At 39.7% G+C, this 144,179-nt stretch overlaps 2 long non-coding RNA genes across 2 annotated transcripts; one reads left to right on the forward strand and one right to left on the reverse strand.

Annotated features, from left to right (window-relative positions):
• Positions 1–454: 454 nt before the first annotated feature.
• LOC115336230 lies at positions 455–42,992 on the forward strand. Its single transcript, XR_003921667.2, has 4 exons — positions 455–584; positions 33,665–33,807; positions 39,771–40,053; positions 42,775–42,992. It is a non-coding gene; the product is annotated as an uncharacterized LOC115336230 (long non-coding RNA).
• On the reverse strand, positions 29,565–74,781 carry LOC115336228. Its single transcript, XR_003921664.1, has 6 exons — positions 74,571–74,781; positions 43,007–43,088; positions 39,747–39,795; positions 33,642–33,799; positions 31,069–31,117; positions 29,565–30,962 (listed from the first exon to the last, which is right to left on the reverse strand). It is a non-coding gene; the product is annotated as an uncharacterized LOC115336228 (long non-coding RNA).
• Positions 74,782–144,179: the final 69,398 nt, after the last annotated feature.

Consider the following 144,179-nt stretch of genomic DNA (forward strand, 5'->3'; position numbering starts at 1 on the left):
TAGGAATATTGGTTAGAAAGTAGAGCAGTATAATACACAAAGAGGCTGCAGAAGAAAACATGTATCTCACAAAAAAATCATTAAAAGCAAAAGCAATATATATTTAAATTGCAAGAAACTCTCCTCTAAGGGCCCTGGAAAGACAAATGCACAAATACTCTCAGATCAATATCAAGAAAAGAAAAAACCCAAGCAAATAACATAGCACATCTCTTGTGGAAGTAGGGAGGACACAGACCTAAGGTGCACAATGCAGCTGGGGTGGGGGATGAGGAGGGTTCTATTCAGCCCTCAGGTGCAAAGAATAGAGCCCCCTCTCCCAGCAGGTGACCAGCTAGCTATCCATAAACGAAGTGAAAATGAGAACCTCCCTTCTCTAGCCATGCCTGATAGCGATCTCACATTGTCTACACCTGCTTCTCATGCTTAGGTCATTTGCATTTCTCAGCCTCCTTCAGTTGGAGAGATGGATAAGTGTGAGCTCTGTTAGCACGCTGAACTTAAGGACCTGAAAGGACTGCTGATCTGTTTCAACTTGATCACGTAGCGGCTGTAACTTAGCAAAGTACTGGGCAGTATTTGAGGTATGGCGTTTCTTTACTATTTTTATGTTTTGCAGATAGCTACTGTGTGTGTCAGTGTATTCTTTTAATCAAAGTTCCCTTTCTCTTGATCCTGTGAGTGCCTTGAGGTGCTCTGTCTCCCGGGACAGGCAATCGTATGGTGATGTTACTGAAGTGGAAGGAGTGCTATCTCTGAATTCTTGTCTCTCTTTTAGATGCTAAGAATTTGCTAATGTGTTGTGGCTGTTTTGCACAGCTGCTGTGATGCATAAACCTGTTCTAAATGGCTATCTCGTGGCTGCTTTGCATTACACAAATGCACTTAACCATTGAATTTCTCCTCTGGAAGACCTGGTATGTCAGTCCTGGTGAACAGGCATTTCCTTTGTTATCTTGCATGGTTCTGACCTTGAATTTGTAGGCTTGTCTTCAAAGACAACTGTTTCCACCCTGGTCAAGGGGAAGTTTATATTTTGTATGAAAAAGCTGTATGTAAGAAATTGTGAAATAACCAGAAATCCTGGCTCTCTTTAGGCTCAGCTGAAAGTTTAATACTGCCTTCAGTGAGGCCTGAGAATGAACCTGAGACTTACTGCTTAATTAGCCTAAAAGGCAAAGCTTAGGTTTTCAAGTCTATTTTCTCCTTGCTGTCCTCCTTTATTCCTCCTCCCATCTCCTTTCTTCAATTTATTTCCTTAATATAGCAGCTCTGTCTGTATTTTTCGTCTGCTTATACCTAGTCCTAATTTTAGGCATAGGCAAAATGGAGGGTGGCTGCCTGCTATGCTTTATGCCAGCATCAGACCCAGTGAAAATGGCAGTGGCTGCTGCTGAGAGAGGCGTTAGGACACGTGGGTTGATAGCAATGGTTGGCTGAGAAAAACAAGGTAATGGAAAAGAAGTTGCTCCTCTCAAACGTCTGACTCTGCTCTTCATCCCGGTTTTGTCCTACCCGCTCTGGTAGCGAAAGTAACCTGACCCTATCTTCTTCTCCTCTAGTAGTACTTATGCGAAGAATACTCAAGGCAACTCTGCTTATAGGCTTTTCTCCAGTAACAGTCAAGGCTAGTTTTACTGGCATTAAAGAAAAGCCCTTGTTCTTCTGACTTAAAATGCCTGTTCGATCTGGGTTACAGCTTGTTAGAGACCTATGTCTTGATTTAGACTCCCATCAAATAAAATACTGCCAGTGGGAGTTCTCTCTGCAGGATTCTCCAGTGTCTGAAGACATTTTTGGCAATTTCATGGCCTAGTATCTTAATGCATCTGAATTGTTTTACTGTTTGGTTTTCTTTCTTAGCTTAATAGGGGCAAATGGGGAGAAACCTTTAAGTGGTCTTTGGAGCCTACTTTTTGTTTAGATATTTAAAAAGCTGAAATGTAAATAAAAATGCTGCTACTTGCCTTACTTTTATTAAATTCCAGGCTGTTCATATAAACCAAGATTGTTCATGCTGAACCTGTAGGCTGACTAATAGCTTCTGGGCCATGCTCTGGGCTTGTCTTATCTTCTGCACTATTATTCCTTTGGTCTTGTTGAACGCGTTTTGCCGTTGGTTATACTCGTTTTAGTTGGGGCAATAGTAAAAGGAATAAGTTTCTCTGCAGATGACTGGAAAAGGTTGCAAAGATGTTTGTTTAAAGATTTAGCAAGGGTCAATAGGAAGTGCATTTGTCTCCTGGTAAATTTATGATGAGGCCACAGCACAAATTAGTGGCATTATCGGAAGACCGTTGCTTGAACAGTCTGCTGTCTTATGGGTAGTTTTATAAGTGATTCTGTCTTGAAAGCTTCTGTGCGTTTGTGACCCGTAAAGCTCTGTAGCAATGTTTATGCAAGTTTATTTTTTCCTTACAGCAAATAAGTTTGAATCATCTACTGCTGCGCGCTTAACAGCGACACAACACTTTTCACTCTCCGAGTGATCACTGGGCAAAATTAGCCTCTAAAAGCAGTTGTGTTAGAAGTGGAAATATATTTTATCCAGAGGAACCTCAAATATAGAAAAAAAACCCAAATGACTCAAGGGTAGCATAACAAATCACTGGCATAACCAGGACTTTCATCTATTGACACCCTTTTTCAAAGTTATGAGGTATCTCTTGCCTGCTGGCAGCTTCCTCTAGTTGATGTGGTACTCTGAAAATCAGCCTAGGCTGCGGCTCTTAGCTTAAGAGTACATCTCAAACGCTCAGCTTATACAAATAAGTTTATGCTTCAGTCAAAGATAGTGTTAAATCAGCTGCAGCCACCCTAGGCCAGTTCCCGAAGGATTTATTCAGCTTCTTATGTTACTTTTGCAGTCCATGCTGTTATAACTGCATAGCTACCGCTGCCCAAATGAGCTAGTTTAAATCTGCATTGGGTTGCATTGTAGACAGCCTAAACCTCTCTCAGCAGAAGAATGCTTACTCGGTGTTTTAGAAACTTAGTTTACTGGAGTAGCAAGCTGCCTGTGGGATTAGGAGGCTGCCTGTCTCAGTGTTCCTGTTGTTGAGAGTGTTGGCCCCTGGGTTTATCAGTCCTTGTGATTTGTGTAGTTATAAAAAAACCTGCTTGCAAATGTTTGCATTAGAGAGATCCTCTTCATCTGTGTGTATAGATATGTTGCTGTTTTGATTATTTCCCCAAACTGTTGATTGTTCATCTGTCATTTTCAGTGATCACACCCACTGAACTCCAGTGTGCAATAAACTACCTTCTGATCAAAATGGGTTCATTTACCAAATGTTTCAGGGAAGCAGCCTGGCAGAAATTTATACTTAGCTGATAAGAAATGTCAGAGCTGAATATTTATGTGTTAATTGCTGTACCAACAATATGCTTACATCTGTAATCTTGCCTACAGGATCACCACAGAATTACCTCAATTAAAGAGAGAAAAGATTTGTGTAGACAGATCATGTCAATCCATTCCCTTGGTCCATTACAGGATTCCCCTGCCCTCCCCATAATGGCTTCTCAGGGCTTGTCCAACCTAATATTAAAGGAATCAAGAGATGGAAGATTTCATTATGTCCCTTGAGAGAGATTTCTACTCTTGCAATGGTTTGGTTTTTTTTTTTCTGATGTTCATATCACACTCTAGTTTCCTTAATTTCATTCTTATGAATATTCTTTTATTATAAATGATGGCACTCATTGATATAAAAAAAAAAAAAATCAGTGTAGAATCAGTGCCGTATTTAAATGCTACAGTAAAGTAAAACTTAACTGATACACACTGTATATTGTGATCCTTTTGGGTTTTTTTATAGCTGACATATGCTATCAAATATGAACTGCCACACTGGAACCTAATGTAAACCAGTGTTATCCCTAAAAGTGCCCAGAGATTAAAAGACACTGTCTTTTTTTTTTTTTTTTTTTTTTTTTTACTGGCAGCTGGATGCTTGAATATTTCAGAAAAAAAACAAAGGCAGTGTGACAAAGTGACTGTATTTCAGTATAACATTATGTATTGAAGAGCGGTGTGCCAAAAAGTAGTATGGTTATTATTGCTATTAATGTGGCCATTCAGCTATTTCTACCAAAGTGGAGAATAGTAAGTGCCGTATGGATAATCTAGCAATGCTCAAGAGCTCACATTGGCCCTTCACTACCTCCTCTGTGGCTAAACAGGGCCACATGATTTGCAAAATCAGCAGTTTCTTTACCACATCCAGCAATAATCATGCAGTCCAAATGGTTCTGTGTATTTGTCCAGTAAATAGAACAAAATTGCTACTTTACATTTGTATCACTACTTATTGAGTGTTGAACTGAAGGAACCTGTGTGTGTTTCTTCTGCATATGCTTTTCAAAGGTGTATGTGTTACACGTTGAAGTACAGCATTGTCAATTTGTGCAGTGGAATCGCTGTCAGTTCAAATCAGCTTTCCAAACAGTTCACTGGAAACTCAGTGGAACAAATGAGCGCATGCAGTCTGAGGAGGAGATGGGAATTATGTATCATTACAGCGATGCATGAACTGCTGTGATGTTATTAGATTTTTTTTTTTTTTAAAGGCATGAACAGAAGCTTTAGTTGTTGTATTACATCTTTTTGTAAGAGCTGGATGAAACCTGCAAGAAGTTCTATTTAATGCTATTAAAAACGTCGTTTAGGTGTCAAGAGTCTGGATACTCTTTTCTTTTACCTTTCCCTTTACTCAGACCTAATTGTCTTCTCAAATGCTCTTCCTTGTGGAGCTTTTGCCCTCTGCTGGAATATAGCAAATGCAAGCCTGTGTGTTGCCGCAGTAGGATTTGAAAAACGTGTGCTTGGTTTTGCTCTTCCTTAATGGGTGAAATCAGTTTCAATTAAAGTTTGTGCTCCTTTTGATCTAGAAAGCATAAAACATGCATGACTGCTGTCTGCTTGATTATTCTGCTCTCTCCTGGCCGGAGGTCTGTTGTTTGGTTATAACCTTAACACTAGTGCCACATGTTGGAAAACCTTCGGTCGCTCTGGTGGTTGGAGCCAGCAAAATACTTGGAACAAGAAGTCTTGTATGATCACCCTTAGGTGATGACAGTCATTCCTAAGCTCGGTAGTTTACAGTCATAGGTGCTTTTGAAACTGTGTAATGGCTCCCTAGCTGGCAGCATCTCCTCTCTGTTTTGTTATAACCAGAGGGAATCGCTGCCCTGTGTATGGTGACAGGGTCTGCATGCCACAAGTTGGGAGATGGGCACAGTGGCTGTTCCAGCCATTAGAAGCTACTGATTCTTGCTTTTAATGAATTGCAAATAACAACTCAAATACTTGATTAAAAAATTAAGGTGCTCCTGTCTGTTGTTATCGCCTGTAACCCCCACTTCCCACCAAATCCTACAGTGATGAGCACTTGCAGGTAAAGCTTGCTTTGTCCGGAGGGAGCAGTTCAATGGAGAATGTTTGCTGGGCTTTGCTAAAGTCCTCCATAAATGAATGCTGAGTTGGATCACTTCCTTATCAGAAAAATCTGTAGTCCCAGCTCCTCCTTTTTGCACGTCAGGGGTGTAAACATTGCTGTTTTCGTTTGCATCTGGTTTCGGAGGCAGATGTTTCATCTCGCTGTCTTAAGTAAACTGTGTTCACAAAAGTGGAGAAGCTTAGCCTTAGCCCTTTCAGAAATTGTCCTCTCAAATCCTTCTGTGGAGAAGGAGAGGGAGGAGAAATCAATAATTTATGGGGTAGGGGGAAGAAATCACTGTATATAATCTTGCAAAATCCTATAAACAACTGAGTGCTGCCAAGACAAGTCCCTGGGTATCATCTGTGCTCCTCAGTAAAGAACAGGCCACAAGAGAGGCCAGATTACCCTTCAGGCAAATAATCCTGGAGTCGGGAAGCAGATGAATTTCTCTCTCTTCCACCAGAATTAGAAATTTTCAAGTCAGTCAGAGAAGGGCAGGAACAGCAAACTGGCTGCATGGTAACCGTATCTCAAACGCGCAGCAACAGCCTGGTTAAATAACACTGTTACGGTTGCATGGCCAAACCTGTCACAAGTATTTCCAGAATGAAGCGTGGCTATGCAACCTTAATTCATCTCTAAGTGTGTATCCGTCACAACGGAATCCTTGATTGCATTTCTCATAACATTGTTCCCCTGTATGGTATTGCATCAGCCTATGCACAGCAGCTAATATGGGGATGAATTAGGGGGGTAGTGAAGGAGCATTGCTACAGCAGGCAAAAAAAGTGTATATATAGGGGTCCGTCTTGGGACCAGTACTGTTTAATATCTTCATCAGCAATGTAGATGGTGGGATCAAGTGCACCCTCAGCAAGTTTGCAGATGACACCAAGCTGAGTGATGAGGTTGACATGCCTGAGGGACAGGATGCCACCCAGAGGGACCTGGACAAGCTCGAGAAGTGGGCCCATGTGAGCCTTGTGAGGTTCAATGAGGCCAAGTGCAAGGTGCTGCACCTGGGTCAGGGCAACCCCCAGTATCAATACAGGCTGGGGGCTGAAGGGATTGAGAGCAGCCCTGTGGAGAAGGACTTGGGAGTACTGGTGGAAAAAAGCTGGACGTGAGCTGGCAACGTGCACTCGCAGACCATAAAGCTAACCGTATCCTGGGCTGGATCAAAAGCAGCGTGCCCAGCAGGTCGAGGGAGGGGATTCTGCCCCTCTACTCTGCTCTGGTGAGACCCCACCTGCAGTACTGCATCCTGCAGCTCTGGGGTCCTCAGCACGGGAAAGACATGGACCTGTTGGAGCGGGTCCAGGTGAGGGTCACAAAAGTGGTCAGAGGGATGGAACACCTCTCCTGTGAGGAAAGGCTGAGAGAGTTGGGGTTGTTCAGCCTGGAGAAGAGAAGGCTCCGGGGAGACCTTATAGCAGCCTTTTAGTACGTCAAGGGGGCTTGTAAGAAAGATGGGGACAGACTTTTTAGTAGGGCCTGTAGCGATAGGACAAGGGGTAACAGTTTTAAACTACAAGAGGGTAGATTCAGACTAGATAAAAGGAAGAAATTTTTTACGATGGGGGTGGTGAAACACTGGAACAGGTTGCCCAGGGAGGTGGTAGATGCCCCATCCCTGGAAACATTCAAGGTCAGGTCGGACGGGGCTCTGAGCAACCTGGTCTAGTTGAAGATGTCCCTGCTCATTGCAGGGGGGAGGTTGGACTAGATCACCCTTAAAGGTCCCTTCCAACCCAAATGCTTCTATGATTTAAAAACAGTCCTGGGCAACTACATTCAACTACTGTTTCTGTGTTATACAAACCCTTTCACTTAAATGATGCATCATCAAAGGCGATTACTAGTTTTGTGTGTTTGACACCTAGAAAATAACGAAGCCTGGGGTTTGACTGGCAGAAGCACTGACTATGTAGAGATGTAGTTGGAATCTAGATATATAGACCGATAAATAATCATAGAGTTGGAAGAAAACGAGACATATCTTGCATCATGTGATGGGATTGACTATACCTTTATCAGTCTTACAGATGTTTGTCTAACTTGTTCTTAAAATCCTCAGTGACAGATCCTCCATGCAGCCTAAGCATGCTATTGCAGTGTTTATCTATGTTTAAAGGAAAAAAAAAAAGCTTGCCAAGTGTTTTACCTTGATTATTCATCTTGCAATAATGAATAGGACACGAAAACCAGGCTTAAACCGACATTGGGAGCATGTTACTGTTTTGGGGCAGGGGGAGGGGAGGGTAACAGCCTTTTACATATTTGAAGACTTTTGGCTTCCCTCAGCCTTTTAAGGCTGTATGGTGCTTATCTGTCTAATCTGCTTTTTGTAGGTGGTGTATTTTACCTTTCTATCATTTTCATTTCTCTCACCTGGATGTTCCTTGACTAGATTTTATCACTCTTGAAGTGTCTTCCCCCAAATGGGTAGAAATATTCCTAATGAGGCTTTATCAGAGCTCAGTGCAATAGAAAGGTAACTTCATGTGTCTTGCAGGCTTTTTTCAGTGTGTTACAGGAAAGCAGGAATTTGCACTCCTATCTCATCTTGGATTTTAATAGGCACCAAACAGCTGTTCCACTGGTATTGTTTTCAGAAATGGGTGAAACAATGTGGCTGAAAATTTCCAAGATAATTCAGTTCAAGGTGTCATGGTTTAACCCCAGCCAGCAACCAAGCACCATGCAGCTGCTCACTCGCTTCCCCCCACCCCCTCACCACCCCCCTGCCGTGGGATGGGGGAGAAAATCGGGAAAAGAAGTAAAACTCATGGGTTGAGATAAGAACGGTTTAATAGAACAGAAAAGAAGAAACTAATAATGATAATAAAATGACAACAGTAATAGTAAAAGGATTGGAATATACAAATGATGCACAGTGCAATTGCTCACCACCCGCCGATCAATGCCCAGTTAGTCCCTGAGTGGCGATCCCCCCACCCCCACTCCCCCCAGTTTATATACTGGGCATGACATCACATGGTATGGAATACCCTTTGGCCGCTTTGGGTCAGCTGCCCTGGCTGTGTCCCCTCCCAGCTTCTTGCTGGCTGGGCATCAGAAGCTGAAAAATCCTTGACTTTAGACTAAACATTACTTAGCAACAACTGAAAAAAAACAGTGTTATCAACATTCTTCTTGTACCCAACTCAAAAACATAGCACTGTACCAGCTACTAGGAAGACAATTAACTCTATCCCAGCTGAAACCAGGACACAAGGGGGGAGGAAGAAGGAAAAAAAAAAAAAAAAAAAAAAAAAAATGCTTCCAGCCAAGTAGTTGGAGTCTGGTGGTTATAGGCAACAGGAAGGCTCAGGTAGTCTTGAAATCAGCTGGTCTCAACTCCACCTGTAATAAAGCTAAATGTAGCCCAAGTGTCTTTGCAGGCCTTCAGGCAGATTTTCCTTACCTTTCCCAGAGAAACCTTAAATATCTTTGTTGAATGAAGGTGGTCAGAAAGTGGGCACAACAGCATGAACTTTACCAGCCAGTTACTTCCATGGGAGACTGCTTTAGTGTTCGAAGAAAAATAGTTTGCCTGGTGAATTGCCATCCTCGTGTCTTGCACCATAGGGGTGTCTATGTGTTTTGGTTTTATTCTTTTGAGGTCTCCCATGTAAGCTGACTAAACCAAAACTCTCCTCACATTGGATTCAATGCTGATAAAGATGTAATCTATCATGTTACAGGCTGCTTTCAACATAGTGAAATAAAGATGTGTACCTCTTTCATATATGAGTAGAATTCTTTTACTAGAAAATAAATCTTCAGTACTGGTTGGTTGGTATAAACCCATCAAATATCATATCCAGTATCTGCTTCCTATATTCTGAAAAGCATTTGACTGTTAGAGAAGGCCAACCCTTGACTCAGAGGCTCACTAATTCTAATGAATATTTCAAATAAAAAGCAATGCCTACTGTCAGCTGTTTCCAACAGGTGTCGGGGTTTGTGTTGACAGGCTGTGCAGGGGGATGCACTGTGGTTCTCAACTCCTCATCAAGAATTTACGAGAATCCTTGTAATACTTGATTCTGTGGTTAAAACCTTCTGCTGTTTAATTCTTGGTGTCTGCTTCCAGGTGTTTGTTTACTCAAAGGTAGCATAAGAAATGGACTCCTGTAAAATGTTACCCACAAATTCTGGTGTCCAATTTGTATTAAAACCCATCAAGTGAAACAGTGTATTAGTTCAGGGTTCTGGATAGTTTGTGATGGTGGTCAGGCACTGTCGAACCTTGTCACTGTCAGACTCATTAACAGGATTGCTCTAAGCTGCTAGAGAAACTGTTGTGTTAATGTTATGTCATCATCAATGTCAAGAGGAATAAGATTTGAGCTTTGAAAACGGTGGCAGGGAAAAATGAAGGACATAGTCTTAAAGGTGTCTTACTGCCTCATTCAGAGCAGCAATTATCTTTCTCAGACCAGATACCAAGACTGACTGGATACAAATAATATAAAGATTAAACTTTTCTCTATTAAATATGTTAGACTTCTCGGTGATGCTTCTGACATCCAGAAACATGAATGTCATAGAATCAGGTGCAATTCAAGTGGAAGGCTGAAGAGATCCCCTACTTACACAGGCACTCCCAAGTGATTCTCCAGGAGATCAGATCTGTGTTCAATAGTACTGAATTTTGCAAACCTTTGGTAGAACACTTACAGAACATAGCTTGAGTCTTGCTAGGTAAATGGAACATTTTTCTTCTTCACTTAATTATCTGTCATCCACCTTTAGTTGCTGTCATTGGTGTGACTGAGCAGAAACCATTTATCATGGTTCCTAATGATCCTTTATTAACTAATTAAGTCAGTGAAGCTCTGAAATAGCTTCAAGATAGCCCCAATACTGAGGGAAGGCATGCTAAAGCTCTTACTTTTGCAAGTGAATTGCTGTTACCTATTCTTCTTTTGTATTCAGTCACATCCTTGGAGCAATGGGAGTCCCTCATGTTTTAAGGAGGCTGCAGGCATGCACTTTGTTAGACAAAGGATGATTTTACTTTGTGACAGACACTGGCATTTCTCTCTTACCTCTTTCTGGGAAACTGCTACCTCAGATCACACTTGGCTGCATACGTACCCTAGTCATGGTTCTGCCTGAAAACTCCTGAGGATAATTGCTTAGCTGCGGACCCCCTTGCAGTATTCACAGCCAGTCCAATTTGGAAACAGTGTGGTGAGGAGTGTCAGCATCTCTATGGTGTCTGGATTGATTTGACAAAAGCATGTAATGCTTTCACTTGATCTACTCTCTGAAAGCTGGAGTGAATTGCACTGTTCTGATATTCTTTTAGCCCATTCTGTTCATGATGGGAGAGATCTTGTGGAATAGGAAATCCTTCTTCAGTGGAGTTTCCCGTGAAAGATGGAGTTGAGTAGGGTTGTATGTTCCTATCTACTCAACCTCTCTTTTCAGTACTGTGGATCTTGACCTTAGCTTGTGACATACTGAGGGTAATTTGTTCAGTCCTGGCAAAGTTATTCAAATCTGAGTTTTGCAAAACGAGCTAGCAGCAAATCTAGAGGGTTTCACTGACTGCTTTATAACACCATCCAAACGCAACTGGTGTCCAAAAGGCGAGGCCATATTTCAGCTTGCCCTAAGCTAGCTCTGCAGCCCTCTCTTTGTTGTAGTTACAGACTCAAAGGTGCACTATTCTTGATGTTTTGTCTCTCCTAATTGATAATAAATACCTCTGCATTTCTGGAAAACAAGTGTATCTTGAAAGATATTTGCAAAATTTTCGTTTGCATGGAGGAGGAGGACAATGCTCAGTACTGATCACTGATTTAACTCTTTGGCTGTATTCGCTTGCCACAGGCTAGGGCCAGCATGAGGGTGCAAATTCCAGAATGCCCAAGCAGGTCTTCTAAGCTAGCTTGCTTGTGGTGACAGACCACCTGAGTGACAGTGCAAGGACAACCCGAAGTCCTCCCTTACAGCGTGCCAGGTCAATAATTGTGAGGGATAAGCTTTGAGACATCTGGAGACAAATCTTTCCTTGTGCTAGCATAGCTCTTGATGTGAAACATGCAGCTAAGCTGGAGGTCAAGGGAGAAAAGAAGTTCAGAGAGATGCTGTTGCCACATCCGAGTCATCTAAAAATCGCATGTTCAGCTTGTAACCATGTGTGTTATGTGCAGGATGATGAAACTAAATATGGCTATTTAGCACTGAAGAAATTGACATTTTTGATTAATAAAAAAAGAGAGAAGAGAACTAGAGGGAATTAACCATTTTTTTTGGGAAATGTTCTTTGATATTGCAGTATGACCAAAGTTGTGCTGCAGTCAGTGCCCTTCTGACTGAACTGAAATGAGCCGTTTCTGACAACATTTTAAAGCAATGAAGGTGCTCTATTTCTTAGCCTAATACATACCTGCACTCTGAAGCATAAACTATATTGCCTTGTGATGGCAGCTCAATGGTGTCTGTAAAATGACTGGATGACTCCAGCCTAGCTAAGACTGGACTGGAGCCTATGTTGCAAAAAAACCCTTGAAAACTAGAAATCTGAAGTCCAACACCCTGTGCTAAGGGACTGAACTGCCTGTAGAAACAACTTTTGCTCCCTTCTCTCCTTTTGCCCTCTACAACAGCAGTACCAATGCACATGTGAGAAACCCTGTGTGTGGGTGTTATATAGTTGTGGAGTTTGGACTCCAAACAGAGGAGTTGAGTCTCCAGCACCATTGATCTTTCCTTAGAGCTAAATTCAGGATATATTTTTACGTTTTGGAAATTGTAGTATAAACTAACAGGCTCGAGCAAAGCTGAAGGGAATAATATCAAGATAGAGAAGAGGCATTTGTAGAGCAAAGAATGAAAAACAGTCTAATCAGATTGAAAGAGACTTTGTACCCAGTGCTGCATACAGTTAATAAGATATAGTCATATGCCTTGCTGTATTGGGACTTCATTGTACTCTGTGTGGGTCGCTATTGTATTTAAAAAAAAAAAAAAAAAAAAAGGGAAGGGGGGGGGGGGGGGGGTGTGGAGAGGCAAAAAGACTCTAATCTTTGAGAATATGCGATAGAGGTCACCCCCAGGGAGGACAGCAGACCTGGCGTAACAGCTTCTCCACTGTTTCTCAACCTTGTAGATTAAAGTAGTTCTGTTGATGTGGTAAAGAAAAAAAAACCACACAACTTCCCTGTGCAGTGGTGCTTTCTGGTGCTGACACTGGCCATGAGGACCTTTATTCAGATTAAAGAATTATTGAGCAGTGCACAGTTCAGCTCAGGATCTTGAGAATGCAACATATCCTGCAGCTTTTCGAGTTGTGGACAAATGAATTTCTTCCTGTTATTGGTGGTGCTGTCTGATTTTTAATTCCAAAGGTTAATCAGTTGTAGATGTATGTAGCAACTGCATTTCAGTCAAGAAAGCAAACTTTAGAAGTTGAGAGGCTGTAATGTGTTAATGGTGTATGTGGCAGTATCGTGTTCTGGTGAGATCCTGTAGCTTCACCGTTATCATTAAATAGAACTATTTATAAATTGACTTGCTCTCCTGGGGAAAGACTAGTTTTGGGGTTTTATTTTTATTTTTTAACTCTTGGCCAAACTTGAAATGTAAATGTAAAATATCAAGGGTTTGGTATTCAGCTGATTGAGTGCTCTCAGCTCTAAAGGTTGGTCTCAGTAGTTAGACCTCAACTCCAAGGAGGTGCCCCATAGCTGCGGCATCTCCCTTTTACCTTGTACTTGCTCAGGAGGGAAGGGGAATAGGAGATGTTATGCAAGATGCCTGGGCAGCAGAGGAGAAACAGGACCCTAAGATGGCTAAGGTCATCTGTCACTGAGGCAGCACATTCAAACAAATGTAGATTAATGTTGAACTCCTCCAAAATTGAATAGGTGATTCTGCTTGAAAAAAAATCAAAGTGGTTTTGTTTTGCATCAGCTTGGCTCAGATTTTTTGTTTAGGCTTTACTCAAGGAAAGTTGTAGATCTGTGTACCTTTCAAAATGTTCCCCCAGAAAATTTCTCCGAAGAAACAGTTTTTCGTTTGTGTTTTTTGGGTTTTTTTTGTTTGTTTTGGTTTTTTTTTACTGAAATATTCTTCAGCCTGATCTGTCATTCAACTCTAAGCATCTCTCAGGGCCCTGTAAAAATGTTCAAATTGGTGCAAATCTGTGTCCTAAGATCTACAAATCTAAATACATAAATAGATAAGGGGTGGGGGGTAAAAGGAACCACTTGCAATGAAAATGAATCTGGTAGTTGTCTGTCACATCTATGTCAGATAAACAAATCACATTTATTTGAAGTTTCACATTGTTTTGACAAACTTCTACACTCGATGCCAAAGCTTTTGCACCTGAACCCAAACTCTCCAAAGCTTGCCTGCGAGTGGCAGAGATGGCAATACCAACGAAAAAGGCAGAGCAAGCCTGAGTGCCTCTGATAGGAGAGTCCAGGGTGACAAATATTTGAGAGGTCTGTGCCTAAAGGTGTAGGTCAGGGTGTCCCATACGGGGGCTAGTTCTTGGTGCCCCAAACAGCTGCGCTTTGCGATAGATTAGGCACGTTGTTCAGCTGAGAGAAGGCTGAAGGGCAGCATAGCGGAACAAGCTTCTTGTGCTGGGATGAACTGGCCTTACAGAGACCTATGAATTGTAATACTGCCTAGGAGGCTGAAACTGCAACTATTTTATTTTGATGTGACTGAGTAAAATAGATTGTGGAAGACATCTGCTTTGGAAATGTATTTGGTACAATAAATAACATTTACATGACGCTTCCAGGAAATATCGCTGTGACATTTACTGTTGGGTTTTGTTGTTTGGGGTTTTTTTTGTTTTTTTTTTTTTTAACCTGTATCCTTACCTAACCTTTTTTGAGACTGAGAGATCAGCTGCTTTAAAGACATAGCTCATACTTTACTTTCCTCCTCTGAGCAGTGGTTTTATTATTATCACAAGAGTGCTACAGAGACGTATGGCATTTCGCAGACACTTCCAGATCGTTACTCAAAGGGATTTATAATTTGGTCTCTGATCCTATATTGAGCTTTTCAAGAACCATCTGTTGGGTCTTACAGAGCCATGGCAAAGTGAGTGAAGTGCCCGAAGGTTTTAGGGTTTAAGTAAATGTAGTACAACAAGGGAGAACAAGAATAGCAAATAATGCCCACGCTTCAGCCCCCACCAAAGGACCTGAGCAGATAAGGAAAATGGTAGTGAGTGCGTATGAAATGCTTATTGTTACCTCTGTATCTTTTTACTCCTTCATTTAAATAGAACGCATATACAATGCTAATTATTCCACTGTTTGTAGATTTTAGCCTACAAATTAGTTAAAGAGCCATGTGAAGATGAATGGTAGAGAGCAAATTCCAAGAAGAAAATAGAAGAATAAGAATCCATAGTTTTGATTTTTGGATTGTATCTATGTATCATGAACAACAGAAAGTCACATAAATTTTAGTGTTGCATTTTTTGCAATATTTTGGCAATGATCTTGATGTTTTGGTTTGAGTCCCATAAATGTTTTATCTTGTATGCTTTTTTTTTAAATTTATATTAAACTTTTTGACATAACAGTTGACAATATGACCCCCTGAAGAAGTGAAACACAGGCTACAAATAAGAACCCTAAATTAGTATAAGTGATCATTTTGGGGAGTCTGGCTCATGATTTTTTTGCCATGTGGTTTGCGACATTGGGAAGTTAATTAAGAAAATAATTGCTGCATGTTGTAGTTGCAACATCCTTCTCCACTAAAGGACCTTGACATGAAATTAACCTACCAATATTAAATATATATAGGGAAAAGATCATTGCAATGGAAGAAACCAGTAAGAAAAAATGCTCGTAGATGTGTATATAAGTTTCCTGCCAGGTATGTGGGGGGGAAAAGCAGTCACCTACAGAATGCCTTTCCCTGCTTTCTTATCAGCTTTGAGTTATTGTTTTAGTCCTCCTTTCACATCTTCTGAGCTGCTCTTTTCCTCGCTCTTCTGTTCTGTGTTTGCTGGAGTGCACTCCCTTACCTGTCAGTGCCTTGTTGTTAAAGCTGTATCTCCCGTGAGGTTCTGGTGTCATTGCCGTTGAGAAAAATCTTCAACACGAGGAGAACCTGTCCTTTTCAGTGCACGTTTCCGAGAGTTACTGTTACAAACAACCTTCTGACATCCTTAAGGTTTCTTTGTTCATTATAGCCTTTCCGTCTTTACTGGTTTCATGGTTCCCATTAATATCAGCTATTTTGTGCCATTGCTAGACTATGTGTGACCTTCCTATGCTACCTTGATCTCCTCTGTGCAGAAATTCTCCTTCTGCAAAAGGCTGATATTCAAATAAACTCTAAGTGACGATGATGACCGCTTGCATGCGTACAGCAAAGTGAACCCTTCCATACGTCCTTGTAGGATGAGAGAGAGAGCTGACTTGAGCTGGCCAGAGGGATATTCCAGACCATACGACATTGTGCTTAGCAATAAAAGCTCGGAGACAGGGAGAGGAAGGGAGGAATATTTGGAGTTACATCTTCCCCCCCCCCCCCAAGTTGTTGTTACATGTGCTGGGGCCTTGCTTTCCAGGAAGGTGCCTAGATATCTGCCTGCCAATGGGAAATAGTAAATAAATTCCTTTTTTTTTTTTTTTTTTTTTTTTTTTTTCTTCCTTTGCTTGTGTGTGCATCTTTGCTTCACCTATTAAACTGTCTTTATCTCAGGCCATGAGTCTTCTCACTTTTGCCCTTCTGATTCTCTCCCCCATCCCTCTTGAGGGGAGTGAGTGAGTGGCTGTGTGGGGCTTAGCTGCCTACTGGGGTTAACCCACCACAATACCTTATGTCCAGATATAAGAATACAGATCAATTAAAGGGGTTGGGACACTATATAGGCATGTTAAAATGAAGAATAGGAAAGGGGATTACAAGGAGGAGTAAGGCTAAGGAGTCCTTTACACTATGTATGTCTCCAACCCCCAAGAGCTGGACATGTTATTGCTATCATGTGCTGTACGGACCAGGATGTTATCTTGAGTGTGGTTGCAGGACAGAAGGGTTTAATAGATTAGGTGACTCCAGGTCTAATTTCCTCCTTTGACTGATGAATTCTGGTACAAAAGCACGTCTGATGGTCTGATTCCTTCATATCGGTAAGATCTGGGCTAAGGCTCACAGTGAATGTACCCAGACCCTTTTGCCCTGTTCTTGTCAGCTTTCTGCCCTGATAGCACTCGAGCTGCTAGCCGTGCTGCAGGAGGAGACTGGTTAAACGTTGTTGGGCTTTCCTTCAATAAGAATGCTTGCTGTTGCCTGCTGAGAAGTAGGAAATTATATGTATTTCTTTTTGCTACAAGATATAGCTGTTGTGGGCAGATGTGTGGTATTGTTTTCCTTTTTTCGGTAATTACTTTTATTTGCACGCTCAGAATGGCAGAGCACGCTGACTTAACTCTCACCAATCCTCCTCCACCTTCCCCTCTGCCCATTTACCCAAACCTACTCCTGGCAAATAACTTTGTGGGGATTTTAAATGCTTCAGGATTTTCTCTGCTTGTCCCCACTACCCTTTCCCACTCCTTCCCACACCTTTTCTTTTATTATTGCGGTAAAGGAAAATATCATGTGGAGATATATTATATTGCTAGATCTCTTTTTGTTATTCTCCTTTGTCAGTGAAGAACCAAAGGCAGTAGAGGAGCATGGAGTGTTTGTGTTAGCACGGAATCATGCCAACAGAGTGTGTAGTCATATTTCTAAAACTTGTATTTTAAGATCTGATGTTTAGTAGCCCTTCTGTCATGTGGTGCATCTGAATCATTGAGGGAATTAGGGGGAAGATAGAGATATTCCTTCATTTGGAAGCTCTACTTCAAACCTACTCCAAGCCAGCAATGCAGAAAACCTGCCTGTATAGCTTTTAGGGCTTGTATAGGAAAGAACATGATACTCTGTTTTGTTCTTTCTGGACAGAAATGGCTAGGATTAAATTTGTCATGAGCGATATCACTGGGCTCGTTTTAAAAGTGAGGCTAAAGCTCAATGGACATGTGAAATGAACGGTGTCCTTTTTATCTTTGCATCTCTTTCTCTGCCTACAAGTTGCCCATATATTTTGCAAGTGTACCACAAATAACCACGTTGTATCTCTTGCCGTGGACAAGTAAAAGATGGCACGTCCTAGAAGTGCCCACCCAGATTTTTTGGCAGTATTAATTTGAGAGGAATGTTCAGACAGCAGGTTGTTTTGCGAACGGTTTAGTCTGTAATCTGGTCCCTACTTTTTTCAAGTTGCATCAGTCACAACACTGGACAAATGCAGAGAAAGGCTTTTCAGTTATCCTGCTCATTAGATTAGTTAGATATATCACACAGCTCCTGAGTCACAAGGGTAGTGGTTGCTGTGTTTGGAAAAAGCAGTGAGGGGAAGGCTGATGACGTGTGGGCAATAAAGCAGTATTTGCAGGAAAAGCAGTGGCAAGTGATCTCTTGGGTATCTCCCCTAAACATAAACAGAATTTTTAGACTGAGGATTGTTTGTGTTGTGATTAAAACTGGCTATTTCCCCTGTGTCCTCCCCCCCCGCAGTTTCCTTGGAAGAATACTCCATTTATCACAACTAGAAATTTCTGGGAATGTATCAATTCTGATCAAACTTACTGAGATCGTGTTTCAAAACCAGGGTGACTTGTAGGGAGGGTTTGAGAGAATTGACTACAATAATTGCTTGAGTTTTGCATGCTTGTTGCATATGACAAACTTAAATATGTGATGACTAGAGAGCTTCCCCCCTACATACACTTTTTTCTCCCTTTAAAAGTCTAGTATCATTCTAGTGCAGAATGGCAATACTTTAAAAATCTTGAAAAATGGTAGTGCAATACCAAGAACATTTCCCTCTCTGATCTGGTTGAGACTGGAAATCCCTAAAAAAGGTGATATAAGATGTAGACCACATAATGCTCTCATGGGATGGGATGTTTTCAGGCTGCCTGTGTTCTGTGTGCAGCTAATCCATTTCCATTGGCATCATGGCTGCAGATTAGGCAGGATGCATCTGCACACACACGTTACCTTTTATAGGGCAGAAATAGTCCTAAAACCTTGTTTGCTGTTCTGGCCCATACAAGTCTGAGTCACAATCCCATGTGGGTGGATGTTGGTCATTTGAAAGGCTTAGCTTTTACAGAAGTTAATGTAATTCTTAACTATATTTTAAAAAAAAAACCACACCATACTTTTTATTTCTTTTGTGCAGAAACATCCTATATTATTAGCTCTCAACCTGTATTAGTCCAATAAAGGCAATTAGTTTTCCCTGTGGAAGAAAACCTGCTCAGTATTTGGCAGCTGCCCTTGGAGCATATCCTTGGAGCAGATGGCTGCTTGCCTGCCAAATAAGATACAAATTAGATTTCCAGATGATTGAATGACGGTGGCAGGAAAGCAGCCATTCGTCTTGACTCCTCCTCTATTGCAAATCTGGTTAATCAGCGAGAACATAACCACTCGCCGTTAGTGCATGCACTCTGCCCAGCCAAGATATCCGCGGATGGGCCCCACTGGGAAAAGGTGGGATAAGTTAAAAGAAAAAATTTTGCTCTTTGTAAACATTTGGTTTATAATGAATACCAAATCTGTCTTCTACACGAGTGAATTGCCAAGCCTGATTTAGTCCATAAGAAAAGCAAGAAATTAGTATAATAGACCAGCAGCCCTGATACCCTGTCTCCATCAAAGTTCTGCACTGGCTCGTAACTAGGCTGAGCTCCCGTGCAGCAGGATGATAACTGTAGAGCTGTCATTTAATTGTGCAGCAGATTTATTTATGATCAGCTTTTAGGTTCAAGCACCAACTCCACATTAGCTGCATTTGTGTGATGGGATCAAAGTATATGGGACTGTACCCTGCTTGGCCCAGGAGGACAGGCAAGCAACCTAATAACTTGTGCTTCCCTTATGTATCATTTCTTTCTGGATTTTAAATAAGATACATCTGTATATTTGAACGTGGTTGTTTAAACATAGTCAAAGGTGAGCCGGTGATTGCTGACATGTAAATGTAAGAGCTGGACAAAGGGCTTCAGTTCTGTTCCGAAACCCTTGGAAAGGACCAAAGACTCACCGCGCGCTTGTGAAGTGGAGCCGTGTTCTAGCCAGATAACTGGGGGGAAAAAAGCAATGAAAACGAAATAGCTTTGAAAATGGAGTTGGGGGAAAAAATCGAAACATTTTTTCCCATGGTGGAAAAATAAATACAGTAGGACCACTAGTATGCTCAGTTGAACAAATGCGTTTCCAAGGAAGTTTACAGAGTTATACTGGTACAATTGCGAAGGGAATCTGGCTTAACACAGAAGTCAGGGACTAGATCTTCAGCTGATGCAAGCAGATATGGTTTCTACTGAAGTCCATGAGGTTATGCTAATCCACAAAAATGGAAAGAACTGGCCCCAGGACAACTACAGTTCCAGTTACAGTAGGGACTGCTTCTGCCCTTCCATATTCAAATTGCAGGTTTCTCTGTATCTTTATCTTCTCTTTCTTTCATATAAATAGTGGGGAGAGAAAGATTTGCAAATGTGCTCTACTTCAATGAATCTCATTTTTAATATTCTTTTCTTCCAGAGATGAATGCTTTCTACTTTTCTATTTAGCGTATCAATGCATATATAGCTGTAAAAGCAACTGTGTTAAAGTTACTGTGCAGCAAAAGAAAACCCAACCCTAAAAAGATAGAGAAAAATATTTGTTGCAGCTGTATCTAAAAATGGTTTGTCAATTTTCTACCCTTCATTAAAAATGCATTGCCTTCCGAAGCTGTTCTTCGACCTAAAGAGACTTAAAGCTAAAGAAATACGTATAGTTATTTAATTTTTAAAGAAGAAATGTAGAGAGGATGAGACCAGAGTCAGCACAAAGTTTTTCAGTAGGGTCAGCAACGCTCAGGTTTGCTGTCCCGAGGGTAGCTGGGGAGTGGGCTGCTGAGGCTGGGGGGGGGAGAGGCGGGTCAAGGGGGATGCAGGACCCGGGCAAGGACAGCGGGACAACCCCAGGAGCTCTATACAGGGGACAGGGCTAGGAGATGACAGCAGGATGTCAGGGATTAGCAAAGGTATTGATAAGCCGAAATGTTTAATAATAGGTAGTATGGAAGGTGCTGAGGAGGAGTCAGCAGGGTTTGGGGAAGGTACGTAGGGTGGGGGAGTTCTCCCTTCTTTTCTCTGCCTTTTTCTCCACGCTTTTTTCTCCCCTGCTATTTCCTTGCTCCTGTAAGGAGGGATTGCGTGATGAAGCGGCAGAGCCAAGGTGAAGTTCCACAGGAGGGTCCTGGAGAATTGGGCTTTCTTCTCCTGCTTGTGCTCAGGATGGGGCTGCCAATGAAGGTGGCAGCAGCTGTTGCTGTTGTGGGGCTGCCTTAAACATCCTTGAGCAAAAGCAGAACTGTGCCCCTGCGATGGTCACGGAAGGATCACACAGCAGCAAAGCAGGGTGGTTTGCCACCCCAGGCTGGAGCTGCGGCATATTTTTTTGTGTATAGGTTCTCTGGGCGAAACTTCAAAGTTTGGCTGTGCTCTGTAAAGAAACTAGAGGGGCTTTAAAGTTTCCATGCCTGTTATTTCTCAAAAAAATGTGCTCACTTTAGAAGTAAAAGAAGGTTCCTTATCCTGCTGTTTCTTTGAATGTTCAAGCTGAACTTTTTCTCTGGCTTTCACCTGTTACAAAGGCATACTGCCCTAGATTTCGGCCCTCTAAAGGTATATCTACATTTGTTGAACAGATATGGTTTTTTTTCCTAGTTCCACCTAACATTTGTTTACGTTAAAATCTTAAAGTAGATGAAGTGATTAGCAATTCGGGTGTATTGAGCTAGCTGAGAGAAATCCACAGGTTGTCCAGTGTTAAATTTCAGTAGTTGTTCTGTGTAAAATATATATTGCTATCAATGCACTAGAGATTTAGAAGGAACTAAATAAGACTTTTGAAAAGCCTCTTTTTTTCCTAGTGAAAGCAGTGGTACACCAGTGTCACTCCACTGCCTGAAAGCAAACAGCTACGTTGATCCAGGGTCAAAAAGAACTCACTTTAGTTTACTTCCCTTTGCTGTCTTGGCTCTGAATAGATGTCACAATAAAAAGCCAGCAGTAGCCTGAAATGAATAAGCCTAAAATGACTAAAATCACTGCACTAAAATCAATAAGCCTAACAGTCACTATATAAAGAAAATGCATGTGAAGCTAAGCCTGTGCCCTCATAGAATCTGATCACCTTAGCAAATAAATCCACTAATATTTCCATTTTGCAAGGTTGGTAAGAGGTTATTGGGTTTTGGGTTTAATTTCTTGATGGGGAAACTGAGGCATAAACAGTATGAGACACATCTGTTGTACTGCGTTGTCTGCGGCACAGGTAGTATTTGAACTGAAACTTCTGGAATTTCTACTTTTACCTTCCTATAGCATCTCTAGCATCTAAGGCCTGAAACAGGCACTGTCTTGGCATATGTTGCCGGTGTATACTCGGTACGCATGTGTCTCTACGCTACCAGTAAAATCTGTTTTGAGAGCAGCATATGGGCAATATGCAGACAGGGAAGAGAAATTTTTCAGCAAAGCTACTTTTCAGAAATCCTGTGGAACCTTTAACTTCCCATGAACCTTATTTATTCATTCGTTCACTATTTCATTTTAATCCTTCCTCCCTTTTGAGGCAGGAATCTTATCCAGCTAAATGACACATTTGGAAATCCTGACATGGATCACCAGGGTGAATTGGTGCTATGTACAAAACTGTATGAATATTCAGCGATGGTGGATGGTCAGTGTAACAGGACAGAGCCTGGCTGCCCAGTCTGTAGAGGAATCTATCACCTAAAATAACTGGGAGGCAGATGGCACATGTTTTATTAAATAATGTAGTCTTTCTCTTCTTTGTTATGAGTCAGGTGAGTGCCAGTTACTAAATGGTCCTAGGACATACTGCGCTTCCTTGGGACAGAGGACTTGATTATAGTTGGACTAGATGCTGGAGCTTATCCACAACTGCCTTCGTGCTCATATATCAGAGTTTCAGCGTACACCTAACCCTTCAGTTCCCTTCTCTCCCATAGCGGATTTTTTCATGTCAGTTTTGATCTTTCCTCCCAGGTTCCCTCTTTCCTCTCTCCCCTCATTTGTTTGCGCTTATTAGAATGAACCTGCCCTAATGGACCCCCTTCTGGCCAATGTATTCATGCTTGCTTCAAGCAGTCTCAGGTCTATTTTAATTACTCTCCTTTTGGTAATTACTGTCTCTGTCTTCACGCTCTTTTATTCTTCTTTCCCCACTTTTGCTGATTTAATCCTTTGAAAAGAGGTTTTGCAATTTCACACCATCACATAGAAGTCTGTTGATCAACTAATATTGCTTCAACTCCTTGGCGAATTGCGGCTTCTCTCTTTAAGCTAGCAAGGAAAGCAACAAAACTTCATATTTTGTATTACAGCAAAATTGCCCAACGGTTCACAGGAAGGAGTATCCATCACTTCTACCTATTTATAAAAGTTAGGCTTCTGTCATTTTGATAGGGAACCATAAGAAAGGACAGATAACAAGGATGTCTCAGTAGAAGTTTAATCTCAAAATTAAAGTCTAAATGATATGGAAGCATTTCTCTTACATTTTCACAGCCACTTTTAATCCTAAAAAAAACCCCAAACCCCCAAACAAACAAACCCTGAACACTGCTCCACCGCTGCCCCCCCCCCCCCCTTAAGATAGCTTTACCACATATGCATGAAAAAATTAGAAAATTTTAAGTTTCATTTAAGGCTGTCATTATCTGTTCAGGTAAAATCTAAAAATAGTCTTACAAAAGGTGGATGTTTGGTGTTTAGATCTAATTTCAGTGAAAACTGAATCAAGCAAGACTTAATAGATTATTGGGCAGACTGTCAGACCGGCAAATGATGGAGTAGATTCCATAAATAACTTTAACTGATCTGCTGCTGCTTATCTTTGGGTGGTGTGAATTGTATATAAATATTCTATTATAATGTGCATGTAAGAGTTAATGATGTAGCCAGAATGATGTCTACGCTATGGTGGTACTTTGGGTATTTTTATCGTTAAGAAGAGAGAAACTATGGCTTTTTGTATGTAGACTGGGGTTTAAATGGCTAAATCTTTGCAGGTATGGCCTTTATGTGATTCATGTGGAAGATGCTGATGACATTTTCAATTTCTTGCAGAACTGGAGCTTAGACAACTGTAATAATAGATGTGCTATAAATCATTTTCTTTAGAGCTTTGTGTTTGCTTGATGATACTCTGATCTGTAACCTACTATTAGTATTTCTTATAGGAGCCTAAATTAAAAATATCAGTTCAGGGAAAAAAAAAACCCTGTATAGCCTATTGAGCTGGGCATTTTATTGCAGTATCCATAATGTGTTGTAACTAAAAAGAAAAGATTGTATTTCAGAGAAAAGTAGAGGGAAGGCAGAAGGCCGTGATTCATACTTGGGTTTCCGCTGCTCTCATTGCTAATCGTCAACCAGTGAGACCCTGTAGCCGGTAGCTAGTCTAAACCTGTTCTTAAATATTGGGGAGTAGGCTGGCACTTGCATCAGGGACAGATAATCTTGTATCTGGTTACTAAGTTGTTTTGTGGGGGGGGGGGTTTGGGTTTTTGTTTTTGGGGTTTTTTTTTGTTTTTTTTTTTTATCTTCCTTCTTAAGCGTTTGGTGTTGCTGTCTGTCAGCTATAGAATACTGAGCTAGATAAACCAAAAGCTTGAATCAGGTACAACAAATAATAGCTAATTGATAACATGTTTTTGCTTGATCAGCACTGGTCCCTGCTTGATATTACTCTCTGTATAATAGCATCCCTTTCATGTTCTTTTGGAGCCTCTAAACAGAGGGGGGAGTTCCTCTTATTCTTAATGGTTTGCTTTGTTTTTTCCTATTTAATTCAACCATAAGTTTCTGATTAAATGTTTATCCTAAATGGTACTGCTACAAGGTCTTTTCCCAGTTTGCACAGATTTTCACTCTGATTAATAATTTTAATTCTGTATCTAGTGTGATGTAGATAGTAGATGCTAGCAGCCACTTCAATTGCACTATTCCGCTCCCTTCTATGAAGTGTCCTGTTTAAAGACTGGGTTATACCAATTCAGATTTTAGTACTGAAGTATTTGTGCTGTTCCTTGATTTCTTCAAAAGCCTTTTTGTAGTCTTGCTTCCTCCTGCTGTAATGCTATAATTTGCCAGTTGTCTCAAAAGCTAATTTTTTTCACCAAGGAATGCAAAATTTGCACAGGTTATTTGCTCTTTCTTTGAATCTTGAATACTGTATCTGTTTACAGATGCAGTATCTACAGAGGGCTGACAGCAGACCATGACTTGCTAATGGAGTAACGGTGACTTTGGTTTTGCCCATATAACTTGCAGGTTTTCTGATGTCAGCAAATACCACAATGAATGGTATTTTCTCTGGTATTTATTTGTTTGGAAACTTTTCTAGATTTTGATATTTCTTTCCACGTTTTTTGTTGTGAATAACTTTTTTTTTTTCTTTTTCCCCTCCCCCTTGTGGTTCCTTCAGTAATGGATGTTTTCCTGCAATCACTCTGCTGCAAACAATCATTCAGGTACCTGATACAGTTTCTATTGAAACACCTCTGGAAGTCAGTATAATCCCAGTGGCATTCATAACAACTGATGTCTGCTAAATGGGATTGCAAAGAAGAGCCACTGTTCATAAAACTCTATGTGCCAAAATCCATTTAGTACTTCCTTTTAAGAGCCCCAACTGAGAAAATGCTGAGTTTTGTTAAGCTTGTCAGAGTAACATCTCGCTCCCCAACCGAATGCAACTAGGTGGATCTGTTTTAAGAACATTATTGGAAAGTGTATTTTGATATGCTTAACAGTTGCTAGTTTAAACACACATTTTCTTCAGAGTATGCAGAAACCTACACTCTGCCCTTCTGCCTGCAGGTTTTATATGTTACTGTCTGTACTTTTTGACCTCTACAGGAAAAGTAAGTTATATGCACTTACACAAACATGGTTCTTTGTATCTCGTTCCCTTTGGGTTATCTGCTTGCCTGACAGGAGTTAAGGTAGAAAATCACAAGGAAATGCATAGCAAGGCTCTAGAAAACAACAGGAGAAGTGTTGATAGGAACAGCCTTTCCTGACTCTGCATCGTTTCTATACCAAACCCCAGGTTGGAGGGATCCTAGTGAAAATGCTGACTGAAGCAAGAAGGTGAGCGAACAGGTTGTGAGCAAATTGAAGCTGAGAAAGAAATACAGGAACAGCAAGTGTCTGTCTGTCTGACTCAACCCAAAGATAGGAGTCAGCTGATCTTACCCAAATTATCATTAGAGACTGAGCTTTTGTAGGAAATTTTGTATAAAGGTCCTTTGTGTTAAGCTAGTATCCAGAATTTAAGGACCCTTTTGATCATTGAATAAACTCTGTCTTTGAATGAAAGCAGAATTTTTGCCTAGTTAACGTTATGGGTCCCCATAGAAAGAGGTCTAAAGAGTGGTGTATGTATTACCTTGCCGGCCAGGGCTTAACATGGTTGACAAATGCAGCAGGAGCATGTTTTTGTCAGGCAAGGGAGGTACAGAACCTGTGGCTGTTACCTAATGGGTGTGCTTGAGGCAGACTGAAAGGGTCCGAGGTGCAGTTAGACCTGTAACACCCTTCCTGTTTTATTTCTCTTCTGCTGCAGAACACGGTTGCTGTAGTGCTCACGTTTCTTCTACTTTCATCCACGTGATTTTTCCTCGCTTTTCTTTATGTAGAGCTCTCACTCATTGACCACAATGTTTTGGTCTGCTTACGTGCTTTTCATGATGTGCTAGATGTTATTCCCATGAACATGTATCAGTCTCCTTATGCTCCTTCTGTTCAGTTGGACGTGTTTGGTTTGGGTCTCTTTTAATGCAGAATGAGCTTCATAACATTTAGTGGGGGTAGGCCTAATCACAGATTTGTCACGTCCATGAATAGTTAGAAATGTACAAATTATGGGTTCCTGCCAGTATTCATAAAACTGTGATTGTACTTTATTTTTCCTGGCTCCTGATCCACTGAGACTAATTTAATCCTTTTTATTGTTTCCTTCATTTGGAATTGCAGTATTAATCAAATATTACAGTTGTCTCGTCTGCACCTGTTTGTTCTGCTACTTTCCCCCATTATGAACACTTGGATGCACAATGATCTTACTTTTAACCAGAGAACAAAATATTGTTGCTTCACATTGCTTTTTGTTTCCTGAGTTTGTTCATTCAATCTAGAAACAGAAGTCTTCTCTTGTATTACTCATGGAAAATTTTATTGCTACTGCACTGTAGTCATGATCAAGTCTGTTTTTCTATTGATTAAAATTTCAAGTTTTTCTGAAAAATATATACCACTCCCATCTGAGATTGGAGGACAGCCAATATTGCAGAACAAAACAACTTGATTCCCGGTAAGGCTAAGTGCCTGGGACAGACCTCAGCAGGCTTCCCACCTCTGCAGAATGCAGAGAGAATAAAGCATTTCCAGTGCTGCCACTCTGGACCCTAGAACAGCTTTTGTTGAATTAGAATTTAGAACCATATATGAGAATTCATTTACTCAGTAAATTAAATGCTTTTATGTCAGCCTGGGTATATTTAGAGCATGGTTAAGAGGCTCCCACAGCAGTTTGAGTACTTTTTTCCTCCCATCCTCTTCCTATTGTCACTAATATCTATAAATCTTAATTGAAATTACAGAGCTGACAAAGTGTGCCAGTCTGTAGTCAGCTGGGATGAGAAGTGACACTGGTGCTGGCCCAGCAAAGGAATCAACACTGTTTAACCATTTCTAATTGCACAGGATCAGCGCTTTAAGGTTTGAAACAAGATTGACACACCTCGAACTTAAAGTTAAATACAAATAAGGGAGGCTGGGGGTGGGGGGGCAGGTAAAGTCCACTGCTCAGGACTAGTGTATACTCCGTGTGTGATTCTGAATACTAACCCATTAACAGGCAAGGTGCTTTTTATTTAAATGCTTATTTCTTCTAACTGCCTATTACTTAAGAACTTATTTTCAGAGTTAACTCTTGGAGAAGGACCTATCTAAAATGAGGATCTATGTATTTGATCACAGGTTGAATGATTTTCAGGTAGATGCCAGGGAACTGCAGAAAATACTTGGTACCTAGTGAATCCCTGTAATCTTCTGGTATAGAATTGATGCTATGTTAAATTTTTTGTTGACAAGTTTGGTGGCTGAGGTGCCATGGCCGAGGTGAGCTGTAAAATGAAGGATTAGGACTCTGTGCGGGAATTAAGCTGTTTTATTCCAACACAGAAGGAAAAATTCTGAATGACCCACATTGGAATTCTGACCTATTTAATTGATGTAATTTCAGCTGTGCCTGTGTAGCGCTTTCTCTCATGCCTCCATGTTCACATTAGAATGAGTATATCCATCTGTCTGCAGCAGGAGGGAGTGTGAGATATGACCCCACTAATCTGGTTCTGAAACTCCCCTCTAATTTTTCATTGCATAATTTGGAGCTCTCTGCAGGTGTGCACGTGTGTGTGTGTGTGTGTCACGGCGGGGGCAGTCCTGTGAAGAATTATTCTGCCATGATTTTTTGTTTTTAGCTAACGTTTTGGGTCAAGAATGCCTTTTGGACTAATTCTCATCTATCCCCTAGAGCTCAGTTTAACTTTTACAGCAAATACCACCTCTGCTGTGCCTCCTGCTCTGAGGTGTTTGCAACTGTTAATATCTCCATAAGTCTCAGTGAAATGAGAAGGTTTCTTTCTCGTGTTACTCCCCTATTTCAACTCTTATTGGGACACTCTGAAGGCTCCGCTGACAGAAGGTGCCCTCCTGCTCCCCTGGCTTTATCATCCACCAGGTATATTTAATCTCCCCCTCCCTGATGTGGGCTGAGGGCTTTAGCAAGCTGTTGCCATTTTCCTGAGGAGAAAGGGCTCTAGGGAGAGACATGCTAGAATGATGGTGAGAGAGAGAGAGAGGAGGCTTTTAGATCCTCTGTCTGCTACCTGTCAGAGAAGAAAAACACCAAGAAGTTAGAATAAGCAGGATGAGTCTCCACAGACTTGACAGCTGAACTTCCGAGTGAGCTGTAAAGTGCTTTTTAGCTCTTCTGTGCATTGACGTTTCAGATGGCAACCGTTCTTGAAGATGAGCATTCTCTCTGCCTTCTGGTGACTTCTAGCGTTCACCTGGTATGCCATGGAAGGTATAAGGAAAATGCAGTTCTCGGGCTTTGCTTCAAGAAATTAGGGCACTTGGGCTTAATCAGCTCAGAGGCTGTACTTCAGAGGAGAGTGCTCTTTATAAGCAAATGTACAAAACCCTCTAAATCACTCTTCCATGAGGGATCATAGAGATTTGCAACAAATACCTGAATTTAAATCATCAGTCTCAAGGCTCTTTGGAAAAGTTGATGCATCTGGATTGTTCTGGTGGATGGTGAGGAGTCTATAAGTTTTGTGTGAAATGTTGCCTGGCGTTCCTCTGTGAGAACCTCAGCATGGGTACAGAGAGGAGCCAAGGCAAAAGGCAGTCTCAGTGGGGAGGTTATCAGAACATGGAAAAAAAGGGAAGATGCATACATGTCCTGCTTTTGGCTGGGGTAGAGTTAATTTTCTTTCTAGTAGCGGGTATAGCATTATGTTTTGGGTTCAGTATGTGAAGAACATTGATAACGCACTGACATTTTTGGTTGTTGCTAAGTAATGTTTAGTCGAAAGTCAAGGATTTTCCAGCTTCTCGTGCCCAGCCAGCAAGAAGGCTGGAGGGGCACAAGAAGTTGGGAGGGGACACAGCCAGGACAGCTGACCCCAACTGGCCAAAGGGGTATTCCATAGCATGTGATGTCATGCCCAGCATATAAACTGGGGGGAGTGGGGCTGGGGGGATCGCTGCTTGGGGACTAACTGGGTGTCGATCGGCAGGTGGTGAGCAATTGCATTGTGCATCACTTACGTATTCCAATCCTTTAATTATTACTATTGTCACTTTATTAGTGTTACCGTTATCATTATTAGTTTCTTCTTTTCTGTCCTGTTAAACCATTCTTATCTCAACCCACGAGTTTTACTTTTTTTCTTCTGATTCTCTCCCCCATCCCACTGGGTGGGGGGGAAGTGAGTGAGTAGCAGTGTGGTGCTTAGCTGCTGGCTGGGATTAAACCACAACAACACAGTACTCAACCAGTAAGGCAGTGACCTTATTCCAGTCCCCTTTAGTCACATAATACAACCATGAAGGCATATGCAGTGGTCACAATACAATATGGACAAATCTTGTTTGAGAGGTGTTGCTGTACATAGATGTATCTTCCTCAGGTATTTTTTTTTTTTAAAGTAAAACAAGCAGTGTGCTTTAAGTAAAATAAGTAATAATGACTAAATAATAATGCAAAATAATGACTAAATTTTAAGAGAGATTATTCTGTTCAGCATTAATTGAGGGTCTTAAGAAGGGTCACAAGTTCAAAGGAAAGATTTTTTTTCTTATGTATCACTGTATACATCCTAGTGTAAGATAGATACAGTTGTAAGAAAAAGGATAGATAGATCAGATAGATGAGTACAAATTAAGCATTCTGCTTATGCCTTGTATCATAACATGTGAAAGCATGCTAAAAGGGGAAAGGAAATAATGACCAACCCAAATACTTAATTTTTTTTTTCCTAAAAAAACCAAAAAAATTATGCCCAATTTACTTTTACTAATAATCACTTGGGATGGTAGGCTTATAAAGCCATAGGATTAATTCTTCACTATTTCTTCTTAGAGTACATGCTTAAATGCATTAGTGGAGAACTGTATGATAAATGTAGATTAAGAATAGTAGTGATATTCCTAAAGCTATACTTTATTAAGTCATGCTGCTTGAATTCTGATCTGGTATCAACTACAGATGTATAGAAAATGGACTTGACTGGTATAGTCAGACAACTGACTCTACTCTCCTCCCAGATTCTTATTTGCCTAAAACAGTTTTGCTTGGAGACAGCAAAACTGTCCAGTTGTGTTCCTCCTCCAAGTCTATGCTCTTATGGAGATGATTTCTCCTGTTCTCTGAGATTTTGGGGGCGGGGGGGGGAGTGTTGAGTGGTTGTTCTTTGTTTCCATGTTCAGGAATCTTAACTACTTATTCAAAGCAGCCATTACATTTCATGCTCGGTGTTTCCTAAAGACTTTTAGGTATCATTTTTTAACATTTTTTCCTCTGACTCTGCTTTCTGATACTTGACAAAAACCCAAGTTCCCAGCTGGATTGCAAATCTACTACTGCAACCACTCTGTGTGCTTTCTCTGTCACTTTAGTCAGGATCTTGCCTTAGTTGTTTGCCTTACTATACGCTCCATGCTTTATCTGGGCTTGATAAGCTTTCCTTTTTTACCTTTTTATTGGGAAACTGATTTGCACATAATCCAGACCTAGATTTTGCTGTGTTGTAGTTTTGTCTAATGCATTAAGGACGTGATCTTCCACACACCAATCCTGCAAAAGTGAGTACAGGTATTATAAAGATGCACAGATTATTCTGTTCAGCTACAATGGAAAGGAAGGATTTCTTTAACTGTAATCCTTTTTTTCCATGACTCACTTCTTTCTGACATTCAGGAAGAACTGCGGAGTTCTCTTTCAGTTAGGAGCTGTGTAATAATGGAAAGAACATAGTTCCTTATCTGATCCAGCAAGCACTTCCTTTCAGAAGTAATATGAATGCAAATTAAGACAATACACAGCATTATTAAGACCACCCTAATAGTGTGAGATTACTATTATTTTTAAGTCCTTTTTATTATTTAGAAGGCTTTTGGTCTCACTGCCTTGTTTACCACCACAGCAGTAATCTCTTTTGGTGTCACTTTACCTGCTTCCAAATAGAGCAAGACCAGTTCTTTGTTTTGAACACAGAGAGTGTTTTATATGGCACATTACTGAAATATTGGGATTTTGAATATGAAGTATGGTTAGAATTTCAGTAGGGTTCAATTTTCATTAAATCTGTCCTAGATGAAATCTAATGTGATGTATTCTTTCATGAACTCTAAATCAAGAGTTACTCATGCTGAAATCTGAAACTTTAAATGTTCTGTCAAATATAGATTTAGCCAGTAGTTTGGCAAATATTAGAAGCACTTCTAGAACGAGAACTTTGAGGCGGCGAGTGGCGGTTGAATTACCCAGATTCAGTGAAGTTAAGGAAGCTGAAGGAACTTTTTGACTCCTTTCTTGTGATTTTTTAGAGAGAACTTTTTCCCTCTGCTATTGCTATCCTTGATAGATCTGTTATAAAAGTTAAAACATTTATCAAAACTGCCACAGATCCTATGACCCGTAGAAGAAGGACTATCAGACCTTAATTGCAATAGCTGTGTAATTTCAGAACTTCCCTTCCCTTGTTCACCTAGTCTCTGACCTTTATGTCAGCTTCTAATTTCCTTCTGTAATTGACTCTTTCTAGTACAGGAAACTATGGCAGCAGATGCATCTTAATACAGTGGAAGATTCAAACAGTGCTGTCGAATGCCTAGCAAATTTACTTGTATCTATTTTACAGTCAAGTTTTTGGAAAAAAAAAGTAGTTTGAACAAGTTTCAGATGAAAAAGGAATGAGTTTTCCTAAACCTTAAGGTTGGGGGTGTTTTGTTTTTAATACATAAACCTCAGTAAGAACTTAAAACACTATCTTCAAATTTGTGCTGAAGACAGCTATTTGGTTCAAGACTTGCTCATTTCAGTGACACGTGCTAATGGAAACAAAACCTAAGTTTACTCTGCTTCAAGGGACAGCTAATTAATTGAGTCAGGACCTTAAGAGAGGAAATGGAATAGCCTCCGAGGGTACCGTGAGAATACTTGTGTATTCTCACCCAAAGTAAGGTTTCGATACCATGCATGTTTTCTTTTCTTTTCATATATCTTTTCTATATCGCAATACCTCTATATCTTTTTTCCTTGAAGAAACTTCTGTTTCAGCACTACCTTTCCCAGCTTTGCCTGCGTACCACTGTATTTATTGACTGATACAGGAGAGAGTGATTTGTGCATCTACTCATGAATGCCCTCACCTTACTGGATAATCAGCAACACTAACACTCAGTAACTGGCAACACAAAAAACTATGGACTTTAGTTCCTGGCTACTCCAGCTGGAAGTAATTTTTAAATAAAATATCAGTTAATAAGATAATGTTGTTGGCAATTAGAACAACTGGATTCCTAGAAATGACCTACTACTTTTACATACCTAGTTATCACAGAAATAGACAGTTCATTCTTGTCAAACTATAACTAAACAGACCCACCTACAGTTTTACAGGACAGAGAAGAAAGTATGCTAGCAAGAAAAGAATTGCAATTTTTCATGTCTGGCTTATGCCTGGGTTTAGGGAAACAAACCCTCATACACTATATTTGCTTTAGACATTGTCCTGTCTTGTAGTCCATAAACCTCTTCTGCTGGCCATGTCTTTTGTCACTTGTTATTAAAATGTTTAGGATGCTGGAGAGTCAAGGGCCAAGACTATATCTTTACTTGGGTGTTTGAATCACAAAATTCATATGTCTGTATAATCTATTCAGAATTCAAGAACAAAACTGATACTATAACTTCTGTTATTACATATAGCTATATTGGTAGTGACCGAGTAGTCTGCATGACAAAAATTAATAAACCCAACCAAACTCAAATCTTATACTTGAAACAACCTCCACCTTCCCCCAGTGAAAAGTTTTCTAGAACTCGCTCCTCCACAGCCAAAGAGAGCCCACGGTGCTATGAAGGCAAATGGCACAGAGAATGCATGTGTGTAGGGAAAAGCGCAAGCCTGTAAATACTATGTAGTAGTCCTATGGCATCCACTAAAGGCAGGACTCCTTACCTTGCCTTAATTTTCTGTCTTTTGTTTTAAAAAAATAGCCTTATGACAATGGAAGGGGCAGCCCTTTGCACTGAGGAAAGAACCAATTGTTTTTCAAAGTTTAGAAGGCAGATATATACTTCATATCTCTATCCCCCTCTTAAGTTTTACTAGTTTGGTTCTGTCTAGGGACTGCCAGAACAAGCATGGGCCTCCACTTTCTTGTCTCTAGTATCTTTTGTGTCTCATGCTATTTTAACCACTTTGGCCTGGGTGGGGATATGCATCCATCTAGGAAACAGTCTACTTACCTTACCCTGTCTGTCCTTTCAAGGGGTGATTGAAGGCGTCAGCTAGTACCATCCTTGTTGAAATCAACTGTGTCTTGAAGAACAGCTATCTCTGGACATCAAGTATTCAGCGTCAGTTTCATTCTCATCAACTAGATCTCTTCAAGATACTCCTTGAACTATTAAGGTAAGTGAAAAGTATGCATGTTTACAGATTTTTTTACATTTTAAAGTCAGTGAATGTTTCGCATTCTTCCATGCCTGGCAAGATAGTTACTGTCTCTGAGAGAGTACTTCAAGGAAGGACCATGTCCAAATAGGACTGAAGGAACAGAAATGCAATCCAGATGACATATCAATACAATAATCTGCAAAATGAAAACTTAGATGTTGCTATTATGCCTACCAAAGAGTACAGGAAGTTGTTATGCTTTAATAAGAAAAAAAGCTGTGGATAACTGCTGGGCTAAAGCTGTCATACATAAGAAACTGGCACGCACAATCTTCACTTTCTAACACTCCATAAACACTGCGTGCTAATCAGACTGTAGTAAAAGTTTGCTAGAAATCAATAACAATATCTACCTTTTCTTGGCTTTTTGTGGGGGGGGGTATATTTCTATATCTAAAAGTCTTCATCTTTGATACCAACTTAATACAGTGTCCTGGGTTCAGCGGGGATAGAGTTAATTGTCTTCCTAGTAGATGCTACTTAGCGTAAGTACAGAGTAGTCTGAGGCTGTACAGGATTAATTGATAACCTTCCCGAAACAAGTGTCTCGGGCCTGGAGGTATCTGCCTCTTCGTGAATTCAAGAGAGGCTACAAGACATAGCAGACCAGACATCTAGATTAAGAAGCTGAAGTTGTGCAAGGTGACTTTGTATGTAGGAGTCATAATTAAGGCTAGTTTTGTCCAAGATCAAGAAGTCTCCTGATGCATATGAGATCAAGTGTCATTGTTAAAGTAATTCATTTTTCAGTATCACAATCCATGAAGACTTCACAAAAAACCCCCAAAGATCTGTCTTTAAAATCATAAACAAGATATGGAAGATGTGGCTTAATACACTTCATGCTGTATCTTTGGTCCTTGCTTCCAACCCTTTGGAGTACCTAGGACAATTCAGAGATCTCTTACAGTTAAGTATTATAGTGCTGAACTTAGCGAAGCTCTTAATTCCTTAAAATGGCCAGAAGGTTTCTTCCATCTTTTGGAAGATGTCAGACTGGCTTTAGGAAAAGGAGGCTCACAGCCTGAAACTTTAATCATACACAGTCTCACTTCCTTTTAATTTTTCAGAAAGCATTGGATATGGAGGAGATATTGCAGTATGGGAGATCTGCTCCTTTTATTATACCTTATGGGTCTGCCTCCTGGTAGTAACTCAGAGTAGAATCTTTACAGGGCCAGTGGCTCTTTGACATCATAAAATTATTTTAATTCCAGTCTTTCCTTGATCCTCCTCATTGACTTTTCTTCCTACTACAGCTAAAACAGGATATTGAAGGTACTTCTGGAATTCAAAAGGAAAAGGATAATACCCATTCCTTTTCAATGGCAATGACAGAGCTTTTTATGCCTGTCTTTAATGTGAGTTATTTCAGATTTACCCACTCTGAATTCACAATGATGAATGGTGACCCAGGCCAAGTGCCAGAAGGATTCAAAGAGGTGTTCTCTCCTATCTATATATTTCACTCATAGAAAATAACTGCAGGTTTGTGTAGAAGCACTACACTAGATAGCTTGGGTGGTTCGAGAGCTCAAAACCCAGTAATCCTAGTCTTGCACTGTCTTCCACATCAGTTAGTTCTCAAACAAATATCTTTGAAAGAACAGGTATACTGTTTTGCAGAGATGAATAGGTTTAGCAACTAGAGTATAGCCAGAAAAAGAAATACTTTGCATTCTTCTTTAGATAGAGTTGGGGATCTACTCGGCATGTTTCCTGTTTTGTAAATGCTACTGTTTGTGCACATCTATACAGGCCACACTTAAATAGCATAATTGCAAGAGAAATGGATAAGATCAAGTTTTCGTGCCTACTGGTATCTAAACCAGTGATTGGGGGTGGGGCGGGGGAAGCAGAGAAGAGAAAGTAGCAAGAAAATAAAGAAACTTAAATAGTAAATGTATCCTACAAGTTGTAAGAAAGCACCAGGAAGCCACTTCGGTGAGCTGGAGACATGCATTCACATGCAAAGCTGTGAGTCAAGTGAGATACAGCCAAAGGAGCAGATTTGGTAAGAGCTCTGATGGAAGGAGAAGGGAAGAAGTAATACATGACCAACGCAGAAATAGGACGCATGCTTTGTCTGATATAATAGTGCCTTTTTGGACTGAATGAGAGGTAGAAATGGTAATTAGACATGGCTTGAGACATGCTGAGTAAGCTGAGCAATGGGAAGTAGCAGAAGAGATTAGTTTCTCCAAGGAACACACAATGTGCATCAGTCTAGCTAGACAGCTTTGCTTCTGTGCTGCCTTTGTTTGTAGTGCAGCTGCTCCCAGCTGTCAAAGAAAACTCTGCATGATAATCTCTAGGCATATCACTATTATTACTTTACATATATTGAGAAAAGTATGAACTGACAACCTACTCCCTGGTTAAGGTTTCTTAAGCAGACAAGAGAAAAGATTTCATATTCAGCCTAAAAAGTGTTTTTGTTAGTGCAACTAATGTCTAGTCCAGAATTAATAAGTAAGTTGATAGAGACTTTTAAATGGCATTTCCACTGCATATCAAGAAAGTACTTGTCCCGTCATATCATCTGAAGATAAGCAGTGATCCAAAAGTTGCAATAATGTTCACCCTTTTTGTAGTTTTATCCTGTAGCTTCATATAGGCTGAACAGTGAATCTATGCCTTTTGTAGGAATGAAAAGCCATTGATGTCTGAGGATGGAGAGCAAATTGATCCAATACCCATGGAAGCTACGGCGTTTTTAACTGTAGCATTGTGTGTATTACCATTTCATACCGTAGATAAAAAGGTTAAGGAAAAAAGACTAAAACTCTGGTTTTAGTTAGATGTGAGTTGTCGTTGTTTTAACTGAAGTATTTAATTCCCTCAGTCGGAGATCTTTTGTAAGGATTATTTTGCTGCTTAAATCACCAGTATAATTGACAGGGACTGACTGTTATGATGGCAGACTGTGATAATTAAATTCCCATGCTACACAATCTAGAGAGCCCCTGCAGGAAATGCAGAGATGCTTGGTAGATGAAACAGCAAAAGAGGTCCTTGGCCAAGGGAGAACAGGTAGAGAACTTCCACTTCCATGACTGTCACTTCTTTTCTTCTCCTGAGTGCTAAATTTCAGTAGAAGATTTTCTTAAACCCTCAACCTTTTGTTCTTCTCTTCATTATTTCCTTAAGAATTTTTAAGGAGAACTCCCTTGGGATTATAATGTCTGAACTCTTTGTTTAAACAAAAGCTCTTAATCTAAAACTTTCCCCTTTTCATTAAAATCACTTTGCTCTTGTTAATTAAAACCAACCTTTGGAGTATAATAGTGATTACAACCTGATCTCCTGCTCTGCATACTGAACTGGGACACCTGCTTTAGTTCAGAGTGCTGGAAAGAATGTTATACTTTAAAATCATGTTTAAACTGTAGTTAAGTCTCTTGAAATGGGGAGAACAAAACATGCTGATTTTTAAGCACAACTTGCTAAACATTTTGCAGTCATTTCCATGACATATCTGAGATATCATGCTCCAAAGAACTTGAATCAAATGTGAAACTGGTTGTAAAATCAGTGAGATGGCCCTGAAGGAGAATTTATTCTGTTAATAGATGCAATTGCCATACAAATACATTTCGTTTCCTCTGTCAAGAAATTAACTGTTTTCTAGCTAATATTGTTTCCATGCAAAACCAAGGTGCGTAATCCTTGTAAAATGAGTATACTTCTAGTCAGAAAACCCATGTTTTATGTAACACACAGCTCAATTAATTATCTAGCTGTCCTAGAAAGCCCTCTTTCTAAACATGAAAACAAGATGAATGTCTGAAATACTGTAACTCGTGCTTTAACACAAAACCTTGCTCCTGACTTGCATTAAGTGAGCGTGTGTTTGAGGCACGTGTGCCAGCAAGTCTTACAATGCATGGAGAAGGGGGAAACCCCACACACGCCAAAAAAACACCAGAAGAACTACTTATGCTCAAGCCCTTACTTATGCTGAACCAAATTACAAAATTGCCTTTTTTGTTTTAGCTTTATGTTCAGACTCACCCTGCATATAATCAGATTCATCCCTAGTTGAGCTCTAGGGATCCTAAGCAGCAGAAGAAAAATGTTCAAAGTGGAAGCTTTTTTCCATACACTTAATTTTGGAGCATGGAGAAAGACACTTATCCTGATGTCCTAGCCTTACCCCTAAGATATTTCTTATTAGGACAGTATACAAATAGTAGATATCATCAGCTGGTAGTGTAAGTCTAGTCAATGGAGCCACTGCCAATTTAGGTAAGTTAAGGGTCCTGCCTACAACTCTCTTTTTCTTTCCCACCTGCGCTTCTGGAGGGTCTGGAGCAATTGTCCTCTTTGGAAATTAGAAGAGTGAGGTGCAAGTCCTGTATCTCACCGACAAACTGAATAGCCTTGAGCAAATGGCCTGGGGAAGTCTCCAAAATGGGATCAGTACTGTGCTTGTCACTCTAATTAAATGCAAATGGTATAGACACAAAGCGCTAGGTTTCCAAGGTAGCAAAGCTAGGAATAACATGACAAAATGAGTTGGGCCATGGTCTACAAGTGTCACCTTTAAGCCATTGTATTCTAAGGTGAGGGAAAGACTTCTGTGTTCTACCCTATCCTTTGAAAGTTTTTTAAAGAAGAGATTAGCAGAAGGGAAAACAAGTCATGGACATAAAGGTCAGGAGGTAAAAGGAAAAGCAGTCTAGGGTGAAGTGGCTATTTCATTTCCCTCCAAGCTCTGTTTAAACAGTTAAGCAAGACCAAAAATCCCCAAAGAAACCAAAAACACCAAACCCCAGCCTAAAACCCAGCAAACAAGCAAATAATAATAATAATAATAATAATAATAATAATAATAATAATAATAATAAAACCACCAAAAAACCAAACAAAAAACTCCCCCCCACCCAAAATAGCACTCCCTGCCCCCACCCCCCAAAACCAAAACCCCACACCTTGCTACTTATCTACCATTTAGTGACTGGGGTGCTAGATGCTACTGTAATGGGGGTCAACCCTTGTGCTGTACTCACTTTTGCAGTAGACGCCAAATACTGCACAAGTATCAGAACTGGTTTTGTTCAGGAGGTTTCCAGCTGTCAAAGTTATTAAAGAGTAGAAAGCCTTATTGACTTACTCTACAGCAACTTCATGCAGAGTCAAGTAACTTCCCCTGCTATCCTCCCCCAGTTTATTAGAGTTGAATCGTACACCTTGAAACTAGTGACTGGTTTAAGAATCATGATTTCTGAATGATGGGAACTGACCCTGTTGCTTGCACCTCTTGCCCTGGGGTTGGAGAAAGCATCTTACTGGAATTCTTCTAACAAATACCTCTCAGGGCTAATACCACATGACCCATTTAAAATGCCTAAATAGTAATTTTCCGTTCAAATTTCTCTCTACCGCCTATTTTTTTATTAGCTGCATCTTCAAAGATAGCTTTGTGTGCAACTAAACAATTAATATTTTTTTAGTATAAGATAGAACTTTTAAAAATACAGATACTCACAACAGAAGTGGTAGTGTACTTTGCACCTAGAAACGCGTTTGTAAAACATTCAGATTCTTCACTGGGACTTATGAGAAAGTGCAGATATAGACTCATTTATCACAATCTTAAATTCTAGATGTTTCTTTAAATGCTGATTTTTTGCAAAGGCTTTAATTCCCCATATGGAAGCACTAAGCACCAGCCCATTTTGTTCCTGGCAAAACCGGAGGAAAGCTTATTTCAAATTTCTAATTAAAATTCTTTCTTGCTGTGTAAGGAGCCCTGATGGGATTCCTCAGGGTAGTTGGATGGGTTTCTGATTGAATTACAACTGGCCCGATTGTGTGAATATTTCATTTAAATGTTGTGAACTGAAAACAGCAATTAACGACAACCTGAATAATAAAAAGCACTACTTTACCTTCAATCCTCTCTTCTCCCACAGTTGATTCAAATTACATGCTTAGTCACTGGGAAAAAAAAAAAAAAAAGAACAGAACAAAACCAACAAACCAACCCAGAAACAGAGAGCCAAGCAGCAATCGCTATATGGGAAGAGGAGACGACTACAGTCATCACCCTTGAAGTCAGAAACGCTTTGCCTGGAGACGACGATTGTGTATGTGACACTGTTGCAGAACTGCCCTCACGAAGCATGACTGTGCTCCTGATCTGCCATTTATTCAATATCCTACACTAACTTTGGTTTCTGTCCAATCTCACCTAAGGTAATTTCAGTCTATCTTCTCGTCTGAGTCCCTGGCTGGATTATAGATGTCTCCTAAAGCATACAGTTGTATCAGCTGCTACTTGGGCTAAAACCACAAGGGTTTGGGAAGTCTTATAGCAAAACTATATGCTGGGAGTTGGATAAGGACATGCAGTTTCTACTGATTTGTTCTGGAAAGCCACTATTGACAGATTTCACAGGTTCTGTATGCAACCTGCCTTTAGAGATTCTGCTCTTCTTGTTTTTGTAACTTTGACGAAGTCTTAAAATTAAAAAGCTCATGAGAATTGGTCTAAGTCTGGCCCAAGTTCCACTGTTTCAAAAATATTCTTAGTAGTTGATGACTGATAGGACCTTAACAACTGGAAAAAAATGAGTTCACTAATGATAACCTTTACCATTAATTACTAGTGATCCACAGTGTTAATCACAAGTCTAAATTGTCAACTTGACTATCATAATTGTATTAAGCTAGCAGAGCTATACTGGAGGAAAAAAAAAAAAAAAAACCAACACCAAACCACAAAAACAGAGCCAGTGAAAATGACAGGAAATAAACCCACAGCTTAATTAGTCTTCTGCAGCAGCCATGGTGATTTCACGTGTAAAACGGAGTCACCACAAATCACTGCATGAGGATCAATGTTAAAAGCCTCAGATGCAAGGATATGGGCTTATTCTGGCAGCTGTGCAAACTGTTCTGGTGCTGTCTGTCCATTGTCAGCCACAGAAGAACATGCTTCACTTTGTCTGTCTTATTAGGGTGGTACCATCTAATGGGCTGATTCTTCCACAGAAAAATAAGACCCACTACTTAATTTCAGTATTCCTCAAACTGATTTTCAGTTGGCAATACACCAAAATCGCATTTAATTGTTTAATTATGCCATTCTAGATTTTGGGGCTTCCTTCTTAGTGGCAAAATTCTGTAGATTGTATCAATAATATAATTTAATATCTGTATTTATATAGATAAAATTATAATATAATTTATCAATTACAATTTGAGGCATATTCTGCATCTGACTTATTACATTTGCAGCTTATTGTTCTTTTTCTACACGATAAACTTCACACTTAAAGGGTGTTTATAAAGCATTTCCCCCTTTGTACAGTTTTTCCTTTGTTTTTGAGCCACTCCCCTCACACTAGGAGCAGTTTTCTCAAATGTATTCTGCCTGAATTTCTCATTCTAGTTTTGAAGCCAAATTTGAAAGCAAAACTCAGCTGAAAACAATATGGTTTGGATTTAAGAAAATGTCCTCACAACAAACCATAAGGTTTTATGATGGTTTTGGTGCAAGTCTGTGAGTTGACCTCAATACTGCTGGGAGAAAACCACAAATTTAGTCTTAGATGCTGGAAAAGCAATGAATTTATAAACTGGAAACTGTAGTTCAGACCAAAATCTCTCACAGGTTAGTTCTATGGGTCAATGGGCTAAACTACATTTTGAATCACCCTTCAGCTGTAACACTGATCTGAAACTTACACCAGTCTGAATGTATTTGGATTTTCTATACCTACAGATATCTTCATAACAACCTTTAGGAAATGTTTAGCCATATATCCATTTTTATTTCAGGCCCTTTGCATTTTAAAAATATATCTGAGAATCAGTTTGGTTCAAGCCAGACTTTGGCTTCTAGGGAAAAGAGGGGAAATACAGGTGGGCAGGCAGGAGCTCAAATTATAAGTTTAATTCTAGAGCCAAACATTGCAAATTGATTTTTATCTCTATTCAGAAATTTTAAAAAATAAGGAAAATACCTGGCTTTAAACATGTGCGGGCATAAATTTGATGTTAAACTTGGTATTTGAGCTGTCTGTGATAATTGGTGGCTCAGTTGAAGTGAAGATTTGGTGTCAGGTTATTGCCTCTGCATGCACAGATACCAGTCAAAGTCCCACTTTTACTGTGCATTCAGATTATGTGATTGTATGGTGGGTGGGGTGATATTCTTGGGGGGGGCTGTTTGTTTTAAACTTCTGAGAAGTATTGACTTTGTAAGAGATATTTTAATGGGACTAACAGAATCATTGCCTTAAGTCTGATTCTGTTTCAATATAATTGCCCTACACAAGGTAATAAATTCCTCTAATGAGAAAATTACCTCTTAAGGAGAGTTGTTGCTTTACTGACAAAGAATTTTATCTCCATGCCTGAGTGGAGATCACTGAGCTAACACTGGTCAGTCCTCCCGAATTGAATGATGGCATGCCTGTGGCAGACCTCATGGCTGCATTGGTGTGCTAAAGCAGCTGCACTGCGTTTGGGATCATAGCTGACTTTTCCGCACCGCACTCCTCAGAGCTGTGTACAAATGTTCCTGGGGCATGCCAAAGGATTTTTTCTTTGTGACAGTCAATTTTTCAGGGTAGCTGTATCCAGCATCCTTTGGCAGAAGTTCTCTATCCTCTGGTGGAAGCTACTCAGGGAGCCTCCTGAAAGAGAACTGCACTCCTTGGTTATAAAAGTTAGTTACGCTCGTTTCCCATCGGTCCTTCAGCCAAACCTCAGAGTAATCTGCACCTGCCAGCAGTCCAAGGAGGGAAGAAGAAACTGTATTTTTCATCAGCACAATGGGACAGATCTGTTGTTTAAGAGGAAGGGCATCTGCTGTAATTATATGACATTTATCAGAACCGTGTGGGCTTCTGTCATCGGCCCTTGCACAATGTAGCTTTAACCAGCCATTTATATTGTTATAATATTCAGGCCATGTCGAGGGAGGTGACCCTTTCTGCTCAGCACTAGTGAAGCCATAGCTAGAGTGCTGCCTCCAGGTCTACGTGCCCCAACACAAGACAGACATGGACTTACTAGAAAGAGCCTAGCAAGATGATAAAGGTCATGAGCATCTGTCATACAAGGAGAGGCTGAGCAAGCTGGGACTGGTTATCCTAGAGAAGAGAAGGCTCAGGGGCATCTCATTAATGTATATAAATACCTGATGGGAGGGTGTAAACATGGATGGAGCCAGACTCTACTCAGTGGTGCCCAGTGGGAGGATGAGGTGCAATGGGCATAATCTGAAAAACAGGAAAACACTTTTTTTTTACCACAAGGGTGGTCAAACACTGGAACAGTGTTTCTCAGTACAAGACAGACACGGACCTGTTGGAGCGGGTCCAGAGGAGGGCCACAAAAATGATCGGAGGGCTGGAACACACCTCTCCTATGAGGAAAGGCCGAGACAGTTGGGGTTGTTCAGCCTGGAGAAGAGAAGGCTCCAGGGACACCTTATAGCAGCCTTTTAGTACGTCAAGGGGGCTTGTAAGAAAGATGGGGACAGACTTTTTAGTAGGGCCTGTAGCGAATAGGACAAGGGGTAACAGTTTTAAACTACAAGAGGGTAGATTCAGACTAGATAAAAGGAAGAAATTTTTTACGATGGGGGTGGTGAAACACTGGAACAGGTTGCCCAGCGAGGTGGTAGATGCCCCATCCCTGGAAACATTCAAGGTCAGGCTGGAAGGGGCTCTGAGCAACCTCGTCTAGTTGAAGACGTCCGTGCTTATTGCGGGGCTACATGACCCTTTAAAGGTCCCTTCCACCCCAAACCATTCTATAATTCTATGATTTTATAACAGGTTGTCCAGAGAGATGGTGGAGTATGCATCCTCAGACATATTCAGAACCCACAGACATGGTCCTGGGAAACCTGCTCTAGCTGACCCTGCTTAAGCCAGGAGTGGTTGAACTAGGTGATCTCCAAAGGTGATCTTCCATCCTCAATGATTCCGTGATAGCTGTCAAGTGGAATGGATGGGATTATGCCAACAACTCACATCGTTATCACTGGGATGAAAGCCTACTACAAACTACCCCCTGCCAGTCAGTGAAGTTACATAGGTTACAAGGAAGGGAATAGGCAAGGTAGAGAGGGTAGAGAGATGCTTACCTCCCATTCCTGGAAATCACCCTGCCGTCACTAAACTGAATTTTGTTAGCCTGTAGCTGGGCTCATATGCAAAGAGGCAAAATTATTTTTTGTCTGGATGATGAAAAGCCTTGAAAATGCACTCTCACACATTAGGAAACACTCTTTAAAGTGCACCACACATTTTAGCTGTGCTGCAGAACTGTTTTACTGAGTCTGAATCCCCCACATCATTATGTTTTGTTCCCTGTGGTTTTAGATATGACCTTAAAAAACATGCTGAACAACAGTGTAAGACTAAAACTTTATTCCTAGAGAGAACTGGTTTAAAGATTTGCCAACTTTGTTTTTCATCTATAAAACATTTTCATCAATCTTTATATTTCCAAGTTTCATTTTGGAAACAGGAGAAACATTAAAAGCATCCTGTTTGACATTTTTGAGAATAGAGCATTTTGATTTTGGTCCAAAACAACATGTCTAAATTAAACTAACTTTAGAAGTTCCATAAAATTCAGAAGAGGTCAAATTAGGGTGGCATGTTTTGATTTTAATCAAACCCAAAAGAATTTAAGTCACCCAAGATGTAAGAGCTTTCCTACATGAATTTTATTTTACAGGGAAACTAAAACACCTTCTTTTTTTTGAGAATGTAAGAAAATACATTCTTTAGAAGTCATAAAACTTCCCACTAAACGGAAAGCCTGTAGTTCATTCCCATTTCTTTTACAACAAAAGCTGCCACATTTATGGCATTAGATTGCTGTTTCAAAAACCTACAATCACAAATATAAGTTAATAAAAATAATCATTTTAACAATTTACTCATCAGAAGTATCCTGCATATAAGTATGTACAGGTATATATTTTTTAAACCTGTACTTCTCACATCTTTCCACCTATAAAATATTCTAATTGTTTTCTAGTTGAATTAGGAATTCTCAGAATTGCAGAATATGCAGACCCAGGATTACTCTCCAATTTTACATGACTGCAGTAATTTATCTAGTCAGATTAACTCTGTTGCTGCCAGAAAGGAAAATTCGTTTGTCTGCATAGGCAGGCTGCAGGTTACAGGTACAGCTCCCTGTCTTACATGCAGCTCATTAGACTTCAGATTGTAGCATTTTTATTTGTAGAAATGAGTCACAGCCAGCTGGACAGCTGTATTTCCAGAGCCCAGCTGGAAATTCTAGTGCCAATGCTTAACCTGTCTTTTCTCTGTATAAATAGAAAACTAGGCAAACTGAATGTAAAAATCACATAAGGATTATCATAAATTATAAAAATAACTTACACTAAGCTTTTGTTCGCTTCTTATAAGGGGGTACAAGAGGAGTTAATTTGAGGAAAAAGAAAAAAAGGTTATTTACACATTCTTTATTTCTCTGCTTCCTTAATACATAAAACTAGTTCAGTTAGTTAGAAGGAAAAATTATATCAAATGCTGAGCTTGCAAGGCTGTTGTGTAAACATTTTCAAAGTTTCTAATGCACCATCAGCTAGGTTCACACAGGGACCCAACTATTTAAGTACCACTTTAAACACATAAACCCACCATTTAGATCCTCAACACCCCCGCTCAGCTGCCACTCCGGAGATAACTAAACTTGCGTAGCACTTTGTGTTTTCCGCTAGACAGGCACAACGCAGCACAGCCCGAGTCCTGGTGGTGATTAAACTGCTTGGTGTCTCATCCTCCACCCTAGGCATTGAAGAATGACCCAGTGAGACATTTGTGGTTCAACTACTCCAGCTGCCTTTCACTTCCCAGAAAATACGTGCTGCCTGGGATGTTCTCCTTTTCTTCAGTATCTCTACCGCTAAGGTACTCATCTGCACCATTCGGTCAACAGAACTGGTCACCCCTCTCTCAAGAGAAGGTGCTAATCATTAGTCTTCAGATTTTCTCCCACTGTGACCCAGAAGCTATGAAAGTCGGTGTGTTTCACCTTTGTCCCATGCTCAAGACAATTTCTATTCGTACGTTCTTCCTAACTAGCCCTCCTCAAGGCACACGGCCCTGTGCCAATGGGCAGGATCAGTCCTCGAGGAAACCTGGACAGCACCTAAACTGGGGTGTCAGGGAGGACTGGTTTGCAGCTGCGCCCTACATCTCCTCTTCTGTCCCATGGTCTTTGAACAGCACAGCTGGTTTACTTACTTACAGTACACACAGAACAGCTGGCCTGGTTCTGGCTGGGAGAGAGTTCATTTTCTCTCTAGTAGCTGGTATAGTGTTGTGTCTTAGATTCAGTATGAGAAAAATGTTGATAGCACACTGATGTTTTCAGTTGTTGCTGAGTAGTGTTTCGACTAAGTCAAGGATTTTCCAGCTTCTCATGCCCAGCCAGCAAGAAGGCTGGAGGGGCACAAGGAGTTGGGAGGGGACACAGCCAGGGCAGCTGACCCAAACTGGCCAACGGGGTATTCCAGACCATGTGACATCATGCCCAGTAAATAAACTTGGGGGAGTTAGCTGGGAAGGTGGATCGCTGCTCGGGAACTGACTGGGCATTGGTCAGCAAGCAGTGAGCAACTGCATTGTGCATCACTTGTATATTCCAATTCTATTATTATTGTTATTATTGTAATTTTATTATTATTGTTGTTATTATTATCATTATTATTTTCTTCCTTTCTGTCCTATTAAAGTGTTCTTATCTCAACCCATGAGTGTTACTTTTTTTTTCCCCTGATTCTCTGCCCCATCCCACTGGGTGGGGGGAAGTGAGTGAGCGGCTGCGTGGTGCTTAGTTGCTGGCTGGGGTTAAACCACGACAACAGCTTTTGACAGGATGGAGACACTGCATGGGAAAAGTTGAATCTCCTCCTCCTCAGTCACACGAAGACACTCAATCCATAAAATATCTACTTCAAATCCCACTAACTTCAATCTGCCAGCTGCAAAACAGCCTGACACTTTCTAGAATACTAAAAGCCACAAAAGAAAATTGTGTCACAACTTCCACCAGTTCCTAGCCACCTGCAGTAAGCAGTGAATCAAGTGACAATGCCCAGATAGCTCAAGGAAAATAGATCCAACCATTACCTGTTAGGATGCAAATCACTAAGCAAGCTTGGCAAAATTTCTGTTTGTCCATATTCTTATTAAATATGGACATCATTATATTATATTTAATGTGTCTCATCAGGCATACCGTAGCTGTAATGCATTTGACACAACTTATATAAATTCACATTTGGAATTTCCCCAGTTAGGGATTCTTTTTCCTCATGATTAGTGCAGGAATCATTTTTACAAGTTAAATTGTACTTATATGGATTTCATTGTTTAATAAAGGGAAGCCTTTCCATTTCAACCTCCATAACGGTACTTAATTTTATAGATTCTTGCTTAGAAGTATAAGAGCTGAAAAGAAGATAAAACACGTTTACATGCTAGAGTGCCTTCCCCAAAACTACAGATTTGATAATGTTTTTAGACAAGACTAGTGAAATCGTGTCCCGAGGGCATGCAAACTGTTTTTCGGTGTTTTCTTGACTTTCAAAAGAGGCAGAAAATAGCAGATCACAATGCACAGCACTTTCTGAATTATCTTACTCTTTAGGTTATATGGATTCTGTGTGAAAAGCTGCGATGTACCTTACATGTACCTTCAAATTGACTGCTGTGTGAACAGTGAGTATTTCAGATGAGATAGCTCACAACCTGGAGTCCATTAAAACCCCCAATCAACTCCCCTCCCACCCCAATCGTAATCAAAAAGACCCAAACCTACTGAAACCACACTGACAATCTGAAACAGAGTGAGTGACCTGCCCCTCTGACTTCAAATAAATTGCTTTCTTAGTATGCTGCTCTGCGGTTTTCACTTCAAAAAAAGATTGGAGTGTTCCCAAATAGCTTTTCAATTATAACAGAATTCTTAGTCTAGCAGCTTAGAGACTGTAGGTTAAGAAAATGCATTTATTACAGAAGACCTGAGAATGCAGTAATTAAGTGGCACAACTGAATCATAACTAGATGAAATCTCAAATCAGGTTGCATGCACACAACTGTATTCCTGCTCCCATACTCACAATACACACATCTGCCACAACTAAGCAAATTTGCTCCATGCCACAGCAGTGCTCAGCAAGAGTCCTTCCAGAGAAATTGTCTGGAAACCAATACACTGATCACGGATGCATTTGTTTTCCACTTAAAGATGCATACCTTGCTGAGTATGCCCACAAAGTCCATCACTCATGAAGCACCGATATGACTGGGAAAGGAGTATAAACTTCTGATTAGTACAGCAGTCTCAGGAGTCTGGACCTCTCCTGTTTGCTCTTTTTATTATCATTCATTTTATTTACTATAGTAGTTGTCTGAGCTGACCAGTAAGAGGGCACCCCTTTTTGCTGAGCACTTTAATACAGAATAACTGAGATAGATAGATAATTTCTGTATGGGGAAACTCAGGACAGAGCCAAGCTGAATTTCCAAAGCTTTGCATTTAGTACATACTGGATGCCACTATAGACAAACATTTAGAAATAAGCTTCTTTTCATTCAATTATCTCAGCCTAAGTGTAATATTGAAGTATTTGCCAGTATGTTACAGCCACAAAAAACTCAAATGAAAGTACAGCACAGATCATCAAGTTCCTTCCTAAACACAGCCTTTAATTATAGCATTGGGATTGTTATCACATTTCAAATGAAGTACAATAGGAACTCATGGTCGTCTTTTTTTTTTTTTTTTTTTTTTTTTTTTTTTTTTTCTCCAAATAAGAAGCAGAAGCATTAGAGTTTTGTTGCCAACACAGCTCACAGTTGCATACCACATTGCCAGTTTTCAACCAACAAAACACTGTGCTAGCAACAGTTTACGGTACAGACTGCATTTTGTCATTTAAAATTCAACCCAAACATCCCTTTTTGGATACACCTAGAAAAAGAAGAGAACAGAGGAAAGGCGCAAAAGGGCCATAGCTGCAAGCGGGGCAAGCTGTTATGTTAGGTGCCACTACAATTTTCTTTTTCACTGATCCTGTATGTCCCTATGTCCCCCATTTTCATTCTTTTTGCTAGTGGCCACAGAGCATGACACAAATTGAGAGCCTCTCGTCTTGCTGCTACAGTTCTGGCAGGAGTGCACGTTGTGTCATACTTCTCTGCAACATTTAGTGTTCTAGGAGCACATCTTCCTCTCACAGGCAGCATAGAAGATGAAGTGTCCCACCTCAAACTTAGTAATGAAATAGAGAGAACATTTTCCTTCTCCATATAGGAGACACAAGTTCAAACCTGCCCAATCCCAAGTAAAGATGTGAATCCAGTTGTTCTCCCAATGTACTCCAAATACTAAGTTTCAGGATATTCAGTGGAATCTCAACACCTCCTGTAGAAGTTCGTTCACTTGCCATAAAATATTGAAATGGGGACTGACAAACAATGGGGCCTTCCAACAGCCATACTAGAGAGTAATATTCTTAACTTGTTGCATCTTGTGAAATCAAACTAGAAAGGCAGAGACTTAGTCGGTGACTACAAGACATTTTGGGGCAGAATACTGTCTCCTGAGCAATACATCTATCTTTGTATGAACTTAAGCAGAGGGGGGAAAAAAAAAAAAAATTAATTTTGGTCTCTCACCAACCATACATATGTTTTAAGTATTAGCTGTTAGGTCTAAGTAAGTGAGGCACTGATGCCCATCTTTCTTTTTTTTTTTGATGAAACTAATTTTAGAAGAGAGCTCGGAGCTATGAAGTTGGATGGAATATTTCCCTGAACCCTGAGGTTAGATGCCTGGGTCTGGAAAGAACAGTTCAAGAAGACATGCTTAGAAAGGTTCCTAGTGAATTTTCTGGTTTGTGTGAATCCCCATCAGTACACTGCCTTCCTATACAGTACCCTGAAAAGTTACCTCGAGCTCTTAACAGGCTTGCATTAAAAAAATGAAGCTCCCACAGTCACTGTAAAATGACGTACAGGTTACTAAGTATTATTATTCTAATGATAAAGCTGTGCAAACCAAGTGTTTCCCACCATTTGCACTTAGCTATGGAAACTGTAGGTAAATAAAGAAAGAAAACAATCAAAATCCTGATTTTGTTTTTCCACAATGCAGAGCATAAGCTTGATTCATAGCTATTTCATTTGGTTCAAGTTTGGTTGCTTTTGTTATTCAAAGGTGCTGGGCAAGCTCAGCGGCAAAAGAATATGGGAAGAAGTTAGTTTTGTAGTACTGATTTGACCTGAAGAAGAACTGAGCCTGACATCTGATAGAGAATATTTGTTTTAAAGAAAGTTTTTTTTAAAGCGCGAAATCCTCAGTAAGTGTAAGGCAGCATAGCCCCTCTGCAGTGAACGCTCATTTGTGCCACCCGAGACTACGAACTTTTGTACTTTTCTCTGGGCTTGACTGTTACTCACATTGTACCTCCCCACCCTCTGTCACGAAGGCTGCATTGCTACAAGTGTCAGTTACGACCCCATGAGATATTGGATGTCTCAGTACATTTAAAATCCTGTTTAATCTTAGAATGTAGACGAAGGATAAAGCCAAAGCTTTGTTTGCTTCTTTTAAATTCACTAGGGACTGCATAATTCCACCAACATTTGAACAATGCCAATCCATAGAAAGGACAGGGGGGGAAAAAAAAAAACCACCCAACACACCAAACCAACAACTTTTTGCTTTAATTCTACTTCTGAGCACTGTGTTGTGAAAAGGCTTAAAGTGAGAAACACACATCCAGATTTATTTACGTTTAAACTGCACTGTGTCTTTCCCATCTCAAATCTGACAAAGCTGAGGGCATACGAGGAACAATGTTTCACACCCAAACTGTTTCATACAAAATATTCATAGCTTCCCAAATTTACAAACAACCCAGAGGAATTCTAAATGGCTAGATCTTGTTTAGCCCATAGAGAAAAACTCAGCAATTCTCCTCTCATATATGGTACACATTTTTCCTCAGCCTCCACAAACACACCTACTTTAATCAGATCTTTTCTCCCCTCTCAAACAGAACATTTTTGTTACCTCTTGGATATGTAGCTAATAGACACTCTGTGTCCCCCTCCCCACTTAAAAGCAATATTAGTTCTTTGTCTCAAGGAAACAATTAAATCAAACTGTCTATCCTAACAAGCAAATAGAATAGCAGAAGCTCTTTGCTTTCAAACTAATTTGCGCTAGCAAAGCCAACCATTCCTTTCTCTGGTGTCTTAATTAAAAGTCTCAATCCCTCTGATTTCACACTAGGAAAATGAGGAATGTGGCAGTGGGACATGAGCACATTTATTTTATATAGGCACACATGATTTAGAAAGTCTATTTTACACACAGTATCAGCGTTAGTGGCATATGTTCTTGCTAATAGTAATTCCAGCCTCTTGCTGGAATACTCAACCATACTCAACCACAGTTTTAGAAAGAGGATCCAAAATCCCCTGCCCAAACACATTGGTTTGGGCTATGATCTGGATCTGTAGTCCAATTTTGTAGCTACAACCAGACTGTTGATACCTTAACCACTTTAACAAATCCATACATGACAGTAGTGAGCTGCCCATATCGTCTGCCACTGGTAGGCTCCATAATCATCTCACTTAAAGAGAAGACTTCTCAAAATGAATCAGAAGAGAAGTTTTGTAAGATGCTTACTACCTTTCTACAGAGAGTAATGCTGCTTATCTGCATTACACTGTTCATTATAACGTGATTAAAGTTATTTTATATCCAGTGTCTGAACATAAATTGTTTCCTGTTACAAGGTTTTCTGAATGGTTTTCATCTCATTACTAAATATTTCAACCCCAGCTAGAAAGATATTTATATAATGGCCCCGAGTGAAAAGTCTTTCTATTCTTTTGCAGGATTACATCTATTAGACTCTGTTAGTCTAAACCTGAACCTGTAATTACAGTTCTGTGGAGCAGGGAGCAGATGATTCTGCTCCAGCAAAATCTTGCTCAACCTTTAGAACATGCTAATGCACACCAATTTATAGACAGATCAAAATGTGTTATGTGGGATCACCAGACAATTAGCTCACAGCATGAAATGAACGTAACAGAGTTAAAAAGGTGTTTGAAAGTGTTTTTTGCCTATAAGCAAAGTACATAAATCAGTCATCTCAAATGAGGGGGGAGAGGGAATCTAGAAATTTAAGAATATCTATAAAACCCTGAACATTACAAGAACTAGAGCACCTATCATAAAACCCACTTCAATTATAACGTTTTCCTGATTTACTCCAGTCACTACAATTACCAGGGAGAAAACCGTGCTTAAGGTATACTTCTGCTGGAGGACACAAAACACCCTCCTGTAGGCATTTTTTGGATTATGAGATAAGGCACGCAGCAGCAGCACCACTTCCAACAGCTTTCGGCAAGTTTAACATATTCCCTTCTACAAGACGTGCTGGTGACCACTCTGCCTACTTTTAGGTGGAAGCTAGTCCTAGGACCAGGGAGGCCTCTTTTATCACTTTGCTAAGGGTAGTCAGTATTTACCAGGCATAAATCCATTTCCAGAATTTGCTCATTAAGGCCACTTCATGCCTGAATTCAAAGACTAAAAACTACTCCAAACTTATTAGAACCTCTCCATAAACTGATACAACAATTGAACGCTACTCAAGGGCTTATATAGGTGTATACTATTAAAAAAATAAAGAACAGAGTTAAATGAAGAGTAGAAGAGATACGAATTCAATTCATTCAGCAATGAAGTGCTGAAAACGTACCTATTAAAGCAGCAAAGTAATGCAGGTGCCTAGAAGGTGTATTAGCAGACACCCCGATCATTGACTTTACTGTTACTGAAAGTTCACTATGTCAGAAGAATCATCTCTTCATTGAGTTCGAAGTTTCTGTGTAAAATGGCATCTAAACACTGCATAGGAAATGTCACTAATAACTTTTAAATATAGAATGCATCAGAAACATCCAAGTTGATTCTTAATGCTGAGAGGTGGGGAGAGAAAGAGACTGTGGTAGGAATCAAGAAGAGGTTTAAACAGCATTGTGTGTCTTCAATGGTTCCAGTTACACTTACTCTAAGAAAATTTAGAGCACTTGGAAGCCATTCCAGTATCCAATATCACTGTCAGAAATAATCTGAAGAAGATTTAATGATCCTGCTGTGGCAATCAAGGTCTACTGAAAGCAGTTCTTCCTGGTTGTCAAGACCAAGGAAAAAAATCCAGTTTAGGTCTATGTCCAAACTTTCATATGGTAAACAAACTTTACCAGTATTTCAAGACAGGAGGAGATGACTGCCACTAACTTCCACTTGTGTTTTTAGAACAATTAACCATAGACTCTGAACTGAGTGATTTTGGGGATATATATTTGTTTATAAATCTGAAACTTCACCTGTAACTCTGGCAAGAAGTTGGGAAATTTTGTCAAGCTCATGCTTTCTGATGGTATTTTGGATTTTCTGGTCCCACAAAGATTCAGGCTTGGCATTCTATAGGTGTAAGTGAAACCAAAGTAACAGTTGGTGGCAGAGAAGGCACAGGCATGGGACCACAAATCTCAAAAATAAATGTGTTCAGGATTTCTTCTGCAAATTTGAGCAAGAGGTCAAACTCTTTACCTGAACTGGTTACTGAGTTTCAACCACAGTTTTGCAAGATTCTGCCATAAAATTTTAATTTCCCCAGAAAAGCCTCTTTTCCTAACTGGTTCATGATTACCAAATGAAAAGGTGTATAAACCCACAAACAAACGTTCCTCAACCCCCTCAGCTTTTTGTTTGATATAGAAAAATAGAAGTGTGACTCAACAGTTATATCCTATGCAATCCATAGGAGGGTTTTATATAGATGCTTTTAAACTACCAAATCGAAGGAAGCAGTCAGCAAAATACAGCACTCAAAAAATGGAAGGGTTTTCTAATTTACCAATTAATAGGAAAACTGAATGGTGAGACCATTTTCAGCTTGTCTAGCAATATTTGCAACTATTTAAAGTAAAAAGGAAAGGCAGGTGAAGAGCCAGGTGAAATACGCATGGGGAAGAGAGGTTATAAAAATTACAGCTGTAAAGTCCTTCATCCAATTAAGCACATAAACTGGTGCTGCAGTTTTCATCTGCAAAAGTTAGTTTGTTTAATACCAAGAGATCAAAAGGAACGTTGTTATGAAACATTCCCCCCCCCCAGCCAAATCCATTAGGATCTCTCTGCAAAATTGAGCAGTCTCATCCAGATTTCTTAGCTGTCATTTCAGCTCAGAAGGAATGAGCTTGCTCCGTCCCCTCTGATGCTCTCCTAGTCTCAGCTATTCAGGCTTCTGAAAAGCAACCAGATTAAACAAACCCAGGCAGATACAAAGTGCAAACAAAATGCTGCACCCATTCGTTCTTAGTCCTGTAAAGATGTACATGCCAGGATCTACTACTATCCCAAACATCTGCCCTACATACTTTTTTCAGAAGACACTTAATACTTCCCATCATCCAAAACCACAGACAAATCCTTCAAAACCTTGTTCTGCTTGACCTCCTCGAATCAGCTCTTCTTGTATTACCTGCTGCCTCTTGCAAATTATCTGGCCTAAGCTCTTGCATTGGTCACTTAACATTTTCTCCTTATGGTATTTTTGATAAAGATTTCCTCTCTCAGTCTTAAAAATGAATTAATAAAGCTGTGACCAAATTCCATTCCTAATCTATTAAATCCTTCCTTCCTTCCTTCTAGGGGACTTGGATACAGGCAGAAACTGTAGTCTGTTCTGAGCTTAACACTTACACACACTCCCCAAGATAGATTCTTTTTTCCCTTCCAGTTATTCAAAGTTGTATTCAAATCTTGTGTTTCCAGCATCAGTTTTAATTCGGATTGACAATAACAATTTTTCCTGAGTTCTCTGACCTTTCCCTCCAGGAACTTATCCCAGTTATCCCCTAGGGAATACAAGGGACAGGCCATTACAGAGCTGGGACAAAGTGCTCTGTTAGAGTTCAATGCCTGAATCAGCAGTATGCCAGCTTAACGAGCTGACACAAATTATTGTGCCTTTCTGGAAACAAGAGGCCTTCTTGTCTCAGGAGACCAATGTGAAGTGACATATTGAGGCAGTACTGGCATTTCCATCATCACTGTTGCCAGGGCTTGAGCTTAAGGACAAGGGTACCGCTGATCTAAACAGCATGCGGCATCGGTACGTAAAGCCATGAGAAAATTGCCAAGTCATAGCAGTGAGACATCACTTTGACTCTCTGTAAGCCATGGGTTAAAATGATTGAAGGAAGCTTTAAAAAGAAATTGCGTTTGTTACATAAACCTTTATATGGGGCTCTGGCTTCTCCCTGCACAGGGCTGGCAGCAAGAATAAAGCCTGGGAAACAAACAAAGACCAGGAAACAAAAATGGAAACCCAGTCATTTCCCCAGTTTCACCCCTGCTCGCCTTCATCCCACCCCCTCCACCACCTCCTTCTGTACATATCTCAGTCAAAGTAGAGCTGTGGTAACAGAGAAAGAAACATTATGTATTTCTGGTTTAATAACCCTGTCCTACCAGAGTCAGGTCGTTTCAATCCAGTGTCAGTGTCCAATACTTACTAACCTACAAGATGCTGAGCGCCTGGTACAGCATCCTATGGGTATCCCACTGAGCACAAGCTGTTGTAGTATCAGGCCTAATACATAAAAGAAGTTCACTTCAGTATGAGAGCAATAGGAGATTATCAATGAGCTGCAGGTATTCAGGTTACCTTAAGGGCCATATGGGCAAGAGTCAGCCTCCCTGTGCCAAAATCTCCCTTTAAAGTAAAGAAGCTTTGCATACAAATAAGAAAACCTCAGTTTGATCCACTTTGGGTTTATGCCAGAGTGCCTCTACTAGTAGGACAGAACATGGGAGAAATGGAAGGAAGGAAGAGAAGGAAAATGTATCAAAGCATGACCTAATTTTTTTCACATCAACTCCCAAATGGTTTTAAGGTTATTCCTTTTTCTCTACCCCCATTCTCCCACCTTACTTCACACGGAGAAACACACAATGCCAGAACACACAGGTTCTGCCAGACAGCTCTCTGTGCACAGCCAGAAGCTGTTTGGCATCACAGCATAACAACAAAACCCCACCCCAACAAAAAAAAAAAAAAAAAAAAACAAAACCCCAAAACCTACAGCCCAACAAACAGCAGTCAACTAAGGTGGCTGGAGTAGAGAAGCACTCTTGCTGCAACCACATAGACAGTAGTACTAGCTTTGAGTAATGTCTCTGTGACCTCCAAAAAGCATAGTCCCCACTGTGCAACACTTAGACCCCAGTAGTGTCTTCAGTCTTTTGCCTTCCTCATTTTTGGTCATTTGGCGAGATATGAGCAAGGAGACTGCTGATCCACTGAGCAATGGGACAACTGAACAATTTTTATTCATCAGCTCCCTCTTCAGCCGTTTCAGCTCTCAGTAGATGCTGCCAGCAGACAAGAAGGCAATTTAAAAAGTGAGCTGCAGCCTGTCTTGGGTAAATACCAGAAAATAATGCTACATTTTAGGAGTCCAGTCTGAATTCAACTCACAGCAAAAATGTATTTCACTGCAGTCTACTGCAGTTAATTCCGACACTGCAAACCCTACTGAAAATGGCCACTGTCTTCCTGGCGTACTCCAGTCCTCCAAGGACCCAGTGCTGATAGATACACCTGCATGGCTTCTGTTCTGTAGCAAAAGACTGATTTCCCACTACCTATTTGCTAAATAGCAAAATCATTCTGTGATATTCTGCTTAGTCCCTGCTGGCTCCTAGGTGGTGGTTCCCCAGCACTTCTCTCAAAGCATGAGACAGTAATTCTTCATTTAAAATTACGTTTATCTCAGTGTGTTAAGCGTGGTTATTACCGTACCGAGAGCACACACAATACTTTGCAGAACTGGGAAAAAGAATTGTCTGTTCTGTCTGGCATATATCAAGAAATTAAAAGTGTGCTAAATAGAATACCTGTTGAAACAAGGGAAGCCAGAGCTGTACTTGATTTCAGTTCAGATTTTCCTCATACCTGCGACCATACAAAGCTGCGATTCAGCTGTGTCCCACTGTACAAAGAAAGGAATTACTGACACAGAACAACTGAGTATTCAGTATCTGCACATCACCTGGTTTTAAATAACCCAGCTGGGGTATCAGAAGCAGCCTACCTCTGTTAGCGTGGCACTCCACGCAGAGCAGCGTGCTCTGCTCAGCAGGCAGAGCACAGCACAGGACTAGCACAGCTACGCTGCTGGTGCTGTAACTAGCACAGGTAGCTCTGCTCGGCCCCTCACTGTGCTGTATCAATGTACCCAACGTGCTTCAGCCACAGAATTTGATGCGGAATGGAATTAACCAGGCATAACTGAAGCAAAGATGGTTATACTGGTCCAGCACTAGCATCGCAGGAGAAAGTGAGGACAGCTGAGATTTGGTAACGCTGGTCAGAAAGCGTTTCCCTAAAATGCTTCATGGGTATCCACTGATTTGCAGAGGGGGTTTTTTTGGTGAAGGCGGCTGAGTTTCAGTGGTTTTTGAATTTGCATCTTGAAAGCATTTTGAAGTCATTTAAACACTTTGTTTTGACATTTTTTAAAAATGAAGAATTCTCTTTCTTTAGAGTGCTTTAAAATTGAAGCAGTTAAAGTTTAATAAAATATTTGGCTTCAGCTGATGCTTTGCTTTAGGTTTGGTTTTTTTTAATTCAAAAACTTCAAACAAGCTCAGTTTGATATAGGAATATCTGATACAGTAATATCTCAAATCTCTGGCTTTCTCATCCCATAATATCCAACCCAGTTCTGCTTGTCAGCAAAGAAATCAGATGCAGAAACTTTGCTGAATCACTGCGCTCTGCCGAAGGATCCATGCTCTCACACTCACACAGAAGGTAAACTGCGGCAAGCGTAAGAAAGGCTCCGAGACAATCATTGCCCTGGTTCAACAGAGACAACTTGAAACTTGAGCCTTAAAGCATCATAAGGATTGAAAAGTAGTGGTTAGGTGAAAAACTGCAAGGAATGAAAGGAGCGAACATATATTGGGGGAGCGTGTTGAAATCAGAGGGGAACACACGAAGGAAAGTTTAAGCTGAAGCTCAGTGTCATTGCCCAAGGTAAGAGCTGTTCCAGTCTGTGCACCGTTTAAGAAAGGAAGACCTTGCACCACAGGATCATGCTTGACATGCTGCAGGATTACAACATCTTCATTTAACTTATTTCCTACCTTGAATGATACTCAAAAGGAACACGTCTCACAAGAAAGAGTCCATAAATCCAAGTATTACGCTTAGCAATTTCCTTCAACCTTCAGTAAATTCAGCGCTGGGTAAAAAAGTTGCCAAATTGATAGCCCTGACAAAGGAAGCCCTTAATTTAACCCAGAGGAAGATATGCCAGAGATGGTGTAATTGCAGACTTCCTACATTGCTTTGGTGGTCCTGACGGAGGATATCTAGGGCCAAAGAAGGAACTCAAGACCAAGGTCTCTCTCTCTCTCTGCAGCATCTGTCAACAACTGTCTAGCGAGCCTGCTTTTTCTTCTTATGGAGATTCTTCTCCACTAGAAAGTGAACAGAATTATTTTAGCTAATCCCCCAAAGACCCATCAGACAGGAATGAGCTTAAGTAACTGCTATCCAATCCAGATGCAAACTGGCAAGGGAAGGCTCTCTACTACATCACTGGAGTTCACACTGTGGCATTCACAGAGCTGCACGGCGGGTAGTGGGGAATAGGTGGCCCTCCTCTGGCTCCTAACCAAGGAGTTGCTGCTGTCAATCTACCCATAGATTTTTAAGTCAAAGCGCAGAATCTGAGATGTGCTCCTGCAAAGCGCAGATCATCAGGCATGTTGCATTCAACAAATGCAACTCCTTCCTCTATCTCGCTCTGTTTTCTGAGCCCTCAGGGGAATTATTGGTGACACCCGTACTCCCCAGTATCGAAGAAATTATATTAGATATCTTTTTTATTTTGGGATGGAAACATCTGAGCATGATGTCAGATGTAGGAAGCAGCATATGCAATAAGATCAGCAAAGCTCTCACAAACCCTGTGACTAGCCAAGGGTCACTAATGGGCACAGACAGAACAGGTTTGTGCTTGTCCCCTCTGCTCTACACACACAGTGGTTTCTTGGATGAACAATTAACGCTACACTGGGTACTACTCACAACTGATAGTAGTCCTTTGGAGAGTTTTCTTGGTTTTCCCTCCTCGGTTTGAGCCAGTCTCTCTCAGATTGGGAGTGTTTTCATTGTGGAGCATTTACTCATTTAAAGTTCTTACTCATCCAGATGCACTTTCTCCTTCGTTTGCATTTATGCATACATACCTTCCAACTTGTTCACTTCCACATGCAACCCGACCAATCATACGTGGCAGAACTTGCAGAAGTGGGGGCCTGATTTTTACTGCACCTAATACAGATGTCTCTCTGCAACGCCTTCTAGATACTTCGTATTCTGAGAAGCCTACCCTGGAAACACATGCTAAAACCAGCCTCATTCTATCCAAAGAAATTCTGCATTAATCTTGCTGTGCCTTCATTCCCCAGATAAGCAGAGGAGCACTATCTCACTTTTACAGATAGGGTTTTATGGGAATAAATATCCCATTATTTAAAAACTATTTTGATTCTGTAGTGATCAGAGAATGCTAAATGTACAGAGCCTAAACCAAACCAATGCACACATACATTTAATTTCCTATCTATTTCTTCTTTACAAAACTTTATTCTGGATTTATGGTGGCGACATTGACATACAAATCCATCACAGCATGCTACTGGGGTCCAAGTACCTGTAAGAAGTAGGAGTCTGAGCAGTAAATACCTTGCCAATACAGCTTTTAGAAAAGCTCTGTTTCTCTCACCTACAAGCAGGTAGTGACAGGCACTGGCTGTGATGCAGACAGCAAACAAAATAATTTTTAGGCCCCAAATTCCTTCATCACTTGCACATTACTTATATTTTATGTTTTCTAGGAGTACCTTAAAAGAAAACAAGCAGCGGATGGAAATTAAGTTTGGAGTTACCCGAGATTTGTCTCCCAGAGCTCATCAATCAGCACAGCTCTATATGGGCAGAAAATCTGTGACTGGCCATCCTGAACTTGTAACAAGGTTTAATGAAAGCTGATGCCCTCCTCCCCTGAAAAGACTTTCAGATCCTGCTTTCAGATTGTAAATTTCATATGCAAGCTGTCAACGGACTAGAATTTCCCCCCCCTCATTGGTTCCCCTTGTAGGGCAAAAGAGGATCTTACAGCAGAACCACTAAGGTCACTCGGTGACCAAAGTTGTATGTTACACCATGTACTTCTCATCCCATCGTAAACCTTTTATGCCTATGTCCTACCTCAGCTTCAGATCACGCATTATGAAGTGGACTTTGTTCTTTGATCAGTTGCTGTATGTGGGAGGAATTTTCCCTTCTCAGCCCGATGCCACCACCAAGAAGGACTGAAATTTCATCTAGAGATCACACCACAATTCTGTGAGGCTTTTATCTTCTGTTTTTTTGCCACAATGAGCTTAATCCTCATGTTGGAGCACAGAAGCTGTCTTTTCTGATGGAGCAAAACAATGGAAAATTGTGAAACAATTCTGTCATTGACTGACTGCACATGCACGGGGGAATTACAAGCAATCATTAAGATGCCAAAACAGGAAAAAGGTATCATGAAGAATTCATACTAGTTTGTCTGGATTTTTTTAAGATAGGATTTGAAATAAATCTTATTGCTTATTCCCAGTTAAGAATACCACCATACTGCCAGAGAATACCTTCTTTTCCTACATGGACTTTCCACCGCTTCTGTGATTCTTTTAGATTTTTTCCTAAGCCATGTCAGCTAAGGTCAGCGCTTTGATAAGAGATCTTGGGTGGGGCGGGGGGTCAGGCAGGAGACAAACTAGGTACATAGGAATGACTGATCACTGCATGTTTTCTCTCTTCTTTTGTTCTAAAGCAACACCCAAGAGCATTATTCAAGTCTAACACTTTACTAAGGTCTTATGTTGTTAAAGACTCTACGACACACCTCAAGACCCCGAGCACTTGCAATTTTCCACCCCGAGCTGTCATAATCATCTGGCCTAACAATTCTGTGCAGCATCTTTGCAGGATGTTTTAATCCTAGTTTGTACCTAAAGTTGTGTAATGTTGCTATACACTATTATAAATTGGCTGTACTTTCTAACTGCTGTATTTCAGTGGCTACAGAAGCGATCTCTCTGGAGCTGTTGTAGAAGTACTGTATTTATCATATTTAGCTAACTCTGCCTCCCTTCCAAACCGTGATACCCAAATGCTTCACTACCTTTGGTGCATTTTTCCCTTCATATTACTACTTTGATTACGGAGTCGTTATTATGCAGACGTACAGATTGGAACCCGAGACACAGAAAATAACAAATTATCTGTAGCCACACAGATAGGGAGCTTGAATCGATATTTTTAGTTCCCAGCAAAGCACTTCAACAATTCTTCAATGAGTCAGTAACAGTCAACTAAGGATTTTATAACAATGTTGGCAGCTAGAGCACTCGCATTCTGTTTTCAACTGCAGGGAACCTGGAGATCTCTGCTGCATTTATTTCTCTGAAACAACCCAGCATGTCATGTGTTCTGAAGAATTGTTATTTCCTTCCAAAATCATTCAGGATGTCTAGTGTTTGCAAATGTGACTGCAATTAACTGGTTACTTTTGGAATTGGGCAGAAACAAGTAATAGTCTTGTAAGCTCACTTAGAGACACTCAGACTCAGAATGGACAGATAAATTTAGTATACTCTATTGCTTCCACTCGACTTGGTGTCCAAATTTCAGAGAACAAGAAGCAGCAGCAAACCTCCTACTAGAAGGCCCTAACTCAGGTCACTGATTATAAGAAGACAAGAGAGCCAGAGAGTAGGCAGTTGAATTCTTTCTACGGCCTCTGGATTTTAGATATCACTAAGGTGGGACTGAAGGAAAGAAAAGTTTGGCAGGGAAGTAATTTGCATTGGAAGTAACTGCATTTCAGTGTCGCAGTACAACTGGCTTTGAGCTGATAACCTTTGACAACTGCCTTGTGTGACTATACAATATGGTGGTCTGAATGCCAGATTTTTTTTTTGTTGGCGACACTCAGACTGTAGTCTGCACCCATTGCACACCCAGCCTATTTCTGCATCAGGTATCCAAGTCTCCGTACACGGATACTGTACCTAATGAGTACATTTAGGCTAAGCCACAGAGACCGAATATTTGAGCCTAAGGATGCTGTGACACACACTTTCCAGCAAGGCTGGGTAGCCGCAACTAGTCTCAGGACACAACTGAGCCCAAGCTGTGCAGTGGAACATAGCAGACTAGATTTCTTAGTCCAGGAGCATTGTACTGTCCCTTTGTCATGCTGCCTTTAAGTACCTTGTCTTGAACATGCCTCTGTCTCCATCGCAGTGGAAATGAAATTAATGCATTGATCCTAAACAGATTTACATAATTTGTTTTAGACATAGTATGTAATCTCCAGATGAAGCGAATAATGTAGAGAATACATCATCTGTTCTTCTTCCCCAGACAAAAGATAGAGCCAAACTAGAAAGATACAAAAGGAAGAGCAGACAGAGCAATGTGGAGCATACAAGCAAACCAGACTGTTATCTGACAGTCTCTTCATAATTCTGAAAGCAAGCATCTAGTGCAGGCTTTTGGCACAAGCTGGATACCTGCTAAGAGTGGGCATGTTGAATTATTCATGCTTTTGGTCATAAATAATGCACTGCCTGCATATATCTAATTTAAATAGACCCATAAAGCCCAGTGGATTAGTCACTGCATGCTGCCTAAAAGTAACAGATCATCTAGCCAAAGTCTCTTGGCTATTACCTGCCCTCAGCAAGGCTCTTCTAGAGGATAACATTTTAAAGAAATTTTCTCTGATGTTTTTGTTGATACAGTGATAATATTTTATATGTAAGAGCTTACGAGACTCAAATAGAAGTGCCGCACTGTACCAGGACACTGTCTGCTTGGAATTGTTCCTGCATAATTTTCCTGTATGATCATCCCGTAATGACAGTACTGTTCTCACTAACAAGGAGACTGCACATCCCACACTGCAGAGTAAGAGTTGGTAACTCTACAAAGGAAGGAAATTGTACCTCAGGACAGTTCTTAGGTATTATTGAAACAACAAAAATAAAGCATGTGCTCAAACCTTAAATACCATGCTTCAGTAAAAAACAGACTATATCCCTTGCTTCTCTGTACTTCACTTTTGTACATCAGTATCCACCACCTGAATCTTCGCTGTGACTGGCGGACGTAATGGGATAGTACTAGCCCAACAACCCTCCTGTCCTCAAGATAAGTCTCGATGTAGGCTAGAATCAAAGCAAGTTAGGGTGATTTTCATTTTGCAGTATCCCACAAGGAATCCAAGGAGGATTTGTACTTCTGAGATAACGAAGACTTTGTAGGCTGACTGCCAGTTTTACCAGCCTCGCTAGAAGGGGGTATTAAATTTTGACTCACAAAAAAAGTCCTGTCTTACGTGAGCTCCCTTTGCGAGATCCTGTCTATCTGAGGTTATAAAAGCTGAATACAAGCTCAGTTCTGGGATGGACAACAGCCATTTTCAGAACTGCACGTTGCCCCCTGCCCTCCCCTCAAATCCACTCCTCCAGTTCTAACATGACAATGCTCGACTACAACACATTTTCACAGAGCACCCAAAAAGCAGACCTGACTTTTAAAAGGATGCAACAAGTGCACATCTCCTCAGCTAGCGAACCATGTCTTGATAACCATAGGTCAGGCTCTTGGTTTCTAAATAATGAATGCTGAAGGTCTCACCTGGTGTTTTCCCTGTCAATCAGAAGAGGAATATTTGGATGAAATCAAAGTTCTGTTTTTACTGAAATCAAACAGGTTTAGACAAAAATCCCCAATATTTCCTCCTTCCCACAAGTGAATTTTTTCATTTCAGCTTAAAAAAAGGGGGGGGGGGGGGGGGGGCAGGCCAAGGGGGGAGAAGTGTCATTTTAGCTTATTTTGTCACTATTTTTCTTTTACCCAATGATTTCAGCACTGAATAGGACATAAAACATCACAGAAATCACGTCCTGTTAAGCATTACTGACGTGGTGATTACACAGCAGCTTAAATATTCTTCTCTTAATCCGTAAGGGTAAGTGCTATTTAGTGTTGAAAATCTTTTTATGTTTAACATTCAAGATTAGAAATTAGATTTGTTCAGCTGCCACAAAGAGAGGAAATAGTATCCTGGGCTGCATTAGGAAAATCATTGCCAGCAGGCTGAAGAAGGTGATCCTCTCTCTGCTCAGCACTGGTGAAGCCTCATCTGGAATGCTGTCTCTAGTTTTGGGTGCCCCAACACAAAACATGGACTTCCTGGGGCAAGTCCAGCAAAGGGCCACTAAGATGGTAAAGGGACTGGAGCACCTCATACAAGGAAAGGCTGAGAGAGCTGGGACTCTTCAGCCTGAAGAAGAGAAGGTTCAGGGCTGGGAATCTCATCGTGTATAAACGCTTGATGGGAGGGCTTAAAAAAAGACGGAGTCAGGCTTGCCTCGGTGCCACGTGAGAGGACAAGAGGCAACAGGCACAGGAAATTCCATGTGAATGCGGAAGAACAATTTTTTTTACTGCAAAGGCGGTCAAACGCTGAAACAGATTGCCCAGAGAGGTTGTGAAGTCTCCATCCTTGGAGATATTCATGATCTGGCTGCACGCTGTCCTGGACAACATGCTCCAGCTGACTGTGCTTGACTCGGGGAGGTTAGACTGGAACAAACCTCCTGAGACTGTCTAATCTCAACTATTCTCTGATTCTGTGAGAAGAGAGAATGGATAAAAAATACTCAAGGTGAGTAAAGACAGTCTTTGGCCATCAGAGATATGCCCATCTAACACTGAATTTGGGATTTAGAAGTTTAAAGGAAAACCTCAGCTTTCAATTTACAAAACAACACAACACCACCCCAACAATTCTTTGTAAAGCTAACCTATAAAATGAAAGCTAAGGAAAGCCAATAGCCAGGTTGTTTATCTCCTGTTCTCCACAGCATTGTAGTTAATACCTCTTGCAGGTTCCCAAAGCTCCTTCTGGGGACAGGCAGAAGCCTCTCTTGCCAGAAAGGCCCCAAACAGATTTGTGGCTAAAAGGACAGGACCAGCCAACAGTCCTCCTCCACCAGTATCAGCTGAATAGGATTCTTGCCTCTGCAGCTTGACTTTTAGCCATGATTTCAGCTATGTTACAGGCCACACAATCTACCTCAAGAGGCCTGGAGACCTCTTCCCAACAGAAAGTTCAGCATTAATCTTTGAAACAGCTTCTCCATTTGCCAAGAAGCAGCAATGCCCCTGCCTGCTCTTTGTAGCAAATTAGAGACATGGAACAGCCAATGTACGTACAACCACTGTGTTCATTAGCATTGAATACTATGCATTCACAGCAATCTGATACTTAAGGACATCATGGCATCAAGGACATCAGGGGTCAATTTCTCCCTGAAGAAAAAGGATGAGGTAAACCATATCAGCAGATAGTGGATTAATTTCTTATTGAACCACCATTAGCTATGTCTGCTCCTTTTGTCAGTCCTGAGAATTCTCAGCTGGCCTTTATCTGACTGGTCACACAGCACACCACGGGCCAGCATTTAGGAGATGGAGGGGAGAAAAATCTTGTTTTGCGGGCCTCCCCAAAGGCTAAGGTCAGCCTTAGAAGGCGACACTGGCTAGAAAGTGGAATTATGCTGCAGAATCCTACTAAAGACATTTCTGTCCTCAAAAAAACCCCCAAACACTATCCCCTAAAAGTAAAGCCATTTGCTTAAGGAAGGGTGGGAGGGTGGAAATCAGTGCAGGCTTTAGGAATGAAAATATCCTTCAATAAGTTCAGAGATAGTCCTCTCCAAACAGAAGAAACAAAGCCTCATAATGAGAAAAAAAAAAAAAGCCACCACAAAAAAAACAATATCAAAGGTGTGATGGTAGAAGGGAGTACTGAAAATCAGGGACGAATGGAATTTATATTGTCAAGTGAGCCCTTCCCACTCCAGCAATGTACATAAGTACATTTAAAGTTACACAACAGATTAGGCATTGTAGAACAGCACAATGTACCACAGCCAATGCACTAAAGGAAATTATTCAAATGGAAAACAATGTGGCAAAGGAATAATTAGACAGTACAGCCATACCTCTGTTGTGGTAAGGGTTTGAAAGGAGAAAATCATGCCAGTTATTGTCTGCTTCATAGTGCGACATTTGTTTGATATCCATTGCCTATAGACACAAGATGCTTCAAAACTGAACCAGTGAGAAACCAAAGAAAAGCTCTCATTATGACACGTAGTTGGTTATCTCACTTGTCACCTAATTTTTTTCTTGATAGCTTTTGGATATAGAGTTCTTCCCATCTTCCCCTTCCATGTTCTCACAGACAAAACCTAAACCACTCAGGATGCTAACAAAAGTTGCAGTTTGCTGCTTGTTGGTTCCCAGCAATCCCAACATACAGATTTCTGGCTTTGATTGACTACTAACCTTCATTTCATGTGTTTTCCAACTTCCATCTACTAATAGGAAAGTCAACATTTGCATGTGCCTGCTCAATCCACCTTATTTAAAATAAAAATTAATCACATAGAATTTAGAATTAAACACTGCAGTTGGTAGTTATGGATTCATTCCAGACACAATGATCAGTAAGATCTCCAAAGATTTATGCTGATTCTGAAAAACTTTGAGGTCTGTCTAGGATGGTGCATCTGCCTGAAGATGTGTGCTTTTTTGCAAGCAAACAGACACCACCACGTACCCCAACCCCGTGATTTCAGCGTGACATTTGTCTGGGAAAGAAACATAAGCACTGAATAAGGATATTAGAGTTTATCTGCATGTTAGACTGGAATACTAACCAGTTCGCTTGCTCTCATTCACATGTTCTAAACCACACCGTTTTCTCTTCTTGCTGAAGTCTTGCAGACTCTTACTCAACCTGGTCAAGAACCAGGAGGTGTCAGGAGGGAAAGCCATGCACAATTTGGAAGATATTTCCAGGAAGAGATGTACCACGTGTACTGCATATGTGCAACATCCAGTCTGCAGGAGAGCAGGTGGCACGTTGAGAAAAGAGCTGACAGTGAGTTTGAGCAGGAAGGAAAAGAAAAACTCGCCCGAGGCAAGATCATTATACCATCCTGCTGAAAACATTGTGTAGTCTCCAAAGCATCCCTCTCTGTATCCTAAGGGCAGCCAGTTCACAGATGACACCATTTGGGGAAATCTACTTTATACAAGATGAAAGTTTCCTCCCAGGGCAAGTATGTGGGGAACTTGGAAGAAAAGGGTCCCTGCTGGACTCCTTCCACAGCCCTCCTAGACTCCAGTATCTTTTATACATCACTATTTTGTTTTTCCTCTCACCACCATATTTATCAATAGTACATATGCCTGTAAAAGGTTTAGGCATAATGGACACATGGATTCCCAGATCAACAAGTTCCTCTGGATCCAATTTACATAGATTAATAATATTTCATCATCTCAACACCTTAAAGCTGGTTTTGTTTTAGCTTCTTTGCTCAACAACAACAAAAACACCCCAAACCCCCCAAAAACCCAACCCAGAGAATTTGAAAGCTTTCAGATTTCCTTAGTGGGAACCTAGCCTGTTAATCCCATCACTTGCTAGCATACACAATCTATCTTCTCGTTGCCCCAGAGGATTTCAGCACACTATGGTGAACTCAGCCAGTTCCAGGGTGTGAAATGTTCCTTTTACAAAATGCTCTTCTGTTACCTTCAGTTTTTCACAGATGTCCAAGTTCCTGCAAACCAGGGATTACCACCTTGATCAACAAGACACTGGTGGGTGACCATTAGATAGCAGAAGTCACTGCCTCCAGAAGCAGCAGCAGGTGTCCTAGCTACTTCTACTCACCATCAATACCACCTCCGTCCACCCGCAGCAAAAAACCTAACCCAACACAAACAAACAATCCCCCACCTCCAAAAGAAATCTTGCCAAAAGATGGTACCGATCTTTTCGTCCCTTTCCTTTTGCCTCAAATTTTCTCCCCTTAGTACAAATGGAGTTAGTTTACTCTAATCTTCACCCAGACTGCAAACATTAATAATACAGAATAAGAGTCTCAATTGCCTGAAGCAATTTTATTTTCCACTAGCTGCCCACTAAATGGCAGTTAGGAGCTATTCCAGCAAATGGAGTGCTCCATGGCCTAGGGGGACAACAGGCCACATTCTCCTTCACAGTCACTGCTTTAGTTCCCCTGCAGATTATCTAAATTATCCCTAATACAGCCTTCTTCATTATAGCTAAATGAACAGAGCAGGACTATATGAAATTTTAACATTTCGAAAATGCATCACTAACCCCATTATCAGCTCAATATATTCATTAATATTTGGAATATTCAGAAGGAGAAGCTGGATAAATTTGTTGATCCATTATAATCCTATTTTTGAGAAAAGAATTCCCATGTTTCCACAAACAAATCAACATAGAATTGAGGATGTTTTTGCTCTACGAGACCTCTTCAGCAAAACATTAAACACAGAACCCAATTTCAAATGTTTTCAACTGTGACAACTTGTCTCTTCCTAACATTAAAGCAGAAGTCAATCTTTTCTGATTAAATTGTGTCTTTTCCTAGGACATCTCTATTTGATACAGATGGAGTGTGAAGCCAGCACAAATTTATCTGAAGCACGAAACTCCAAAAGGCTGTTTTCTTCAACTTATAAAAATACCTATGTACAAATCTGGAAAAAGCCTGCACAAGAGGGATGGACTTCATCTGAACCGTAAGGGCTCCAAGCCTCTAGTACTTTAAACAGAGATTGTGAGTGAACTTTGAAACTCATGAGTCAGAAAAAGCCAAATGATTGCAGAACACACAGTTCAGAATAGTGTTTCTTAGTATTCAAATAGGAAAATTCTTTACCTCATGTAAATGATAGGTCAGAGGATGACAGTCAAATGAGAAAGCAATTTCCACTAGCTAGAATTAGTGAGCAACTACAGAAATACAACCTCCTTAGATCTGTGTATCAGAAACAGATACCAGCCCAAGCTCTGTAGAGGCAAGTCTTGCCTTTCAAATTATTTGAAGTATTTGAAGAAAACAGCAAGAACAGCCAAACAGTTCATATAATAAAATAAAATTAAAAAAAAAAATTAACTAACTTCCTCACCAAAGGCTTTTAAGAAAACCAAGCAGCAGTGGAGTAAGTGGGTCCAAGAATGAGTAAGCAATTGGCTAAAAGATGGAAGGTGGAGGAGGTGGGGTGTGGATAATTGGTCAGTACTTGCAGCAGAGGGAAGTAAGTAGTGGAACCTGTTGGGTTTGTGCTGTTCACTTTATTCATTCATAACCTTGAAAAAAGGGTGAGTGGTAAGGCAAGAAAGTGCGCCAGTGATACAAAGTACATTCAGAGGAGTAAGGATGAGATTGGACTGTGAAACCTGAAGGACCTTATAAAACTGTTCAATAAAACGGCAGGTGAAACCCAATAGAAATAAGCGCAGTGATGCACACAAGGAAAAAGAATCCTAGTTTTATACATGAAATGATGGCTCCAAGCTGGCCATTACCAGAGCAAGAATTGGAGGTCACAATATTTGGTACCAGAGTAACAAGCCAGTGCTCAATAGCAGTGAAAAAACTAAGGAAACATTTGGAATTAGGAAGAACACGAAGAACAGAATCAATAGTTCACCTTAGTGAACATATATATATAAGCAGTGTACGCATTGCTGAACCCCTTGGCTTGAAGATCATCCATTATTAGAATAACAAAAACATTCAGAAGAGGGCAACAGGGATAGTCAAAAGCATGGAGTGGCTTCCATACAAGGGACAACAGGTAGGCAAGATATTTTAGTCTGCGGCAGGGATTTAGGTGGGATATGACAGGTGTGCAAAATAACAAGTGACATGGAAAGGCTGGATAGGGATAGACGGTCTTTTCAAGGAAGTTCGGTAAATGAAACTAGAGGGAGCTGTGTTCAAAACACCCAGGAAGGCACAGGGTAGCATAACTCTGGAGTACCTTGCTGAAGGAAGTTGTGAATGCAAAAACATTTACATGGATTCAAGAAAAGATCCACTGGGCACTACCAAACCACAACAGAACTGGGAAATCCCCTGAACTGGAAAAAGCAGGAGGTTTGGAGAGCATGCACACATGCGTGTTAAGCCTTGTATGAGCTTGCCCCATTTTTACTCTTCCTTAGGTATTTGTATATGGGCACTGCTCATTTTTGGTGGTTTAGTGATCGACTATTTCACTTCAGAAAACAACTTTTAAACACCTGATCCCAACCTAAACCTGTCCTCTCCCTTTGCCTTGTACTACCTCTCCCAGGGGAAGTTATAGCCTAATTTCCTACCCCATGTGCTTCAATAATCTGTGCTTTCAATCTAGACTTCCACTGAAACCAAAAAAATAAGTTTCTGTACTTCCAGTATCATGTCCTTTAAAATGAACACCAGCCCTAATTTAAATGTATCTCCCCATCCCCAAGACAAAGCAACACTATTTTTGCAAGTATTTTTATCTTAATATTACAAATATGCATTCTCAATGGGGCCTTTCTTCTTCTCCCCTCCCCCTGAAAGTATCAGGAGTTCCGCTCTCTGACATTATAATTCCATCGAGGTGAGTAGTTAAACTGGTATAAAATAATGAAATGGAGAAGAGAGCTTAGCCCATACTATACATGAATTACTTCATCCACCACAGTGAATTTATAATGCAGCCCTGCAGTTTAATAGTGAAGAGGAGAACAACTACACAGTCTATAAAGAGGGAATTAGAGGAAGCAGAACAGTTGCCTAAGCTGAAATTTGGCTGTGAACACTATAAATAAAAAACCTTGCTCTTGGGAAAACAGCAATAATGTTCTTCTCCTGTTCAAGACACTGAGACTGCCAGGGTAGCTCAGTCAATTCTGTTGGATCACACTTTTTTTTTTATACACATAGAAAAAGAAAAAATTGTAAGTTTATATGAAAATATTTATATATGAGAATTTATATATAGAAATATAAATTTTTTTTTAAAGCTTTTCCTGTTACTTAAAAACTAATGATAAAAGTACAAGAGGAGGGGAGAAAAGTAAAAAGAAAGATTTCCAGGGACAAAAAGGATAATGTAACCTTTGAAAATTTGCTAAGGCTTAAGATTTGTCTACTCAGACACTGCTTTCTACCTCCATTTAATTAGATTTTAATTTTCTTTTTACATCCTTTTCCTCTACAGATTCTGAGAAGTCATTATTTCAATATCAATTGATTGGAGGGAACAGTCCCAAGTCAGAATTAAGCAGCTTATGGAAGTTTGTCTTGTTCCTGGTTAAACATTCCTGCTATGCAGCTGGGTAAGCTGCTTGCACTAATAAAATCCAGCTGAAATAATGGAATTGTGCTTGGGAGCCCAGGCTTGGCCTGGCTAAGGGGAACTTCTCAAATGGCTCTCAACAATGTCACAGATTTAGAGAAAGCCTTCCCAAATAATCAAGCAGAGGCAGAGAAACAAAGTAAAGGCTCAGTCTCTTCCCTCCAGTGTGCCTTTCATCAAAACAATATCAAATTTTTACATGTTTCATAAACAGCACATAACATGAACAGTTCATCTTCTGCTTATGTTGTAATAGGCAGTTAGGTTCACAAACAAATGTGGTTCCATAGACAAAATGCTAATCCTCTGTAAAGAGAGCTTCAAATACACAGTTTTTACTTTCAGGTAGAAGTTCAGAGAACTTGGCAGATCAGAGATAAATATACTTAAGATAATAATAATAAAAAACAATGCCAAACAGTGGACATTTTTGAGGAGTTTGTTGTACATTATTTGCAAGAGCCAGAGGAAGACATAGAATTCAGAAAATCCAGAAACTTAGCCTTATGCTTTGGCTTTTCATCTCTTTTACCTTTTTACTTACAGCTGACAAAGAATAGTAGGAAAAAAAGCATAAGTCTATAAATGTTAATAACATGAGTTATTAGATGAAGTGTAAGTAGGGGCTGGTCAATAACAACTGTAAAAAAACCCCCAAAAAACAACAAACTTGTGATCTCTTACATGCTCCTTTTGTGATTCCTGAGTCAGTTTGCACAAGAGCTGCAGCAGCAGGCTGCTATCAGTACCCCTTTTCTACAAAGTGGAAATGGCTGCTCAGATTAGAAAACACGCAGCATATCTCAGGGTCTGTAATCGTGGACTTCACAAGACATGTCTTATAATCCATTCCATTATATAGACATTAAATATGCTACAGAGAGCTACTTTTAAAGCACCTGCCTATTAGCAGAAATGCAAAAAACCACATTCTGTGCACCCACGCAGACAGAATATTTTCTTATTGAAGGGGGAACAAAAGTCTTTGCTCTATGGAGAGCAAAATTAGAAGACAGCATTGCACAAATGAAACTCAGAAACATTATTTCTACGGCCCTGGATGGCACCTTACAGAGATGCTTACCAGACTTCAGCAAGAATCTCCATTTTCTGCATATCTCATGCCCTTAAACTGTGAGGAATAACCAGATTCCAATGACATCTCACAAGCTCTGCACTTCTAATCATGCTTTTGGGGATTCAGATATTCTCACTTTTACTCTTTCCTGAAAACTAGGACTCAGCAGTATGACAGCCCATATCCACATAACAATGCTCTTCTTCGAGAGCCTTTTCAGGAACAAACACACAAAAGTCCCCCAAATTCTGGATTTTGGGGTTTAGCTTCACACCAATTAAAAATGATGCAACAGCTAAAGTGAGACTTGGAGAACATTCTCAACAGGACTCCTAAAATGAATCATGGTTTACACGTGGACATCACACACAACATAATCAGAGCCATGAAAATAGACAGCCAAACATAACTGCCTTTCAGCATCTTTATCTATTTTAGTCAGTCCTTTCATTCCTTTAGGTCCTCCCTCATTTTCCTGTGCAAGCCTCCTCATTTCTCTTAAATGCCTATTATTGAAGGTCCCCTTCTGTAAAGTTTCAACCCCGCTTAGTGACCTTTTCTCCCACCCCTAGCACAAGCCTGCCAATATTTTTATTTGGCTGCAGCCTACCTAAAATCCTAACTATTCCCTGTAGGCTGCAGCTAACTTGCTAGTCAAGGACAGGAAAGCAGACTCTGAATTTCAAGCTAGCACCATACAATCCAGCAGGGAGAAATGTCCAGACAGAATCCAGGATACAGTGTCATTTATCAATCAAATCAACATTCACAACCACAAGTGAAGTTTGCAGACTGATATATAGCCATACAGTGTTTCAGTCTAATTTCTTAACCACCCATCTGAGATGTACAAAACTGACCTTTAAACAATTCCGAAAATAGGACAGGATAAATCCCATATCTGTCACATTGAAAGCAAAGAAAACCATTTACAACACATAAGAGGCTGTTTCCTTGATCTTTCAAAAATTGGAGAGCATCACATATTCCTTGCTACTTCATACTTTCTTCTGAACTATACACAGAAGTGGATAGTTCTAAGCACAAACATTGATTATATAAAGACTGTTCCTACTGTTGCCTGTACTAGACTTTCCTAGGACTACAGCAGTCTTGGGGGAAGGGTCTGGCAGGGTGCCGAAAATAACTTCCAGAAAAGCCACAATGGTGCCACGCAAGATCTTTCAACCAGGTTCCTCCTCAGCCAAATTTCTCTGTAATGTAAGCTGTACCTTCACCTTCCTGTGGAATCACGGACTTTCGCTGTTGACTTAGAAACAGCTTCTGCTCAGAGGACCTTGAATGACCAGGGTCATCTCCACTACTCACTGGGGACTTTATTTATTTATTTTAAAATTATTCTGTATTGATAGCAACAGCGAGATGAAAAATATGGTCTTTGGTAGAGAACTGTGGTCTTAAAGTAACACTTACATAAATTTATATCTTTTAAAGTATTAATAGATGTACATAAAAAAATCCAGCATCTTAGCTGGAGGTGGTTGCAAGCATAGTTTTATTTATTTTTCTAAAAATGGCTAATAATTAGTGAATGCAGGCTGTATTTGTACCTTGCACACCTGACAACAAATTCTTGCCCTCAGCCCTCTTTCTCTTTTATTTAAATCCACTCATTGTCTTATCGCAGACTGCAATTTCTTCAGGTAGGGAACATTCCTCTATTTTAGAGCTGGTCAGTCATTAGTGGAACAATAAACTTTATTAGAGCTTTTAGGTATTACTACAATACAAGCACATAACAAGAACATTCAGATTCCCATTAGACTAGCCACAAACAAGTGTTTTTTCAGAGGAAAAATGTAGGCATTTTTAGCTAATGTCTAATCATTTCATATACAGTGCATCCACCAAGTATGTCCTGTATTAAGGATAATCGTGATGCATTTATTGAGGAACGTCCTATAAATTATAACATCCAACTGGATAATAATCCTGTTGGGGAACATTTTATGAAGCAGTTTTCTGACTGAAACTATACTTTTTCTAAGCAATTGCCAGGACCACGCAAGAAGCAACAGGCAGCTCTCAGTACAAAATCACTCTGAATTACCCATAGCCCGGATGCTCACAATTGGATTGCTGCTCAGGCATACTACGTGGGCAAAAGAAGGCAATGAAAAAATAACTCACAGTTTTAGGCTCCAGGACTGGCTCACACAGGCTTTCTTCATCCGCAGCTCAAAAAAGCAGGGGAAAAAAAGACCTTAACAATAGTCCTCTTCCCTACTCAAACCTGAAAAGCTGATTTCACTGAACACCAGGGAGGCTTGGTGCAAAACCTGTTTCTTCTCTGTGGTCATCACTTATTAGTTAATAAGCTACACATGTGCCCACCTCTGCAGCTGAGGCACCACCCTTTGCTGTTCTAGGAGAGTCTGGCAACACCTGCTTGCCCACAAAGTGAAAACCATTGCACTTTTAACCTCTCTGTAGCTGACTGCAGCACAATACTCTTCAACCAGGCTGAGCTGGACCTGGGCTTCAGAACAAGTTGGCTGTGACTGGTCTCAGTCCCTGGGCAGAGACCCGTTGGACTTGCAATGTGTCCCTGTGATCTACTCCTTTTTAGTCGTAAATACACCACTGACAGGCTGTTGAGGCAACATGCTGCACCCTCAGACAGCAACATATACCTACAGACAGGATTTTTAGTCCTTTTTTTTCCCCTTGGAAACAAAGCTTGTGCAATCAAGCTGTGAGGGGCCTTCCTCCAATGACTTTGGAACCACCTGGCTGATTTCAACCAAATTTAAAAGAAGATTAGATGGCACAAATGTAATTAGGATCCTAAAAATGTCATGAAAGTATTAATGCTCTTGCTGACAGAAGAGCTGCAAAGTGACCTCTTATTAGACACCAGGCAATCCACGTAGGAGAGAAGCTTCATTAACACCCCCAGTAGCGGCTGCTCACAACCTCTTAGAGATCAAACTTAATTTACCACAGGGTATTAATCTATAGGAAAGATAGCTTCCTTAGTTCTGGCATGCCATGAACTAGGGGTTTTAAAAAACTTTTATTAAAAAGTTCTGAGCTTCATAATCATGATAATTATGCTGTTCTATATTTAACCAGTTAAAGCAACAGTTTCTTAGGTAAACGATTGAAAAGGCAAATAAACATATGAAAGAAATCTTGTGTTGGCTTTTGAAACAGCCAGTTAAACAGAAACAATTGCTTTCATTATCTCTTGTTAGCATAAACATGACAAAACCCAACTGAATAGTTACTGATTGGGTTAACCCAATGGGTTGTCCATTAGTTGGCTATTGCCAGATGCCTCCTGGAGCGGTGTGTAAACTTTAGGCAAGCGTGTAACTCTTAAATTCGTTTCTTGTTTTACATCTGCACGTAATAGGGTCAGCCCAATATGTGACCATTAAAAAGCTCAAGTGCCTTCCTCTTGCTGGGGTTGTGGTTGGTAGTGTAGTTGTTCTGGCATGGAAGCTGATGGGTAATGCCATCAGCTGGTGCTGAGGAAACCAGTACTGCTATCCCAGCTGGGCCGTGCTGAGCATCCAAATACCTTCCCCTACCTAGGTTGGGCTTACTTTTGTCTGGGAAGTTGCGGTTAGGATTCTCTTTTCTCTTGAGTTTTGGCTCATGTGATATGTGGTTTGAGACTTTCTGGCGTGTAGAGACTTTTAAGAGTTGGCTCAGAAGCTGAGAGATGTTATTTAATCCAGGCACGCAGAAATATAAAGCCTTTCTACAGGTTCTGAGTGTAAGGTAGGAGTAGTAAGCAAGGTGCAAACTTCAAATTAGAATTATTTGTGTGCTTGCTGCATAAGTTATTTGATTTAAATCTGTGGGACTTTCCACTTACTCTACAGGATCATTCTTGTGTTATATAGTACTTTCTCTATGGTCAAGTACTTTATACAGTTAAATTATGGAAATAATAAAGCTGATGTCATACAGCTATGGAAAGATGGGTGGGAATCCTATTTAATAATTCTGTGGGTAAAAAGGATGGGACCTAGGGGGTAGTAAGTGCCCCAGTGCTTCTTTTAATTTCCTAGGTTTTATAAGAAAGTGAAGGGTCTTTTGGAGAGCTATCTTATTTTCCTAGTACTCTCTTTTTGCTTGTTAATTCTGAATTATTCAGGTAAAGATGAGTTACATCTATTTATCAATATTTGATGATTAAATCACCACAGTACAATGTTCACAGTGCTCTTATGGTTGAGCTCTCTGACTAACATGAGTGTAGTTTCTGCACAAGATACATGAACTCACAAAGGCGGCGGTGTGAAATGGTATATATCGTGTTTGTAACCCGACTGTGCTAGTATACAAGGTTACACACAGGGTGTTTGAGGAAAGAATGTGATTGAAGTTACAAAATTTTTGTTAAAGAAACAGCAGTAGTTAAATTTAGGATTAAATATCTTAAACTATGTGAGAATGTGAAAATATCTTAGATGTTCCACATGAAGCGCCACATTTCTGTGTTCTGTTCCTAGCTTGAAACAAATTCCTTTTAGTTCAGTACAAATTTAGAACATGGTTCACACTGAAAACTGTTCTGCACATGTTTTCTTTGACCCTGCTCTGGGTGTTCACTGAAAACAGGACAAACACAGGCTATAACAGCACAAATGATTACATATGGATAAACACAAAATTAACAGCTTGACCCTGAGTGCCATTTACTCTGACCTCAGCCGAGCAACAATGCATTTAAACACTATTACAGGAGTTTTGCTGTTGTACCAGTCAATTTCTGCAGATGAAGACTGAACATCAGTGCTAGAGAAACAACTAATGGACCTAAGAGGTTTTGCCCTACTCATCCTCCTCTCTCCCTCAGATTGACTGAAGAGGAGCAGGTCAATCTAACCCTTGCACTGGGAGGAAAACAGTCACAAAAACATGAGTAATACAACGGTAATAACACATTTGAGTGACGGGGCTGCTTGTTGGATAAAGCCACGACAATCCTAAGCTGCATTGTCAGAAAGCAGTGCTGGAACACTCACTGAATATGATCACATGAGCAAATGAGATAGTTGTACTTTTATGAGTTCATAAACAGAAAATCAGCTTGAATAACAAATATTATAAGTTACAAGATGTCAACAGTTAAAAATAATAAACATTTAAAAGAACCTTAAAAATATTAGACATTACTTATGGATTTGGTACCCCATTTGGATTAGTTTTACTAAAAATCTGCATTCCTGAAGAAGAATGGTGAAACACAGAGATTCAGGATTCCTCTTTCTTTTAATAAATAAGACTGAAATGAATATTCTGTATTTCTTACAACACAGAAATAAGGGCTTAGAAGGTGGATGCATTTAAAAAAAATGCTGAAAAATAATGTTTCCAACTTAAGATGCCCTTTTTTTATCACCCGTAGAGGTAGAATGATGGCTGGAGACCCCAGCCTCTCTAGCTCTAAGGCAGCCAACTCTCAGACTGTTGCTTGCCTATTGGAGGAGATTTCCGCCCAGGACTTGCTTGGAATTGGACCCCACATCTTTTTAACTCTGCACTCTGGATTTTGTTGATTGCTCATAAATTGGGTAGCTTGGAAATACAGGACTCCTCTGCTTCCAACTGGCTTGTGTGCCCTGGAGCTGCAGACCCGGGAAAGTTCTTCCAACACTTTCAGGCTTCAAGTGTTAGATCTGTAAAAGGGAATTTGGAAGCCGAGTCCCAGTGCATACAGTTTGTATACAACAGGATCTCAGCAGCCTGCTAGGAATAAAGGTCTGTTTCCATGCTAGAGACATTAGTCAAAATGTTTTATCTGAAACATTTTATATCCAATAAAGATTTCAACAAAATGCTGCTGAAGATTTGCCGATCAATTGTATTCCTGAACTCTCCTGTCAGGCCGCTAAAATAAAAAGTGAAAAAAGAATGGTCTGCCTACTTCTTGATTCTTATGCTGCCACCATAAAAATGTTTAAGCGCTGCATCTTCTGAGCATTTCTCTGTAGTATGAAATACCCCGTTCTCTGGATAAAGTAATTCAGATACAGAATAATTAAATTATTTTCCAAAGGTGATAACATTTCTTCAGAAAACTGAAAAAAAAATTATCATACACAGCCGGTCAGTGCTGCTATCATAGACAAAAAAATCTTGGGGTAGAAAATTCATCTGTCTTAAAAAATAAAATGGACTCAGAAAAGCTAGAATAAGCTTGTAGTTGTTTTTCACAACCTGCAATAATGTCTAATGAACATAAAAAGATCATTAAGGGAAAAAAGTGCTTTTAACTGATATACTTCTAGATTGATCCATCCAAATTTGACAAAAACAATGACAGATTAATTCTTTTAGTGTGCATCTATCATCTATAGGATTTGACTTATAGATGGTGACATCCTGAATGAGGAAACTTCCCTACGCTCATCAGAGATGATGTAACAGAAGGAACTGTAGCTAGAAAGATGCACTTTGAAACTCAATATATTACACTCAGGTATTTTAACAAATTACTTTCAGACCTAAAATGCTTGGATAAAACACTGAAACTGCATCCCAGAACTCCCTCTGGTAACCCTGAAGACTTATCAAAGGAAAGTGTTACTAGGTAGTGCTGTTTTATCTGAAATAAGGGTAGACTAAAAAAATATACTGTCTGACCACTTGAAGTACCACTGTGAAATATACTGAAACTTTTTATTGATTTCCCAAGATACTAGTGTAGCTGATTGTCAAAATCAACAACAAAATCATTGATTGATAAGAAATAAATCAACATGCTGATTACACTTCACAAACACCAGACTGGTACACATTTGTCTTTTTATCTAAGCAATGACCCTGTATTTTAGGTTATACTGTTAATTTTTCATGAGTGGCAAGTAGTTTACTCTCTTGTAACCATTTTAAGAAGTTCCCATTCCCTTATTCACCCCTGTTACTTCGTGTAAGTCAATTAATTCACATTTGTATAAATGAGGGGGAGGACCCTCCATGGAGAAGGCAAGAAGTGGCTTTGGGGAGGAGGAGAGCAGAGGATCGGTGGGCAGAAAGGAAGAAGCAGCAGCTAACTAAATAGAAATTTTCTCTGTTGGGGCAATGCTGTGTTAGGAGACTTTCAGCTGTTCCCACTCTCCTACCAAAGGTTTCTACCTCCTACGTGTGGTGAATGCCAAGTCAACTGTTGTGAGGCTGGATTTTATGAGGGGAATATAGGAAAACAATTACATATATGTGTGTGTGTGTGTGTGTGTGTGTGTGTGTGTACTGTTTTCACATCCCTATCACTGGTTAATCAGCCAAGGCAAAATGCAAAAAAAGCATTTCTAAATTAAAGAGAGTGTAGGTCAGAGTGTAGCAGCATAAATATATTTTTTTCTTACCTTGCTTCATTTTCAATGCTCAGAAATAAACGTTAATTCTGTAAGTTGACAGAACTGTAGGACCTGGTGTGCATCTTAGGCTAAAGCTGCAAGACCTGTACATCACCGTATAGACCCATGTCTCAGAAACATTCCCAGGTGAATCTGCAGTCAGGTGAAGCAGCTAAGCCAACAGAGAAAACACTCTAATCAGCTTGTTGGTCAAACTAATGAAACCAGGACTGTGTGCTCAACTTTATGCAAATGTTCAAGATGAATGTAACGCTGAGAAGCATCAATTCAGTCAAACATGTAAGCAAATGAATGACCTTAATCATGTGAATGTTCCCACTGGGATCAATAAACTGGCCTGTGATATTGCCACAAAGCATACTAGAATAAATATCCTTGCTGAAAACCAGAAGCTGATACTACAAAGAGTCCAACATAACTAAAGAAATTCAGAATTAAGCTACAGACATGAAAAATAATGAAGAAGAAAAATGAAAATAATAACAAGCTTTTAGTTGAGACTCTCAACATTTTACAGACATTCAAAACAGTGCTTGCGAATGATGCAAGATGAGGCAGATATGAACATTCTTGACAAGTCAGGGTAGACAGCACAGGGTACAGAGACATTCAAGCATTAAGATTCCAGTAGTCTGCACAAGAGCCAGGACATATAATTCCTTTTCCTTTATTCTAAGGCCATTGATTGATCTGAAAGCACAGTGCTCTTGTAATAAATGGGAAGGATGGTAAGTGTATGCTTAGATCCTTTTCCTGTAAGTAATTTGCACTCCAGAGCAAGGGATGAGCTTAGGAGTTCCTGGTAGTCTAGGTCCTTATGCCCAACCACCTCCTTGCACCTGGCAGAGAGGATGGGTGACGTGGCTGGGACATCTATTACATGAGTTTGGATTGTCATGATGGTCTGTGTCTCAGAACTGCCCATTTAAGATATGAACATGGTTGTTCTAACCTGGTTTTGGAGATAAACTCAGAAGAGGCTACTGTCAAAATCAACAGCCGGTTCTTAGCTGCCCTGACCATTCCTCAGCTCTAATTGAGGATTAGGCCCATCATTTTGAGCAACGTGAAAAATACCTTGCCAGTGCCCTTTTTAAAAGGTCAAATTCTCACTTTGTTTTTTGCATATTCTTAAGTACTTTAAACTAAAATCGCCCTTGGTATCATTTTCAGAGGATCAGTCTCTCTGGGAACAGAGATTTTTCTTTTGACCTTTACATTTATTGCTAAAGAACATATTTTTATTCCCGACACTTGCTTGGAGAAGGTTTACAAAATTTGTGTCTTCCCATAGTTACACTGCACTTCTTCCTCTAGTGATCCTAGCAGCTACACATGTCTTCGGTGGGGTAAGTGCTGACATACACTGACTTTTTCACTAGAAGTGCAGCTACAGCATTGGCTCCAGACCACAGCAGGACAGTGGAACAAATGTAGGAACTGACAATGCCATCTTATGGTGGAAATAAAAACTGTAAATGCAGTCTGTAAAAGAAAATACAAAAATGGCTGTTTCCCCGGATAGGTAAAAACAGTACATTGAATGCTTAAGGATGCATCTGGGTGTGTGGGAATTAATAATTATTAATCTCTAGCCTTTTTTTAAGTGCTTAACAACAACTGGATTAATTTACATGCCAAAGCTGAAGACTTTGTGATGACAAGCGAATATAGAAAAGTACGAGGAAATGGGGGAGAGAAATGCTCTTACATTCTCTTCTCATTGACTTGCTTTCATTTTCGCTTCCCTCTTCTTTAGCTCCCTTAGCATGGAAATAGAACTCACTTAACATGGATGACATTGCAAATGGCCAATATACCACCTTCCTCACCACCTTAGCTTAAGCAGCAAACTTAGACCATCTATTATGTCATTGTTAGATATAAACTGGCCATTACAAACAAGACTTAAAGGAGGAAATACGGACTACTTCAGTGTTGGAGTTTCTCACCATGCACAAAGCATCTCCACACGTATGGGTAGCAGCAATTTGTCCTGCAAGTTGGGTTATCCAGCAGTTAGGACTGGGGCTGCTGGTTGCCCAGAGGTCCAGAAGGTTACTGTCCAAAATAGCAGGGCATGAGGACCACTAATGCAGTAATGTGCATCTGTATTGGAGAGAAAGTCTGTGAATACACCCTGCAAGTTTCTATGGGAGTCATTGGACGGTCATTACACCGGAGCTGTGACCTTAATAACTGGTTCCTGAAACATTCCTGGAGGAATACTGAGGCAAAACAAAGGGAATCATTACTAGTCAAAATTAACAGAAAATTTTGGGGTTTCAAACCGCAAGATACATAACACAGTTGAGGTTCATCTCCTGAGTGTGAAGGCAGCCCGGGGGCATGTGTGTGAGTGTGTGGTTAACAGAACATGGGGTTAACCCTGGTACAACCGTTGTCTCAGTGCTATGCCAGCTTCACCACTTCTTGGAGATGAGAAGCTGGATTCCAGCAAGACCGGATCGTTGGGAGTCGTGACAGCTGCCAGTGGGGAAGCATCCTTACACACGGTGGGCTGTGGTTTCACTGTTGAGTTATTTTTAGTGTTGGTATTGGGTTCTGTTCCTTTATGTCTGATTTTTTTCTTAAAATGCAGTGAAAGTTCCTACATTAAACCAACATCATTAGAATTTCAGACAAAGCTTGTCTTGTAACAGCAGAAATATTGTGAATTTAACCTGTCCTCAGTGAATACTTGTTAAGTGAAAACTGTTAAGCCTTCAGCTGGGAAAGTGTGGGAATATGCATTTTTGGAGCCATTTATATAATTTCTACTTTTTTTTCTTTTAATTTTTATTTTTCTGTTGAGAAATTTAACTCAAGCCAGTGCCCTGAAACAGAGAGAAAGCTTGCCTGGGAGAACTGTACACATGCTGAATATTTATATAGAATGACAATGACATTTGACTTCAGGTTTTCTTTGACAGAAATCAGTTCCATTCAGCTGTGACCCATATCTCTTTGTCTTGACAAGCTGAGGAAAACATAACACCTTGGACCAAAATTGAATGAGGTCTGAATTCCTCATTCTGTCCCCAGAAAACACTGACTTAAACTCGATACATCTTAGAAGATGAATGTGTTTTAAAGGGCGAATTTTAAAAAAACTATAAATGTTGTTATTCTTGCTTCTATTTGTCCATAGCGCAATGTATGAAGTGCTGTTCGAACACATGCATAAATTTAGTCTTTTTTTTTTTTTTGTCCAAGAACCTTATTATTCAAGGAGAGTGACAATAAAACTAACAAACAGATTGAGGACAAGAAGGGTGTGATATAGAAAAAAAGTGTTTGATATGATCATTGCTCTCATTTTAGTAAGGCTACATTTAATATTAGAGCCTTCCTCGGACTAGTAAAACTTGTCCTACTTTTCGAAAATATTCTCGCGTATCTCTGAGTATTACAGCTCCGGTAGAATCACAGTCTATTAGGATTTGGCCTGATCATTTATGTGATTAGGACAGCACTCCCAGAAAACTGGGGTAATATGGAAAATAGTATTGATGACTTGACACATCATGATCTCTAGAGTCAAATCTTAATGAGTCCCTCTGGAGGCAGCACCTGAAATAACCTCTTTGAAATGAAATGGAAAGCCATGGTTCTGAACACACAAAAAAGCCCACTATGGTTTGTAAGTCTAGGAATATTAACTTAAGTGTTTGTTAGTTCTGCTGTAAAACACTTTAGTTTTCTCTGTGACTTCATAGCCTGATTCCTCTGTGTAACTATTTAAATATCACATTAAGACAATATTGGTACCGAATACTGAGGCACTCAAGAAGCCACGGGTGTCAAAATTGAAGTAGCTTGTTCAACTTTTACTCACCACTTCGTGCATAACTGTTGCTTTTATGTTATCACATACCAAATCTTGAATTATAATACACTACTTGAAATTCATTTAAATTCATGCATTTAAATATAATCATTTTCCTAGAACAGTAAACATAAATATCATCATTTATTTATATGTACTACTGTGTCAAAGAAAATTCACAGAAATCATTTTATGAAACATCTGCAGTAAATATCTCAGCAAGAATGTCTTTCACCATCCTGCTCACAAAAACGTTTCTGTATTTCACATCAAAGAGTCACTAGCTTAAAAATCCAAATCAAAACCTCAGCCCTAGCTCAGGAATTTGAATCCAACCTTCCCTTGCTCCTGAGCAGTACACTCTACCCACTATGCCACACAGCTGTGCTACATTTTTCTTGCTCTCCTATGGTGATGAATCTAAGCAGTCTGCGTGTTAGCTGCAAAGTCACAAGGGTCACATAAATATCTGCAAGATAGGCAGACAATGATGCTTCTGGAATTTTTGAAAAAAAAAAGGGAAAACAACAGAAAATAAACCGACCCATCTGGAATCTAAATCAAGGGTTGTTTTCCCTTTAGCACACACACAAACCTTGCAAGGCGAACATTCTATCATTCTTGCTCTTTGCGTAATACCTCTGGGCCCTCTTATAACATGTAACTATCAGAAGCCAAAAATCCCAACTCACACAGATTATTATTGCAGTGCTTGGAAAGTTATTCCAATGAATCAGACACACACACACACAAAAAAAAAAAAAAAAGAGGAGAGATATCCCTGTTCATTCAAAGGCTGTCCCACAGCTGCTTAAGGTTATAGGCTGATTCACTTGGCTTCTCTTGTTTTTTCACAGCTAGCAGAGACCTTGGATGCTCTGAGACTCTCATATGCCAATCAAAACAAATTCTTAATAAACAAAGAAATCTTGCCTTTGAAATCCAGAGAGAATCATGCTGGAGAGCAGCAGCTATGCAATATTTTCCTTTCTGACAAAGCAGCAGTAACCCTTTTAAAAGAATTCAGGAAACATCAAAAACCACCCTTTTCTCATGCTCCAAACTCGAATTTCCCCCCCCACCACCCTTTATCTTCACAGGGTGAGATGTTTGTCAATAACATTGTTTTTAGCGATGAGGAGTCAAGAAACTTTTTGCATCGTGACTATTCCAGCACTTGCCTCAGCAGAAATTGTAGGAGGGCTTCAAAGAGCAATTGCTCCAGTTTTTACTCCTTTTAAGGTCTGAGGACATTGCACTTCTGACCATAGTGTAACTTTAGAAATCTTGAGTAACAACACCAGTAAGCTGAGAGCAAGAATAGATTTAGTTTTCCTTTGGAAAATTTAGTGTTACTACTAAGGCTCAACTTCTGAGACACTCACAAAAGCAAACCTAGTGATTCAGGCTCCTAGAGAGTGTGAGGGTACTCGCAGTGTTTTTAAAAATTATTGACAGATGATGAATCCTGAGAGTCCAGATGCAGTGGGCATGAAAGGGTTAGGGGAATGATTAATCTCTCTCATCTTACATTTCTCTATGCTTGCCTATTGCAGTAATGTGTGAGATTGCTGTCAATGTTTTCCACTGCAAAGTCTCTAGCAGACATTATGAAATCAACTCATTTCAAATTTCCAATAGCCCAGGCCAGAAGTCTATATTGTGATTCTCATAGTGTTAGGGATACAGATGGCTCAGCTAGAGAAAGACAGTATGCTCAATTTACAGCTATCCATTGACTGAGATCAATGCCAAAGTCTGAGACTGAGACACCTTGTTGTACGTTGATTACAAGGAGTTCCATGTGTCCTGAAAAACTTGAACAGCAGTAAGAGGCTGGGATTTATGGAAAAGCACGGTGGGGAAGGGGACAGAGCATACCGTTTATTCTGGGACTCCAAGATGACAAGGAATAGTGCATCCTTTAGGCAAGAATGAGGAAATCACGTTAAAGAACAATTATAGACTGGCTGTGAAAAAAAGGTGCCTGTAGAAAGAAATGCATTTGCAGGAAAAGCTTTTGGAAAGTCAAGAGGCTCAGTCAGAGTACAAACATCTTTTCTCCCTCTCATGTCCCTTTTTTCTCTCTCTTAAAAGGTGACCTCTCTCCAAGGATATTTGCTGGAAAGCAGATAGAAGGATTGGAGGGCGACACAGGAGAGAAGTGCGGGGAGCAGAGAGTTAACTCCACGCATTGGCCATGATTTTGTGCATACCTGTTTTGATCATAGAGAAATGAAGTACCTAATGTCCAGGCTCTCACACCTCGATGGGACTTTGCTTTAAAGAGGACATGTTCCGACTCCTCTGGCACAACTGGCCAAACAATGTCAGCTGTCCCTCATTCTTTGCTTTTATCTTGCCCATTTAATCACTGTCTTAAAGAACAAACCAGGAAAAAAAAAAGGGGAAAAGAAAGCTTCAGCTTATTTTTGCAGAGCTTACCGTTACAGATTCCACACATGTTTACTAAGACATTCTGAAGCACTTCCAGCAGAAGTTAAAAAATATCAATTTTTCTAGTTACTTCTTTCCCGAGTTTGGCCCACTGCTCAGTCTTTCCATCAGTACTGCCTTGGGGGTTACCAACAAACCTGCCAAGGGATCTGGGAGGACTCTGCTGAGTTGTGAATCCTACACTAGAGCTGCAGAGTGAAACATCACTTGGTTTTGGTGTGATGCTGACCAGAAAGCTGAAAGTAAGTATATTTTGTACAATGTGTCCATGTACGCACATTAACAATTAATATACTTAAACTAGTCATTAAGGAAAGTAAGGACAAATTTATACAATGCTGTTCTGTGAAGTAAGTAGTAGATTTTGTTCTGCAAATGCATGATAGCACTTGCTAACATGTTGACGAGACAGCCTCGAACACCTCACCCTTCCCTGCCCATGCTACGCACAGAGTAACAGGAGAGCTACAGAGAAGAATGCAACTGTGCTGACTCAGCGAGCATGCACTGGGAGTCCTTCCATCGTAAAAATGTATTCCAGGACTTGCCAACGATCAACTGCATTTAACCCGGAGTTCCGCATTCACTCTGCTGCTGTTGCTGAACTCTTGAGGCCAGGATCTGAGCATGGTGCCATATTATCATTTTCCTGCTGAGAATGATGGCTGAGAAAGAAATATGCATTGAACTTCTGGTATCTGTAATATGGCCACAGGTGTGAGACAAGGTAGTCCTTGTTAGGTAGCAGAATCAGGTAAATGCTCCTGTGTGACTTCTGTGTGGCTCATTTATTTCACTTAACTTCTAGCTTAGCATGCAATATAAACTGTAAACCACTATATTTCAGCACAGGGGTATATAAATGCTTGGCCCAGTAGATTCTCATGTGCAGACTTGTGAATTGTGCATAGCTATGAGCACTGCAAGAGATGAATGTTCAAAACTTTTCTTGACCCTTAGCTGTCTCTTGTAAATTTGTAGTATAGGCATTGGAGTCAAAACAAATCATTCATTTCTTCCACAGCTCCTCTGTCCCTCGTGAAATTTCCATTTAAGTGACTGGTGATCAGTGCTGCCTGCAGGATGCCTGCTGATTTAAATAGGTTTGTGCCAGTTTTCTATAGCCTTGTATTTGAGCCAAAGGGCATGATAATGTATGTGGGTGAAACCTGTCTGGAGAGTGGGAATAAGCAGATCTAAGAGTTTGAATGTCCATAATTGCCGTTTACCCTTGGAGCAAGCAATCAGTTGAGTCCTCCAAATTGCAGTTGTATTTTGTTGTCTGCACATGTTTAACCTCAAATCCCTCTTCAAGGATAAAAAGGACATGATCTGACAGTGAGCCTCATACTTTTCAAATCTAGAAAGCGGCCACAGGGGAGGTGAATAATATTGATGCTGTAGCCCCGAATCCCGCTTTTTTGGTAGACAAAGTTCAGCACCCACATTCTGTGTGCATATATGGAAACACCTTTAGGTTCAGTTTCAGATGAAAAGCATAACTGAAAATGTTTCTTTTCTGCATGACCTCCAATGTGCCAACTCCCTGCTCTTCTCTGTATGCTACAGCAACATGGAGAACTGTGCTCAGAGGGAGACAGTCCAAATGAGAGCAAGGGGAGAGAAAGACAGTATGAGAATATATGAATTTGGACAGCAATCAGACTGGTCCGGTTCCTCCCTCTCTTCCCCCACTTTGTATTTTAATTACACGGTTTAAAATAATCTCCTCAACTTTGGGAGGAAATCTGCTTGTCTGTGAGTATTTGATCTAGCATTGACTCTATCTATATCTGCAACACCATTACCGTGGGGAGATGCTGGTGTTACTTAGGAAGAGAAGAGGAGATGAAATGGGATGTAATATGCTGGAGCCTGGCAGAAAATACTGAATAGAATTGGCCAATAGCCAAATGTTTTCATTCCTAGCAGAAAGGCATTAAATGAGACTGTGGCTGCATTTAATTGGGCATCTTTCTGATTAAATAAATAGATAAAGAAACCTCTGTGTATGTGCATGTGCATTACATATTTACATGTATATTTTGCCATTCCTTAATACTTTCCTCATTCCCAGCCTACTGTAGATTGCTTTAAAGTTTACAATAACATTGGGAACATCCAAAGAATGAAAGAGGAGAAGATTCATGTCAGGATTATGTTTCTCTACTTACTCTGTGTCATCCTGGGCCAAATCCACTGCCTGGTTGCACATCAGGAATGAACCTGGCCCAATGTTTTTGCAGGTCTTAGAGAAACACTGCTTCAAAAAAGGCCAAGATGCAAAGAGGTCTAGTCTTTCTTCTGTGGATATTTTGCAGACATTCATTCATTGATCATTCTTCTGGACGTCTCTCATAAATACAAGATTAGTTAGTAAGTTGATAGAGGTAGAGCAGAAATGCTGCCTTGCATAAAAGCTGTCTGTACTCTCTACTGTGACCCTCTTTCTTCAGCTGCATGTAACTTAAGTAAATGTTAACCCTCTGGGCTTGTGATTTCTGTGTTTTCTCTCTTTCTAAAGTTGATTTGTGCATGCATCAAACCCAAAGATGACTCTGTGGCAGCTCACTTGCCTCAGACACACACGCTGTGGAATCAAACTGTAGATTATTGAAACTGGGTTTTGTACATCAGGAGGACCAAAAAAAAGCTTTCAGTGTTTCAACAGCAAATGTCTCTGCAAGGCATTGAACACCCGGAACATCAACATTATTCTGCCATGTTAGAATGAAGTTTCAACTTTGTTTACTATATATTTCTTTGCTAAAAATGATGGTCATCCAGGGACATGTTATCACTTTATTTACTAAGTAGAGTACTGTGATAACCTTTGAAATCATAAACAGTTAAGAAAAGCCCTTGGTAAACAAGAGTTGCTGAAATCGTTAGATCTCTAATTTACATCCTTGTCCCTAGCACTCTAAATGCTCCATATATTTTAGCGAAATACCACTAGACTTTAGCTGCAGATCTCCCAGTCCAGCTACCTCTTCTCAGGTTCAAGTTTTGGTGTTGTGTTTATTTTATTTGGTACAGTTTGTGTCCTTTTGTCCACCACCATCTTCTACGTATTTAAATTGGTATTCTCTGCTTATATTCTCTGCTGACACAATTCCTGTGGGGTCATTTCCATTTCAGCAAAATTCATGCGAAGAGGGCATAAAAGGCTGTCAATTTAGAATGATGGCATTTCCATTTATTTTCTCCAGTTAGAAGTGACTGTCTAAGCTGCAGAGCAGAGAAGAATCAAATCTTAAGATTCTCATGTCGGTATGTTTAAGTGACCCATGACTGCACTGTACTTCATAGTACTTCACTGGCTTTTGGCACTAGAGTTGTGTCTGCAGAACTCCTAATACCGTAATCCTACTGTATTCTCCAGACCCGATTTAATGAACTGCCACTGGTACAGGGAGACTAGTAGCAACACTGATTTGCAGTGAAATTTGACATATATAGGTTCAGCAGATGGTACCAATTCAGACTATACGTGTATATATATATATGCATATATGTGTGTGTGTCATTTCAGTTAAAAATTCTAGTGGCTTCACTGGAAAGGCTAGTATTTAGAAAAATGGTAGTCTTTTAGTTTTATCCAATGGTCTGCTGCTGTAAAATGCTTGAGTTAAAAACCAACAGGTTTTTAGAGATAAAAATAATACTAATAGCAGAGGTTTGCTGAGATCAGAAGCGAAGTCTCCTACTGCACCTAACTGGGCACAGTATCCAGCTTCAAAGAGCTGAGAGAAACAGAGGTCATGAGGCATTAGACTGATGAAAAGTAGCAGCTTAGTTCTGTGGGAGCAAATCAGATTAGTTGAGCTGATTTCAAAACAACTGAAAATCTTCTTTAACATCTTTCATTCTTTTATCGAAGAACTGAGACTGAGGGTACTTTTAGATGATTCATGATGGGGTATAACAGCTTTAATTCCCTGATCATTCAAATGTCTTTACATTACTTTCAATTTAGGATTTACTCTTAGATGAGCTAAATATTCCTTGAGCTGGGAACTTTCTCCTAGGGTAGGAGAGATCCCCTGCTTAGCCTATCGGGCACTAGCACTTGGGAAATCAAACTTCCCAATCACACCTAGCCAATATTTGGTGGGGAAGTAAAGGGCAGCATCCCTTTGGGGACAGACCAGCCTTTCCACTGTGTACAGCATGATTTTGTGGTATATTTATGGTCCTAACCCCTATCCTGTTGTGGACCATTCCACAGAATGTGTTATTCCATGAAGTGCCGTTCCATGGTCTGATCTGTCACCTGTATCACTGACGGCAGCAGTAGTAGCACCAAGCAAGATTAGGTAGTCAGTGCAAAGGAGAACATGAGCCCCTGTGTCTGGGATTTTACACCGAGCACATTGGAGCGGTTATGGTTTGTGTGTGAGGTGGACAGACTGGAACGGGCTGTAGCCCAAAGAAGCAGGTGTTGCTGAGATGCAAAGGGTTGTTGACAGCTCTATTGTTACCGTGTGCCCACGCTGATGTGTAACATAGATGCAACATTTCCATCCCAACAGGTCAGGAGAGGTCAAGAGCAGGGATGCAAGCCTGGCCCTATCTCTTGGCTGGGAACTGTGAGATACTCACCCACATTTATTCTTCCTTGTTTATTCTTTCCTTTTCAAATAGTTCCACTTGAATGAAGTATACTCCTACAAAATGGGAGCTTACCATGAGTAACATTGTTAGAACAATAAAAGGCAGCAGCAAAGAGTTATAACTCCACCAATGTTTATTTTACTACCAGTATGAAGTATTTCTTTTGAAGTACAGGTTTTTGTCATGATGTTCTCTGTAGATTGTTTCCAGAGGGTTTTATTTTCCCATAAAATAACCATTTCATATTCTCCATTGCTCAGTTACATGCTGTTATTATAAAAGGTATAATCTTTTGGCTTTTCTTATGTAAATCCTTTGCACCTGAGTACTTCAAACATTTGAAGCTGGTAGGTTATCCTACCTTCCTCTTAAGATATGGGATTGGAAATGTTTGCCTCTACATTTGTAATCTCAACAGTATTCCCGCAAAGTTCTGAATTTTAGTTTTGGGTCAAGTTTGACTACAGGGGTGAGTTGGTGTTTAGAAGAATTATAAAATAGTTACTCCCATCTTAGCCAGGTTCACTCATTTCATTTTGTACTTTTCCTGAAATGTCTGCACAAAACATTTTATCTCTAGCTTTCCAATGAGTACTTAAAACTGTTCACATTCTGCATGGCAAGGAATTGATTCTCAAATACTGTAGCCATGAAGTAAATCAGTATTGATCATCTCCACAGACACAAAGGGTGAAATTACACAGTTATTAAATACTTTCATTTGTATTTATGTATTTAATTCTTATTCTACTTTATACAAACACCAGATTATGTGAGGGGTGACTAGATGAAATAGTTAAGTTGCTGTTATCCTACCAATTAAAAAATCTTGGGTTTTGAAACTGTAAAACTAAAACTAAATGAGATAAATATGGTGTAAGCTAAAACTTGACAAGTTTCATCTGACCAAAAATTTAAGAAAGAATAAGGAAAGAATGGATAGTAAAATAACCCAGAACAACTTTAATTTTCCATCTTTAATGCAAACTGGCATCCTCAAATGACTATGGAATCTTGAAGTAGGTAAATAACAGCAGAGGGAGAAGCACAGGCAAGGAAAGTAAGAAAAAATTGGTTGTGCCAATATACTTACAATGAAGCCACAGGAAGAGAGACTCAGGAAGACCAACAACTCTATTACTCTCATTTCCTTAAATCTTTAAATCCATCAATGGTCCTCAGACTATTTGTGAGAATATGAAGCAGCTTTTATCACATCCCACTAACCGGAGTGGCTGCATCTCACATAAATGGCATTTTTAATTGTATGGAATGAATTTCTTAGGGTGTGGAGTACCGTTCTTTGTAATGCTTCACAGCCTGTAGCCATTAAGAAAGATGATTTGACTATTAAATCAGTTGGTCATAATGAACCAAGAAGGGCTATTCTAGAGGTAATAGAGGAAAGCTTAAAAGTTTCCAGTTTCTTTAACTGTGCAGAATGTAAGCAAGACTTTCTAAATTCAAGCACCAGTAATTGCCTATGCCCTTTTCAAACAAAACCGCTTACTTCTGATTTCAGCTTTTACTGTCTTTCTCACACAGCTGTGCACCATGCTAATACTGTCGCTTTATCAGCTTCTCTCCAGCCTGTTCACCTCACCAGAGAAGCATTGTTCTTTGCAGAACATCCCCTGATGCTTTGCCAAAGCCTAAATTTGAACAGCTCTAGTGAAGGGATTTCCAATGCTTCCCTTAAGAGGTTGATAACACTGTAATTAGTCTTTCTATTTGGCAAATAATTCTAGCTTTTCAGCCTTAGTTTCCCCTTTCTTTGTTTAATAGATACTTTCTTTCCTGTATTCACAAGCAGTACTTTTCTTCTCTTTAATATTGCCCTTCCAGTATTTACAGGCAGATTTCCTACTTCTGCTTCCTCAGTTTGTAGCTATTTTATGCACACTTAATTCTTTTAACCTTTTCCTCATGAGGTTCCTTAGCTTTTGGTATGCCTTTAAAGTAGCTAAAAACATTAGCTTTTCAGACAGGATGCATGTGCATCGCTGATCATGGTGACTTTAATAAGATTACATAAAGGGCATTCCACTGAAGACATATTTTACTACAAAATCTTACTGGAAAAGCAGTTCCTTTCAACAAAACCTTCTGCAACAACATCACCAGGCAGTTCTTTGTTTCCTCAGATTTCTCCAAGGGCACTTACAAGAGGAAAATTGCATTGAGCTAGGGATTAAAAGCCCTGTAGCGTCCTCATTATGAATTTAGAAAAAGAAGCAGCAGTAACATGACATTTCTGACACACATGATTATTTATATAGACTTTTCTTGAAGTATAGAAGTGTTGAGTTACACAGAAAAAAAATGGAATAAAATACAGGTTTTGATTTAGAAGTTAACATATGACGATCAGGGAAAAAAACAGTTCAGCCACTTTAAGGCATGTATTATTATGATATTACTTTAAATGGTTTTTTGTTGTAGAAATTTTTTATCTAGAAAACTACCCAGATAGTTCAAATGCCTACTGTAGAATTATTGTGCTGTATTTCGAGGTCTAATTAATTTTTAGTCAATTTTCTGAAAGTATGGAACAGAAGAATTTGAATCTTGTTTAAGTGGAAATCTCAGTACAGCCTTAACTATAAAGCTATTGCTCACATTTTCATACTAAAACCCCCAAGTTTCCATGTGTTTTATTAGGTAGGTGAAATATTTAAATTTAATTTTCCCTTGGTACAGTTGTGTGTATGCATGTCTGGATGCATGAGTTCCTAAACAACAAAAGATGTAGTCAGATCTTTGCTGTTAAACAGCCACCTGTACAAGATATTCTAACTTATTTTATTAGTCATCAGTACCCAAAGAATGAAAGTAGTCAAAGCAAAAGAAGACTGACGTCTTTAAACTCCACATACAAAGGAACACTTCTCAAACGAGCATCTTCACCTAGCTAATGGTTGTTCACAAATTGTTATAGAAATTGTCTCTTTTGTCCATCTTGGCTAAACTCAAAGGTGTGTTTCGTGTCCTAAGGATAAATTCTAGTCACCTAACAGAATGTTGATGCAGATGATGGCACTGAACAACAGCGTTCACACCCCATTTATTTGGGACCCTGTGCTACATGATTCCAAGTTTTAGGAGACGGGCAAAAGTGCTGCAAGGGACCCTGTTTTTCCTGAAGAAGGAAAGGGTGAAATAAGGAGGTTGCTCTAGAGTGCCACATAGACAGAGGAGGAGGCAGACAGGGCATGCTTCTATAATGTACCATTACTCTCTGACTGCACAAGTGTCAAATTATGAACCCCCCAGCTGTTACGACAGGAGCCGTGAGGACAACAGAGGTAACAGGAAAAAGCAAGAGGTGTTGCTTTCAGAAGCAGCAGGGGTATCAGCAAATGGAGAGGCACCTCATCAGCTCCTGTCTACACACTGCAGACATTTTGCTTTGCAACTTCTTGTTTCTCATTGTAAGACTCCTTATAGTCAATTCCCAGCTTCCTAGGAAGAGGAAGAGATGAAACGAGAGGTGCTTCTCTCATGCCATTTGTTTCTTTTCAAAGAAAGCAAGCGAGAAAATCTTGCAACTCTGAATGGAGAAGGAATGAACATCACCATTCTGATCATGGTGTCATGGATCAGTTTCCAAGTTTGTCCCTCTGACAATTTCCATGCTGTAAGAAGCTCTGCCTCTCTTCTACTCAACAATTACACTCACAGCTACTTCTTCAGCTTGCCATCTTCCTTTTTTTTCCCTCTTCTGGCCCCAGCACATTAAACCACCTCCTCATGCTGTGACAGTAGAATACCTAGCAAAGTTGCTTCAGTTTTGACCATATGTCCCTTGGTACTGTGCTGAAGCTTTTATTGTTTACACTTGTCTCCCTTTAAAAAGAAGCTTAATTGCTTTTAATTGAAATTAAAACATTTAAAATCCATCTGCTTTACACAGATCTAAGACTGCCTGTGGATCAAAGTTCATCCTGATGGCAGTCAGGAGAATCTGAGTGTGCTATGTGACATATCTAACCAGTCACAGCTAAGCCAGCTCAGTGTCTGAGCAGTGACAGAACGTTGATTGTAAACAGCCAAATAAATAAAGCAATAAAATGTAAAATTAAACTTTGCCCCTAAAGTAAGGATAACTCTAGGAATTGCAGATTCTAAATGCTATTCCACATGCATGGTTACTCTTCTAATGAATCCTTCCAGTGGATTTTATACCTTGGCTACCTTCTGTTGAAAATAAATACAATAAAATATTCAGGAAGAACAAAATAACCCTATTAACACTGCTTTTGAAACCTTTCTGTATATTCTTATTTTTTCATTATCACTGTACAAAACTAATAACACATTATTATCGGCTTTTTTTTTACTTGACTGAATAAAATCTATGACTTCAGTCTGAGGAGAAGTACATGATGTATCAGGAATTAAGACAAAGCTAGCTTCTATGCGAAACAACAAAAATCTTACTTTGGAAAAGTCCAGTCTTTAACAGTGCATTACAATAGCAATACAGATTCTTCAGAAAGAGATGAATCACCTCTAACAAAGGACTGAGACATTTATTCCATTCTGTCGTTATTCATATAGGACCTTTAAGCCAAAATGTAAATGACTTGTGCTATACCACCTAAAATATCACTTCCTTTACAACCAATTCATCTTGCCACCCTTTTGACAAAATGTCATTCATTACTTTAATTGATTTTCTTAAATACTGTAAATGTTGTTAGTTCTTAATCCTGAGAAAAGAAAGTTGGATTTCAGTGACGGAAAGAGAGAAATTCAAGTCTATATGGCCAAGACAATGATTCCCTGTGAATATCATGTGGTGGTTTTAATAAATAAACAATTTACATACAAATAATAAACAAAAATAAAGCCCTGAGCAGACTCAGGCACTTTTGTTGTACTGGAAATACTGGTGTGTTTCAGAAGCCTTACTGATTCGAAAAGCATATACTCTTTAAACACCTAAAAATTATTCTGTGGCAAATATGAGTAAAAACAATGAGTAATATATTCTTTGGCTTAGTGCTGTCAGCACTTCAGTAGCTGACAGTGGAAAAAGAAAAAGTATGCTTATCAAACTCAGATCATGGCAGAAACCGTGTTCTCTATTGTGCTGGTTTTGGCTGGGATAGAGTTAATTTTCTTCATTGTAGCTGGTATGGGGCTATGTTTTGGCTATGTGCTGGAAACAGCATTGATAATTCAGGGATATTTTAGTTACTGCTGAGCAGTGCTTACACAGAATCAAGGCCTTTTCTGCCTCTCACTGCCCCGCTGCTCGGGGACTGGCTGGGCATCGGTGCGTTGGTGGGGAGCAATTGTTTTCATTTGTATCACATGTCTTTCTTGTTTGTTTTTTTTCTCCTTCATTATTTTTTTTTCCTTTTCCTTACTACTACTACTACTACTACTACTACTACTACTACTACTACTGTTATTATTAAACTGCTTTTGTCTCAAGACACGAGTTTTCTCACTTTTACCCTTCTAATTCTCTCCCCCATCCCACCAGGGAGGAGTGAGCGAGTGGCTAGGCGGTGCTTAGTTGCCAGCTGGGGTTAAACCATGACAACCATAAAGGGCAAAAAGGCTTGGGTTGATATTATGTCTGCCATTAAGCAACTCAGAGGTGAGAACTGGACTGTACCACATGTACAGACTGCTGCATGTGCTCCCCACCAAGGACAACATCTCCTACACAAGGGCAGTACAGTCAACCCATTCTGAGAGGAGCAGCCCATGTTCAGGCACCATCATTCTTTAGGGTCCTGCGACTCTAGGATAAGCATTGCTAAGACTGAGCTATGGGCCAAAGTAATTTTTTGGGGTAGGCCATGGATTGGACATTCCTGTTCTAACATGCCTAGGTGCCTAATTCATACTGATTATATATGAGCTTCTACACATAGATTATAATGGAATTTTTATCAAAGCTTGAAATGATAGACTTTTCCCTTGCACTCATTGCAGAGTTCACTAGACCACTTTGCAAGTGTAAAAGCAAGTTTGGAAAATGGAGAACAAGTACAACGTGTGGGTGTAAGAGGGGGAAAAAGATGGGAGAAAGAGGAAGGGAAATTGTGCTAGAAAGAAAACCCACTTAAATTATCTATTTTATTGAAAGCAAGAACATGTACTTCTAGCACATGGTTCCTCTTCAGCGTGTCCCACCATAGGTTTACACAATCACTGCAGACAAATTTGTTCTCTAATTTTTTTTTTTATTTTTTTTATTCTGCGTTCTGTCTTTGGAACAGGTCCAGTTTCTGATTAAGTCAATGGATGTACACCCATTAACTTCTTAAATTTAGACTTAACCTCATGCCTAGGTATGCATTTTAGTGGTGGCATATATCAGGTCTCTTACAGCTTGTTACTGCACCTGTTTGGGAAATATAGTTCATACCTGCAAGAACTCACAGCTTGCAGACACAACCTTGCTTTGACTTTGCTATTAATTACACTGCATAAAGTATTGTCATTAATTAGTTCATCTGTTAATTATTCAGTTCAACATATAGCATAAGCTAAATCAGTAGTGTATAAAATAAAGACCAAACATCTCATCTAACACGTATTTAATGTAAAAAGGCTGTGCTTTTCCAAATTGGCAGTCATGTCTGGATCTCTGTATTCTCAAAAAAACCCATTAAAGGACTACAATTTAAAAATATTTTGAAGTGTCCTTGTAAATCAGGAGCCTAAGTTCTATTTTCCAATGTGACTTGAAGAGCTTTTGGTTTTCCATAGCATTTGGGCATCTAAATGTCCAAGTCTCATTTTAAAATGGGACTTAGATACTCTTGGAAATTTTACTTCTTGTCTAATAGTTTGTAGTCTGTTACATTCATGGTATTGTCAAGTTGGGAAATCTTCTGAGCCTACTATATGTATGGGTATTGGAGATTTCTTCTTCTCCAGTTTCTCTTTCATATCACAACCTTTGAGGGATGTCTGGAAATATTTTTCATCTTTCTTCAGGTCTTTGCAAATCTCTTTTGAGGAGCAAGGGATTCAGGAGGCTTTTTTATGACCATTTTTGTTTTCCTTGTACGCCAAGTAACAAATGTGTAAAATAAAGGACTGCTATCAATAAGCAGATGCGTTATACATTGAACCCATGTCATGGATCAGAGTTCTAAGACAAATACCCAGCCACATGACAAAAACCAAAATCAACTGACTCCAGTGGTTTCTGATATACAACCAGCCAGAAGCCAGAGGGCATTATTTTTCTCTGGTAGACAACATTTCAGTTCCAGTACATATTCATTGACTGTTAATTTTCTGAGTAGCTGTGGTGCTATTATAAATTTTTCCAGTTTGTATAAGTCAGCAAAAAGCCACAAAAGCTAGCTCTTAATACCACACATGGACAGCTTAAGTCAGCACTGCAGTTACCACTACAGGAGACCAAAGTAAGTAACACAGAATGAGCTAAGCTAAATTCTTAAGGAAATTTAAGAACAAGAAAGAAAGGAAGAAAGCTTTTCCTGCACTTATATGCTTGCTCTGTTATTTTATTATGCCTTGTTCTCTGGACTCTGCAGCTCTTCTTCTGCATCTGGCCTGCAGGCATATAACTGATTTCAACAGAAGCGAGACACTAACTGCTTTTTGAGAATTGGGCCTGAAACTTTTTGGATTAGGCACAGTCATTTAAAAAAAAAAAAACCAACAACCCAAACATATTTTTTAATGTCTAGCCCATCTAGATGACTGAGGCCTCTAGAAATTATCATAACTTTAAATTCTAAATACATTGTTATAGTTAATGACAAGAAGACACAAATCGAGACAAAAGTAACCAAATGAAAAAAAGACAAATTTTGTGCAGATGCTGTTGATATAACTGCTTTAGTAGTACTCCACTTCATTGTGCATGCCCTCTCCAATTTGTCATTTCCCTCATCTGCTCTAGGCACTTATTTCTAACAAAGCATACTGCAGAATACAGTATGAGCTGGGTATTAAGAATCATGAATATCATGTTTTAATAAGAGTCCTCCCTCTGACTTCTTGAGCGAATTGGGTAAATCACTTCACACTGTATACTCAGTTTGTCCATTTGTATAATGGATTATAACTATAGCTGGACCAGAACTTATCACCTGCTAGCATCACTTCGAGAGACGGGTACCGGTTTAACAAATACTTAAGAGCTGCAGCTGTGATTCTGGTCTAATCTTTATGGCAGAAATTTTCTTCTACATCTTCCTGCTATTTCTAAAGATCTTGAGGAGCGTGAAATACGGGGACCATAAATTTTTGTACTGGAAAGAGAGAGGACCATAATAAGGCAGTGTTCTGGGAATGATCGAGATTATAGTTGACCATTGTGCTGCTTATAAAAAGAGGTGCTAACAGCAAGTTGGCAAAGCACATTCATCAGGGCATTTGGCAGTCACCATCTGTTGCAATTTGGTGTGTTCTACAGTTTATTCTTTGGGATCATTTGGTGTCCACAGGGACACTATGACACAGGTCAGAGAAAGATAGATCAGATTGAATCAATGATTGATTCTAGTCTACTATTCCACTTTCTATTCAGCATGATATTACACTTACAGAATTTTCCGTTCAGTGACCTCAATAATTTGAAGGCACTAATGAAGTAATTTCTCACAAGGGTGCAATATTACTGTCACCACTTTTTAAGGAAGATAAAACTCCTAATGACAGTCACTGCAGTTCAGCAATAGAGCAAGGTGAAACTTTTGGAACAAATGTTTTTTATATCCAAAACAAGTAGATTTGGGTCAACTGATATATTTAATAAATTAATGTCCATTTTGTGAAATAGTTTGAAATTAGTGGAACAGGGAGGCATTTAAAAAAATCCTAATAATTGGAACTCCAGGCAATTGCAAAATTATTTTTAAATTAATGTTTTGCATTGAAATTAAGTTCAATCTAATTTTTAGAAAGTAATTATAAATAAGCATATATACAAAGTTGAACATAAATGAAATACAATTGTGATATTTATTTTTTTTAAACAAAATTTGCACAGACATATTTGCAACTGTGCTGAAAATGAGCTCAGATCAAGGAAGTCTCTTTTCCAGCTTGGACCTTCTCTGCTGCCAGTAACACAGCAAATAATTTGGAGCTGACAAAGACTGGAATGCCATTAATAAGAAAAAAAACCCAAACCCAAAGACAACTAAATGCCCACAGAAATGTTACGTTTCTTTCAGGAATGAACAAATGTATAAATTGAGTATTTATAAACAAGGTCTTTGTATTTTAATGGGAAGATCAATAAAAAGGTGACAGACTTCAGCCATCACGATCGCACTTTCTGGAGAGAAAAATCTTCATTGACTTCAGTCTACATCTATCTGGTGAGCAAAACCCTGATCTTCTCCCATCTGGTTTTTGATTCATGATTATCTTGGACACAATACTTATCTCCAGGGTCTCCTTTGTTTAACATAAAAGAGTATTACCCTATGAAAGCATCCTCCAAGATCACCCAAGTAATAATAAAAAAAAAAATCCAGTGACATTTCTAGAAAACAAATGAAGCAGTCTGAGGCTGTGGAATACCAAAGTCTCAATGCACTTTCATAACAGGAGATTCTTATTTCAGAGAATAACTTAGTGCTGACCACTGAGTGAGAAGGATAATGGTGGATCAGCTTATATCGCCTCTTAAACTTATATTGCTTGTTAAAACTGAGAATGGCAGATATAGGCTATATTTACTGTTGATGAAAATACACATTGTCACTTGCTTTATGGTAGAATGGCACAGAAAATATTATTTTTTGTAGTATGAAGCTCATGCTTTGATTTTATTGATTTTAGGAGTCATTTAGTGAATCTAGGACTTAAAGAATGTAAGAGTCACTAAAATCCCCCCCCAAATATTTTCTGTTCCATTAGGAGGAACACTTTTTTTTTTTTTTTTTAAATCATCATAGATTTAGTCCAGTCTTTTAGACAGTTAGGAACCTCAAAGCTAGGCTGCAAGGAAACCTGACACAATCAAACACTATCTTGGAAGGAAATCTCTAGGATGACTAAAGCTTTAACATCCATAGTGCCATGAAAATATCACACATGATTCTATTGGTGAGGAACAAAATTAAATGTAAAAATAGAGAGAACAGAAAGTTATCTTTAAAAAGGTCTGGGATGGCAATGTTAATTCCAAATTTGAATGGTCATTTTGAGAGAGGCTCCTTACTTTGTCCAAAGGAATATCACCATTACTGAAACAGGTTCCTTTTTAATGTGAGGATTCCTGCTGTGTTCTGGTTTATCTGTTCCTTCTCCCCATTGTGAAGTCAGTCAAGAAAATAAATAACAATCATTGTACAATAGAAGCCAAATTAAATGATTTGACACGTGGTGTCTGATAATTAACTAAATAAGATTCCCTCAAACAAGCAAATCTAACTTGTTTTTATGGCTACATTAAAATGTGAATCTTAAGCAAAACAAGAACATAAATCTCACTAGAAGATGTTATAGTAAAAATCAAACAGGATTCTGAGTAGGGAGAAGGCTTTATTGAAAGCCATAAAACTTCTTCAGATGCCAGTGGAAAAAATTATGATAATAAAATCAGCTCCAGTTTAATGGGTTGGTAAATGAAGAGAACATTATGCGGAGTCCTGCAGGGTGCTTACAGTCCACCCCATTATCATCTCCTCCCTACAGTCACGGAGCGCTTTCTCTAAATGCCTCACTTTGGACTGTTTACCTCGGGGGCCACTCCTCTCTCCCCACTGACGGAGGTTTTGCTGGCCAGTGCATCCTTTCAGGGAAGTACAACTCCGGGGAGCTAAAACCTGGTGCAGTCAAAGGCTGCAGCTCTTACACGGATGCATAGCCATCACTCTGGGGAGATGCCCCCGGCGAGTATATACGGCAGGCTTAGTCTGTCAGAAAATGTACGGTAAGATGGTGGCTTGTATATGGAGGAAGGGCCCATTAACAGAACAATAATATCCTGAACTAGGATTCAATTCCACACGCTGTATTCAAGACTCTCTTTTTTCCCTTAAGGGAAAAAAGAATCAGCATATAACCATCTGCAGAGCTCTTACCATAAAGTGCAGGAGAGCCCCTGGCTAAAAATGAAAAATGAAAATAACACGGTGTCTTTTCTGACATACAGTCTGTCAGGGTGCTTCAACTTCTAGTCTTCTAGTCCTGAGCCTTGCTTTGGAGAAAAAGTCCGGGAAGGAAGATTTCAGTTAGGATGTAAATGCATCATTAGGCTGCTACATGTGTGCAAATTCTAAATTAGGAACTTAGATTATCTAAAGACAATGCAGTTATAGAAAAGCACACTGAAAACACTCCCTGAATTCCTCTTTCTTTATTTCATGGAAATCTCTCTCTCCTACATGCTAGTCAGTTTATGGTACAAACACCTTTTACTGGAGATAGTCTAAAATGCAAAGGAGTTGCCAGAACCGGGAACGAGTTTAAATTTTTCTGGAAAGACCTTTTCCAATTTCAATTCCAGTTCCAACTGTCCATTTAATATTCTCAATTAAAACAGCAGCTTTAAGCTCTCATGGAATTTTTTTACAGAAAACAATTAGGTATTTCACATATACAGTGAAATTAGGCAGGGCAGATGCTGAAAAAGACTTCTACAGAATAAGAAAATGGTGCATGAAAAGGAGGTGAAAGTTTCTAAGCCTAGACCTAGCAGTTCAGGACACAAAAAGAGAACAAAATTAGAATGCACCGTAAGACACATACTGTTCAGTTTCAAGCAGCGGTTTCCTTTTGGCCTAGACTAGCAATTTCCCCTCCAAAAATGATTATAGATTCATAGAATCATAGAATAGTTTGGGTTGAAAGGGACCTTTACAGGTGACCCATCCAGCCTGACCTTGAATGCTTCCAGGGATGGGACATCTACCACCTCTCTGGGCAGCAACCTGTTCCAGTGTTTCACCACCCTTATTGTAAAAAATTTCTTCCTTATATCTAGTCTGAATCTTTTAGTTTAAAACCATTACCCCTTGTCCTATCACTACAGGCCCTACTAAAAAGTCTGTCCCTATCTTTCTTACGAGCCCCTTTTAAGTATTGAAAAGCCACAATAAGGTCTCCCCAGAGCCTTCTCCAGGCTGAACAACCCCAACTCTCTCAGCCTGTCTCCATAGGAGAGGTGCTCCAGATCCCTCATCTTCTTTGTGGCCCTCCTGTGGACCCACTCCAACAGGTCCATGTCTTTCCCGTGCTGAGGACCCCAGATCTGGACACAGTACTGCAGGTGGGGTCTCACCAGAGCGGAGTGGAGGGGGAGAATCCCCTCCCTCGACCTGCTGGGCACGCTGCTTTTGATGAGCCCAGGATATGGTTGGCTTTCTGGGCTGCGAGCGCAACATTGCCGGCTCGTGTCCATTGTCGGCTCATGATGAGGAGGGCGGAGTTTCCCTTCCCATCATTCATGGGGTCTGCAAAAGTTACATTTAAAGCAAGGAACTGACATGCAATTTGCACACCACTATTCTCAGATTACCTGCGAGCCTGTATTAGTAGACTATGAAACTTGAGGTTTCCTCCAGCTCTTCTTTATTTAAGTGAGCTGATAGGAGATGTGAAGCACATAGGCATGAATACATTGTTAAAAAAAAAAAAGATAGATGAATATAGCCTAGAACCAACTAGATATCACAAGTCAACCCTATTAAAAATCTTAAACTTTGTGTGGGCAGAGCTGTGGGTCATGTGCATTTGAGGTACTGATGCATTAAATGAAGTGTTGCCCTTATGTGCTATCAGCACCATCGCTCTATCTTGTGTGAATTCCACATGAAGCAGGCGAAGAGCTTTATGCCCACTACTTTCTTGTCTCTGTGCTTACGCTATTTTCTCACAGAGAAATTAATGATGGTGGTGTTTGTTCAGCAGCCCAGAATGAGAGCTAATCTGAAAGCTTGTGTCACATCTGCAGTTTGTAATGGAATTATTAAAGAGAGGGACAGGCCTAAAGGGTAATCTTCAGATATTACAGGTTGAGAGAAAGAGAGAGGGAGGAATACAGATCACTATGCACTGAAGCAATGTGAGAAGTGGGGAGCTAAAAAATTCCTTGAAACAGGCGGAGAGAACAGAGTCAGGTTCTGATTTTGCGGGGTTTTATGTGCAATACTGGGGAATGGTCATTCTGGCTATCTTCCCCCTTCCCCACCATGCACACTTATCCATACCAAACTCTGTGTTGCTCTACACACATATTATGTCTCCAACTTTGTGCTGGTTTAAGGATTTGTTGCTAGCTATTCAGCCTAGGCAGCCAAAAGTGAAGTCAGAATGAATAGTTAGAAAGTTATTCTATACTATGATCTGCTAGCAATAGGGTTAAATATGTCTGTACGGCAAATTAGCAGGGGTGACTTGGATGAGAGGTCAGTAGTGTGTGTAGGTTGTCGTGCAAGCTTACAGGGCCACAGGTTAATAACAGGTTACACTAAGGCTGACTGATTAAAAATGAGCATATTACTAATGTCTGCATTAATGTGCATGTCTTCGGGGGATGGGGGGGGGCGTGTCCTGCTCATTGTTGAGTTTCTTCTCTAATTGGAAACAAGGAAATTGGAACCAGAATTCAAGTGTGGTTAGCAAGCGTTGTCAGCAACGTCTTTCAGAGTACTTTGAACCTGCTGTTTCTAAATTGTAGCAGCAAAATAATGCAAGACACTCTTTATATTTCATTTTAGAGAAGGCTGCAACTCAGCCTGCCAGGGAAGCACTTACAGAAGTAAAAGCTAAGGTTGGGGATACTTTGAATGTTAACAGGGCTTGAATACACTATAATTAAGCAATAAACTGTGAATAAGTCAACTTCCACAATGTAATGGAATTATGCCATTATGAGATCAGAGATGGACAGCACCATATGACACATGAAACAAACTTGAGATATGTTATTAAAAAGAGAAGTAGTTTTCAATTTGCCCCCATTTATTCCAAAACAAAACTAATTCATCAGAAAGACTGAACAAGGTGAAAATCAGAGTATCTCATGGATATAGCTGACATCCCTACTATAAATCAGAAAGAGGATGTGTGAACTCAGCTTTCCTGTATCTTAAGGTGAGCTAAAGCAGCATAAGTACAAAACATACTGTGATTTACACAAGTTTTCTGGATGATTTATTCATTCCAGCTGCAGTGGGCAAATAATAGGGTGAATAAGAACCAAAAAGCAATGATTTCAGCTAACATATAGGTACCTAAATATTTTTTTTAAATAGCCCTTATTTCCCTTATTAGTCAACAGGAAAAATTGAAAGAACAATTTTGGAAGTATTAGAATGTTTTGTTTAGATTTTTCTGGAATTTGTTTTTTAAACTTTTTCCCTCTACCTTAACAGTTCACTGTACATGACCTTTTCCTAGGGTGTCGTTGTTTGACCCCAGCCAGCAACTAAGTACCATGCAGCCACTTGCTTACTCCTCCCCATTCCCAGTGGGACAGGGAGGAGAATTGGAAAAAAATGTAAAACTTGTGGGTTGAGATAAGAACAGCTTAATAACTAAAATAAAATAAAATATCATAATAACAATAATAAAAATAAAAAAATAATAGTAATGAAAAGGAATATAACAAAAAGAGAGAGAAATAAAACCCAAGAAAACACAAGTGATGCACAATGCAATTGCTCACCACCTGCTGACTGATGCCCGAACAGTGGTCCACCCTTCCCATCCAACTCCTCCCAGTTTATATACTGAGCATGATGTTCTATGGTATGGAATATCACTTTGGCTAGTTCGGGTCAGCTGCCCAGGCCATGCTCCCTCCCAGCTTCTTGTACACCTGCTTAATGGCAGAGCATGGGAAACTGAAAAATCCTTAACTTAGGATAAGCGCTACTTTGCAACAACTAAAACATTAGTGTCTTATCAACATTATTCTCACACTAAATTCAAAACACAGCACTCTACCAGCTATTAGGAAGAAAATTAACTCTATCCCAGCTGAAACCAGGACATAGCGGTATGTAAAATTTTATGCTCTGGAAAAATTCCAGGCTTGTTAGTAAGTAAGTCTGAATGAATAACTGGTTTACAAAGTCTTACCTCATTTTGGCATCCTGTCCCATAACAAGAGAACTAAGTGTGTTTCATAAAAAGTAAAAGGGAGTCTACTTAAAACCCGCAACAGCAAATCATCATGCAATTTAATTTCAGCCTGTAGCACTCTGTACCACTCAGGATCATATATTTAAATATCAGCCTGAGACAATGTTATATTTCTATTTGTTAAGCACCAGAATTTGTGTTCCACAACACAGATGTTAAAGCCTCAGAGCACTGGTGGTTCAGAAGAGCAATAAAGAAAAATGCAGTGCAGGTGAGGCTGGGAAGGGAGGGCACTTGTTAAATCCTATACACCTTGTATCTAATTTAATATATTACATATATATTTACTTATTCTAGAAGAAGAATGAAATCAATGGAAGAGAATGGAGAAAAATAACAAACTATGAACATGCACAGTTTATTCACTGTTTGGTGTACTGATATTCATCAGGCATAAGCCGATCGCCACAGATGCTGAAGAGATCAACATTCATCCCAAGTAATCTTTCTTCCATGTATAGTGCCATAAATTAGGCAAGAATATTTTCAGTGGGGACTGACTGTCTGAAACACCAGGATTTGGCCACTGCTAGAGCCAAGAATGGAGGTAAGATTGAACTGAGGCTTGATCTGACATGACCATTCCTACACAAAATCAGCAGTGAGAGCGCTCATCAGATAACAGGACAGCACTGATGAGCAGGATCTTGTCAAACTCCTTGGCAAGGTATAGGCAGGAAGGGAACTTGCATGTAGTGAGACTTTAGGCCACAGGAATTGAGAAGGAATAAACTGAGGAAAGAGAAGTTTCCAAATTGTCAAGCGCTTCTCCAAATATATCATCTACAGCGTTGCACCAATGGAGAGCTGTTTCCAGTTTCTATGGGAACTGGTATTCAGTTGTGACTGCAAACATGGAAACTGTTGGCCAGAGTATCTTTAATCAACTGTTTGCTTCATAGTGTTCCATTTTTAACATTTCTACTTGTTCTACCACCACTATGGATATATTAGCTAATGACATTTTATTCTAAATTTCAGTCATCTTTAAAGTTAATCAGAAATATTGAAAATGTTGATCTTCTTTTGTAGCTGCCTGGAAAGAATATAAGAGAAAGTCTGAAAGTTGGCTTTGTAACTTTTTAGTGAAATATTCTTGTTGGAAAAAGTTAATTCATTAAAACAAACTTTTCAACAGTACACATGAGTTTTAATGAATCCTTCAATAAAGGCCTTTCAGCCCCCGTTTGGGATTTCGAGTCTGAGAAGCAGACAGAGCCAGCTTGATTCTCTAACTTATTTCTCACATAATTCAGAATTCTCACATCACTAGTGAATGCCTTCATCAATCCATTCCTGGTTGTTCTGGAAAATGCACTTTCTTCTTATGATTAAACCATCAACATATTTTTTTTTTTTTTGTGAATGTACAGTGGGAAAAACCTCAAGATCTCCCTTTCACAGGAAGAGACACAAAACCTTTCACAGATCTACTCTATCAATACTTTTGCTACGTAGAACATTTGAGGGCCTTGTGGGAGGGGCAGGGAGGGCACTGTCTCTCTATGACAGTGTTACCTTATGTTTCACTCCAGGATAATTCCAAAAATAAGCAGTTCCGTTGGCCACTAAGTCCTAGAGGACTGTATGTATAATTGTCATGAATTTTAGGTTGTGGTTATGCTTATATTTTAGTTATTAATTCATAAAATATGGGGCTTATAGACGATCACCAAAATTTTTCTGCTGCCACACCAGACACAAATGAAAATTTTATCATCATTGTACCAGGGTTCACTATTATAAAAAAATATATTAAGAAATACTTATAAAACCAGTGAAAGAACCATTTCTGCTGGTGCATGTTGCTGTAATCCAGATGAATGTTATTTAGCTATTTCAAAACCTGCTTCCGTACAAGTATCAAAGCCAACTAGAAAGTGACTGTCAATCACTTGTAATTCTCTTTTTAATCCTTGCAGCAAGCAGAAGTACATGTATTGTTTGAAGAAGAGTAGACACTAAAAAAAGGCCTTTCCTTTAGAACTACACATGACCATCTAGACTTGACTAGAAGGGCCTTACATTGGATTTTAAATTAAATAATTAAAAAACTATCAGAAGGTGAACAAATTTGGGTAAGCAGGAACCTGGACAAGATAAAACCCAATAATTTCAGAGAGAAAGGCTCTGCATCCCATTATCTGTTTCCTGAGCAATACAGACCCTAAAAAGATCTGCCCTTTAATACTTAGTGATGGTAAAACTCAGTGATTAAGCTTAGTTAATGCACAGAAGTTCATATAGCTTTTTTACTACCTCTAATTCCATTTTAAGAGACCAGTCTACATTGAAAAAATTAGTGATACTTCAATTTTTAAATGAAAACAGATATTGAAGACAATGTCAAATTCTGCTCCATTTTCTTTGTCCTGCGTGCCAATGAATGACATAATAATGACCATAATCATACAGAAATGTATGTATAAAATTGTTTTAAGAGTCTCAATTGAGGTCCCAATGAACACTTCATCTATATAATTACTCTAAGATAAATTAGGTATAATTTCTTCAACACTTATGAGAGACCTTGAGTCTAAGACACATAGGATTTTGAAGATATCTGTCTTTGTCATTTGGATTTTTAATTTTAGATTGAATTAGCTTTTAATGAAAATATTTAGTGAGGTATTTCTTTCATGACATCCAAGGAAGGATGCCTTCTCAGGCTGCACTTTAACAATGAGGGGTAAAATCTGATCTAACCTCTGAAAGCCAGTAGTAATTGTCTTCAATTGACTGGCGTTTACTCTGATGTTAAATAGGATAAATGTGACAGAAATCTGATTAAACTGGTTTTAGCAAAAAGCATTAATTACTGAGAAAGGAGACAAAAAGAAACATAAGAAATGGAGGCAGAGCAGAAATTTCACTTGGGGACAACATGGACCTCTCTACCAAGATCTTATTCATTTAAAGTAATAATTTAAACATCTGGATAAAACAAACAAACAAACAAACAAAAAACCATGAAAAGAACATTAAGAATGAATAGCATGAATCAGAAACTAGTTTGTGTGGACTAAGTGCTAGTTTCCTAAAAGACAACCGGAAAGTTAAGAAAAAAATTACACTAACAAGATGCCCTGTATTTCCTGGTTAATAAAGCTACAACTGAGCTACTTGTAAGGTAGAGAGACTTGCAATAGAAGCTGCAGTCTCTGCTTTCAGATTCTTTGACTATGAGGAAAATTTGGTACACAATCCATGCTTTCAAGCTGTGATGTGTTAGCAGAATAGTGGTGACAATTACAAAGTTTTGAGAAAACAGTTGTGATATCCAGGGTGCTCCCAGCACCTTTATTTTGGTTAGCCATATAGGGGAGCAGGGGTATTTAGCTTTTATTGGAAATTATATTTTAAGTTCTGTGTCCATAACTTCAGAAAATTTCAAATCAGACATAGTGGAATAAAGCTTTCTTCCTTTTGTCTGTTCATTCTTTGCTCTTAGTGACACAATCCAAAAGCCTGTCATGTTTCCAGAAGAAACACGTACCATAGGGAAGCACCGGTTCCAAAGAATACTCACAAGCCAGTGAGAGCTGACTCAAACAAAAACATAATAAGGGGATGGAATCAGCGTTTTGTGTGTCCAAACTTACTTCAAAGCACACTATTCCATACATAAATATTGAATAATGCTCAGTACTAGAAATATATTTTGTGTCAAAATCTGAAGTCCAGAGAGACCGTTCCTTCATATTGGAAGAGTATGAAACTACACAAAAAGGGGGCAAAAAGTCCATTACATATCAACACCAAAACCTGAAATCCAGGACTTTTTTGGCCAAGTTACAAAACATGATTCCAGTTTGAAAAAATCAAAACACTTCATCTGGATAATTGGGAAACCTGTATTTCAATCATTTTAATAGAATTAATTTCAAGAGTGCGTTTTGATAAATGTGGTTTTTAGCAAAAAGTTTTTCTGTTAAAGGATTTCCAACCAGGTTTCCTGTATGGCAGTCAGTACAGCTACAAAATTTCCCTGAATTCCTCTACACTTGTCTTGGACTTGCAAGGTTTTTCTGGGCAGATTTCGTGACTAAGGTCAGCATATGAAAATCATGGTTGGAGGAAAGGCATGTTGTTCAGTTCCCTTTCTTTTGTTAAGAGCAACATTCAGTTTCTGTTGCTAGAAGAGCATGTAGTTAGGTCTTGATCTAAAGAGCCCACTTATTCCTTGATTTTAGCCAATATACTTGTGAATGTGAAAGACTCACACCTAATGCCAATTTTCATGCATACTTATAACTGATGAGCTTGTATTCACATCTCATCAGAAATGGGTACTTGAACTGATGAAAATTTAGGTATAACTCTAATTGCATTTTCTTCTTGTATTTGAACAAGTAGGGTTCTGGTATTATGCACTTAAAGGACAGAGGATGTTGACATGATAAATAAAATTTGTTTATGTCCAGGAGGATCCCTGAAGAGGATGATGAAGAATATAAATTAGATATATACATGATCTGCAGTTTTTTTCATTCCTGTGTGTTTACATGGTCTTGTGCTTCGTTGTGGCTTCATGGTGCTTATGGCAAGCCTGTGATTGGCAGCTCAGCCATACCAAGGTCAGGCAGAGCAAAATATTGTGCATATTATTGGTAGCCAATCATTAGAAGGAAACTAGAAGGCCATTCTGTTTGAGATTATGGTATGGGAATAGCATAAAATGCAATTAGTATTACTGTCAGTATATCTTCTTGTGTAAAAAGATGAATAGAAAGCTCTTATTATTGAACGTATTATTAAATAACTAAGAAAACTGCTCTCTGGGAAATATTTACAAAATTAAGTATCTCAAATCACATTATTTTGCTTAAAACCAAATCAGTAATTTTAGATTCCAGAGTTCATTTACATTTAGTAGAGCCAGTAGTAATGCTCCTATTGTGTTTATCACATTAGTCCAACTATTTTACTGTGATTACCTTTCATCACTAGTGCCTGCAGAGCACCAATTAGAATACCTCCATACTAGCATATTTCAGCACAAACACCACATCACATGTTGTGTGTTGGCAGGTTCCTGTAGGATACTGAGTGACTGAAAAGAGGACTCTTAGGAGTACTGCAAGTGTTGAAACTTTTTAGATGTGGTATGGAAAGCTTTATAGTCATCTCTACTCACACGGGAAGTAGTAGACAAACTAGTGAGTAAACCAGAGGGAATGCTGCCCAGGTAGGAATGTGACTCAGTCTGAATATTTTGGTGGTCAGAAGAAGACTGGATCACGAAAAATGAAACAGAAATTGACAACAATTTATGCTGCAAAAGCCAATACACAGATGAGTCAGTACTACACAGGCCACTAATTACTCAATACCTTGGTTGTCTGGGGCTGAAGCCCAATGTGAGCCCCCTGAGTACTCCAAGAGTGTAAAAAGACCACTTGGTCTGTTGAAAAGAGTTTCACTCCACTGAGATTTCCAGACACATCATGTCCCACCCATTTAGTTAAACTCAAGGACACAGTTAAGGAGTCTTTACACAAACTATTTCACCACTGTCTTTTAGTTAAAAACAATGTCCAGAGAATACAGAATCTATTCAAGGAAGCTAAAAGTAAAAAAATCTACATTATCAGATTCCTACCCAAATCGTTTTTTTCCCCACTATTAAGCTGCCAAAGTTTTTGCTTGTAGGCATTTGCAGAGTCCTTAAAACAATTTTGAGAGTGTTCATTCATTGATGCGTATCTCAGGACAACAGTTCTTCCACCTGCTTCTTCAAAAGGCTCCATTTCACTATTTAGATTTGAAAAATTATACTAGAATTATTATCTGGATGTAATATTTAAATAAGGAGTTTTTCAACTTGCATACATTTCATATTGTATAGCATCTTCTATTTATCACTTTTTTAGAACCCAGTTGGAATAAGGTTTTTTGATCTGAAAGTTTTTGTGTTATTGTCTTTCGTTACAGCAATAAACATCTTAGAATAGAATTATAACTGATGTATGTTTGACACTTAGTGATTATTCAACACTTGAATTGTATGTTGTATTTCTTGAATTTAGTAGTACATATAAAAACTCTAAGCACTGAAAATTCACTGGAATACTAGCTGTTTTCTGACAACTACTTAGTGAACTTGCTAAAAAATATGAAAAAGAAAACAGACTCTGTTCAGAAGTGCAAGGAGTCCAGTGAAAGGAGTCTTGCTCTTTCTTGCTTATATCCCTTCAGAATGCGTGCTGCTGTCTTATTCAGCCCTATATGAAGCCTCAAGATACACAATGTGTGGTGGGGAAGTGACCAGTGACGTATTGAACCAGACTATTCTCCACTGGGGATTTATAGGTAATTTTCTCCTCTAGGCAATTATTAATTTCTAGGCCAGGAATTATTTAGAAAACCCCAGGGCAGACCCAGTAGTCAGGGTTATGGAAACATAACAGTGTTCTCATTCCTCACTTCCCTTCAAAAGAATGATTTGAAGACAGGAAAATATGTTTACGGTGACCAACTTATAGAGCTCAAATTTACTTAGCTTAAAAAAAAGAAAAAAAAGAGGGTTACAAAGGTGACCCAGAGCAGATAAACAAGAAATTTGGCCAAAAGTAGAACTCATCATAAAATTCTTTAATCAAGCAGAGAAATACTACGTGGCTAAAATCCAGTCGTTGGCAATGAAACTAGAAAAAGACAGGTTGGAAAGAAGGTAGCGTTTTGTTTTAATGGTACTGTACTGACACTGTTCCGTTCAGGGTGTGCCTATTTCCAGTAGCTGAATTTGATTGCATTTCCAGGAGAGATTCACTAGCTCAAAACAGAAGTTTCAGAGGTTTAATTCAGGAGTCAAACAGCATGATTTTATGGTTGAAAGACTGACTATTTATACATCATGGTGCTTTCTTGCTTCAAACATCTGACTCATTTCACTAGAATTTGGATGGATGCTGTTTCTATCCCATTCCACAGGTAAAGTTTCATTATCTTGATTAAAGTAAACCTAAACCAGTCCTTGAAATACCTTCACTTAGTGCCCGTAGAGTAGCACAAAGCAAACTTGGAAGTAATTTAGTTGTCACCTTTTTTTCTGAACCTGCACCCCCCTGTATTCCAGTATCCTTGCCACCAATCTCAAAACATTTTCTAATCATAAAGTTCATCACTGCATTCAGTACAAAGTGAGAAAGTTAGGTTTTGAAGGCTTGCTTTTTAGCTGACAAGGGAACAACTCCAGATGCTTTTAAGATGATAAGGTATTTCATCTTTGGAGTAAGTTTGGTTAAGGATCCAATAGGAACTGTTCAAGACATGTAGATGATCAGCTCATCAAGTAGAGGAAGGATAATAAACTGAAATTAATCTCATTTGCTATTTTAATATGCTTCAAATCACATCAAGACATCTGACATTATTTGTTGCCTCAGATCTAAAGTTATTTTAAGATGAAAGCTACCTGGGGTGGTCAGAGAGACTCCTTATCTGCTATGTGCAAATTTTTAGCAAACCTAGGCCATGTTTTTGCATAAACTTGAAGCTGAGTTATAAATAACCTTCGCTGAATTTATGAATTTGAATGAAAACCATTTGGAACCCATTGGAGTCTAATGATTTCAACTTCAAACCAGAAAAAGCGTATCAGTAGAGACAAAATTCCTTTAAAATTCACTGGGATTGAGATACCACTCCTTGTATTAATTTCCATCCTTAGATTCCTGCTATGATAATATTTATTGAGTGACTGTTACCTACTTTGCCATGCATGTTTTTTCTCTAATATGAACTGAAGTCTACAAAACAAGAAGTAAGGAAAGGAGAGGAAGCTGGGGTGATTCTCATGCCACCGGTAGTTCCTTCCCATGTGAGAACCTGCTGTAACAACACTATTGGGGTTGCGGGTCCCAGACCATGAGAAAACCAGTATGGGAATAAGAGCAGAGAACAATGAAGGAAAAACATTTCCACAGAGGCTCTGAAAAACACTGCTACAGCAGCCTGGGTGAAATGTTTTAGAGCTGCAAATAGCAAGCCCTTAGCATTACTAATGCTAAGAAACCAGGGTAACTATGGTACTGTGGAATGCAAGACAACCACATTTTATGTGTTAGGATAGAGTTTTCAGATGTATACCAGCAATGTGCTTATTTTGAGCAGTCCTACTTTCCACATGGAGGGCTAATGTCCTCTCAGAATGACACTGACACTTCTACATCACCTTGACTGTTGAGAATACCTGGCTCAACCATATGTTTTCCTGATAAGATGTTAAGTGCCAGCAGGGCACATTAGTCCTTGATTAACATCCTATCGCAGATTCAAATCTCAAATGCTTAAGTAGGCTTTTCATCTGAGGACACTTTGCCTGGGCCACCACTGTTGGTTAATGATGGTAAGTGGAATGTGGTCATACAAAACTTTCACAACAACCAGAAATAAGGGTGTTGAAATGGGTTTCATTGTATTTCTCTTGATGCAGGGTTTATGTATGCAAGGTCTTTTTCCTTCCAGCTTTAACAAATATGACAGTTACGCACATAAGCAGATGTGATTTAGTCCTACAGAGAAACTAGTAACACTTGGGTCCATGGAAGACAGGATGGATGCGTTGCACACCAATTGTCAAGTGTATAGGCACATCTGTTTCAGTCCAGAAGAGGGCAAATTTTTGCGTAAATCACCGTGAACTACATCCAAAACCCCATGTGGTACAGTGCTGAAGAAGAGAGTCACAGTGCCCGTTCAATATGCATTATGAGCATAATAATAGATTTCCCTAAAAACAAATAGTTCAGATTTTCCTCAGTCTGTGAAAATGTCCCTGAGGCAAGAACACTGTTTTTATTGTACACCTGAGAATGAGATGACTCAAGGCAGCTGCTACTTCTGCTTCTGTTATCTTCACTTACACTATACACCTTCAAGCTGCTTTTGGAATGAATGTGCTCTGCTCAGACCTCTTTATATTATTACCCTTGGGATAGTTTTGAAGCATAGACTAAGAACAGACTCTCTTGCTTGTAAATTAGTCTTTCATTTGCATTTCCATTAATTAGTGGGAAGGAAGTTCATAGAAAAGAACTAGCTCTAAAATAGTTAATTGTGTTTGTGCAGACAAGTAGCGCATCAAATCAGTGAGCTACGTGTCTACGCGACAGTCTTCTCCTAAAGGGTGCGGAGGCCAAGAGGACACCAGTGAATCAGATCCACTGTACCTGAGACACACTGTCAGAACTCTGTGCAAGGACATGCTGGTTATAGGACAAAACATCGTTGGCCATCCATGATTTATGGACAACCAACAGCTTAGTCAAAGAAGGAGCAAGAACTCTAACTACATGGTGCATATACAGCAAAACTACCTTTTCCAGAAAGTCTAAATCTTGCCTGCACGGTAGCTGCTTGCGCAGTACAGTCATTTCTGCATTTGCTGTCTTCTCAATTTGTCTTTGATAGAAAATATAGAAACTATAGCCAGCCTCCTGCTTTCTCCTCTTCATTCACATCCAGGGTGAGTAGCAGCTATTTCCCAAAAGACAACAGGGACTGCAATTCTTACTGGTCATTGCACAAACACGTACAAGGACGGAGTGACAGCTCCTCTGCCTTGCCAGCTTTATACACCTATGTAAGGCCAGGCGTAGGAGGAAGCGTGAGATACAGGAATGAATAGCTATCTACAGAAGCAGGAAAGCACTGAGGGGGAGCTTGGACCTTCTATCTTGTCCTGAAGTTACTGCAATAAGAATTAATTTTCATGTGTTAAAAAACATCACAGATTATCAAAGAGAATGGCACGTGTTTTCCCAGAGCTGCATATAGCAGGTTATCTGTCCTCTTTTCACACTCTGTGAGCACTTGTAACTCCCATCAGGTAAAACAGGGTCATAAAGAACAAGCAACTGATGCTCCCAGAGTGATAAACCAGATCACGCATTTTAGTATATCTATTGTTTCTTCAGTAAGTATCTGCCCCATATACCCATACCACAAGTTCTACCTCAGGTTTGCTGAAGCAGGTTCACACTGCAGGTTTTAAACACACATATTTATTGTACCACAGTGCATAACCAGAAACTGATAAACAAGTTTTAACTTTCATAGAGCTCTGCCTAGCTAGTGCTAGATCCTGCTACCACATGAGAGAGAAAACACTGGACTGAAAAAGCCAGAGAGGCTGGATTGATGAAATGGCTACATTGAAGGCCAAGGACACTATATATTTCAGTACACTCAGATGTTACTCTTAAGAAGTAGTGAAGACCCTGTAGCACTTACTACCATGATAATATAAAAAAAATAAAAAATAAAAGGGTGACTGAAACCCCACTTGTATTTCCAAGTCAGTTGACCTTGGTAGTTGTGGACACCTCAAAGACAACTTCTGCTCAGAAGAGTGTTACGAGCCTGAACTTAGATTTTGTATGCAAGACACATGGTGGCTGTGGGCAGTGCTCCCATGCCTAAATAATTTATGCCACCTTCGTTTTTAAAGAACTTGTGCAGTAGAAACACACCATCCAGACAAGAGCTCCTCCAGGGAAACAAGGTTGAGGGGTCTTGCAGCCACACTTCCATTTGCCTTAATTCATATCCTTATCTCTTCAGCAGCAGCTTGCAGGGAATTGTAACCTCTGACCCAGAGAGCCTATTACTGATGCTGGGACTTTAATGTCTGGAAAATACCAACAGTGAAAGAAGAGGCTGCATGTGGAACAGGCGCAAGATGAATAGTACTCTAGAGCTGGTTTTGCTCCCGTATCACAGCCACGCTAAAGTTCTGCAGAGCTGTCACAAGTGCCTGCAGAGATTGCTTTTTTCCTCATTCACAACATGAGGCCATTTATTTGCAGATTTCAGCCATTTACAAAGTAGGAACATCACTGTTTTTATTTCCAGCTTTGATAGGATTATAGATAGATACCTCTGGCAATTATGTAACATAACTTAATTTTTTTAGTTGGCCTGCCTTCCAGAGAAAGTATACTTCACATTCTTGTGCTGTCTGTTCAGCTGATCATTCAGCTATTAGTTTCCTCATATGATATTTTTTCCCTATCCACTAACTTCAGCCAAATTTGCCAGTGTAACTGAATATGGGAGAAAGACTCAAACTGTGTACTGTAGTGGGAAGTGGAATTAAAGCTTTTTCCATCCTGAGGCAGCAGTCTAATAGCACATGTATAGATTAAAGGCATCCACAGCACATGCTGCCACTCTCTCAGGCAAAGAGGCAGGGGATGTAGGAGTGTTCAGGGAACACAAAAGGAATCGAATACATCGTTATGGTGTGTTTAAGGAATGCAGCCCAGAGATCTGCAGGAAATCAACCTTCATTAGCTCTGTGGATCCTGGAACAACTTGCTACTCCATGCTTCATAGTGGTTTAACCTTACAGGTGAAAGTCTAAGCCACCTCCCTCCTCACCTGGCCCAGGGGGGTGACTTTTTATCTAGAACTCTCTCCCTCCACTTTGTAATTGAGTTAGCCACTGTTTCCAGCACCTTACTGTTCTGGAAAACTGTTCAGAGAGCACAGCAAATGCATTCACTGTTTTTCCAATAATTGCTGACATACAGGGCATTAATAACCGGCTTGAAAGAGCTGATGGCCTGAGGCACAGCTCCAGTAATCAATAATCCTTGGAACACCCTGTGCCAAGGTTATTTCTGCCCACAGAAATGAAATAGGGGGCAGGGAGATAGTTTATTTAGCTTATTCATAAAAACGCTTATTTAGAGGTGTCCAAGCACTAAGCAATAAAACCTAAACCCATGATCTTAAAACAAAGATAACAAGATACAACTTTTGAAAATAAAAGCAAATCTTGCAAACAAGTACAGCCAGTTGCTGTCAGCTAATGTACTCCAAATAAAGAATGGAGCAGATAAACACACAATGGAAGAGCCCTAACTATTATGAATAAAATTTCTCTGCTCCTGAAGCAACTTGCTGTATACTCTAAAATCAGCCTGCAACAGATATTCATGAAGCCCATTTTGGAGGTAATTTCACACCTGAAGGTTTGCAGCTGAGACAGATGTTCCTCAGGCAAAGTAGATGAATATCAGGTATCCTTAGTTAACCTCCAAAATCACAGCAGACCCAACTCAGCCTAATCCAAAGCAGGACAGGTACTAGACACAAAATGTTGAAATATTATGAATTATTCACTTGGCACTATTTGCTTCTTATCCTGTTGCAGGATACTTGGAGAGCTGCAGCTACTTCAGTGTAATACTAATACATCCTTCCCAGTGTTGCGCATTTCTAAAGGAAAGTGAGTTGCAGCATATTTATAAGTGGGAGATAATATTTGTTTCCTGACCATCTAAGAGTTCAGAAAATTTCATGTTATGTATATAGGAAATAAGCTAACGAAAGTCTGATGTCAGTACTTGCCACTATAGACATCAGCAATACCACAGCCAGGTGCTTGCTTGTTCTGTTTGATCTTTCAGTTTCTTCTGTACTGCCTTTGAAAAGTATTTCTGCAGGGCTATTGTAAGGGTGCTGGAGACTTTGGACATTATGCATCCATGCACAGTGCTATGCACGTGCACGTGCGTATCACGGGAGTTGTGCCGACTGTGAGCAACCACGGGATGCTGAAGCATCCTGAATCACATCTGCTGTGTTTCGGCTATAGGACCATTTTCAAACAGAGTCCGGGGCCTGGAACTGCAGCCCCTGAAAAAAAAGCAGCTGTTTGTGTTACTGACTATGGGAAAGGACGTTGTTCCACCAGAGCTGGCCACCAAGCAGGATTCAGTGCTGCAGGGATCCATTTGCAGTTCTCCTCAGAGGTTAAAAGATTTTCATCTCATTTGGGTAAATTCAGAAAATGCATCCCACAACAGTTCCGTCTCCCTGCATAAGCTATGTCCCTCTTAGAAATTATTGGAGGCTCTCACCTTCTTTTCTACTGTTCTATCATTTTACTAGTCATCTTGATCATGAACTCTTTGTACATTCTTTCATGGTCTGGAAGGTTTAATGGAAGAGCCACAGGAATTAGTTTGTGCTCCTGTGATTCTAGTAATATCTTGCCACTGTACCCTTTTCAATAGATACTCGCTCTCTGCAGGTCCCAGACCCTGTGTCACCACCTCTCTCTAACGGCCCAAAGGACAACCTGTGCTTTTCCAGTTCCATCTGGCATAAAAGCAACACCACGGATAGACAGCCACCCTAGGTCGAAAGGGTGTAGCAGTAATTAAATTGTAATTCTGTGCCAAAAAGTGACAGTGTCAAAATGCCACTGTAGGCTTCTGTGTTTATCATGCTGCTTTGACTCCAGATGTACTCAGTCTGCAGCTAAAAGATTATCTTTCTTAACCTGCCTCTTTTGCCAAGTTAATGTGAACCAGAGTCAGGACAAGGTCCTTTCTTCATTCCCTGCATTACTAGTAGCAATGAAGGGCATAACTGGCCAAAATAGGCCTTCAGCAACACAAGTATCATCCTGTCACATCAGAATTTATGCTCAGGTCGGTCTGACCAGTCTGAACCCAGTGCTTCCAGCGCCGTTTACTGTAGAAGGTTCTACTTACTATGGCTGGTGATGGCTCTGCAGGGATAATGTGCAGGAACATATGCTTACTGCTAACATCAACATATGAAACTGATAGAGGAAGGAAGCAGTTTTGCTGGGCAAGGAGGTGCCATTTCAACACAGCCATTTTTCTGCCTAGGATGGCACTTTCTATGAGCTCAGGCCCTAGGGCAAATCACTTTATGATGATGGTAAGTGAGCTGAAAGCCAATCTCAGTCAGCAATAAAATGACAGGATAGGATTAAGAAAGAAGTAAGTGGTGATCTATCAAAAATATGGAGTATTTTTGACAAAAGATGTGATGTGGAAGCCAGAGGCTAGAGAGAAGGAAGTAATGAGGATGAAAAAGTGGAAAACCACAAGACGGACAAAGAAAGATGAGGGAATCAAAAATGGTTGGGTTGAGGAGAGCAAAAATAAGGACTAGAAAATCAACTGTAAAAACAAGGAATAGGAAGTTAACTATAGAAACAGAAGAGAGAGATCATTAGAAATTAAGAGAATGAAGGAGACAACAGTGATAAGAGGGATCACAGTGGCAGCAGAGGAAGGGAAAACATTGAAGGGGAAAGAAACAGAGTTTTAAGGAAAACCGATTAGGAAAAAAAGAGTGCTCAAACATGGCACCCTCCCTCCCCCAATATTAATGAAGTCTATCTCTGCTCATCTGAGCAAAAAAGAAAGCAAAACAATGAAAAAATAGGCTTTTTATTTATTTAAGGGGCAGGGGAGGTATTTTGCCTTAAGCTGCACTTCCAAGGCAGAATAGTTTCATTTTAGGGCATTCTCAAGGCTCTTGTGCTGCACCATTTAGCAATGTAAAAAAGGTAATCCCACTGGCTGTTCTCAAGGGCACTTGATAGTGGAAGTTTCAACAAAGAAGAGTCATGTGGAATCATGGTTATTTTTACTTTGTTCTTTTCCTAGAAGACTTTCCTGGAGCAGTAATGTCATTTCTTCTTGACTGTCCACCACCCTTATTTCACTAACCTATCTATCTCAGAAAGACTGTCTACTAATGTTTATTTTGTGCTGTGAAAGGTCACTTCTTAATCTCAATTCTTTCTCTTCATTTACTAATCATCTTCTGCTTTGTTGAAAATAGTATCTATACAAGTGTAAAGCTGGTATATGTTAGTCTTTGACACTTATCTTTTCATCCCAAATAATAATTTTATTATTCTACTTCATGCTCATAATCCATCTTCCCCTTTATCTGAGCTCAGTCCTCCTCTCTGACTTTACACTTCAGTCATCTCATCTGAAAGAATTAAACAAAGCAAGATCTGACCTTATATATGATCTCCCAAAGGTGTATTTGCATTGTACCAGGAAAGATTTAACTGTCTGGCTGCTGCTGTCACTACTGTCATTATATCATGATGATACCTTCCTAAAGATCAGATGCAGAACATATTCTGCCTGGACTTACCCAGAAAATTTATAAGTACAGTTCCACTCTACCTGGAAACAGTTTTAATCTGAGTGCATCTAGAGCTCCTTTGTGGCTGGAGCATAATACTCTTAACAGCTGGCTGGCTTGTAGGATTTCAGACAATGCACAACACTAAACTACAGTGGCACCATTTGAACGAGCAGGTGAACTTTGTAGGCAAAAAATACTCAAATTGCTAATAGTAACAGGTGGCAGATAATTGGGTATATGTGTGTGTGGGTGAATGTCTAAAAATGAACTTTCAAACTCTCAAGCAGAAGCATGCCACTTACTTGCTGCAACTGTTACAGGCTGCTTGTAAATTTTAACAGCTGGACTGAAGAAGTGGCACACTCTGAATCCTCAAATTAATAGAGAGACATGAGAGAGCCACCACTTAGGAGGCTGATCACACGTTATGCTTCTGCACATAGACTATTTAGATTGGGTTCCCAGAAAGAAGTGGTCTCAAAGAAGAAGTGGGCCTGGAAAGAAGGTGAAGATCCTGGCTGGAGGAATGACCCTAGAAGCAGGGAAAGACCCTGCAGATCAGGGAGCACATGGAGACAAATGCTGGGAGGTGCTAAAGGACCTTGGCCGATAATACCTAAGACTGGTAACTGCGAGCAGCTGCACGGCACAAAGTGACACAACTTTATGCCCAATCTGCCTGGATTAGCAGTGATCTCCCTGCTAGGAACAGGGAGGTGAAACCCTAGGGAAAGTAGTACTGGGGTGGGAGCGAGTGAGCGAGAAAACTGAGTAGAGTAAAAGCTCTAAACTCACTGGTTCTTAAACAAACACCGGTATCCAGATCTGCTACTGGTTGTGGTTTACTCTGTCTTCCTCGTGACAGTGAATGAGAGGGATGCTTTTCATAACATATCATTATGTTTTATCATTCTTTAAAAACACAATTTCTTGCTAAGGATTCTCGGAATTTTAGCAAGTTTCCCATGCAGTACTAATTAGTAATATACCATAGATTATGCCTACTGAACATAAAAAATGATATAATAGTCTAAATTCTACCTCATAGTAGAATATATGGTCGTCTAAAGAGGACACACAAATGATCAGGGCAGAATAACTTTATTACAGGTTTAAGTACAGTTGCATCCCCTTGTACCATCCCCTTGACTTAACATTATAAGCTGGTACACAAAAGGAAGTTCAGAAATTCTATTCAATAGCAGTTGTGTTCTTCTATCTTTTACAAAAGAGATTCAGCTGTCATTAAATTAAATGTTACGTGTGAAATTACCCATTTTGTCTGTCTCCACATCCTTATTCCTTTTCTAAAAGATACTGTAGATTGTGAATCTCAGATAAGGAAATAGAATTCCTAAGTAGAATAAGGTAGAATAGTAAGACAGACTAACTCACACAAATGATCTTGAAAAGCTCATGCTGAAAACAGACTATAAGGAATAATAAGTGTTCTAACTGAGAGGATCTCAGATGCATCTGAAGCAGAAAAAAAAAGAGAGTCACCCTTACAGTATTAAATGAAAAGCCCTATAATGAATCTACAGTTCATGAAGGAAGCCCAAAAAGTGGGGATCGGAGATAGCTGGAAAACTACATTAAAGGTGGAAGTATACAATAGGTTGACCTATGTAAACAGTGCATAGAAATATATCCAGCCCTTTAATAAATGCAAAAATTATGGGTGTAAAGTGAATAGAAGAAATAGATTTTGTACTGTAAAGGAGGTTGCTAGGACATCCTTCTGAGAACACATGTATCATACAATAATGGGTTTGGATTAACTGCTGAGCCATGTTCTGATATTTATATATCTGGCTATTTAAACCCATCAGTTTTGTACACAATCTCTTATTACAAGAAAAGACAGAGGTAATCAAAAAGGACATAATGCTTTATCGGTATAGTTGCAACATGGGATGCAAAACAGGCCATGGTTTCTGAATTGTTAGCCCCAGTAAAATTATGACCAATGAGGTCAGAGTGAGAAAAAAAAAAATAAATTAAAAAAATAGTAAAAAAAAATTAAAAAAAACCCCCAAAACACTGGATGTTCTCCAACCTCTGAAAGAAGAAAAATGCTTCTTGTGCCTAAAGAAAAAATGTCACCTGCATTAGAGCAGAGAAAAGGAGAAACTTCCTTCTACCACTGCCATTCTAGACCACCACCACAATGAGGAGAATTATCATATTTTAATAGTCAACACTGCTGTCACTATAGGCAGGATCTAATATCTGCAGAACATTTTAAGACAAATCTACTTTTGATTTGTTGAACAAGAACTAAGTTGGGAAAGATAAGCTGGGAGACTGGAAGACATTGGATTGTAGGTTTGGGTCAGGGAAAAGCACCTGCTATTCCATATTCCCTTCCCCAATTAAATATGTTTCTCCCCATCAGCATTTCTTAGGTTCTGCTGCAGTGCTGTGTAATTGCATTTCTATATACTATATACCAGGCTTCATTTCTTCTTGTTTCAGTTGTACTGCAGAGCTCTGACATCCCTATCCCAGTTTTCACACACTATCTTACATAATCTCATAAGAATTTAATTGGTGACATGAATGTTTTCCCAGAACACATGTCAGTCTCACAGATCCTTTGCCAGGAAAGGCCATAAGGTCACTCTGAAGCAGTATTTCAAGCACCAAATGAAAAAAATTCTCAGGTTACTGGAGGGGAAAAAAAACCAAAAGAAAGCCAACACACATTAAAGGAAGAAACAAAGAGGGGTAGGAAAAGAAACTGAAAGAGGAGAGAGTGTGTGAGACTGATATGAAATATTGATTTTAAAAGTTAAATATTTTAAAGCCTTATCTGTCTGAACAGCAGCCCACAGAAGTACAGCAATGCCCCTTGATATCCTGGCAGGAATGGGCAAGACTACGTGCCGTAGTCTCCCTTCTCTCCTGAGAGTTTTTAGCAGATGTAATGCTAATGAAATCAGTAGTTACTCCCCTCCAGTCATTGTACATTTCCAACCTAGAAGGCAAAGCTGAGCGAGAACATCATGCAGTCTTTGAATCAGGTTTAGGCAGTTTATACAAGGATAAATATATCAGATTTGTTAATACACACTGCCCTTTTACAGCACCTCATCTCAATGAACTTGGTATGGTTTATGAAGATTCATTACCACAAATGTCATAGTCTCAGCAAATCAAATAAGAGGTAGATAATGACTATCTCCATTACACAGGTGGCAAAGAAAAAATTTAATAACCTGGTGAAAGCTTTACAGTGAGTTAGGGAGACCAAGGAACAGGACTTGGCAGACTGACTTTCTTCCCTTTGGCACCAGGGAACCAGTAAACAGAGATCAAGAACTGCTCACCATTTGAATTAAAAACGCCATACAGGACCCTATTACATTCCTGGTGTTCTGCTGATATTCCACCTTTATGGATAAAGGGGAAGCTTTCAAAACTTTAGAAATTCCTGAATTAATTTTAATTTCATGGTAATGCCCTCTGCCGAGAGTACAACTGTGGCAGTACGTGTAAACTGAGTATTTACCTTTAGGCTTTCTAATGTCTGGTTGGGAATACATTTGAATCTTCTTTAAAATGTCCCATTTTTACTGAGCTATTCATTCAGAAAGCTGCTTTTGAAAATCCTTCCGCATATTATTTTACATTTTAGGATTTCTTGCAGCATGTGGATAAATATGGCAAACTCAGTTATAGTGAGATGCTCAGGGAAGCATCAGACAAGCTCAGACAAGCCAGCTCTAAGACAAAGGTGGGAAACTCCTTTTTACTGACAGACAGAAAGATCAGCAATAAACTAACTAGCCCAGAAAATGCCTGGCTACTGAGGAAGCCTTTCAATTCCTATATTCCTGTCTTTGAATTTGTCTTAATTTTAGTCACTGCATAGTTTATTTAACAATAAATGATAATTCATAGAAAACATGGAAAAATTAAATATAAACCTTTAAGAAATAAGAGAAGTTAATGTTTAACAAACTTTGTTTTTTAAAATGCAAGGAAAAATTATTTCCCTTCTCAGTCCTGGCCATAAATAAGGAAAAAAATAATGTGAGAAAAGTAGTAGATTTATTACTTCTACTTAAAGAAATATTTACACAGTCTCGCTTTTGGAGAGCAAGACAGCAAAGTTCTGATTTTTTTCCATTTAGAAACATAAAGTAAGCTGGCCACAGTTAAGGAGTTTAAATACTTGCAGGGATAAACCCTATTTAGAATTGATGATACTACCTAAGGAGTTCCTGTTCTGTGGCCATGTTATGTGATCTTTCACTAGGAGATGACCTCACAAACCTGGACAAAATAACCCAGAGGCCAGGGACTGAGCATCCTTCACGTCCTTCATCCTCCTCATGACCAGAGGTGATCTCCTCCTCTCATCGAGACTGAAGCATATTGGCAAAGGCTGAAACTCTCAAGTTGTCAAGCCAAGTAATACCCATTCAGGAGATAAACAGAGAGCTTCTGTATCCAAGGCTGGCAGCGTAGCACCAAATTCATTTTCAAATATGAGATTAAATATAAAAAAAAAACAAACAAAAAACCCCAAGCCTTCATAGACACGTTTTGACTGTAAAATTCAGGATTCCCCACTGCTTACAGTCCAATACAAACGGCCTTTCATCTCATCCCAAGATCTACACATGGGATAGTTAATATCTCTTGCTTCAGCTGATATATGGATGAACTTAGATCTAATTAAAGAGGTTTCAGAAATAGCACAGACATAAAAGTCATTCTAGAACTGATTATTCCTAATTGACAAATTATCCTGCCACCTCTGCAGACTGGGCAACATATCTATTGCCTGTAATTCTGCAACTTTAAATAAAGGGTCCAGAAATCATCTTGCTCAGGGGCAAGATCAATAATTCTGCACTAGGAAAATACAATAATAAATGGGAGAACAACTTCTACTATGTATCACTTCCTACTCTAATTAGACCAACTGGCCACTACCATTCACATGTTGTAGGTGTGGGGCGTAACAAAACAGATTTGTTGTGTCTTCATTTCTGGGCAGGAGTGGTCTTGAGTTTGGCTGAAGACACTAACTCTACACTAAACACTTGCTGGAGCACTCTCTGGGCTGCCTCTAAGGCTATCCACTTGGTAATTCTCAGCGATAAGCTCTGGGTGCGAGCTTTTCTTTAGAATTTACCCAAGGTTCAGCAACTTGCTGTTTGGATGCAGCCAGCTGCATGTACTTTGCACAAATACCTGCACTTTGTCATCTATCCTTAATCCCATGACATGTATGAGGGAGACAAGATAGACCACTGCTGCCTGCCCCAAGGATAGATGAGATTTCTGTGCTTTGAAGTCAGCTCTCCTGAGTTTTCTGCAGTCCAGGTGTTTGTATATACTACAAGAAGCTCTTCATCACCATAAAAAAAGCATGTAAATAGAAAGCATCTACAATAGATTCAATAACGCACACACAGAATCTCTTGCTGTATAAATTGGAACTACCTATTTTGATACCTATTTTTCTGCTAGTTCTACTTCCAAGCCTCACAATGGCTGGAAGTCCTGCCCAGTCTAATGGCAGTGCATCTGGAGAAGCTGAAGGTATTGCTGCTGTCTCATCACACCAAACCATTTCACACTTTAGGACAAGGTCAGGAAGCCTTATTTTGTACAAGATTGGAAATTGCCCCTGTAGAGGTGTCTCCCTCACAGTTACTAAGGTGGCACCTTAGTGGGTGCCTTGCCTAAGTGTCTTGCACCCTGCATAATCCTATCCTCTTCCAAATGAGCGTGGACAGAGGAAGAACGTAACACTGACATTCTCTCCCATCAGGACTAACCTAGGCCAAGGCACTATCTTAAAGAATACTATAGGCCCATACTCTGGCCCTGAACTGACAAAGCATTGCTTGCCTCATCCCAGCTGCATATGACTAGGTTCTCCAGTCCTCCAAAACCAGGTTGCATCATCCAACTACTGATGGGAAATGTTCCCTGGCCTGTTTTAGCTCTCGTACCATGTCCACACTTGATTTGGGAAAGCACTGGTCAGTGTGGGATAGCAATACCAAACTGTTAATAATAACCTGCCAACAGTTTAAGTGTGTGGATGGTAACAAGGCAATGCCCAAATAAGCCTAGTCTCAGATATGAAAGCATAGATCCTTCTGATCTGGCATAGTCTGCTGGTTGGGCAGTACAAGACTTGTATCGTTCAAGGATCAGTCATAAAAAATGTTTGCCACGTTATTGGGTTGCTGTATTTCCTCTCTTTCCCCAAATGTTATTAACTCTGAGGGTCATAACTAGGCTGCAAAAGCACAGAAACAAAACCATTTGAAAGGACTGATGAAAGAAAAGGGGATAATTTCATTTTCAAACAGGAAGATTTTTTTTATCCCCATGGTGAGAGCCAAGGACTGTTTGACTGTGGAATTCATCACACCATTATTGTATTAATGATGAAGAAATGGCAATTCTATAATACCATTATTCCAATGGTCCCAAAGTAAAAGGGCAAACAATTAGCAATGTGCCTTGGGGATCCTTCCAGTGGAAGACTGCAAAGAGAAGGACAAATCAATGAAAATTGCTTCTGGCTGTTAACTCACAGCTGCTGAGCTTCATCCTCCATCCCTACTGTGCAGGCGAGAGCCAAAGCAATAAAAGGCTGAGGATGGGATCTGAAAAATAGCCAAAAGCAAGGGTTCTCCGGGAAGTTCTGTGTTCTGCTCAGACTAAGGAATGTTTTCTTTTTTTGTGTGCTATTCTTGAAGTAAAACCTCCTATCTATCTATGACAAGACAGCTGGCTTCATGGTCATTAGGTTGAGTCCTTTAATAGCATCCACAAAATTTAATGTTTGTTTACCTAAGAGCTGTCCGTGAGAACATATTGTCTAGAGAGGGTGCTATTTCCCTACCCTTCCCTATGGGTGAAACAAGCTACATTTGTCTAGTTATCTTTCCATCTGCCTACTTCTTTGGCTTCTAACTGCAGCTTACAACCTTTGCATGTTTTTATGCCTCTGCTTTAAATTTGTTACTTACTCATCAAGTGGTGTTAAATAGCTGGGCAGGGTAGTGCTTTTTAAGCTTGCTGACAGAGGTATAACATCCAATATCGTGAAACTGGAGTCAGATAAATTCTTGAAATGAGATACAATTTTTTAGCAATGATAGTAATTAAAAGCTGGAGTAATTTAATCAGGGGATGGGGATTTGCAACTGCACTGACTGTTTAAAGTCAGATTCAATACTTTTCTAAAAAACTGGGTTAATTACTACTTTTGGAAAAGTTCTACAGCTTGTATATCCTGAAGATCTGGCTAGAAAAAAAATAACACATTCCCTTCTGGCCTTAGAATCTACATATTTATATGGACTCCTGGGCAGCTAAAATTGGAACCTTTATTTTTAAACTCCATGGAAAGATAGCATTCACAACAAAATACTTCTATGTGCTCGTTGATTGTCTCAGGGTTGCCTAAGAAATAACATCTCAGTCACCAGTATAATTTTTATTGTCATTATCATTGAATGTCATAAATAAGGCCTTAGAAGTTTTGAAACTTTAAAGTCCTGCAATACATAGTAAATGAAAATATAGATTTACTTTGGGTTTTTTGATGGGCTTTTTTTGCTTGTTTTTTGAAATCCAGATTTTTAAACAGTTCTTTACAAGACTAGAAACATACTTTCAGAAAATGAAGACCACCATTCTTACTGGAATTACAGGATATCAGAAACTGTGAATTTATGATAAACAAAAATACTACAAGTCTCCAATTCTGCTTGTGATAGGCAACAGAAATTTTTTTGAGTCTTCCCTTATTAATGCTATATAGACTTCATAAGGTGGTTTCAGTTCCAGTTATTGTGTTGTTTTTTTTCTTTAACTTCAGCCAAGTTTACTTAAAACACATTGGCAGAAAGATAACTTTAAAATATTTTCAATTCAATATTGTCAATCAGTCTTTTAGTGTGGGACTTACTTGTTGTCTTTATTTCAGTTAACCCACTTCAGTTCAAATCACACAATAAAAACTTTTGACAATAAACGTTGAGTTATATTTGTGTAGTAAAATAAGTATTTGGCAAGGCTGTTCATGTTTTCAGAAGTGGTTATTTTGGTATTCTAGAATGTACAGGAAGGCAATAAAATGTTTGCCTTAGTCAAATAAGACAAATATCCTTAAGAGAAATATATTTCTCGCACCATGTGAGAAAAACATTTGTTTTAATGGTATACTGCTGTAGCAGAAGTTAAGTATGGTGATGAGATACTCAGAAGCTGATAAAAGGAGGATCACACTGATCATTGAAATGTTTAAATATTTCCCTGCTATAGAGATTACAGGCCTCAAGTGGCAAAGAAAAATGGTTACAGTTTTAGGCTGTCAAATTTCTCTCTTATCTGGAAGATATTTGGTGAATATACCCTGAAATCTCCTGCAAGCAGGAGTTGGCGCATCCTCTAAGAAACCTATTCTCACAGATAAGAAGCCAAGTGCACATCAGAGGTGATTAACGAGAAATGTATAATCTCTTCTAGTGATGCAGGGGGCAGGTGGAGGACAGTGCAGCAAAAGTGTACGGAAAAATAGTCATGGCACCTCTACGCACAGTATCCTGCACACACTAGTGCCACAGCCAGCATTGTTGCCACGTCTGTCATTGCTAACACCCTCCACGAAATTGCTACTGCCGTCACCATGCTAGTGTAGTCATCGGTCCAGCTCTCCCAATCTAGTACCAGTGCAAGCAGCACACCTTGAATTGGAAATCTCCTTCAAAGCTTCCTTGTTTCTCAGCTTATATCCAAACATCATCCTTGTGCAATCTATTCTACTGCACACATAAACAGCATTGCTGTTGTAACCGTAATCAAAAGTAATTATTATTCCTGCAAACCATTAACAGCCACACTGCCACGACCATCCTGGCAAGTACTGTTGCTATTAATACCACTTACCTTCGCACCCACAAATACTTACAAACTAGAGCTGCATTGTTCATTCCATAGAGCTTTTGCCTTCTGTGATCTATTACTTTCAATTGTAATTCTTTTTACTGCGTTTGTACTGCATTGGCACTGGGCTACAGTCTAACCACATGAGACAGAGTTATGCATGGGTTAATTTACTGAGTTCTGATGTGCTGCACAGTTTCCTTCCAATATCTAGGCTAGCTCATTAAAGACAGAATTGGATATCTCTGTACTACAGTGCAGCGTGCAATATAGACAGTTTAAAAAATAAAAATCAAACACTGCAATATGGCATAAACACATACCTGCTGAATTTCCTACAGCACTACTTAAAATTAAAGTATTAAGTATATGAAACAACCACTAGAAAAAAATCCTAACTATGAAGTTTTATGTCTATACTTGGGGGTTAAAAATGAAGTCATTGCTATCAGTGTCAAGGTGTTACATTCTCTGACCCTAAAAATTACATTCCACAGGGATATATAAGATTTACCAAGCAGTATATACATTTGAGAGCATGTTCCGTCCACCAGCTACCAAATGGCATTGAAAAAGCTGAAGTGTAAAAGAAAATCAATGTTTTCCTTAAAAATGTTAAAATTGCAGCTGGTTAGCAAGTTCTATACATTTTTGGTATCCAAGCTGATAACATAAGGAAGCTTCATTTTCAGAAGGCTGGTGTGGAAAACAGTAAAAACAACCTCCCCAAAATTCAGACAAGTCAATCCCCGTTCACTTTAGACACCTTAGATCATTATTTTCTAGGTTTGTATTAGTTTCTATGTTCTCCAAAAGTATAGTCTGAGAAATTATCAAAGATCTTTGAAGAATGGTTTGGTTTGTTTTTCCTTCAGGGAAATTTATTTTTAACTAGCTGGCATTTTTATTAAAAAAAAAAAAAAAAAAAAAAAAAGAAAAGAAACTTTGGTTTTCAAAACCATTCTTTTCCAAAGCCAACAATCAAATAGAAAAATGAAACTAAGAAGTTTTGCCAGAAAACTACAGGGACCTTAATTTATTTCCCTCCAGGTATGAGAAGGAAGAAAGAAAGAAAGAAAAAAAATCAACACCAACTCTTTCAAGGTAAGTAATATTTTTATGCAAAGATGTGCTTTAGGTGTGGAGTCTTTGTCACCTTAGAAATTATGTTGAAGATTTCCAGTAATTAATAATATGTTTGCATAGTTTGTATAGTCCTCCACTTCTCTTTTCTTAATTTCTCCTCTATTGTCCTGTTATGAAATATATCAGTGAACTCCTAAAATAATTTATTTAGCAGCAACACCAGGTCCCAACTGTTTGCAAGGTTACATGTGTGTGGAAAGAAACACCTCTCCATCACACATCTTCCCCTACATCCATACCTCAGCTTAAAGCCCATGCTTTTCCTTACACTATTCTCCTACCACACATCCCTTTGTTCTTAGCCTCCAACTCCATATTCCCACTCACTTCCATGTACTTCAGTGTCTGAAGTATAGGCTTACTACTGTTTTCTGCTGGATAGGACCATAATTACTTACTGGTTTACTATAGACCTTAAACCACTAATGCTACAATGGATTTCTTCCTAATACAGTTAAAATTAAGCAATGAAGTTCTTCTGCAAGCTAACTCATCTTTTTATGAGATCAAAGTTCACCTTGTCAATTTCAAATGTGCGATTCTTTTCATTCTAAAAATACACATTTGTATCAGGAAGGTGCTCCTGTAATGTGTGCTCACACAGGCCTTACAGCACACACCTTCCACAGAAAGTCTTAGATTCTGCAACATCTGCCATTATGTCAGGTCAGACTTCGGGCATGTGAGGGTGAAACCAGACAGGAGATGTGGCAGAAGGGGGAAAGAAAAAAAAAAAAAAAAAAAGAACAAAACCAATAACCCACATACAAATTTTTCACAGTGTTTTTTTCTGCCCTGCCACCCAAACTTCAAAAGAGCACACAACCCTTTGCTGCCCCAGCTCTCCAAGCTCAAGTGGAAAGTTTCTGCCAATTGTTGATTTCAAACTAGACTGCACGATGTGGTTGTCTTCTCATCACTTTGACCAACCTGGCAATTCTCTGCTCATTCTAATACTTCAATTAAAGCCTGAAGAATCACTTTGTGGGCATTCCCTTCTTCTTGATTAAACAAAACATAGGTTTTATGTTAAAGGTATAAAATCTACACGTGATCAAATATCTCCTTCCCTAAAAAGAGCTTGATCACAAGGCTGGAGACTCCAGTAAGTTAGGAAGTAAAATAACATCATGCTGCTTGGTGCATTTTTTTAGCATATTTGCATCATGTAATGAATGTTTCCTAGCACATTCATGCACAGTAAAGATGGGACAAACTGACTCTGCAGCTCTAAGTAAATCGGGTATTGCCTGTGATCTAGAACCAAGGCTCATGTAATGACAGTACAAGAATTTCTCAAAGCTTATTCTTCTGCAGGCGATGAAAAAAGTCCTAGTTGCTCACTGTCGTTGTGAAATTTCTTCCAAGTCTGAAGAAGGAAACATCTGCAGTGTGCGTATCTTGACAATGATAGTTACACAGATTGCCAGAGTACTGTACTTTACCCTCCTATTTCAGGTCTTTTTTTAAAGGAGGTAAAACCAACAATAAACGCTAGAAGACTATTTTTTAATTCCACAGTCCAAGCATTTATCATTATAATTTTGGATTCAAACCCATATCCAAAGTTAAAGCAGACAGCTGCTAATATCCCTAATACAATATCTCTTCCTAGCTTTGCCATTGATTTCTATGGGATCCTGAGCAGGTCACTTCACTCTGCATCTTTTAATTCATTTCTAAATATAAATATAAAGATAAATTAAAAACTAGTATTGACCTCAATATCAGAGGTATCGACCTTAATATACTGACATGTCAGTACAGAACCCAAACACGGTTCTTGTTTCAAGGATTCCCAGAGGAAGAAAATTTGACAGGATTTATCTTAGACTGCTAACTCCTGTTCTGAAAGCAGCTTCCCTGATCCCAAAGCACCATTTCTTTCCTGCTTTTAATTGTCTAATTATGTTTTTTGAAGGACTCCAACAGATGTTTTTGTACTGGAGTAGCATTTCCACAGGGTAGCATTTCATCTGTTACACTGTGAGTGATAAGCTTTCCAACTCTTTATTTTTTAATTCATATAACATTCCTATTTTCATGCTCCCCCCTCTAACTTCCACATTGCCATCAGGGCCAGAATTACTCTAATAATTCACACTGACATTACAGATACCATTAAGTCTACATACTTCAATGAAATTGCCTCTTTGCTGTCTCCTTTATGGCTTATAAAGATTCCTCATGGCTCACAAAATCCTATTTTGTTGTGGAATCTGTTGCATTGTCCTCCACAAACCATATCCAAGGCTAAAGTGATTTTTTCCATGAATCTTCATGCTAATACACAATAAGTGTTACACAGAACAATGTATGCTTTTTATTTCCTAAATTTTGGCCTCTCATGCAATTCACTCCTAGGTGTCACTGTAATTCGGTGCTGATTCTCAGTAGTGAGCATAAATACAACTAAACAGTAATTGTGCAATGTGGCCATATGGAAATATTAATGAACAACTGATTCTGCAAGAATGAACATTCACGGCCATCTGTATGAATTCTTTAACGTACAGAAGCACTCTGCATGGAAAATAAAAGGAAAGTGCAGCTTCTTCAGCATTCACCAAGATAGCATATTTTTTCTTCATTCTTTACCCCCTCCTGCAGGATCAGGATGACCTTGTAAAGTATTCACCGAAAATGAGAAACAATCAATCTGGGATAGTTCTGATCTCCTTAGCCACTAGTGCAAAACAGATGAGAGCGAAGGAACAGTAGATGCCCTTTCCCGAGTACAACACAAAGTGACTGGATATTGTAGCAATGTAAGGTCTTTCCTACTCTGCTACTAAGTAAGATAGAGGTCACTTCAGAAATATTAGGCAGAGGAGACTCACAACTGTAATTCTGAGAGAACTAGAGTCAGGTCTGCTCTGGGCACCTCAGAACCTGGAAACTAGAATACTGACATGAATTTGGGAGTGTGTTGTAACCAATAGGGAAAGAGAAATTGATGCATTAAGGGAATTTGTCTTTTGGATAGTCACAACAGCAGGAGAAACGGATCACTGGCATGCATTTTGATAAGGGGAATATTTTATTCACAGCTTAAGATATGTTGGCTTTAGTCTTTTATCAATGTTAGGTACAGTAAATAATCATTTTACTCATACTCTGTAAGGAAGTTTGTTTTACTTGGGTTTTTTTCTTTTCTTTTCTGTTTTGTTTTAATATTACAGAAATAACTGTAAAAATTCCCTTCTTAAATCACCTAATAGGGTGATCACAACCTCATTTTCCATTCACAGTGCCAAAGAGACCTGGAAATGCTGGCCGTTCAAATCAGCTTGTATACCTAGTTTATAACAAGACTCATATTTGGAGGATGCTCACTGTAGGTTCCAATGCTTACTTGAAGTTCAATCATGAAATGCTTTAAAGCATCATAAAGGAAATATTTTTTTTCTTTTAAATTAGAAAGTTTAAATTTAAACAGTTATTAAAAACCTATTTACACAGTCTCCTGTTCTCAAAATGAAATAGGAGAGAACACTGTTATCTGAAAACCAGGGAGTGGAAGGATAAATTAGATTTCTGAGAGGCGTTCCATTTTAATAGTCCCATATGTTTTTAGTAACATAGGTACGTATTTTTTTTCACAATGTCATTTTTACCTTAACAATTCTCCTTTAATCTATTCAGTTCTGCCTCTCTAGCCCTGGCCTTTTTCCTCCCACTCTGAGGTTTCATAATGCTTTTTCAGCCATTATCTTTTCACCTAAATAATCCCTCATTTTCTGATTCTCAGAAGCAGTGTCTCAGCTGAAAGTCTAATCCTGGCTACTGCCTATAATGGCTCCCCAGGATAAGTAATCATCTGAGCTATTTGACATCCACTTATGTTGACCTTACTGGGACAGCAGAAGGATAGCATTTTGTGCATCCTAACTTTCTTTACCAGCTGTGTCTTCCTACACAAAATCCTGCAGACTCGTATGGGTCCCAGAAAACTGATCAGAGTCTTTAAAGGAGTCTTTGGGTTCCTAAACCAAAAATAGCATTCAACAGGAAAGAATTATTCACTGTTGTCTTCCCACTCAGGACACATGAACTCTACCTGGACATTTTACTAATCCATATATATTATCATTCCACTAGTGTGTGATCAGGCATGGCACCTACTTTAGCTTCCTCTCAAGTAGCATCCATATAGAACAGGCTGGCAAAGATCCAATATCCTTTGATCCTTTAATGCAGAAATCCACACTAGTGGTTCAGTAACCACAACAACTAACTTTTAAGAAATGAAGCTTATCCTCCCCAATATCCTTCTACAATTTTCTTCTCCACTGTCCTTTCTGGATACCTTCTAGTATGTCATCCTCTCAAGTGTTTTGCCTGCAGAAACCCAAGAGTTTCCAACACTCCATCTATAGCCTCTGCAGCAGCTGTTTCTTATACCCTGACAACCAGCTCACAATTACTTGTTTCCACAACACCAGCCCTGCAATTTGTATGTACCGGACTCCAGAATACCTCTGCTCTGAATCAAAGTGGGGAACAAAACCATGCTGTGTCTTGTTCTACCTGTAACATGTCAGAGTACAGCTACAATTCCCTTATGCTCCAAAATATGATGGCAAAGGTTTATTATTCATATGATTCTTTGGTGAATGTTTGCTTGCAGAAGGGCAAGGGGTTTACCCATACAGAAACATGGGCATTCATTCTATCTGTCCGTTATTTTAATCCTCGCCCTTTTCCTGCTTATAAAGTTTCAGCTTTCTAATAAGGCTTTCTTTAGAAAGGAAAGAAACAACACTCCAGGTCACTTAAGTGATCTGTTGTACATCATTAGCAGCTGAAACAAGTACCCTGAAGACATTTGTCAGAAGCAGAGACTGTGCAGATTGCTGGACACGCATATTTGAAAACTAAAAAATTGTAGTGAAATTAGGAGCATCTAATGGGCAGCCACAACTGGGAGAAAAGGAACACATTAATAAATGGAAAGTATCAAATAATTCTGTCAACTCTTACTATGTGTTCTGAAATATATTGTAAAAAGAAATCTACATAAAGTTATGCACCAGATGCTCAGATATATATCAGAAGATCTCTGCTTAGCTGAGGAGTTGAAGCTGTTCATTAGTATTTACTAACATTCTTTTGATAGTCAAAGGCACCAGTTAAAATCTGGACTTTGTTAATCTGAGTTGATTTTATGTACCAAATAAGAACCAAACTCCAGAAAGCTTTTTCAAGGGGCAGTCTTGACACTAAGACTTAGAGATGCTCATTATCTCCTAGGACCACACAGCAATGAGTGGTAGAGAAGCAGAAATACCAATGGTAAAAAAAAAAAAGGGAAAGTATAGTAATGAAGGGGAAACATCTGGAAAAGCAAAAAAATAGCAACTGAGAAAGACATATTGAAGAAAGAACAGTAAATGCAAGACAGTAAAAGAGTGACTCCCAGTAAAGTGGAAAGAAAGTGCTAGTTGTGGGTAAACAAATCAAGAAGCGATAACACATCAGTTTAGCAAACATGGCAATGTGAAGTATTATCAGATCTAGGAACTGCTAAAGATGATTTATAGTAAATAAAAACAAGGGCTTAGGCTTCTAATGGTTGAGCACTACAGTGCCTCACATTCATGTGCCTGGATTCCAGGACTGAACCTAAAAAAAGTATGTTAGAGCCTTCACTCCCTGGAGCATGTTTGGGAAATAGGAGGTTTCTTGCAACGAGGAGCCAAAGCAGCCAGCAACCCAAGCAGGTAGCTGCTAAAGCTGAGGAATAAACTCCTCAGAGGTTTCTTCTATCCCTTCAGTTACAACTGCATTACCCTGCAGAAATGAGAGACAGAGAGCATGTGTGTGTGCTAGAAGAAAGAACATGATTATAGTCTAATTACTAAGACACCAACTTTAGAAGAGAGATCAATATCCAGCCTGTTTCCAGAAGTTCATTTACTTCAAACCATACACACACAGGCAGGAAAAAACAAACAACCAAAACCAAACCCAAACCAAAACAAAACCCTTGCTATTGCCTGCCATTCAATTTCTGGACAAAACTCTACATTTGCTAGAGTCTTTCAAATGAGGCAAATTTCATTTGGAGTGATTTTAGTAATGGAGAGCTTAAGTGCCTCCAGTGTGAGGTGACCACTGGGCAAGTGTAAACGTAGGTGCACACATTATGCTGTAAGTGCCTATAATGTCATGTACTCAGCCCTGCCAGAAGTAAGTTAGTTAGGCAGTTAGACTGTGCTCGGTAGCTGAAGCTGAACTCATAGCTCAAGAGCCACGACTGGAGGATGCTGAGACTGCTGTAACTTGATGATGCTGCCAGATGAGGTTTGTGTGCAAGTGAAGGATCACCAGGGCAGAGCAGTGAAGCTCTTCTATACCTACTGTCTAATATTCAGGTCACCTTTGCTCTGTTAAAGATAGCAGGGGTGCCTGTTTAATTCTCTTTTCCCTCTTTTGATTTATTCCCTTTAGTAAATGCATGGGCTATACTCTTTTCTCAGTGAACATTATGTCAGCTTTGACATGTTATGTATTTTATGAGATTATATCTGTCTTTAATGGGCACAATGAATTCGATTCTGGCTTGATCTGATTTACCCAGGTGATTTATGTGGTGATGATCCAACATCTGAATGATGGATCTGACAGGAAATCTGTCCCACTGGGGCAAACATGGGCTGACTGATAGATGCAGGTGAAAATCTGGAGTATTACCAGATGTATTGGCAGGCAGCAAAGCACTCAAAACTCTCAGATCCATTAGTATCCCTTAGCTCAACACCAGTATACTTACAGTAAAGCACTGAGCAGAATGGATATTTTCCACAATCTTAGCTATAACAAAACTGCAAGTCAACAGCAATATCGGAGTTAATTCCTAACAAATTAATATAACCCAATGCTCAGGATGACCTGAGCCTACAAAATAAGACTTGAAATCTCATGTAAATAATCCTCTCAAGTACTTTCACTCTCACAGTCTACTCAAAGTTACTATTAAAGCAATGTGTCTTCCTCAGCTTTTTCCACCATCCACAGTTTGATGATATCAAGAATTAATGAAAAGGATTTGGGTGTACTGTGTGACACAAAACTACTTTCAGCCAAAGAGAAAACAATTTTATTAGCAACACCTTTACTGTTTCCTTGTTATCAGAATCTTCCAAACCTGAAATGCAGAATTCAGGGTTTTAGTTGTGGAGCCCTACGCATAAGGGATAGATTCCAAAAGTCTTTTTTTTTTAAGATAATTTTTAAAAAGAGTTGCTCGTCTTTTTAAACAGAGGTGTATTTTTGTCTAATACTTTCTTTTCTGGTCTGCTTTCTTTTAAGGTTTGCTAAACTATTTGAATCCATTTATCTGTCTAGCACCCATAATATTAAACAGTTTGTGACTAGCTTTTAGATTTCAAAATCCATTCAGTGGGGAAAAGGCTGCATACTATAAAATATAAAGAAGTCATTCATGATCTATTTTTCTCCTGCTGGCCATCACATCTGCAGCAGCAGCAGCAGCAGCAGCACTCTACTTCTCTTTCTCTCCATCTTTACATGACACTGTGTAATTTTGTTATGTCACAAATTGTAGTCAGGTTACTAGTTGCTAGTGATTTGTGGGAAATACTCTGTCCTAGGATAGAAAGTAATGTGGGATTTGCTGAGAATGGAAAGAGATTTTTTTATTCCTTCAATTTCACGTCATACCTTTTATTTCTGAAGGTATGCCAGTGACCAATAGCTGCTGAATACTGTCCCATGTCAGGGAATAATTCAGGTTGGAAGAAATCTCTGGAAGCCATCTGGTACAAACTTCTGCTCAAAGCAGGGTCAGTGATATTTAAAACTCTCCAAGAACAGAGAATGCAGTCTTTTGGGGCAGAAACTGCTCTTCTGACAGAAAAGATCTTTTCCACTGTAGAAAACATCCTAAACTTAGTGATAAGACCCTGTTCAGGCAAAATTAAACAGATATTGGAGAATTCCTTTGTGCTTTTCCCATTACCTTCTCCCTATTACTCTTTCTTCTCAGTCTTCCACTTTCATCAAGGCCAACCTGAGGGAAGTGTTCTAGGGAAGCAAATATCAGTCAGTACCAAGCCACATATGGCTCAGTGCACAGGTTTCTGCAGGCAAAAGGCCTAATTGTTTATGCATTTTTAAACTGAAATTAATAAGCTTAAGAAAAGTGAACTCCTCATCCCTCCCCATGCTCCAGCTTTAGACTGACAGTTCAGGTTCACTGATTTATCTACTTAATTTTTTCCAAAATAACTAATAGCTTCTTTGTAACAAGGCAAAATGTGAAAATACAAACATTAAGTGAAAATGTAGAATCATAGAATTGGATTGGGTTGGAAGGTACCTTTAAAGATCATCTAGTTCCAACCCCCCTGCTGTGGGCAGGGACACCTTCCACTAGAAGCAATCTTCCAGGTTGCTCAAAGCCCCATCCAACCTGGCCTTGAACACTTCCAGGGATGGGGCATCCACAGCTTCTCTGGGCAACCTCTTCCAGTGCCTCACCACCCTCATCATAAAATATTTCTTCCTTATGTCCAATCTAAACCTACCCTCTATCAGTTTAAAACTGTTGTCCCTTGTCCTGTCACTACAAGCCTTGGTAAAAATCATAGAATCATTTAGGTTGGAAGAGACCTTCAAGATCATCGAGTCCAACCATCAACCATGCCCACTAAACCATGTTCTGAAGTGCCTTGTGTACGCACTTTTTGAATACCCCCAGGGATGGTGACACAACCACTTCCCTGGGCAGCCTGTTCCAATACCTGACAACCCTCTCAGTAAAGAAATTTTTCCTAATATCCAACCTAAACCTCCCTTGCCGCAACTTGAGGCCATTTCCTCTCGTCCTATCTCCAGCCACCGGACAGAAGAGACCAGCACCCACCTCACTACAACCCCCTTTCAGGTAGAGAGCAATAAGCTCTCCCCTCAGCGTCCTTTTCTCCAGACTAAACAGCCCCAGTTCCCCCAGCTGCTCCTCATAAGACTTGTGCTCCAGACCCTTCACCAGCTTCATTGCCCTTCTCTGGACACGCTCCAGCAACTCAATGTCTTTCCCTGTAGTGGGGGGCCCAAAACTGAACACAGGACTCGAGGTGCGGCCTCACCAGTGCTGAATACAGGGGGACAATCACCTCCCTGCTCCTGCTGGCCACACTATTTCTGATGCAGGCCAGGATGCCGTTGGCCTTCTTGGCCACCTGGGCACACTGCTGGCTCATATTCAGCCAGCTGTCGACCAGCACCCCCAGGTCTTTTTCTGCTGGGCAGCTTTCCAGCCACTCTTCCCCACGCCTGTAGCACTGCATGGGGTTGTTGTGACCCAAGTGCAGGACCCGGCACTTGGCCTTGTTGAACTTCATACAATTGGCCTCAGCCCATCGATCCAGTCTGTCCAGATCTCTCTGTAGAGCCTTCCTACCCTCAAGTAGGTCAACCCTCCCTCCCAACTTGGTGTCTGCAAACTTGCTGAGGGTGCACTCAATCCCCTCATCCAGATCATTGATAAAGATATTAAACAGAACTGGCCCCAATACTGAGCCCTGGGGAACACCACTTGTGAGTGGAGTTAAATCCAGTTGGCAGCGGGTCACAACAACCCTCTGGGCTCATCCATCCAGCCAGTTTTTCACCCAGCGAAGAGTACGCTTGTCTAAGCCATGAGCCGCCAGCTTCTCAAGGAGTATGCCATGAGAGACAGTGTCAAAGGCCTTGCTGAAGTCCAGGTAGACAACATCCACAGCCTTTCCCTCATCCACTATGTGGGTCACCTGGTCATAGAAGGAGATCAGGTTGGTCAAGCAGGACCTGTCTTTCGTAAACCCATGCTGACTGGGCCTGTTTGTCCTGCACATGCCATGTGAGCGCACTCAAGACGAACCGTTCCATAATCTTCCCTGGTACTGAGGTCAAGCTGACAGGCCTGTAGTTCCCCAGATCCTCCCTCCGACCCTTCTTGTAAATGGGCGTCACATTGGCAAGCCTCCAGCTGTCTGGGACCTCCCCCGTTGACCAGGATTGCTGACAGATGATGGAGAGTGTCTTGGAAAGCACCTCCGCCAGCTCCCTCAGTACTCTTGGATGGATCCCGTCTGGTCCCATAGATTTGTGAGTGTCCAGACGGTGTAGTAGGTCACTAACTATTTCTTCCTGGATTAAGGGGGGTATATTCTGCTCTTCGTCCTTGCCTTCCAGCTCAGGGGGCAGAGTACCCTGAGGATAACTGGTCTCCCTATTAAAGACTGAGGCAAGGAAGGCATTAAGTACCTCAGCCTTTTCCTCATCTCTAATGGCAATGTTCCCTTCTGTATCCATTAAAGGATAGATGTTCTCTCCTTGGCTCTCTTTTTATTGTTAACATATTTGTAAAAACATTTTTTGTTGTCTCTTACAATAGTGGCCAGATTGAGTTAGCTGAGCTTTTGCCTTTCTAATTTCTTCTCTGCATGACGTAACAAGATCCCTGTACTCCTCCCGAGTTGCCTGCCCTTTCTTCCAGAGATGATAAACTCTTCTTTTTTTCTTGACTCCTAGCAAAAGATCCCTGTTCAGCCAGGCTGGTCGTCTTCCTCAGCGGTTCATCTTGTGGCGCATGGGAATAGCCTGGTCCTGAGCCATTAAGATTTCCTTCTTAGAGAATGTCCATCCCTCCTGGACCTCTTTGCCCTTCAGGACTGTCTCCCAAGGGACTCTCTCAACCAGTGTCCTGAATAGGCCAAAGTTTGCCCTCCAGAAGTCCATAGTGGTGGTTTTGCTGACCACCTTCCTTGCCTCACCAAAAATTGAGAATTCTATTATTTCATGGTCACTAAGCCCGAGATGGCCTCCGACCATCACACCTCCCACCAGTCCTTCCCTGTTTGTAAACAGTAGATCTAGCAAGGCTCCTCCCCTTGTTGGCTCACCTACCAGCTGTGTCAGGCAGTTATCTTCCACTCCAGGAAGCTCCTAGACTGCTTACTCTCTGCTGTGTTGTATTTCCAGCAGAGATCTGGAAAGTTGAAGTCCCCCACAAGAACAAGGGCACACGATTCTGAGACTACTGCCAGCCGCTTGTAGAATGATTCATCTGTCTCTTCAACCTGGTTGGGTGGTCTATAACAGACTCCCATCACAATATCTGCCTTGTCTCTGTCTTTCTTATAAGCCCCCTTTATATATTGAAAGGCTGCAATAAAGTATCCTTGGAGCCTTCTCCTCTCCAGACTGAACACAATTATTTAGCACAATTTTTAAAGAGTCAACTGTAAGCAGTAGGATCTAAATGGAATAGGAAATTCAAGCTAAATTTCAAGAACACAGATTTGAAATTACCTATGTAATGCTACATCAAAACTTTGTAGCGAAGTTCTGTCCATAGATACACTTAAAACAAGACTGGATAAAATTACTTTCTAAAGACATTAAAGAGAACGTAAACACTGTAGCAAGAAGATAGGTTAGTCTTATGTGTTGCCCTTCTCCCCTGTCCTCTCAGTACCCTTCAACACTGTTCAAACTGTGTAAATTGACAAAGAATGCATTGTTTAAGGAAAAGGAAACTGTTCTAAACCAGCCAGATGGACTAGAATAAAAAAAAGTTTGTATATTATTCAAAAAGCACATGAAAACCCAACTTTTAAAATAAATCCTTAAACAAAGCAATGATCCAAAACACAGTAGGAACATTATTTCATACTATAGGGAGCAGAAAAAGCGTTCTAGAATCTAAAATACGGGTCTGAGTTCAACATAGAACTGACACACTCAGTATTGTCCCTGCTTCTTTAACTGAATTCTAACAAGTCACAGGCACTCCTTGCCTCAGTTTTCCACACCCATCAGCAAACTCTGTACATCCAAGCAAGTGACTTAAGGCGGAGGCTGTCACAGCATATGGGTTCTATACTGCTGATATGTTATCACTCTCTTTCATTGAAATTGGTTTCAGCAGCAGACAAACAGCTTAGAGATCAGTTTTGTTTCAAAAATGTAAATGCCAGGAAATAAATCTTGTGAAAAAAAGGGAAGCTCTGAAAGTTTTGACTTGGAATGTTTAGTCTTTTAATTTCAGCAACAAGCCTGCATAGAGAAGCTGGCTGCTGCTAGTTCTTTATGTTTTCATACGATAGGAGAGGAGAAGAAAATAATCTACAGTGCAACAGCATCCACATGAACACTCTAGTAGATAGAGATAAGGAGCTCCCAAACTCCCAGCTTATTTGGAGAATTGGCCCTAGAGAAAAGCATTGTTTCTACTGGACTGGGCAATCGGGGACTGATACACCAGACAGAAGAATGCTGAAAGTCAATGAAGACTCAACTGAGTAAATGGGAGCCCCTATGTCTTCATCATGATTTTTTTTAAAATCAGTACCAAAAATCAGACTGCCTAATCTTCATACACCTAAGTAACTAGAAGGTATTTCAAAAGTACTGAGAAACCAGAGATTTCCCACTGGGGAAAAAACGCTGTTCAGTTTGATGCTTAAATACAAAGCCTAAGTTTCCCTACACATTTTTTTAAAAATATCTGTGGGTGACTGAGGAATACAGAAAGTTACTTTGCTAATTAAAGAAGAGCAATGGTACATTCAGTGAAATTGAAATGCATCAAGTGCCAAATAAAATGAACTAAATAAAATATTTTAGTTCTTATCACACTGCATATTTAAGCTATAGAACTCACTGCTACAAGAAATCACTGATGCCAAAAGCTTAGGACTCTAAGTAGGACTTCACATTTATATGAAAAATTAAGACATTCATAGTCATATCAGGTAGTAAGAAAAAAAAACCAAACCTTAAAAGGTTTCTAAGCCTTCATGCATCAAGAAACAAGCAAATCTTTAACTGTTGAGAATTAGGAAGAAGCCTTCCATGTGGGCAGGTTATACCATAATTGCCCACCTTGGGGTTTCTTGCACTTCTCTCTGAAGCATCTGGTACTGACTATTAGCCAAGGTAGATGGATGACAGGCCTGATTCATAATGGTAATTCTTACTCTAAAACGTAATGTAATCCTTTTTACTTTGTTGAGAACACTATAAACAAAGGATAGGGAAACCTGTATCACAGATGTTTCATCTGTAAAAATGAAGTGCTACTGGTTAATCTGAGCCCTCCAAGGCAGTATTAGTAATGTACATATTAGCTATCCCTTTGGTCAGGGTTAATTATCTTACCAGTATTGTCCAATAATATCAATCTCAGCAATCTAATGTTACTTTGTAGCCCTGCATTTTATCACCATTGCTAGTAACAGGCTTTGGAAGACCACAGGCTTTTTAAGTTTGCAAGGCCTCAGGACTGCAGCTTGTTAGGCTTGCTTTGTCTGAACTCTTGCTGAACTGCCTTGCAGCTTTGCTTTACTCAATTTAGCTGTAACAGCA

The sequence above is a fragment of the Aquila chrysaetos genome, chromosome 2 (assembly GCF_900496995.4).
Source record: "Aquila chrysaetos chrysaetos chromosome 2, bAquChr1.4, whole genome shotgun sequence".
In the NCBI taxonomy this organism is placed as follows: Eukaryota; Metazoa; Chordata; class Aves; order Accipitriformes; family Accipitridae; genus Aquila; species Aquila chrysaetos.